Source organism: Phaenicophaeus curvirostris, chromosome 6 (assembly GCF_032191515.1).
Source record: "Phaenicophaeus curvirostris isolate KB17595 chromosome 6, BPBGC_Pcur_1.0, whole genome shotgun sequence".
Lineage (NCBI taxonomy): Eukaryota > Metazoa > Chordata > Aves > Cuculiformes > Cuculidae > Phaenicophaeus > Phaenicophaeus curvirostris.
This window is the reverse complement of record NC_091397.1, coordinates 6,772,878-6,901,661: the sequence shown is the minus strand read 5'-3', so window position 1 is coordinate 6,901,661 and position 128,784 is coordinate 6,772,878. Positions and strand designations below refer to the sequence as shown.

Here is a 128,784-nt window from a genome sequence, read left to right as displayed (position 1 = left end):
GCTGATGTAACTAATCCTTATGCCACTGAGATAAACCTGAAAATGGATTACCCATGGGTTCTCTTCTTACACTGTAGTGGAACCACTTTTGTAGCCCTAGCTTGTTTAGCTCTTAATACTAAAAACTCCTAAACCTTAAAATTTTCTTACTGTCATACATACAGACAAAATTATGACTTCTGTTTAAACCAGTTAATTGTTCAGTCTTTAGATTGAGTCACTTGGATCTGCAAACCACTGTATGATTTTCAAATACGCAGCAGGTGGCACTATTGGAGTGGAATGACTGTGTTTGCTTTAGTCTTAAATGTTAGAGGCCCCCATTTGGCCTGTAGGTTGCTGAGGAATGTAAGCAGTCAAGCCATTTCCTAGCCCTGGCACACGTATTTCCTAACAGGACTATAGGTTCTGCAAATTTATGGCCATGATTAGGTTTCTGTAAAAAACTGTCTTTCTTTAATTGAACAAACTCCTGCAAAGAAATGTCGTCTGTGAGTGATCTTTGTTTGATTATCCTCTGAAGTCTGAAGTGCCATATTTCCCTTAAGTCTGTTCTTCCATCACACAATGGAAGCAATTCTTCATTTCCTTGAGGCAAAAAAAAAAAAATTGAGAACACTTCATAATCAAAAGAAATGGCTTTTAGCACTTGAAGTAGATGTTTACTGCCCTTGACCTTGGTTGTGAAATCTCATTTAAAAAGATGCAACTAATTTTATCTCATACTAATTAATTTGTGAGTAGTAAATTAGTTTTTTATTAAAAAAATTGTTTGGAGGACCTTATAAGAATAATTGTTGATTTAAAGATAATTAAAAATGCTCATAATGGTTAACTGACTGAATGCACTTTCTGTAACACTGGATTTTACTGCACACCTGGGACCAGAGGTTTTGATGATTATTCATGTTGTTCACGTGCAGAATTATAGACATGACCAACACTGTTCATGCAGGTTACAAAGAGAGAATACAAATATCTGTAGATTTTAACTGACACTGGAAGGAAAATCAAAGTTACTCTTTCTTTAGCTTTCTGTAGTGTTTATTTTTTTTTAAATTTAAACGCAACCTTGAATTGTTAGAAAGTGATTATTTTATTGTTATAAAATGTAATAGCAAAAAGAAAAGCAGAAACATGGTGGCTGCTATTATTTGGGTTCCAGACAGTATTAGTAGAATCAATAGTAATTGTTTACATTTTAATGAGAGTTTTAATAAATGCACATATATTTCCGTTATTTGAAAGTGCAGCCTTAGGGTGTGCCACAGTTAGGGACTGGTTAAGTAGTTCGAGCACAGGACTTTCTGGTAATGGAAGATTGTTTTTGGGTGCTTTGTGCATGTCCATGCTAATGAGATGAAGGAGCCTAAGATATAAGTTTTCAGTATGATCTCAAGATTTTTCTTCTGATCTGACTTTTCATGTGCTTTCAGACATAAAGTGTTAAAGTGTGTCAAAGGGAGGGTGGCCCAGCTGTCCCTCAAGACCCTCTGAAGGTTTGGTGAGCTCGGGTCATATATATTCCTTCACGTTTCTTCAATAGTATTCTATTTTCCCCTTTCCTGTGGGGTCTTTATGTAAATATAATTAAGCAGTGTGTGTGTAGGTATAATATGTATCAATATATCTGTATATCAAATGTTAATAAGGAATGTTATGTTTTTTAGCTGGTTCGAAAAGGTTGCCTGGCTAGTACAGGCTGTTGAAAGTCTTGCCACATTTCTATTCCTTAGATCTCTGAGGTTCCCAGTTGACTGAATCCAGTACCACTGATCCAGCCCTAGTGATTGGGAGGGATTTTGCAAAGCACTTGTGTAAGCTCCAAATTGCTCAGTCCAGTAGTGAGCTCTGGCATTTCCGATCCTGTGCTCTGCCTGTGTGGCTGTGAAGACTTAAATCAAGGACACCAAGTTAGCACTGGATTTAATACCAATCATCCTGTGCTTCACCTTTAATACTTGCATAGCTGGCTTTGCATGTGTTGAGGACAGGGTGCTATCCACTTCCCTTTGCAGAACCACATTCTGTTTTTTGTTTTGGGGATGGTAAATGCTGTCACGTTGAAATCATGGGGTTCATCTACATCAGAGTGAACTGTGCTGCTTGTGAGGAGTTAAAGGCAGTAGATATTTTGTATGTGTTTTTTGTGACTGGCATAAGCAGTGTTTAAAAACCACTGTTCTCGTCTTGACTTGGTGCTAAGGATTAAGCAATCTTCCCTGGGCTGTAACTTGCTGTGGAAAATATACTAGATTGCTGAAATTTGCTCTGTTAGAGGGCTCCTCAGTCTGTTAATTGACTGCATTATTACTCCCTCTGTGTAAACAATCAGCATCCAACACTTAGGGTCAGGAGTTGTTGTTCATTTTGTAGTTCTGCCTCCCTTGCTCATGGAGAACTTCTGAGACTCTCTTTTGGAAGTGACAGTGTGCAGAGGCAAGTCTAAGAAGAAAGTGAAGCTGTTTACCAGACCGAGATTTTAAACAAATGACCGCTGACATACTTCCTTACCATTTCCCTTGCTTCCTTCTTAGTTCTAGGGTTTCTTAAATTAGTGTGACAAACAATATGGTTAGGTTTACTCCATTTTGACCTCATAAAACTGTTGATGAGAAGACGATGAGAGGAAACTGAATGGCATTCATGGATAGTCCTCTTCAGGGAATTTTGGAAATTCACTGGTGATTCCTTGGTCCTATAGGTGTTTTAAATTTCAGTTACTGATAAACAGCATTCACATTTCTGTTACTGCTATGTAAATATCTTTTCTATACCAGCTACTTCTCCGACTGTTTCCTATCCATAGAATTATGATGACTACAGATCTGGGAGATGACAGCAATCTATTTTCAGTCATTCTCCCAACCGACATAACATGCATATTGGAACTCTGGGAGAATTTCAAGCAGGGCCTAAAATGAATTGGATAAGCTATGTACATTTTCTGCCTTGATTTTTCCACCTGCATACTTACATGATTTTAATTCATTCTTGAATGCAAAATAATTTTTTGATCCTTGCAGGATAGTACTGAAAAGTGCCAGGCTTGACCCTTATTAGTTTCCGTATCAGGCATTGTTTGAGTAGGAATCAGTTTATCTTTGATTGTTTTTAATCAATAAAATGTACTTATCTGTAAGTGGAGTTTGATAAAAATCAAATACAGCATGAAAGAATTGGTTAATCTGTTGTTAATGAAAAGTTTTATCTGCATGACAACATCTTGCTTCTGAGATATTTGCTTTTGAGCATGAGGACACAAACCACTTCAGTATTCATCTTCAAGAAAATCTGCTGGGTGTATAAGTTTACTTTAATAAGTCTTGCAAATGGTTCTAGTTAAGACAGTCCTCCAAAGAGAATGGTTAAGTGCTATTACTATTGTGAGAATAAATATGGACTTGAAATCTGTGCAGGGGAGGGAAGTATCCTAAAAATAATTTGCTATTCAGAAACATCCTTCACTTCACTTCCATGCAGAGATCTCAGGAGGAATTTGTACTGCACTTCATAATCGCTGGTAGCCTAATTGAGTCAATTAAATTACATCTGTACAACTAGAGTATGTAAAACCAGATACAATTCCACAGTGCCTGATTCAGTACCCACTGAAGTCAACATGTGTTCTGTTGAACTTGATATCATGGAATCATGGAATAACGAGGTTGGAAGAGACCCACTGGATCATCGAGTCCAACCATTCCTATCAATCACTAAACCATGCCCCTTAGCACCTCGTCCATCCGTGCCTTAAACACCTTCAGGGAAGGGGACTCGACCACCTCCCTGGATAGCCTGTTCCAGTGCCCAATGACCCTTTCTGTGAAAATTTTTTTCCTAATGTCCAGCCTAAATCTCCCCTGGCAGAGCTTGAGGCCATTTCCTCTTGTCCTGTCCCCTGTCCCTTGGAGGAGGGAGGCCAGCACCCTCCTCTCTACAACCTCCTATAAATTAAATTGAAGGGTTTTATGTACATGATTAAATAAAAACTGAAAAATGATCAGTACCTATGAAACTGCCAGTATAACTGAGATTGTGTAGTTGAGCCATCATTTAAATTCTTTTCTGGTACCCATTGTTCATGTGCATGCCTATGGTTTTTACAAGGAATCTTGCACTGATTCTTCATGAGGTCTCCGTAAATTGGTTAAGGGATTTTGAACATGCACATATTAAGAATATTCCACAAACCTATTGTGGAATATTCTTGTGGAACAATTACTATACCTAAATAAAAACCATGTCTTCAATCTCCCATGTAACAACTGTGGTTAGGGCTTCCTCCTGTGGAACTCGGGCATAGGGCATGGATAGTCTGAATCTTTATATGTGCTGTCATCCATTCATAGTACAGTCAGTAAAATTACAGGGGATAATAGCCACCTTGATCCATTGCTTTTAAACATCAAGTACTTGTTCTTACAGAGTGAATGATAAGACTCTCCACAGCATTTAGGGGTACAGACAAAAACAATGGGTACCAGAAAATTGTGTACAAATGTAACTTCAGCAAATAAGTGCATATTTAAGGAAGGAAAATATTTCTGGTGTTATAATGCATCTGTGTAAAAAGAACATCAACTTCATCTTTTAATTTATGGTACTGCGGTTATTCAATATTATCAGTACCTGGTTAAACATTGCTGGAGATTTTGTGATAACAGAGTACTTGCAATGCTAAGTAGAAAGGGAATGACCTTTAGAGCATTGTCGTTGTTCAGATATCCTTCTAGCAGGCAGGTCTGGTGCTGAAGCTGAGATTTTTTTTGTTTTTAAATGTGTTATTGTTGTGTTACTTGGAGCTTAACATTGTAAACATCTCCCACTTAATTAGCAGCTTTGCACCAGACTGTCAGGTTAGTTGGCAAATAGGTTGGTATTTATCTGACCCAGCTTACTATATTTAATGTTTCTGTGGCTAATTAAAGACCCACTAGACTTATTGTTGGGAAAAGAACAATAGTGCCAGCAGACCTAACAGTGCTACGTCTAACATGGGCTGCCATGGTTGTGTTGCATGTGCATAACTGATGTCTGCATGTGCACTAAGTCTTACCTGCCCCATTGTTTCTACTATGCCAACCTGTGCTGACGTATGAATGTGAAAACACCCAAACAATCTGGCTGCTTTGCTACGCAAAATAACTGGTTAGATGGCCAAAATCTGCTGCTGGAAGCTTTGTAGTTGCCCGTGGACTTCTGTTACTTCCTTTGAAGGTGTGAGTACTTCCACATCCCATTAAATTATATAGTCAGTATAAATCAGGATAGCTGTACTACTGTCAATATAGTAATCCCAATTGATATCAAAGGTCTGTCTATTCTCCAGCTTGTCTAAGATGATGTGATGGTAATGCAGCACAGTAGTCAGACTCTCACTGGTTTTGAAGGATTTCACCTGTGTAAAACTGAAGCATGCAGTTAAAACTGATTTTATGTCAGGATGCAACTGAGATCAGAGGCAGATGTTGATACTCAATGTGAGAATAAAAAGTGAAACATCTCAGTATGTAGGAATATGGAAAACTGATAATATAATTTATGTTTTGCAATGAATTGAAATGAATGTGCAGCTGAAGGTAACTTGACAGCAGGGGATGAATACAAAGCATTAATTGGCACACTAGTTATAACTTAGCAAAACAGCTGAGGGCCTAGAAGAACATGGAAGCATTGCTTCTCCATCAGGTCAGAAACTAGTCAATAGGAAAAGGGGAATAAATTTGCTTTTCCCTTTACCCTGCTGTATGTGTCTTGAGTGATTAATCTGTGCTCTGCCTCAAGCTGTTAATCTGCAGTGGTGACATTTCAATTATAAATGGCATTTTGTCCATCCCCTCTGGAAATTCTGGATTTGTCAGTGCTAAAACATCACTACTGTATGAATGCAACTTCACTGATAACTGCTCAGCTAAACCTTGCTTGCTTTCAAGAAACCATTTTACAGGCTATGGTTGTGTCTGCCAGCATGAATTTTAGTGCAGAAAGAACAGCAGCGATGCAATTTTTCCATACACAAACAACTAAATTTGAGAGAGCACTGCCCTGATGGAAAATGGGTAAGGCAATGATGCTCAAAACTTCCCTGTCTTCTCTAGAAAAACATGAGAAGTAAAATTAGTAATGTTAACATTCCCATTCTGTCCTTGAATGGATTGTTCTATGCCATTGTCTTGCTCCTAATCTGAGGAGATCTGATAACATGGGGGTGGTTTATTCCAGTCCCTGTAACTTCTCTGTGCTATTTAAAGGAAATTATTTCCTGCAGCAGTGCGACTATGGACTATTCTCCCAATCTCACTGCTGAAGAACATAGTGGATTCTTACATACTTACAAGATTGCTTTACTTATTTATAAACTGTTGTTTCCTTTCTACTAACCAATACCTCCTTTAAAAAAATAATGAAACAAAGCCACAAAAGTCTCTTTTTCCAAAGTAATTTATCATTCTTACGGCTTCCTTTTAGAACTGCCTTTGGTTTCTCTTTATTTCTGTGATTTGTTATACTTCAAAAACTGCAGCATTTTGAACCTTGGCCTCCATTTCTGGTACTTGTTTACAGGGCAAGTCTCCCCTCTCCGGCTCACCAGCCACATTCCACAGTAAGGGAAAAGCAGCCTCTACATGTTATTTGATCCTTCGTTTCTGGTAAGAGTTACACTAGGGACACAGTTCTTGGTAAGGTTTTAAAACCTTTATTTCCTTCACAGCCTCTTGGGTCAGTGAGACCTTTGCTCAGGACAGATCCATCCAGCCTGAGCTCCTCAAGGGCAGGGAAATTCCATCGCTGCCTGGGGACCATCTGATTTAAAGGCTACAAACTACAAACTGGGTGACAATTCTACACACCTTTCTTTTTAAATGGACTAGCACTTATTTCATTGGGATGTTTCATGACTGCAAACTATTCAGATAAATTTGCAGGATTAGGCTCTAGAAGGCAGGTCAACAACACCATATTCAAAGGGATTCCCACATTGCAAATATTTTTTAGACAACTTCAGTTTAAACTGGCTAATTTAAAGGTTCTGTTATTGTATCTCTAATACAGGTACTCCCAATAAAGAATATTCAAAGTTGATATGATAAAGTAAGTTTGGTTTAAAAGTCAGTACATTTTAATGTTTGTTTACATTACAGGTTGAGAGTCTTCAGGATTAATGTTTTAAAGGTTTTCCTTTGCAAAAATAACTTCAAATCTTAAAAGTATAAACCTAGGGGAGTTAGGGCTTTGAGAAATTGCTGGGAACATATAAATGTATTTAAAATGTTCAGTATGTGACAACATCTAGTAATATTTTATAGTCTAAAGGGTATTTCAAATCAAGTATTTGTACCCTTAAAAGAGTTTAAGATCCTTGGCATGCAAAACCTATTTGACTTCATTAAGGCTCTTCTGAGATACTGCCTTGATTGCAAGCTGAAAGCATTTTTAGATGAGCCTTCTTTTGATTAACCAATTCCACTTTGCTTTTTTTTTACATGCCATCACAGGTAATGCAAAATCTGAAAGCCTCACCAAACCCTCTCAACTGAAAAAAAAACAAGCTGAAGAAAACAAAAACTTCAGCCAAAGTAACAATTTTGCATGTTTTTAGAATCATGACATCAAAGACTCATTAAGGTTACTAAAGACCTCCACGATCATCAAGTCCAACCATATTTTATGGAATACTGTGTCTGTTTGTGCAAGCTGGAGTGTGTGATACCACAATGGGACTGGTACATACTAATGGAATATTACAATTCTGTGAATTCCTTTGGGCTGCGGTTTAGGCTGCCCCTTTCCTGTTGCTTCACAGCTCCTGCAGTGCTTTCCCACCTAACTGGGCACCCTCAGCTTGAGGGCCCCCAGGAATTAGCACACAGTCACTTGTGTTTAGTCACAGCATAGAATCATGGAATTGTTAAGAAAAAGACCTTTACGGAAAAGACCTTTAAGGAAAAGACCTCTAAGATCATCAGATCCAACCTTCAGCTCAACACCACTGTGCCTATTAAGCCATGTCCCAAAGTCCCACATCTACATGCTTTTTGAACACCTCCAGTGACGGTGACTCCACCACTTCCTTGGGCAGTCTGTGCTTTGCCACTCTTTTAGTAAAGAAAGTTTTCCTAAAATCCAGTCTAAACCTCACCTGGCACAACTTGAGGTCATTTCCTCTTGTCCTGTCTTCTGCTACTTGGGAGAAGAGACCAACACACACCGCGCTAAAACCTCCTTTCAGGTAGTTGTAGAGAGCAATATGGTCTCCCCTCAGCCTCCTCTTCTCCAGCCTAAACAACCCCAGCCTGTTCTCCAGCCCCTTCACCAGCTTTGTTGCTCGTCTCTGGACACACTCCAGAGCCTCAACATCCTTCTTGTGGTGAGGGGCCCAGAACTGAACACAGGATTCGAGGAGCGGTCTCACCAGTGCCGAGTACAGAGGGAGAATAACCTCCCTGGACCTGCTGGTCACACCGTTTCTGATACAAGCCAAGATGCCATTGGCCTTCTTGGCCACCTGGGCCACTGCTGGCTCATGTTCAGTCACTGTCAACCAACACCCCCAGGTCCTTCTCCTCCAGGCAGCTTTCTAGACAGACTTCTCCTAGTCTGTAGCTGCACAGGGTTGTTGTGCCCCAAGTGCAGGACCCGGCATCTGGCCTTGTTAAACCTCATGCCATTGGTCTCAGCCCAGTGGTCCAGCCTGTTCAGATCCCTTTGCAGAGCCTCTCTACCCTCCAGCAGATCGACACTTCCACCCAGCTTAGTGTCATCCGCAAACTTGCTAAGGGTGCACTCGATGCCTTCATCCAGGTCATTGATAAAGACATTGAACAGGGCTGGACCCAGCACTGAGCCCTGGGGAGCCCCACTTGTCACTGGCCTCCAGCTGGATTTCACACCATTTCCCACCACTCTCTGGGCCCAGCCAGCCAACCAGTTTTCCACCCAGGACAGTGTGCGCCTGTCCAGGCCAGAGGCTGACAGTTTCCGAAGCAGAATGCTGTGAGAAACTTTGTCAAAGGCTTTACTGAAGTCCAGGAAGACCACATCCACAGCCTTTCCCTCATCCAGCAGCCGAGTCACTTTGTCATAGAAGGCGATCAGGTTAGTCTGGCAAGACCTGCCTTTTGTGAACCTGTGTTGACTGGGCCTGATCACCCAGTTCTCTTGCATGTGTTTCATGACAGCACTCAAGATCACCTGTTCCATGACTTTCCCTGGCACTGAGGTCAGACTGACAGGCCTGTAGTTCCCTGGATCCTCCCTGCGACCCTTCTTGTAGAAGGGCACAACATCAGCCAGCCTCCAGTCCAGTGGGATTTCCCCAGTCTTCCAGGACTGTTGGAAGATGATGGAAAGGGGTTTGGCGAGCACATCCGCCAGCTCCTTCAATACCCTTGGATGAATCCCATCCGGTCCCAGACTTGTGGGTGTCTAGTCGGGCTAGCAAGGCTCTGACCACCTCCTCTTGGATCATGGGAGCCTCATTTTGCTCCTCTAGCTCCTGGGTTTGTACACAGATGGAACGACTTTCTTTACAATTCAAGACTGAGGCAAAGAAGGCCTTAAGTACCTCAGCCTTTTCCTCATCCCCTGTCACTGTTGTTCCTTCTGCGTCCAATAGGGACTGTATGGTCTCCCTAGTCCTCCTTTTATTACTTACATATTTATAGAAGGATTTTTTGTTATCTTTCACAGACTTTGCCAATCTGCTTTCTAGTTGAGCCTTAGCCCTTCTGATTTTTTCTCTACACAATCTCATTTCCCTCCTGTAGTCCACCCAAGAGGCCTGTCCCCTCTTCCAGAGCCCATAAACGTATCTCTTCTTCTTGATATCACCCAAGATCTCTCTGTTCAACCAAGCTGGTTTTCTCTCCTGCCGGTTTTTTTTCCGGACCACGGGGATGGCTTTCTCCTGAGCTGCTAGGATTTCCTTTTTGAAGAGCTCCCAGCCCTCGTGGGCTCCCGTGCCCTTAAGTACTGCCTCCCATGAGACTTTGCCAACCAGCCTTCTGAAGAGTTCAAAGTCTGCCCTCTAGAAATTTAATGTTACCGTCCTACTAACAACCCTCTTCACCTAGAACAGAAAACCCTATCATCTCATGGTCACTTAGTCATAGGCGTCCACCTACTGCCGCATCCCCCGCAAGGCCTCCTCTGTTCACCAACAGCAGGTCCAGGAGGGCACCCTCCCTGGTTGGTTCATTCACCAGCTGTGCAAGGAAGTTGTCTTCCACGCACTCCAGGAACCTCCTAGACTGCTTCCTTTCTGCTGTATTGTACTTCCAGCAGATAATTCTCCACGATGAGGGTGCTGAGGCACTGGCACAGGTTGCCCAGGGAAGCTGTGGCTGCCCCATCCCTGGAAATGTCTAAGGCGAGGCCGGATGGGGCTTTGAGCAGCCTGATCCGGAGGGAGGTGTCCCTACCCGTGGCAGGGGGGTTGGAATTGGATGGGCTTTAAGGTCCCTTCCAACCGAAACCATTCCAGGATTCCGACTGCAGGCTGGGGGCTGCTCCTCCGCGCTGCTCCCGCTGGGCTCAGGGCAGCGGCCGCCCGGCTGCTGGAGGCAAACGCTTCCCAGCGTGTTTCGGCCCCGCCCGCCCGCCGAATGCGCCGCTCCCGCCCGCGTAGGCCGCGCTCGGCAAACCCGGCCCCTGCGCGGCGCCATGGCCGCTCCCTGCTACCTGGGCTGGGACTTCAGCACGCAGCAGGTACGGCTGCCGCCCCTCTCCCCGCCCCGGCTCTGCTCTCCCCTCCCGCTGCCGCCGGGGCTGCCCTGGCGCCTGCGCTGCCGAGCGACGGCGGCTTCGTGTCCCCGGGGTGCGGGGACTGCGCGGGGCGAGGACCGGGGGAGCCTCTCCCGCATCCCCCCGGCACGGGGACGGGAGGACCGGGATGTTTCTCCCGCATCTCCCGCATCCCCTGGCACGGGGAGAACCGAGGTGCCTCTCACGCGTCCCCCGACGCAGTGAAGCAAGGACCAGGATACTTCTCCCGCATCCCCCGGCACAGGGAGGGGAGGACCGGGCTGCTTCTCCCGCATCCCGTGGCACGGGGAGGTGGCAAGGACCGGGGCGCTTCCCCCGCATCCCCCCGACCGAGGAGGGCAAGGACCAGGATGCTTCTCCTGCATCCCCCCGGCACAGGGAGGGGAGGACCGGGATGCCTCTCCTGCATCCCCTGCATCTCTCGCATCCCCCGACCCAGAGCAGCAAGCACCGGAGTGCTTCTCCCGCATTCCCCAGCATGAGAGGCAGTGATGCTTCTCTCCCTGTTGCTTCTCCTCCTCTCAGCAACCGCCCCACTTTGCGGGGTTTCCACACTTGTGGCTTTTCCACACTGGTCTGTAGCCAGCTGAGAGTGAGCCAGCACAGTGCCCGGGTGGCCAACAGCACCCTGGCTTGTGTCAGCAATGGTGTGGCCAACAGGACCAGGGAAATGATTGTGCTCCTGTTCTCTGCTTGAATCTCCGTGTTAAGTTTTGCCCACCTCACAACAAGAAGGACGCTGATCTGCTAGAGCAGGTTCAGAGAGGAGGAACAAGCTGGGGAAGGGTCTGGAGCACAAGTCTTAGGAGGAGTGGTTGAGTGAACTGGGATTTTTCAGTCTGGAGGAAAGGAGGGGAGACCTTATTGCTCTCTAGAACTCCCTGGAAATGGCAAAGCGGGTGTTGGTCTCTTCTCCCAAGTAACAAGAGGGTAGGATAAGAGGAAATGGCCTCAAGTTGTGTGGGGTGAGGTTTAGATTGTATACTAAGAGAAACTTCTTTCCTGAAAAAGTAGCAAAGCATTGGCACAGACTGCTCAGGAAAGTGGTGGAGTCACCATCCCTGGAGGAATTCAGAAAACTTGTCGTTGTTGCACTTTGGGACATGGTTTAGTAGGCACGGTGGTATTGGGCTCATGGTTGGACTGGATAATCTTAGTTACCTTTTCCAGTTTTAACAGTTCTATGATTCTAGGGCCAGTCTGCAGGATGCTCTGCTGCGCTGGGTGCTGAGTGGTTATGCATGGCAGCAACTCTGCCGCTGCTTATGCCAAATAATTCCCAGTGTTTATAAGGCCTCTGGGGCCATGGGCACTGCCCTTTGCCCCTTTCTGTTTGTCCCGTCTCCTCTGGAGCTGTAGGCTGCGTCTCCTAACATGTCCTGTTTCCCCATCCTACTAGGGATGCACTGAATCCCCAAAAAGAGACATTCTCTACATGCAGACTGCATGGAGACCTCTCTGCCTGCGGCATCAAGCAGGCTGTGAGCTTGAATTTGCAACCAAATCTAGATTTTTCAGTGTCGTTGCATGAATCAAGATTAGTAGGATTATGAACTTGGATGATGAGGTTGCTTCTTGAAATTTTGATTTGTTGTGACGATCAGGCTTTATTGCACTGCAAATATAAACCCTGCCCAAGTTGCACGTTGGTCTGAGTATTTTTAAAAAAGATCTGCGAGCATAGATCACTTCATTACAGCTGTGCTAAAGTTTGGGAGCTTGGAAAGGGGGGTCTGGGGGTCTTTCTGTACTTAAAGCAGGCCTATGGGAAGACTAGGGAGGGGCTGTTTATCAGGGGGTGCAGGGATAGGATTAAGGGGGAATGGTTGTAAGCTGCAAAATGGAAGATTTAGGTAAGATATTAGGAAGAACATTTTTCCTGTGAGGGTGGTGAGGCACTGGAACAGGTTGCCCAGGGAAGTTGTGAATGCCCCATCCCTAAGAATGTTCAAGGCCAGGTTGGATGAGGCTTTGGGCAACCTGATCCAGTGGAAGGTGCCCCTGCCCACAGCAAGGAGGATGGAACAGAATGATTTTTAGAGTCCCTTACAACCCAAACCATTCTATAAAAGACACATCCAAGTTAGGTTGATTGAATGTGTTTTAAGGGGCCAGGCTGCATGCAGAAAGCCAATTAAGCTGCAGTGGGTCAGAGCCATTTTAGAGTCAGCACAGGGCATCATGCTGGTAAGGAGTTATGCTAGTGCGTAAATAACAGCCCTACATTTCTGTGGCTAGAATGAGGATGGCCTTGCTATTTCATTACAGCTCATTGAGATGACTTAATCTTTGTAGGCTTTTTTTTTTGTCTGTTCCTTTCGCAACAGTTTGCACTTTCCCGTGTTGAATTATGTGCTGAATGTGAGCTGCCTTCTTGCTCTTCTTCTAAGCAGTTTATGTTTTTCTTCTGTACTAGTTAAAGATGTCTGATCTAGTTAAAGATACCCCTGCTCCTGCTTGGTAGTTGGACTAGATGACTTGTAAAGCTCCCTTCCAACTCAGAGCATTCCATGATTCTGTTCTGTGGTTCTGGCTTGAGTGAATAGAGAGGAGAAAAGTTTGTGGTGCTCTCCTAGTTTGTGCTTACAAGAAAGCTCAGCTTTATGGAGTTACCCATTTGGGATGTTGCTTTCCATATATTACAGAAGCTCAGAATACACTTTTGTAACACCCTCTGAGCTTTGCCAGAGTGGTAGTTTGATTTACTCACCATTTAGGGAGCAGGGAAGATTTTTAATGGATCCTAAGGGTATGTTAGGTTCCTTGGTAAGATGGGCCGAAAAAAATGGGAGTAGCAGGAGAAAAAGCACATGGCATCTTTAATCTGAAAGTGTGTCATAGAATCATAGAGTAGTTTGAGTTGGAAGGGACCTTAAAGATCATCCAGTTCCAACCCTCCCTGTGATGGGCAGGGACGTGTCCCACTAGAACTATGAGCCTGGTTGTTTGCAGTTCTTTAGCATATACCTGCATCTTGATCTTGTGACATGTTACAAAAAATGGGGAGGAAAATGCAAGCAAATATGCATGTTGCTGAACTGGTGGCGTGCTGGAAATTCACATACCTTCTTTCACGTAAAATTACACCCATGCTTTCAGTGATCTTTCCCATTTAATCTGTGAGAATTGATTTAGTATAAATGACTTACCAGTGCTATTAAATTATTGTTATTTTTTTGTTTACACCCTGGTTTATGTCTTCTAGCTGAAAGTCATTGCTATTGATGAACAGCTGAGAGTCATTTATGAGGATAATGTTCATTTTGATAAAGACCTGCCGGAATTTAAGTAAGGCTTTTTATATTTTACTTGGGTAATATAATATAGAACTTTGGGGATTGGCACAGAGGGGCGGTTCCCCTGTTCGGCCTCATTGATATGTGTGGAGGCATGGAAAAAGTTCATGCCAACTCCACGTTTCATAGTTGGTAAGAGGAGTATGTGCTTTTGCCTTCATTGGTGTGTAAATATGGCAATAATTCCCAACAGGAAATAAATAAATAATCTACCCCACAGTATTATGTGTAAATAAACTAAATTTATTTTTCTTTTTTGACTTCAGTCTTATGGACATGACTGTTTCTTTTTGGGATACAGAAGTAGGCATCACCTTTGTGTCAGGGTGGAATGCCATGATACCAGCAAGTGAATTGAATGAAGGGAACTCCTAAAAAGCATTTGGAGACAAATTCATTGGTTCCAAATCTCACAATAAGATTTAGTTAATAGACTAGAATTTACATATGTCCTCTGTAATCGCAAGTTTCAATGAAGTACTTTTACTTGATGGTTTAACAACAAAATTTGAATTCCATTTTCTAGATTCAAGCCACTAATGGTGACAGTTAGGAAACTCAGAAGTAACTACTGATTACATGGAGCCATTGAGCAGAAACAGCATGGGAGTCTATCACAGACCTTACTGCAGGATTAGAGCCTTTCCTTGCAAACTATTTACTTTACAACTGGGTCAAACATCTCTTATGTTGCCTCCTAGGAGTTGGCTTTTACATTTTCAGGTTTCAAACGCTGATTTTATCCTTGCTCTTAACATAAAAGAAATAGCAAACTCTCTTTGGTTATTAATAAACTTGAAGAACTTTGCTTGGTGCTGAAAAAATTGCTGAATTTACCAAGAGAAAATACTATTTTTCTTGTAGGACACAAGGTGGAGCTTATATTCACAGTGACAGACTGACAGTCACTTCTCCTGTGCTTATGTGGGTCAAGGTATGAACATACTTCAGGCAGTTTGACTTCTTCTGTGCTGTTATTGAAATGGAAATGTATTCCAAGAAATAGTGAAACTCATCATTCAAACCAACACGGTCCTTTTGTTTGTATTCTGTTTCTTCTAAGTGTTGTTCTGTGTCTTTGGTATGCAAATATTTGTGTTATGAGAAAATGTAGTGGAAATTGCTAACATTTTGAGGGGTTTGTTTGTTTCTTCACTCTCTACCATTACAGCATTGTGTGTGTGATTAATCCTTTTCTGACTTTCAAAAAAGACTATTCTTTCTTGCTCTCATCTTCTTGTTTCCTACACCAAAAGGGCAGCTGTGCTTTGCCTAGCTTAAATCTGTGTTTTTGTAGCATCCAGGTTACTCGCACTGTTATTTTAGAATAACCTTTGCTAACCAACTGGTGTCTCAAATGGTAAGTGGTTCAAAAGCAATTTATTCAGTGATTCCTAGTCACTTTGACTGGTGTTTGTTTTAAAATACAAAATTCTTTTCTATTTTAAAAGAAGGCCTTCCTTGCTTCTGTGTTGGTTCTGGAATGCTTACTCTCACACGGTATTGTGTAAATCTGTTTTACTAATGTGATTTGATTCCTTTGTGAAGATATTTGAAAGGTCACAGAACTCCTGGCTGATTATCCAGGATAGCTGACAAAGGTTTGGTAAATTTGGTTGCAATTGGTCTTTTGAACCATAATGAAAAGGAACAATTGTAATTATTAAGTTAATAATAAGATGATATAGGTATTGATGTCTTTTGGGAGACACTGAAATCTTGTGGTAGTCCATTTGTCAAGATAGTCTAGGAAATGCTGATCTGAATTGAACTATGTGAAGTTAGATTAATTTTTGGTTTTAAACTTCAGTGAAAGGTAGCAAGAATAAAATGAACCTGGGTACTTAAAGTGCTAAAATTCACTTGATTTAGCTTTATATTAAAAGGACCGTGAGTTTTCAACCTGCAGCGGGGTCAGTGGTGTTGGGGGTCCGTCACCTCTTGTAGGACAGGGTGCAGAGTGTACCTCATTAAGTTTTCATAGATTTCCAAAGGTTAGAACAGGAAAAAATAATCCTGCTTTGTGCCTAGCATTGTTAAAAGTGGCTATTTAATGAACTGGAATTCTTTAAATCTTGCTTCTTATTTAGGTTTCAAATAATGGATCTTTGTGATTCAGCTTGTTTAAAGATATCTTTTTTTTTACCCTGTGTGATTGAAGTTTTCTTTTATGGACTCTTACTTAGTAAAGGAATTTATGCAGGTTCTTGAGAAGTCCATAGTCATTAGCTAATTTTTCATTATCTGCCAAAGAACTCCTATCAGTGATGACATGAATTTACTGTTTCATTCTAGAGGTTATGAGTATGCATAATTTGATAGCTCATTACAGTCATTCTTGATTCTGTTTGTTCCTGTAGGCTCTGGATATGATTTTGGAAAAGATGAAGTCTGCAGGCTTTAACTTCTCTCAAGTCAAAGCTTTGTCTGGTGCTGGCCAGGTCAGTGTATAAAGAAAAAAAATCAGTCTTACTATATTATTTTCAGTAGAGCATAAGGTATAGTGATAAATGTCATTTAAATAATTGCGTTGCAGAAGACCATGATGGCATCAAATAAGACCAAAGCTTCTATATAAGTGCCCATTAAAAGATGTGTTCCTCAGGGGAACTTAACACTTGAAGGACGCAGAGCAATCACTAGGACATAGTGTGAACGAAGGTTTACGGTGCAGTTGTTTAGATCAGTATAGTATGTAATTAGTTGGTTTCCTATTGTTTAAATTATTTTTTCGTACAGATTCTGAAATGACTGGAGTAATTTTGAATTACAGCATACCCAAGTGCTTGTGGAAATGGGGTAGAAAAAACAGTGAGGAGCACAGTTTGCCAAAGGCAGAGTTAACATCCTCTTGAACACAGGTTTTATTGGCTAGGATAGACATCTACCAAAGAACCACAAAAATCAAATTATGATTGTCTTTGCAGCAAAGATACTGCTGGGATTTAACCTGTAGTGCATAATGCCTTTTTTTTCTGAGACTTTTAAGACCCATCCTGACATCCAGGAAACAATCATCCTCTGGTGAAACAAGAAAGTCTTCTGTAACTTTTACAGATAATGCTCAGGGTGAGGACAGCACCAAGGTGACAGCTAATATTTAGGCTATTAATCTGGAAATATCTGGAACTAATTAATCAAAACTCTTACTTTGATCTCCATGTTTCATTGAATTCAGTTGAAAGTCTGAGCCAGGTGGCTGAAAATCTTAGCCAGTATTAAGGCTCTGTTGTGAAATTTCAGTGGAGCAGAATTTAGGGACTGCCAAGTAACCACAGCTTACTTGAGTGAAAAAAGGAAGTGCATTTCCAGATTGCCTGGATTCCCTTCATTTTATCTGTCCTCCAGCAAACTGGGGGTATCAACTTGATGCTATATTCAGATTCTTTCAGGCAAAACAGATTTCATTTAGTTACCCTCTCCTAGCCCATATTGAGTCTTTCTGTGGAGGTGCACTGATGTGCCAATATTTGTCCCAAAGAACTGGTGGAGATGTGAAATACAATCTGGATTGCACTGGGGTCAAGTCCTCTGTACGCAGGGGGTTCTTTCTGCACTTGGTGTCATCAGAGCTGTTTAGCAGGTCACTGGATGGAGCTTTGCAGTTTGCCTGAGGTGTCCTACAGGTGTGTAACTAGAGGTGCATGGCTTGAGGCAGCTGCCTAAGATACGGAGCTTAAATAACCTTCTTGATATTGCACATTATTATTAATGTGTATTAATGGTGACTGGGCAGGTATGTAACGGAAGAATCTGGGGGCTCTGCTGAAATAGCACAGAACTAACCATCTTGACCGTGGAGCCCTAGCTACAGCTCCCAAGAGCCCTCAGAAGTGTCTAATGCCATGGATTAGCAATATAATAATAGTAATAATAATGGCTCCCACTAGAAGTTGCTATCGTTCTGAACCATTGTTGTCTCTTGACTCCCACGTTTACTGGTATAATATATGCTTTGCTCAGTCTTAAAGAGTCTTCTAGGGAGGCACTTGATTTGAAAAGGTGCAGTTCTTATAGAGTACTCTGTCCCTTAGAATTTGAAATTCAGATCAAGATATGAACTCTGTGGCTTAGGAGGTGGTTTTGTGCTTTCTACAGCAACATGGGAGCGTGTACTGGAAAAAAGGAAGCATCCAAATTTTAAAGAATACATCATCCGAACTGCCTTTACATCAATCACTAAAGGTAACATGCATGAAGAGCTTTGAAGGGAGAGCTGCAGTACTGTTTTTCTGATCCTTACACATTGCTTTTCTCCTTGCAAACCTTTCCTCTTGTTTGGCTGAATTCTACGTCCCTGCAGTGTAGAGTGAAATGTGCTGGTTATTCCTTCAGCCCCAGGGCTTTTGACATTTACTATTCTCCTGATTGACAATATATATTGTTTCAAAAGCTTACAGGTGCCACTGGGCATCCCAGGATCTTTCCGTGTCAGAATAACAGCCCGTTTGTTCTTTCAGGAAATGTCATATTTTTGTAAACAGTCTGTAAATATTTTAGAGGGTTTTTTAATAATTATATTAACTAAAAATTGTGGTGAAGAGTATCTTACTTGAGTTTACTTGCAGTGCTTGTGATTTCATTAGAAAATATATTTTTTAAAAAGGTGAGTTTACATTTACTTCTGAAATGCTGTGTAATGCTGTGTGGACACAAACTCCTAACAAGTACATTGTTGAACCTCAGCATATTTGGTGTGCATGGTTGGTAGGTGTTGAACATAGACTTGATATACTTTTATTTAAAAAGAAAAGTAGGAATGTATCAGCTTTATTCTTGAAGACCCTTACCTTCCTTACTTAAAGATCAGAAAGGACAGCTGTATGTTGAAAGGGAGACATTTGTGTTACTTGTGTTAAGTGATTAGTTTTGCAAGTATCTCATCTGCTCATGAAATGGATTTTAAATGCTCTGTGGTAATGTACTAAGCCTTAGTTGCATTTCCAAGTGGCTGTGCCAGTCATTAAAGAGAAATCTTTTAGGAGAGCTGTGGAAAGATAATTTGATTGTTTGAAGAGGTGTTCTAAAAAGTGGGGCTAAACTTAGAATCATAGAATCATTAAGGTTGGAAAAAAAACCTCTTATGAGCATCAAGTCCAACTGTCAGCTCAACACCACTGTGCCTACTAAACCATGTCCCAAAGTGCCACGTCTACCCATTTTTTGAACTCCTCCAGGGATGACAACTCCACCACTTTCTTGGGCAGCCTATTCCAATGCTTCACCACTCTTTCAGTAAAGAAATATTTCCTAATATCCAATCTAAACCTCCCCTGGTGCAACTTGAGGCCATTTCCTCTTGTCCTATCACTTCTTACATGGGAGAAGGGACCAACACCCGCCTCGCTACAACCTCCTTGCAGGTAGTTGTAGGGAGTAATAAGGTCTCCTCTCAGTTTCCCTGTCTCCAGGCTAAACAGCACCAGTTCCCTCAACTGCTCCTCACAACACTTGTGCTGCAGACCCTACACCAACTTGTATAAAAGAGCGCAGGGCTGTGGCTGTCAAAGGGCTGTACTGAGACACTGTGCTACAAGGCTACATGAAGTACACATCATGCTGCAGTTTATCAGGTAGCAGACGGAAAAGCCTGTTGCTTCCCCAACCACACACGCTGCTTTATTGCTATTACTCTAATAGGGACTTATTAGAAATCCAACTTACTAATGAAGGATATTGTTCGTTGTAGACTTGTTTTTCTGTCAGCAATAGCCCCATCTGGATGGATTCTAGCACAGCTTCCCAGTGCAGCACTCTGGAGAAAGCCGTGGGAGGAGCACAGCGCCTAGCGAGTATCACTGGCTCACGAGCCTATGAGGTAGGAAGCGGGGAAGAAAGTTCTCAGCAGTCTCCTGTCAGAAGCGGTTCTGCTGTTGTTGTGGTGCCACAGCAGATAATGATCAGCCATTAACTATGAAAGAGAGTTTTTGAAGCAACTCCAATGATACTGTGCTTTGCAGTAGTCTCACAAAGAAAGGTATGGGAATTTTGAAGTGAAATGAGGCAAATCCTGGAAATTTTGCTGCAGGAAGCATCTAGGGTGAGCTACTGCATTTGCCCAGTGGTTCTGGAATACGGTGTTTGGTGGTCACATTTACAGTCTCAGCAACTGATTTTCCCCTGGGAGCTCCTGTGCAGCCAGATTTCCATTGGGATGGCAATCCAGTTTGTGTTACAGGTTTACTTGGGGTTATGACCCTTCTGTTTGTGGATCAATGCTCTAGGTTACTTCTCTAATTAAAAGATTGGCCTTTTCAAGAAGTTTGGGATGCTGTCAGAGAGGATTCTGTCACTTGTTTCCTCTTCCTGACACCTCCCTCTCTTGTAACTGTGATGATGAGTTACCGAGTGGGAGCAGGGCTGCCCTCCAGGCACCTCAGCACCTTGCCACTCTTACTGGTGGCTTCAATAGAATAAGGCTCTAACCTCCCAAATTGCTGATTCTGTTTTTGAATCATTATGCAAGATTTATGGCCAGTGTTGAACTTGGACTTTGCATACCCGTAACAGTTTATTTTTAACTTGCTAAAGTTTAAGGTTCCAGCGTTGGAAGTTTTTTGTTATTTGATATAATACATGGGTGAAAAGTAATTATTCTTAGAACTATTATTAGTCTGTGCTGGAGTTGCTTCTTTGAGTACAAAACTTCCTGCATTGCTCCCCATTCAGCTGCCTCAGAGAGGTAGAGGTTGTGTAGCCTAAACCTTTTCAAGGATTTGAAGGCAGCATTTATATTGTGCTGGTTCCTGTTCACAAGAATAAGTGTGATTCATTCCATTGAACTGTCATTTCTGAAATGTATATTATGGATAGTAATGCTTTTTCAGATGCTTTTTTTTCAAAAGGTGAGCAAAATTCTCATAATGAGACTATGCATTATAGCCTGTTCAGTGCGGATTGCCTGCTGTGCAGTGACTTTCATCATGCATCAGGCAAATTAAATATCCAAAGTGCAATGTACTGAACTCATTACACAGAGTTAATGATTATTGACTCCATTTAGGGTTTGTGTTTCTAAGCATTTGCATTTCTTTTTCAGCGTTTTACAGGAAACCAGATAGCAAAGATTTACAGCCAGAATCCTGAAGTCTACATGCAAACTGAGGTTGGCTCAACTTCAATGGGCTTATTGGAAAATCTTTTCAAATTAAATTTGTGGGGACTTATCAGACTTTGTCAGACTTTTTTGCTAAAGAGTATTTTGATTCTTATGTTTGGTTTTAAGATTAAAATTGAAAATTTGATTATTTTATTTTTGGTTTTGTTAAGTTGTTGGTCATTGGGTAGATAGAATCATAGAACAGTTTGGATTGTAAGGGACCATAACGATCATGTAGTTTCAACCCTGCTGGTATGGGCAGGGACACCTCCCACTAGATCAGGCCTTGAACACCTCCAGGGATGGGTCATCCACGACTTCCCTGGGCAGTCTGTTCCAGTGCCTCACCATTCAGGCATCACATAGAACTAACACTCGATTTTTATCTCAAATGTTACTCTTAACACAATGGGATCCATTGGATCTCATTTTTGTGGAAGAAGTTTTTAAAAACAGACTTTCATTTGGTAATAAATTTTATGTCCGGCAGTTCAAGCAGAAGCGGGTAATTAGGCATGCGGTTGAAATTTTCACACTTGGAACTGGCCATTTGCATGCAGAAATGTGATTGCTCTGCCTTACAAAGCTGGCATTCTTGCAGATGTGTGTAGGAAAAAACCTGCAATTGATTCCAGACTTTCTTTTCCATACCTTTTTGTCTGAGGAGCTACTTTGATTCTATTGTTGCAAACAAATTGCATTGTCTAGTTGGTTTCCTTCTGATGGTTAATTTTCAGAAATCAGCTGGTAATTCCATTACTGTTACAGTGTGTTGAGTCTGCATCTAGCTGTGACTGGAATGCCATGGGTTGAGTCAAGGTGCAAACTCCATGCAAATATGACGTAAATGAGGGAAAGGCTGCTGTGCTGTGATTAGAATATGCCAAATGTCCAGACCAGTAAGCCAGGCTGCTCTTGTTTTTGTGTTACTGCAGTTCTTTATAGTATTGATCATGACTTTTTTCGTCATAGAATGATTTGGGTTGGAAGAGACCTTAAAGATCATCCAGTTCCAATCCCCCTGCCATGGCCAGGGACACTTCCCACTGGATCAGGTCGTTCAAAGCCCCATCCAGCCTGACCTTGAACACCTCCAGGGATGGGACATCCACCATTTTCTGGGCAACCTATGCTAGTGCCTCATCCACCCTCACAGGAAAAAATTTCTTCATGATGTCTGATCTAAATCTCACCTCTTTTGGCTTAAAACTGTTACTCCTGGTCCTATCACTACAGTCCCTGATAAAGAGCCTCTCCCCATCTTTTCTGTAGGCCCCCTTTAAGTACTGGAAAGCTGTTGTAAGGTCTTTTTGGTGGCTTTAAAAATCAGACCACTTGGGGACTGCACAGGGAACTGAGTTGCAAAGTTGACTCTGTTTTGTTGGAAAATTCTTTTTTTCCAGCTTTTCTAAGTATGCATTCTATAACCTTTTATGCTAGTAAGTGGTGGTGTGAAACAGAACACTAATACAGTCTGATCGTAAGCTTAAAACTAGATTTGAAGAAAAATGCTTTAGTGGAGGGGAAGCGGGTCTGTGAAACTGAGAACTAGCCAGACCAAGCTCAGACTTCGAAGGCTGGTTGCACTGATGGTGCCTTTTAGCAGGGAAGGATATGCAAGATGTTGTGTTCAGGCACAAATTATCTCTGTGGCAGAATTGCTCTTGGGGACCCTCAGGAAGCACTTAGCAGCTTGGCAGCCTCAATGACATGTGGAAGGTGGACATTTCTCCTTCTCTAGGTCAGCTTGCTTAACTGGCTGATGCACAGTTTAACTTTTCCTTCCATTGCAGGCAGCTAGTGCCCACTGGGCCATCACAGAAGATAGACCTTTGTTATCTCAGCACAGTGCGATATATTCTTGGGGAGAGACTTGTGAAGAGCATCATTAAGTTTCCTGGTCATTATAACCACTTCTTAGAGCCCTAGCTAGTCTACCTTTGAATGCTGTGTGAAACAGTGGATTTGTGATTGTTAATAAAAAACCTGTCAGCAGTGCTGGCTCGCTCCACCAGCAGAGATTTGATTCTGATTAGTTATTGAATGACAATCATATTTCTTCTGTGTTAGAGTACACAGTCAGTAATTTGTCAGGTTTTTATGCCAGCTTCTTGGGAACAGATAATATTTGATCCTGCAGAAAGCTTGGCAGTAGCCAGTTAACTTAGTAGTTTTCTAGCAGGTCTGTAGTGGAAGCGAGGTTGTGTTAGACCAGTGCTTTGTCATGTGGCCAGGAGGTTTTTGGGCTGGTAGTAGGAGCCCTGTAGCTGGAGCATTGTTGGAATGTACCCGGAGGCAGAGCTGCAGGTCATGGTTCAGTGCAAAGCTCATTATTACCAGCTCCTGGGAGTAACTCCTGGGAAGTTTGAGGTCTCAGCTGGGAGAAAGGTAAGAGTTCATGTGAAGGTGCTAGCAGAGCCTTGTCTGAGCTGCCAGAAAGCTTACAGACCTGGCCTCTGGGTTGCCCAGTGCATTTCCCATGCTGCCAACACACAGGTGGTTTTATTGTTGGTGTTTTTCCTTTAAATGAGATTCTGTGATACACCGAAGTTGTGAATTATTTCATGATAGCATAGAGTATGCTAATATACTAGGTGTATTTTGCATGTTTCAGAATGCAAAGCTATTAACAGCTTTTATCATGGGGGTACTTTTAGATTCATATCTGCTGTATTAGTTAGGCAGTAAAATAGAACTGAATTATCCTTCCAGGAGTGAGGTTTTTCGGTGCTTTCTGTGCCTAACATTAAGTGTCTATTAACATGTGCTGCTTCCAATTACTTAATTAGTTACTTTCTTTGAAGTGAATACTGTTGGGACTCACTATCTCACACTTTTTCTTTCAGAGAATCTCTCTGGTTAGTAGTTTTGCAGCTTCCCTTTTCCTCAGAGCTTATGCACCCATTGATTACAGTGATGGTAAGTGTGCGCTTTTCTTGTACTAACAATTCAACAAGGAAATTTTCCTTTCCATCTCCACCTTGCATAAAAGAAGGACGAGGTCTCTGCTGTTTGTTTTCAGTCTTTAAACTTTAATGACAAGTATATTACACTTCAAGCTAAGTTACTCCTTTCAATTTGTTGCTACTCTTAATAGTGCTGTCAGCTGTGCTTATTTATCTCCATCATACTATGATTCCCATTTCTAGGAAATGGATCCACAGAAAATACTCTTGAATGAAATTGTAGTTTTTTTCATTACTTTATGATGTGTAATAGAATGTTGAAATATCTGTTTAAAAGCATGAGAGAGATGTGGATTTTTAAGTTAGGTTTCATAGTTCTGATAGTTGTTCTTTGGTTTTGCTGTTTTAGCTCTGAGTTGCACAGAATGGGAACAAGAGGTATATTGTGATTACTTCCCCCCACCTGACTGGAGTATGGGTCTGCAGCAGAAATATCTTTTCGAAATGAACCAAAGAAAAAGCACAAACCAAGCAAAAAAATCCCTAACTCAGTTAAAAAAAAAAAATTAACCTTCCATATCTCTATTCATCATAAGACAACAAGGTGACAAGGCTAGTGTCTCTCTTTTCTGTTGTGTGTTATCTCAGTTATCCAGCTTTTAAATGGCAATTTTAAATGGCAATTACAAAGGAAACCATTTTCCAGGGAGCTGTGCTATTGCTTCTAAATAGCATTTTTGAATCCTGCACTGAAACTGAGAGAAGATACATTTCACAGCTGCAAGGTTAGACAACAAAGCTTTCTAAGGAATTTTTGCATTATAGAGCCATAGTTGACACCCATATGTTAAGACCAACTCATTTTTTCCCCTTCATTGTTTCCTCAAAGCTCATAGGCACCTCAATTTCATCTAATGGACAACTTATTCAATTTAAGATCTCCCAGTTATACTTGAGACCTTAAAAATTGCAAGGCAATTTATGCTTATTTTGCAGCAGTTGTGAGATTATTACATCTGTCTTCTGGTCCTGCTCTGTTAGCCATGTATTTTCACAGTTGAATTTTATTTTTTTATATATTATTGGTAACAATAACTGGAGATTTGCATCTTGCTCCTCAGGCCCAAATATGGAGCACATCAGCTGCTCAGCAACCCACAGAACTAGCTCCATCTACTGCAATTTAGACACAGGTGGTTAGATCTTGAAGGTCCTTTTTCTGATAAAGAAATAATTTGATTTTTTTTTTATTTTTCAGTGAGGGTGAAGTGTTAATTTTGATTCAAATGTTTAAAATTTTAACCATTAAGAAAAAGGCTTGTTCTTGGGGTTGGGTTTTTTTTTTTGTTTTTGGTAATGTTACCTCTGCCTTTTCCACTTAGAAGCAAAAGGGGGAAAGCCATTCTGCTTCAGTTTCAGAACATGAAATATTCTGTGTCTGCTTGAAAACCAGAACATTTTAAACTACAAGTGAAAATCTACTTAATGGAAAATTTTCTTAGAAAATGTATTGCATTTTACAAACAGCTGTAGGAGAGCCTGTTCTGTTTTACCTCTGGATATTTTTAGGGCTTGAATAAATGTTACATGCTCTGAAGAGTAGATAAGATTATTAAATCTTTGTGTGAAAAAAAAGATAAGAGAACTAATCAGGATGTTATAGTTCTTTTTACAAGACAAAAGATTTTTTGGCATTGTAAGCTATATTTTATCTTGTTTGTTCCTTTCTTCTGTTAACATAATGAGAGAGAATTCTAATTCCAGTAATAAAATATAATTATAATGTATGCAGCAGTTATTTGGATCCAGCTGAAAAACTTGTTTTCTTGTCATCTATGATTTCTTGCAGTTCACTTAGTCTTTTTCATCACATCTGTATATTGTAGTTTAAATGCATCTCTCAAAATAATGTTCAGATAATAGACCTATTCTTCATTGCTGTAAGTTTAACTTCAGGTCATATCGTCTTTAAAAGACCCTGTCAGATTGTTTAGCTCTTCACGCTAACTTATCTCTCTAAATTTGCTGTTTATTGTTGAAAATGTGCTATGCAGTTTCAGGATGTTTTTTTTTTTCCTTTTTAAAGGTCCAGTCTTGTAAGGTTCAAATTGCTGCTTAGGAATGGCTGAGCGCCCTGAGTGATTGATTTGAAAAAAATCAAATTACATTCCGGCGCAATGAAGAATGATTTTCATTTATATTGTGCAGATGTTAAAAGTAAAGATGCATTTGGGACCTAAACAACTTGAACACTTGAGGCATTGTTTCTTTTAGAAGACACCTTAAAGAAAAGCCGTTCAACTCTTGACCTAGAGAAGCTTTATCTTTTGAAATGCTTTTCTAAGAGCCTTAGGCAAATCACAGCTTAGCATACTTGTTTTTGTTGTTCTATCAAACAAGGATGCTTTGAACTGAAGCCTTTCAAAGGAAAGCTTGGTGGGCTGAATTTACTCCTAAGGTAGCTTGCTAAGTGTCAGCAGTTACACTGCTTATGATTTTAGCTTACTGAAAAGGCAATCCAGAGTGCTGTAATGCAGATGCACTTAGCTGTTCATAAAGGTATGCAAATATTGGTCTTTAGTTTGTTGATTAATAAAACCAGTTAGTCTGCATCCTTAGTCTTCGTAAGGGAAGAGTTTGTTTCCCACCCTCTCCTCCCCCCAGTGTTGAAGCACCAACGCCTTTGTATATGTAGTAAATATTAGCAAGTCTTGATTGTGCTTCTCATCATTTTATGTTAAGTCAGTGATGCTTGCAATGAAATACTGAATCCTGTTCATCCCCGTATTGACCCTTTCCTCAGTTCTTACTAGATCGTGGCCTTGGCTGTTGATCTGTGGGGTATCTACCTGGAGTGACAAGTTGAAGAGCTGCTTGTGATTTTTGGTTTTTTTACCTCTTATTTCTCAGCTTATTACTAGTTTTATATGTTAAACATAGGGGCGTAGATCACTACCAGTGGTGCTTGAGTTAGGAACTGGCTGTGCATCACTCCTTATAAAAACAAAGGAGGAAGAGAAGCAGTTCCAGGGAGCATTTTCTTCTGGTTTTTATTTTCCACTGACTAAAGATTCTCGTGCAGATGTCCATAGTTGGATAGGATAAATCCAGAACAACAGATTAATAGTTCTGGTAAAATAGTTGTTTCACATCTTTTAAATAAGTTTCTGAGGGCGGGGTTAATTAGCTCATCTTTCTTTTCTCACGTTAGTGTCTTTGTGCCACTGTATCTACCAGTCAATAAACTGAACTGTTTCTGTAGAACAAAAACTTAGACCTTTTAGGTTGTAAAGGTTAGTTTTTTTCCTGTTTTATGCAGGGAGGATGGGATGCTGTACTTAATATCTTTAAAAATTTTATTGGAGGATATTTGTTAAATGTTTCTTTAGGCTTGCAGAGTGAGGAGGGAGAAGGACTTTTTTATCCAGAAAGCCAGAGAAAATGACAATTAACCTTTCTATAGTAAAAGTTATATTTATTTAATAATTCTGTTGCTTACTGATTAATTTAATTTAGTGAAGAGGTACTTGGCCTTCTGAATTAGAGACTTTTCCAGGAAAATGTGTAGATTTACATATTTTCTCATAGAAAGCCTTGTTCTACCCAAGAGCTGGGGACATGAGGCTACTGACACCTTCTGCCTCTGGGATATGGAGACAGTGATGCTGTGCTCAGCTTGCCCTGGAAGGACTTTGTTTGTCCCTGGAAGGAGAGGATGGCTAGATTTAAGAGTGGTCTCACCTAGAGAACTGAGAGAAGCTGGAATTATGTCTTGCCATCTTCACTTTTCCTGTGGGTGGTAGCAATTTTGACAGCAGAAAAGGGAAATGCACTGCTTGCATGTGGGAGGCGTGGTGCACTTTCTGCTCTGTCAAATTCCTGCTGTTGCATCACTGGCTAAATAAACCAGTGAATAATTTATTGTCTATGTTCAATTTGCCTGAAATGGGATTGATATTAATAAATTTAAATCTATTTTTTATGTTGTTAAGTATAATCCAGTTATCTTACTGTTTTACTTGGGTTATTCTTGTGTCTCTGCTGAAGCATGCAGCACTTTCTGTTTACAACACTGTGCGAAGCATTAGGTCCTGACCTTGTTGATGGTGGTTAGGATTGGACTGTGCAAATCCATGATTTATTTATAAATGTTATTAATCTCATTATTATGCCTATGTGAAAAAGGCTGCTGGCAATTGGTGAGGTGGGCTCATCTGTGTGTGTGTAATCAGCAGTAGTGTGTGTGGCCTGCGTGTGTCCCTCTTCAGTAAAAGAGCACTGCTGGAGCCTCGTGATGTGCTGGCTGAGGTGTGGGTTGCATCCTTTCTTTTCTTCTGTGTCCCAGCATCGCAAACATAGTCTTATTCCGTAGACACTGCATGTGGTGGTCAACCTCACCGTCTCTGTGTTTTAAAAAGTTAAATAGGTATTGAATTGAAGTTGATTTCAGGTTTTCCACTATACTTGGCTGGGAATGTGTCTGTGTTTCTGAGATAAATAAGTAATGGGCTAAATGGTATTTGAAATGAAAATGTTGTTAATCTAGAATAAGATTAGTCCCTAAACAGTACTAACCAGAAATGCATACAGATTTTCAAGTCTAATGAAATGTGCGATTAAAGGCATCTTAGAAACATAAGCACAGGATGTGGAGTGATTAGTACGTTATGTAGATTTGTCTACTAACCAACTTCAGCTAATGAGAAACCAAACCAAAAGTGCACACCTCTTCCTCAGATCTAGTGATAGTTCTGGTGTGGAAATAGGTGACCAAATCAGTTACCCAGGTTTTTGCAACCTGTAATTCAATTTGTAGAATCTAGACTTTGGAGGTGTTGCATACTTGCACGTGTTGGGGATTTCATTTAGGCTGTTCAGCATTTCTGAAAATCATGACTTTGGTATTCAATGCAGGACTCTCCAAACTAGCCTAGAAATTAGAGGCTATATTTGAAAATTTGACCTCTTCCTCTTTTTTTGGAGTTTTGAATCTTTATTTTGTCGTTTCTGAAGAAGGAAACATTGATATGGAGGAAGATTAGTCAACACTGATTTAGGTTTGATACCGTACTCAAAGGTAGGAATAGTGTAGAGCCGTGCTACCCAGCGTGGAATTTCTTCAGGTGAGCACAACATGCCCTCAGGTTACATTGCTGCATCAGTGAAATCTTTGTCTAAGGTGGAAGGAGTTCTTGGGGAGACATCCATGTTCTTTTTGCTTGTAATTTGGGAATAAGTGAATTGTCTAGTGTGTTCTGCATCAGAGAAGCCTTTCCTGCTGCCTTTACTGGTGAAAGCTGTCCAGAGGCTGAATTATCAGTATCCTTTATGCCTAGAAGAGCTGAACCCTTTCTATTTGAACGTAAAATAGGCATCTGTAGATTTTCTGTTGCCTGTAATGAAGTAGAGTTTTCTACTACAGTACTGTCTTGTGTTTAATGATGTATGCTTTATGTTTTCTTCTGTCTTGTAGGTTCTGGTATGAACTTGCTGCACATTTGGGAAAAGGTATGGTCCACATCCTGCCTTGATGCTTGTGCACCTGGATTAGAGGAGAAACTAGGATACCCTGTACCGTCACATTCAGTCCTGGTATGTGCTTGTCTAGAAGAGTTGTAAGCAACAAACAGGGCTTCGTGCTAACTGTACTTTCTTGGAGTATATTTAAGTGTGTGCATGAGTGTGCGTGTGTGGTTTCTCTCAGAGTCATGCTGCTTGATTTAGTATTTCCAGGTGTGTTGTGAATGTGTATCCAGAGCAGAAACAGACATCTTTGAAAACTGCTACCTGGCATCTGTCATAACTTTCATTGTCAATCTCCTTAGGTTCTTGTATGCCCTGGACTGTTACAAGAATAGTTTTGGTAGATGCTTCTGTGATAAGAGTCTTTGGGATACCCCCACATGCCTACAAGCACCTGGTTACTGCAGAATTTTACATGGTATTTATTACTGCAGAAACAGAGCCCAGAATTTGCATTTCTTAACAGAAACCTTGTTTTAAGCTGTTTATAGAGTTAATGAGGTCATCTTTGTGAATGATTTGGGATATTTAAAGCTCAGTTCATGTAGCATAATGGTGAAATCACATCAAGCTGCATATCTGTTAGAGTAAATGAATTTAGTCTTCCTATTCAGCACAAAAAGATCTATTGCTTTAGCTGGTGCGCGTGTAAGGGAGTGTAGATAACCATTACCTGATTCAGTGCTGATCTTTTGTAATGGAGAGGAACATATAAAAAATCTTTATAGATGTCATTGTATTTTTTACAGATAGTTTTCCTCCTATTTTTTTCTATATGGCTACCAAATATGGCTTAAAGGAATACTGTTCTTGACCTCTAAAATAATAGGGGTCATATTCCAGCATTTGATGATGTGATGTATATTAATGTTGCGTTGCCTCTTATGTTTGCATTGAATTTCTAATTTCTATGTATTAATATTCATGTATGTGTGCAAAATAGATGAATGTGTTTATGTTACTTGATGTGAATAACTGGAGAGAGACCTGAAGCTAAAATGCTTCTATTTACTTAACCTATTTCTGAATCTAATCTGAGGGTATTTCTGTGAGGTCTTCAACAACAAAAAAGATGGGTTCAAAATCTTTAACATATTCATTCATACCTTAAAAACACAGAAATTATTATTACAGCTGCTTTGGGTTTTTTTTTTCAGTTCTATGTTACAACACATTGTGTCATACATTGCAAGATTAATTTCCATTTTTTGAGCTTTATTTCCCCCCCTCTTTCTTTCTTTCCTTAGGGGCCCATTTCTCCATATTACTGTCAGCGTTATGGGTTTAGCCCAGACTGTAAAATAGTAGCATTTACAGGAGACAATCCAGGTGAGATGATTACATGTATAAGATGCAGTGAATATGATTGTGCATGTACTAAAATTATAAATCAGATTCTCGGATGCTCCCTAAACAGTGATAGAATGTCATGTTTATCAGCATTAATACCTTTTTACAGCAGTCTGCCATCACTGGTTCTTCTGAAGAATAGACATCTTGGATAAGCTGGATATGACAGATGAATTCTCTTTTGCCTAGTAATAGAGGAGACTACATTTGCTTCTTCCCAACTTCAGTTTTGATTTCTCTGCCCCTTGGAAGCTATTCTTATTATGAACCACTAATATTTCAACTTAGAAAATATGGACTAAAAAAAATTACTGTTGTGTAAAAAATTACTGTTACCCTGTGTAAAAAATTACTGTTTCAAGCAAAATGTGGATCCAGCTTGTGGTCACTGCAGACAAGGCTACCTCCAATTTTCACATCCCCAACCAGACCTTCTTTGTTTGTGCAAGGTCCAGCAGCACATGTCTCCTTGTTGGCTCCTCCAACACATGTGTCAGAAAGTTACCATATGTGCTCTGCAGGAATCTCTTGGACTGCATACGCCTGGCTGTGTTGTCTTTCCAGCAAATATTAGGGTGGTTAAAATCTCTCATGAGAACCAGGGCTTGTGATCGTGAGGCTACTTACGTCCAGCTGTCTGTTGAAGGCCTCATTGACTCCCTCTTCCTAATCAGATGGCCAGTAGTAAATACCCTGACCAGTGTCACCTACAGTAGCCTGCACCTCAGTTCTTACCCATAAGCTCTTGACTTGTTTCTTCGAGTACTTGGCACTGGTGAGACTGCACCTTTAATCCTGTGTTCAGTTCAGGGCCCCTCACCACAAGAAGAATGTTGAGGCTCTGGAGCGAGTCCAGAGAAGAGCAACGAAGCTAGTGAAGGGGCTGGAGAACAAGTCTTACGAGGAATGGCTGAGGGAACTAGGGTTGTTTAGCCTTGGGGAGGCTGAAGGGAGATCTTATTGCTCTCTACAACTACCTGAAAGGAGGTTGTAGAGAGGAGGGAGCTGGCCTCTTCTCCCAAGTGACAGGGGACAGGACAAGGGGGAATGGCCTCAAGCTCCGCCAGGGGAGGTTCGGACTTGATATTGGAAAGAAATTTTTCACAGAAAGTGTCATCGGGCACTGGAACAAGCTGCTCAGGGAGGTGGTTGAGACCCCATCCCTGGAGGTATTTAAAAGATGGGTGGACAAGGTGCTCAGAGACATGGTTTAGTGGCAGATAGGAATGGTTGGACTCAATGATCCAAGAGGTCTTTTCCAACCTGGTGATTCTATGATTCATCCACCCCTAGGCAGTGCTTGCTACATTCCAGTTGCTCCCTCGTATAACGAGCAACTCCACCACCTTGCCTTGCTGTTCTGTCTTTTCTAGAAGGCACATAGCCACCCATGACAGCATTCCAGTCATACAAGCTATCCCACCATGCCTCTGTAACTGCAATGGGTTCATAGCCCTGCATAGCATTGCAGATCTGTAGTTCTTCCTGTTTATTCCCCATGCTGCGTGCGTTGGTGTACAGGCATTTCAGAGAGGTAGTTGTGCGTACACATTTCCCTGGAGGGGTGCAAGAGGATCCACCATAGCCATGCACATCCCCGAGATGGTTGGCCTTCTGATTCTTGTCATGCGAGGCAGCTAAGGAATATTGGTTGATGCTCTGGTTGGCCTGGCTTATTCCCCTGACAGGTGCGATGTCATGAACATTGCCATTTTGGACTTCACCCTGTGAATCCTTCAGTTTAAAGCCCACCTGGAGGTCTGAATCAAAATATGAAGCTTTCATCATGGTATATTTTACATTCATATTCTGGGAGATGGTTGAACTCTACATTCCCCAGAAGTCCATTTTTTCTTCTAGAGATTCAAATCCAGCATAGTCCAATAAATATGTGAGTAGTCTGATATAAGTGGGAGTGTTTATCTTTCATAGGGTCTTGTTAAGTAAGAGTCCACTGAATTTAGAACCTAGATACATAAAACTTTAGAGGATCATGCAGTTCCATAGTCTTTTATCTTGAGCGTTTTGATTCCGTTAAATATCACTGCCTTGCCTAAATGCTTTGCCCATCTTTTACAGTGTATAGGGCCAGGCTATTGTGAGCATATTTACCATTTATATTACACTTTCAGATTATGATGTCTGCTGCTGTAATTGAGTCAAAAGAGTAACTTTTTATGTGGTATTCTGACTCTTTACTTTCAGCATCATTGGCAGGGATGAGACTTGAAGAAGGAGATATTGCAGTAAGTCAAAACATACTCCCAAAAACTGTTCATATCCCTGAATATATGAAATACATGAAAAGTAGAATAGCCATAGGCTATCAATTATACTTATCTACTAGTGTTGATTTTCTGTTTATTGGAGTCACACTTGTTTTATTTCTACCAGTCTGAAAGCTGACTGAAAGGTTTTAAGTAAACTCTTGTGACTATTTTTAACTAATGCTTCAGACATTAAAACCCATCTCCATCTAGTGTGTATTTCAACAGCCTGACAAGCTAAGTCAGAGCTAGCATCAACATGAATCCAATTGACTTAATATGTAATTTAAAAACAATTAGTGGTAATAACAAATGGTTTTAATTTAATTTCTGTATTGCTTTCCATGCACATTGTGATAACACTTCAATTATTTTTTTTCCCCTCCAGATTAGCCTTGGCACAAGTGACACATTGTTTCTGTGGATCCAAGAACCAACTCCTGCCTTAGAAGGTCATATCCTCTGCAATCCTGTTGATTCCCAAACATACATGGCACTTTTATGGTAATATAATTTATTTTTTGTACATCTGGGATCAATAACATATATTTTTTTCTCTGTTAGCATTTTTTATTTCTTTTGCAAAGTGATAATGAATAGAACATGTAGCATTCTGTACAGTTTATAGCAATCTACTGCTGAAACATTTGCATCAACATTATAGCATTCCTGTTGTTTAATTTGAGTAACTGAAACTGCAGAGTTGTGGAGGATAAATTCTCATGGCAATAAAAAGATGAAATTATTTTTACATATGCACAGAGCTAGTTTGCTGTGAATTTAAGATAATACATTTAATGTACAGAAATAACAATCTTCTGAAATACAATAATGTGAAATGTGAAAAGCTTGACCAGACTGTTAAACTTCTATGCTCTTCTGGTGGTCCAGAAGGGACATAATGGGGCAGGTGAAGATTCCCTTTCCAGAGAGGAGTATAATCAGTGCCATTCAGGAATGTATTAGGCTGTGCATGTGGAAGATACTGAGATCTCAAGAAACCCAGCTGAGAGAATGATCCTCATGGCAGCTTTTGGCTGCTGTGATTTGGGAATTGTTTGGCCCCTCTCCAACCGAGCAGATGGAAAGGTGCCCTGAAGCTACATTTTCCATTGCTGAGTCAACTGTATTCAGGGTAAAAACTTCCAGAACAGCTTATAGTGTTTATACAAATATCTACAAGTAACATGCAGATAAATTTTATGTTTAAATCTTCTGGATTGTAGGTGCTTGAAACTCAAAACATCAGCAAAGCTCAAATCTGCCCTTTAACTGTGATGTTAAGTCTTCCCTGTACAGTAATAACGTGCAGAAGGCTAGACCTGCCTTCCAGAGAACAGTATGTTTCTGGAGACATGCAGGTATAAAGAGTTCCTGTCTCTCCTGCCTAGCCATTTCTGCCCTGACACTGCTTATTTTGGAGCAATGCCGCTTTACTTCTAGAATATTAGAGTTAATAGGAGACCCTCAGTTAGTGAGAAAAGAGTGCCTGAGCTACTGGGCAGGGAATTTGTATAGAAAACTCAACTAACTTCAGCTGCTACTACTGAGCGAGTTCATTAATCTCCTTGCTCTTTTTTTCTGGATATTTATGTGCCTTTCCTGCTGAGTTGCTCTAATTCCATGCTAGAGAGTATTCAAACTGCTTTCTTCTTGTTCTGAGTCCAATGCTGCAGTATTTTGGAGGAGTGCTATATTCACAGAGGCGGCAAAGGAGGTGACTGTGTAAAGGGTGCAAAGACCACAAACACTGGACAGATGAATGTTTTCCAGCATGGTTTTCTGGCTCTGGACCAGAACCGTGCAGTGGCAGCCATGGTGCTTTCCTTTGTCACATCCTGGCACAGAGCTAGAGCTCATAAGTGTTGTTGGACCCAAGCTGGCTCCATACCTCTACCATGCTCCTGAAATCATGCAATGCAATGCAATTTAGACACACTCTTGCTCCTCCTTGCGGTCATCTCAGAGCGAGATTCATTGTGCTGTGTTGGAGTGCTTCTCTGAGGAGATACCTTAGCTCTTTAGAGCTAGCCTGGATGTAGCATGGCGTGCCAGGCTGGATCTATGCTAGCTCACTGGAGAGACGTGTACCAACATCTCTGCTCTGTGTTCCTCAGTATGTCCTATAAAATTTGGTTTCTTTCTTATCTAGTTTTCTGCCTCTGTTTCGTCCCATAATGAATAAGTGATTAAAGCCTAGCTTTATTCAGCTGATAGAATAAATACCAATACTGAGTAAGACAACAAATTGCTTTAAGATTCTAGAGCCAAATGTTTTGGAAAACACATATGGTATGTTTGTGTGTTTCAGTTTTAAGAACGGCTCTCTGATGCGAGAGAGGATCAGAAACGACTGTGCTTCAGGTTCCTGGGACGAATTCTCCAAAGCTTTGTCATCCACTGTTGCTGGAAACAATGGAAACTTGGGTATGAGCATTAGCAGGGCTGGGAGTCTAGGGTTTGCTTGGGCACATACTTGAGTGGGTGTTCTAGATACTTTTTACTTGGGTCATGATAGAGGCCAAGAATTAAGTTAACTAGAGCAAAGGAAATTCCTTAAAAATGTTTTGTTGGCAGGCTAAGTGCCATGATAGGATTTTCACTAAATAGGAAGATTATTTTTATAGAGCTCTTTTGGTCATTGAAAGGGTGTTAGTAGTACAAAAGCTGTAAAATGTTTAGAAGTAGTAGTTTCTGAAGGAGGCTTTCTTTAAATTTGTTCCTTTTTCTGAAGTCTCAAACTAAGTGAGTTGAGTAGATTCATTTTATTTCTTTCTCGATCATTATTCTAGAATATTGTGCATGCATGTGAACAAAGCAGTAATATCAAGTGATACCTGTATTTCCCTCATTTTCCTCAATGTACGTTAGAGTCATTTTGTCTCTGTGTTTTCCTCACATTGTGGTAAATGTATGAAATGAAACAAAATTATGATGGTGGAGATATTTTTTAAATATTTAGAACCATAGAATCACTTGGTTGGAAAAGGCCTTTGGACTCAATATTCTCAAAGGTCTTTCCCAACCAAATGATTCTATGATTATAAATATTTAAAACATATAAACAAGCACATGTATTGGAAGTTTTACGTTATTTTCTTTCCTACAGCTTAATATTTTACAAATATAGAATATAGCTCTGAAATAAATTATTGAAAGATGAGCATATGCTCAATCAAAATTAATATCTAACCATTGCAGAGCTGGATTTGAAATCATCGCCATCATCCTAGATTTGAATTGATATGTGTAAAATTAATTTAAAAACTGTAGGTAACAACAACATTAAATAAGGATGTTTAAACTATATAAGATATCACTCCTCTGGAAAATGAATCTAAGATAAAGTTTCTTGACACCGGAGATTAGCACTGGTTTTTCATTTTTAGGAGCTGTGTTATGTTGCCTGTCAAATCCAGTCTCAGTGGGGTATTAAAATGACCTGGAATCTCTTTTCACTAGCAGACAAATCAATTTGAGTGTTTCAGAAAATGGGAAGAAGTTATTCCAAACCCCAAAAGTCAGTCATTTTAGACAATACTAAGAAAATTGGAAGTTGATGAAAATACTTACTGATTTCAAGGATACCAGGACCTTGCCTTAATGTTTTAAAATTTGTGTTAAAGTATATTCACTTCAATATCTCAATCTCTACAAAATGATTGTTTTGTTAAAGTCATCCTCAGTAATGTGTATGCTGGGCTAACCTCTGGGTATGCATGTAAAAATACACTAATTTCCATAATCTGAGTTCCTGAGAGAAGCTGAGCAAAGAAGTCACTGGTTAGGCATCCTCCCTTTTATCACCCTTTCCCTGCACTCCCTGTTGTGTAGGAAGATGCTCCTGCAGAGCTTTGGAGATGGGCTGAGGCATCTGCTATGGGGAGGTTGGGATAATGAGAGTTGCAGGGGTAGCAAATAGGGGAGGAGGAGGAGGAAGAGGAAGCAAAGGAGGAGGAGGAGGAGGAGTGACCCGATGGATCCTGTTGTGCCTGGGAAGTACTTGAGAAGGCTAATTAAATCAGCAAGTTTACTTGAAGTCCTCATCTGCTGATATAAGGTGACAGCAGGGTCAGAAAAGATATTTTGGGGTGTTTATCTGTTGGTAGGACCTGTGGATCTGTAATCCACAGTACTACTGGTAAGTTTTTCAGAATGTTTAACCAAAAAGTTTGTGCGTGCTAAAGCACAGTGCTATTTTGGGTTGGTTTTTTTTTTTTTTGGTTAGTGATCATAGGGCTCCTAAGGCAGCATTTTCTTGTTCCAGAGTCTGAACTTTAGAAACTCTCCTTACTCTCTTAGTCATACTGTTCAGTTTTTCTGTCCTCATATTCTTTTCTTTTTGTCTCTTTTCTTGAATATCTTTTCTGAGCAACCCTTCTTGCCGTCAACACAGAAGAAATCTTTGTCGTGCTTTTTGTCTAGCTGTCTACAAAGCATTCCTGCATTTCTTCAGATCTCAAACTATTCAGAGACCAGTTGTGCTTCATGACTTAAAGTACCTAATGTTCTCTAATAAGCTTATGAAATCTGTTCCACTGTAGGAAATGTTCCAGTATTCCAATACTCTTCTTACTAACTTACCATTTATTCTGTTTTGGGGTTTTTTATCTTTTCCCCCTTGCATATGACTCACTGTAACTATTTTTAAGATGGGGCCACAAAGATGATCAGAGGGCTGGACACTTCCCATGTGAGGACAAGCTGAGAAAGTTTGACATGTTTAGCCTGGAAAAGAGGAGGCTCTGGGGAGACCTTATAGCAACCTTCCAGTACTTCAAGGAGTCCTAGACGAAAGCTGGGAAGGGACTTTTTATTGCGGAGTGCAGTGACCGGATGAGAGGGGATGATTTTAAGCTGAAAGAAGGGAGATTTAGATCAGATTTCAGAAAGAAATTTTTTACTGTGAAGATGATGAGGCACTGGCACAGATTGCCCTGAGAAGTCATGGATACCCCATCCTGGAGGTGTTCGAGGCCAGGTTGGATGAGGCCTTGAGCAACCTGATCCAATGGAGGGGTCCCTGGCCATAGCAGGGGGTTTGGATGATCTTTAAGATCCCTTCTGACCCAAACCATTCTGTGATTCTGTGTTGTTCTAAGTGTTACATATTATCTTTGTTACTGGCCTGTACCCTGATGGATGTGTGCTCTTTGTAGGCTGATTGCTTATTATATTGTTTGGATGCCTAGAGCCTCAGACATGCTTTAGATCCTCATTTTTGTAAACTGAAAGTAGTTGAGTCTGATAAATGTGTGGACTGGAATTAGTTAACAGACAGGCTGTGCAGTGACTCAGATGTCTTTCCAAATATATGATAAACATTTATTATCATTTTAGTTGTGTGTGCTGAAATAAGATTCCAGCTTTGGGCTAGGAGCAAACATGACTCTGTTTAATGTTCCTTGATGCAGGTTTCTACTTTGATGTGATGGAAATTACTCCTGAAGCAGTTGGGATTCACAGGTTCAACAGAGACAACCAAAAGGTAGTAATAATCCAGTTACATCTCAAACCTTAAAGGAGTACTGTCAAGGCTTGAAATCTTTCCTGTTATCTTTTTATTATTTTTCTTTTTTTTTCTTTTGTCTGAGACACTTACTTTCAAGTATTATTTATTGGTGCAAGTGCCTGGGATGATCTTCCTAAGGAAGTATTTGGTCTGTAGCTTTAGATTATGTACAATGTGAAGTCTGAACTAGAATTTACATGGTGGTATTTTTAGGAAACAGTTACTTTACTGGAAAATGTGGATTTACTGAAACCAACACTGGTTTTGAAACAGGATTAACTGTAAGCTGTTGAGAGCTTAGAACACTTAAATGACGTAGTCCCCATCTTCCAAGTTTCAGACATGCAGATAAGGACATGTTGAAACTTTGGGCTATATTGTTTTATCTTTTATCTTGCTGTAAATGCATACGTAAAGATTTGATTTTGCTGTCTTATGTGTCTTGGGGCATACTGCAGGCTACATAGTGGTTTGTAAGTAAACACACACTCAAGTCCAATTGGAATTAAAATAGAAATTGTGTTATGGAGAGGGAAGTTGTTTATATCTTTTTTCTTTTTTTTTCATTTGAGGGATGGATGTTGTTAAATGTCTGGCTTTCTGGGTGGTACGGAAACTCAAGAGATGTCTTTGATCAATCATGACCCCCAGTCGATTAGACCTCATCTTGATGAACAGAGATTGATACTATCTTGTGTTTGCAGTGTAGCACTACAGTCTTAAATGTTTGTTGTTTAGCTGAATGCCTAATCACTTCTAGCTGTCATACAAGTTGTAGGCACTTACTGTAGTGCATCAAAAAACTCAACTTTTTGTGAAAAATTCTTTCAATTTGTTTGTAGTTCAGTATTTTCCAACTTCTGTTGCCTTTCTCATATTCTGGTTGATGAAAGGACAGGAAAATGTTATCTACAGAAACTAAATGAATTAATGAAAAGATTACTTGGTTTCACTTTTGTGCAGGCAGAAATAGGTTTAAACTTTTGTGACATTGCTTAATGCAGCTGAATTTTATCTACTTACTTTAATTTTATATTTTTGAGATATTGATTCTTAAACAGCTCTTGGTGCTGGGAAATGCATAGAAAAGAATTTACAACTTGCAGTAGAACCTCTTCCCGTCGTGCATTGATTTCAAGTTTGATGGATTTGCCAACAGCACCGAGGTTATGGGATGTGTTCTCTTTCATGAGCTTTTAGGTCCATCTTGTATGTATGAGTGAAGAGCTGGGCCTAATTCAAAGCAGACTTCAGGGTGAAGAGAAGGATAATCAACTATTATTAAGTCTTTCTTGTGTTTTTAACCAGTCTCCAGCTTGGCATTGTATTCAGTGTAAGGTGCTTGTTAACTTAATGTATTCCCTCCTTTGGTACAGGTTTCAGACTTTCCAAAGGAGGTGGAAATACGAGCCTTGATTGAAGGGCAGTTCATGGCCAAGAGGATTCATGCTGAAAAGCTGGGATATAAAGTCAGTAAGTATGATGAAAAGCTGCAAAACTAATGGCACGAGATCAAACACAAAGAAAGGAGTCCTGACAGTAATGTCAGTATTGTGATTTTTGTCTTGCTTGGTGGATACAGCAACTGAATGAATTCAAAATTAGCCTCCTGGAACAATTTTTGACAATGTATTGGGGGCAAGTTTTTGCAGATGTTAACTGTAGAAGGACTGATGGTTTAACTTTAAGATTACTTCCTTTTTTCAAGTATTCATGCTTTTCATTGTTACTGAGCTGCATTGTCAATTTTTAAATACGAGTTCGGTCTTCAAAACCTTGTTAAGTGAAAAGAAGAGCAGCCTTCTACAAAAAGCAAAGACTGTAACTCAGAAAATCTGAAACCTGTGTTCACTTCCTGGGTCTGCCATAAGCTGATTACTGACCTCATTACCTTAGTTTTCAATTAATAAAGCAGAAGCCCTTTCCCTGTCTTGTGATTTAGAAAGCAAGCGATCCTGCTTCCTAGAATTTATAATATGAATAATGTTTAGCACATTGGAACAACAAAATCAGTCAATATTTTGCCTATGAAAGTGGGATCAGATCATTACAAGCTGTGCAGTTCTACAAAAAGAAAGCAGAGTTGGTGTTTTCTGTCCATCTTAAAAAATACGGACAACTCTGACACAGAAGCAAATGGGTAAAAATTATCTGTAAATATATTTGGGCTAAATAGCTTGAGGATGTGGCTTAATAAGCTTTAAAAACTCTTTTTTTTAATGCTGTAGATGTCTATAGTAAAAAGGAGTTAGGTGTGATTGTGTTCCTGTAGATTCCTTGGAACCTTGTATCCTTGTATGTTTTTGTTTTGTTACATCCCAAGGGTCTTTTAGCTATTTGGTAACTAAGAGATGAGTTGCTTTAAAAAGGAACTACTGTATGTAGTGTAGAGTAGGCTGTATGCATCTCCCACTCTTGCTTAGTGGTATTGTTTAAATGTCATATTCTGTTATTTGTGTAGTGGTGGCAGGCTTACGTCTGCATTTGTTGTGTGACAGCTCTGCAAACAGGGTGTGTTCAGAATGTGTTTCAGGATACGGTTGAGCAGTGTGGGAATTACTGTGGTATTGCCAGACTTTCTCTTGCTTAATAGCTGCTCTTTCCAAGCTGCCTTTTTTTTTGTTTTTAATGATATGATTTATTTACCTTTTGGATGAAACATACAGTCAGGACCCTTGTGTTTATCCAATTCCTTTTAGGCCTTGTCTATCTGGGGACTTTACTTTGGCTTTTTCCAGGAACCAAGCTGATTTACATTCAGAAATGTAATTACAGCAGTGCAAATCCTGGTGGTTGTTGTTGTTGATGCCAGTGGGAGAATTCAGTAATAAATGCACACAAGATCCACAAAGTTATGTGATGACACCTATGAAATTGGTCCGTAACAGAAATGGAAGTGACACAGTCGCAGCAAATGCTTTGCTGTGTTGTCCTGAGGTTTGTGTGGTGCCATCTCAGTGATGCAAGTAAGTCAGAAACTAAGAGTTCTTCTGGCTAAGAATTTCCAAGGTGCTGGGAAATCACTTTGGCAGAGTCATGAACCTGCCTCTCTGCTCATGGGCCAAGTGCAGTTTGGATGACTGCAACTGGAAGAGCAGCAGCGTCTGTGGAAGAGAGTTTTGTAAAAATAAATAAAAAGCTGTCATATAGAATTGTTGCTTACGCACTGTGAACAGGGCAAACATTAGAAAATCCCTTAGAATTTACTTTCAGTAAATGAATATATTATCTTGCCAGGAGCAGTGTTTTGGATCCTCCATCTAGATAGCTTTGCAGGAAGAATTGCAATGATGTTGAAAGAATGTTTTCTATGTGAAATTTTGTTGCCAGTTTGTGTCTGGTAATTTATAGATTTTATATAAGTTTAAAAAATCTTTTAAAACAGCATGTGCACTTTCAGTGTGGCCTCTGTGCCAGCAGAGGGCAGGGGATTCTGTCTCATAATTTTTTCTTTGAGGCTGGAATGTGTGTGTCAGCCTGGTTTAGAAAATGGCACAGAGTCACCCGATGATCTTTAGGAGAAAAGTTAAACCTTACATTAATCGTGATTTAAGGGTTTTTAAAGTGTGTGTCACTTTGTTCCAATTGCGCTAATCTTTCTCAATCAGATTGCAGGGGAAATCATTTAGTAACACCCTGTATCCTGTTTTGCTTATGTGCTTAAGGGGTGGATAGAGCGTTGTGATCTAGAAACAAACAAGTGAAGTTTGGTCTGTCCCGTTGTTTACATCCTCTGATTCAGAGTTTCATGTAGATAAGATGAAGATTTGCTGTTCTGCTTTTATTTTCCTGGATTTTGATTGTATCATAAACACCTTCTGTTTTGTCACTTCCTTTTTCTGCTTGCAGCCATCCCCTTTTGAACACTAAACTCACAACTGGAGTTCAGAAGCTAGTCATACAGACATGCTTGCTGCGTGGTTTGGGGAATCTCTGAAGTCAAACTCAAATGGCAACTATTTAGAGAAATGATAGTGTCTGCAGCTCAGTGACACAGATGATCACAGCAGCTATAAAGCTGTCAGTGTTTCAGACTGATCTACCAGTGTATGCTTTAATAATCTTGATCTCTTCAGAGTTGCATCTATTCCAGACCAAGCAATCCTAAAATTCAAATTGACACTGACTGGAGCACGTTGCAGGAGTCTGTGCTTGGACCTAGTGAAACTGTCCTGGTGAAGACCCACAAACCTGATTGGTTTTGGGAGTGAAATCTACCCCTTTGCCCACTGATATGTGAAGTAAATTTTGCCATTATATATGTTATGTATGCTGAAGGAAGACAACGCACAGGTAGGGGTTATGGTGTCAAACACATGAGTGGTCAATAGATATTTAAATCATGTGCTGGTCTGCAGTGTAGAAACCTTCGTGCTAATGGTAATCGGAGCACTAAGTCTACACATACTGGGTCAGATGTGTTAGAGCTGTGTTAAAACACAACATTGGGGAAATGACCTCAAGTTGCACTAGAGGAGGCTTAGATTGTATATCACACGAATATCTTTACTGAAAGAGGTGAAGCATTGGCACAGGCTGCCCAGGGAAATGGTGGAGTCACCATCCCTGGAAGTGTTCAGAGAATGTGTAGACGGGGCACTTCAGGACATGGTTTAGTAGGCACGGTGGTGTTGGGCCAATGGTTGGACTCAGTGATCTTAGAGTTCTTTTCTAACGTCAATGATTTTATAAATAAGCTTTTATGGGACTGCAGCAGCAGTTATTAAATCCTACCCTGTTGATAGGCTGATTATCTGGGATGGTGTCTATATTGAAGCTGTTAGCTTTGAACAGGGCTTTCTCCCTTCCTGTTGTTTTGCCTGTCAGTGGGTTCATAGTACTCCAGTTGCCTGATGTGCTGTTCGTGTCACATTTATACCTTTAAGAATCTGATTCTGCCACCTAACTGTCATCAGCAGGGAAAGATGGATAGAAGGTGCCAAATTTTACAATCGCAAGCTTTGTCCATAAAATCCTGCGTCTGTGTTTATTAGGTAATTTACAGTTTCTTACGCACATAAATCCATCACTTGCAAATACTGCTGGTGCCCTGAATTCTACTGACTGTACATGGTGTGTAGGTACTGACTGGGGTGACACAGACATGCCCATGGTTCTGCACTGGTGTAAGAATAAGCCATTTTTTTCCATAGTGCTACCTGTTACTAGTGTTTCAAATGTTTGAAAGTATGTCTTTCCAATAGGATATACAACAGGACGAATTCTAAAACAAAACAGCAGTCCTGCAGTGCTGGGAGAAAAGGGAAGTGTCAGGGCATGCTGGGTCTGAACTCTCAGTGGTTAAAGGAAGAACTTATTTTCTGAAGAACTTGGTCTAAGATTTCATGAGGGAAAACTCCAAGGTGCCCAATTTCCTTTTCTTCAGGTGTTGTTTTCTTCTGATACACTTTTCAGCAGACTGGAAGTAGTGATAATATGTGTATCTGTTGACAGGGAAGGCAGTCTGATGAAGTGAGGGAAGCTCTTAAAATATCAGTTAGTATAACAGGGAGCAGTTGTGTTTCGTGGTTCTTGTTGTTGTGTGGAGGCACAGAAATGGAAGGCGAGGTGTGAGGCTGTCGCTTCACAGTGAAATGCAGCTCCATCAGAGGATGAGAGTACTGGGATTGTTTAGCCTGAGGATGGGGAGGCTGAAGGGAGACCTTATTACTCTTTATCACTACCCAAAAGGAGGTTGTAGCAAAGTGGGCGTTGGTCTCTTCTTCCAAGTAAGAAGTGACAGGACGTAGCCTCAAGTTGCACGAGGGGAGGTTTAGATTGGATATTGGGAAAAATTTCTTTCCTGAAAGAGTGGTGAAGTATTGGAAGAGGCTTCCCAGGGAATTTGTGGAGTCTCCATCCCTAGAGGTGTTCAAAAAGCATGTAGACATGGCACTTCGTGACGTGGCTTAGTAGGCACGGAGGTGTTAGGCTGATGGTTTGGACTTGATGATCGTAGAGGTCTTTTCCAGCCTTTATGACTCTCAAGTGGCTTTCTGGTTCGGCAAAGCTAGATGCCACTGGTCCTTGGGACACTTTGGACAAGGCTTTGTGTCAGGCTATGAGATGGGGTTTCCTGCTGGTGCTTGTCTTTGGTTGGCTTCTGTGATTACAGTCTCTAAAACTCTTACGGATTACCAGGAGTGCTGGGGTACTTGTTCTGTCTGTTGCCTTTGCCTTCGCCTTCACCAGCTAAGTGTGTTTCTACTTCATTGGTAGCAGTGTTTTGCCTGAAATGAGAAACACTGTGATCGAGGCCATTTTGTAGTTGCATACAGATTAAATTGATGTTTATGCCCGGCGGGATTTAAATTTCTTAGAGAAATCAATACTAAAACGTTGTGTTGGGTTTATGCTTGTCTCTTGCTGTTTGCTACTGAGAGTGCTGCTGGTGTTTTAGCAGCACGAGGCTAACGTCTTTGTTACAGGCCTTGTACTTCACTGACTGTATGAAAACAGTTTAAAAATTAGAAGTCAACACCCTTGACAGGAGGTTGAAGTAGTCTGCTTAAAATAATCATAGAATCCTAGAATGGTTTGGGCCAGAAGGGATTTTAAAAATCATCCAGTTCCAACCCCGCTGCCATGGGCAGGGACACCTTCCACTGGATCACGTTGCTCAGAGCCCCATCCAGTCTGGCACTGAACTCCTCCAGGGATGGGGCAGCCACGACTTCCCTGGGCAACCTGTGCCAGTGCCTCATCCACCCACACAGGAAAAAGTTTCTTCCTAATGGCTAATCTAGATTTACCCTCTATAATATGGTTGGACTCGATGATCCGGTGGGTCTCTTCCAACCTGGTTATTCTATGATTCTATAATTCTATATATATTCTATATATTCTATATTCTATATTCTATATAATATATATATTCTATATATTCTATAATAATAATAGTCTATAAATAATAGAGAACAGTGGTAATGATCAGGTTGGAACGTACATAAATAGGGATGGGGCAGAGTGTACCAAGGAGTATGTGCTACAAACAGACCATAAATCCCACCCTTGCCATTAGATGTTAAGCCTGTATTTTTGAGGGAGGAATGTTGGCTCAAGAAGCACTTTCAAACTCATCAAAGACAGGATCTTCCTCCCAGATAAGCCGGTGATTCTGCTGCAGAGGATATTTGTATTTTCTGTTGAAACTTCTGTCTGATAAGAGTGCCAGTGTGAGACAGGCAATACTTTGCTGGGAACTTGACTGTATCCCCTCTTATTTCCCACAGAGCATCAGACTTTTATCACGTAGCAGAAACTTCTAGGCACGATCAAGCAAGGCTTGGTGTTAAGCCAGTGATCTGGAATGAAAGGTTGGTTAGCTTATGACCAATTCCCTGACCAAGTATTTTACAAAAAGGGTTTTTTATCATTGCTTGGCTCAGGAGGGTACAGTATAAGTTTAACTAATTTGAAAAAGGCTTAGATAAAATGTCTCTGCAGGAAATGACCTAATGTTCTATAAGGAAGCTGCTTACGTGCTGTAGAATTTTTCATGCAGTGGCTATTGTCTTGCTTTTATTTTGTTTTATTGTTGTTATACATATACAGGAAACACAATGAAGACAGAAAATCTGAAGAGTTAATAAAAAGATTGGAAGGGGGTACTATCTGTCTTTCTTTCCTGACACAGTGATGCAATGCTGTCATTGTTTGAACAATCACTTTTAATGTTTGGTCAGCGAAAGACCAAGTATGTAAATGATTCAATTCCTGTGTACTAACGTTAGGAGAGAGAATTTGTGACTGTTTCGGTGGATGTAGTGTTCAAGCAGTGTTGAGGAAAACAATGAATCTGTCAGTTGGCTGCTTTTGTTAGAGCTTCATGGATCTCTAGAAGCTGGGGACTTGGAGATCAGTTGGGTTATCTAATAAATCTCCTTTTATTGCTTGTTTTTTGAGACCAATCTACAGTTTTAAATCCATTTAGATTAGCAAGGGAATGACATGATTGCAGTCCGTAAGTACCTTCTTGGGGAAAGGAAACTTGATAGTATAGGACTCTTGAGCCTTACAGACAGAAACGTTATGGTTCAATAACTGGAAGTTCAAAGCAGGCAAACCTCAAATGATGAGCAAGGTGCGGGTTTTACAGAAAATGAAACCAAATGGTGCAGCAATCGACAGTGGTGTAGTGAAGTCTTTAGCACTGGCAGTTTTAAGAACAAGATTTTTTTCTTTCTCTAAAAGCAGGTGCCCTGATCCGAAGAGATAATTTATGTTCTAGAAGGGTGAGTTCAAAGGATCAGTGTGGTCCATTCTGTCTCAGACACATGGCAATCTGTAAGGGATGCCATTGCTAAGAATCTTATCTGTTTCACAGCTATCTATACATTGCTCTGTATTATTAATCTGTACTATTAGCAGCTGCCGGTATCACTGTAAATGATACCCTGTTTTGATGATCATTCTGCTTGAAAAATACTACATTTACCTTAGTTGACACTTAGTGAAATGTTGCGTATTTATTATTTTAAATCTTTCTTCCTATGACTTTCTGTAATTTTATTTTTCTTGCTCAAATGTTACAGTCTCGTTAGTGAACCTTAATCATCTCTCCCAAGATTCCCTGGTCCCTCCACCTGTCTTTCCCTTTTTTCTGGTTTAAGGTGATTCAACTTCTCTGACACATCTCACATTACGCATCGGTTCTGAGCGCTGTCTCAATGCTTTCAGCTTAATCAACCCACTCTTGATGTTTTTTGGTGTTAACAGGGGTCTACAAAATAAGTCATTCCTTCCCTACTTACTCTGTTTGCCTGCACATACAATGAATTTTTTTAGCTGTGATGGTCTTTGTTGCGTGAGATTAAACAAGGCAGTTTTGCCTTATGTTAAAAGAGATTATTGCCTGAGTTTTAAAACCAGTTTTAAATATCTAAAGCTTTTGTTCCATCCACTCTTTAATTTCCAGACGGCAACTGCTCAGTGCTTATTCAGGTTATCTTAAGAAAAAGATAACCAACCAGACCTTACATTTCTTGTTTAAAAAAAACAAATAGAAGTTTGCACATCTGTGGACAAGGGGAATTTTGCAGTGTTCTTGTATAGCTTTAATTACCTTCAGACATGAAAGTATTAATTGAGCAGGTTTTTTTTTCTTATTTCTGGCCCATGGTTTTCAAGAACACACATGAAGGATATTTTTTCCTTTGAACTATAATGTTATTTAGCTTTTATGTGGCATGTCTAAGTTATACACTAGCAAAGGTATGCATGCTACACACAAAGTGACAGGTCTTAGTCCCAGGGCTTTCGCAGTGTCAGTTTAGTCTAAGTGTAAAGGGTGGCAAAGGATGGGAAGTTCTTGAAAAATAAGCTTCATTTGCAGTACGTACTTCTAAAAGTCTCTCTTTGACGTGAGTAAGAACAGAAAATGCTTTGCACTCAGAGGCTGGAATTTGGGATCAGTGACAGGACTGACCCAAAGAAAAAAAAATTGGATGTGTGGCAGAGGGAGATTAGAATATCCACAGAATTAAGTCCCTTAATGATATTGTAGGTGACATGAAATTCCTGATCCCAGCTTCTGGACAGTGCTGTAATTTCTCTTTTGATGTTCAGGGGGTGGACTTTGGTCGCTTACAGTGGCCCTCAGCTTATCAGTGATAGCACTGATAACTTTTCCTAGCTGGAAATTCTAAAGAATGGATGAAAGAACATGAAGAAGTTTCCTTGAATCTGAAATTGTCTTTTTTCCCACTGCACTTACAGTGATTGTACAGCATCAGATAGAATGAAAGTAACTGAAACTCAGGAGTACCCGCTGAGCATTGTACAGCAATTACTACTCAAGTAGAGAGTGAGTTTAAAAATGGCCACTTCCCTACCGCTTCTTTTGGTTATAAAGTATTTGTCTTCCATTTGACTATATTTGAAGATTAATAAGAAATTTCAAGAACTTTCTGGAAGCTGGAAATTTGAAATAAAAAGTAAAGTATGTATATATGTACATAAAGGGTGTATATATGTACGTAAAGGGTGAGTTTATGACAGTTTTATTTTTTATGTATTTATTTTATGTAGGAAATCAGGCAGGGAAGGGAAGAGACCACTGTGGCTGAGTCGAGACCTGCTGGGCAAACTCAAGAACAAGAGGGAATGGCACAAGCAGTGCAAGCAGGGACAGGTAACCTGGGAAGTATATAGGGACGCTGCCTGGTTGTGTAGGGGTGAGGTCAGGAAGGCAAGGCACAGCTGGAGCTGAACTTGGCGATGGAAGTGAAGACCAACAAGAAGGGCTTCTACAGATATGTCAAGTGGAAGAGGAAGGTTAAAGAGAACGTACCCCACTGGTGGTTGCGAATGGTGACCTCGTATCAGCAGATAAGGAAAAGGCTGAGCCAGCAGTGTGTGCTTGCAACCCAGAAGGCCAAACATATCCTGGGCTGCATCAAAAGAAGAGTGGCCAGCAGGTCGAGGGAGGCAACTCTGCCCCCTATTCCTCTCTTGTGAGACCTCATCTGGAGGATTGTGTCCAGTCCTGGAATCCTCAACATAAGGATATGGAGCTGTTGGAAAGGGTCCAGAGGAGGCTACAAAGATGATCAGAGGGCTGGAGCACCTCCCATACAAGGACAGGCTTAGAGAGTTGGAGTTGTTCAGCCTGGAGAAGAGAAGACTCCGAGGAGACCGTATAGTGACCTTCCAGTACCTGAAGGGGCTACAAGGAAGCTGGGGAGGAACTGTTCCCAAAGGCGTGTAGTGATAGGGCTAGGGACAATGGGTGTAGGCTGGAGAGGGGCACTGGAACAGTTTGCCTAGGGAAATTGTGGCTGCCCCATCCCTGGAGGTGTTCAAGGACGGATTGTATGGGGCCTGGCCAGTGTGACGTGTCCCTGCCCACGGCAGGGGGTTTGGAATTAGGTGATATTTAAGGTCCTTTCCAACCCAAACTATTCTATGCTTCTATGATTGTATGATAGCGTGTCAAAGTGAAATAATTCTTCAGAGGATACCTCTACTGCAGATAATTGCACTTGTCAGTCTTTATCTGAAACATTAGCACAGTGTGGCTTAACTCTTAATATTTTGCTTCTGTGCCTATCTTGGTTGATTCTGCTGAAATACATACCTATAAAAGCTTTGGGAAATTCTGGTGCGTGAAATTTCAATTAGCCTCTGTTTCTAGCAATAGGGTAGTGTTTTTCTAAAATATAAATCTGTGTACTTTTGTGATTCCACTTTTGCAGTTAACACTAAAGTGAAAGGAACGGCTGCACAGGAATTTGAGCATGTAATACTGGATTTTTTTCTTTTTACAAAGCAACAGTATTATTAAAGGTAACAATATTAACAATGTACATTCATTGTAGAAGTAGCGTAAAATGCCAGTATGATTTTGGACAATGAATGAGTGACTTGGAAATACGTTCTATTTCCTTAGCCTAAAGTTGGTAGCCAAAGTTTCAGTGTAGTTGCCTAGCTAGTCAGTGTACTCCATCATTGATGGCTGCCTTCTTCAGGGTGTTCTCATGTCTTGTTTTCAACAGATTAAGATTAATTTTGTTACATTTCAAATACAGGCTTCGTTGCTAGAGGGCTTTGGATCCTAGAGGTATCCATGTGCTGAAGGAAGAGTTCTGTTTCAGCACATCCTTGGCTGTCTCCTCTCTTTTCCCAAAACTGGGTCACTCAGTTCCTTCTCTCTCCGTTGCTGGTATCTATTACTGAACCGGTAAATGTCAGTGTTTATCTACACAGCAATTTCCATGTATGCATCTCAAGAAGTATTTATGGAAAGCAGGAGGGCACTGAGCAGTTTTAGAAATCAGCAAAGTATTTCAGTGCTCTCAGTGGCCAACTTATAACAGCAGAAATAACAAAAATAACACAAACAAAACAGTAGAAATAATTCTAAAAAAACCCCAAACAGCAGAAAATAATGTAATTTATTAGACTGTGTAGTGGCAACCCTGTGAGTATCATTGGAATGAAAGTGGTCACTGGTCACAGAGCTGGAGGGAATCTGAAGGATATTTTCAAAAGCATCCACTCTCTTCGCTCAGGGTGCTCTTGATCTTTTCCCTCTGTGTTTATTTTGGTCAAAAATGAATTTTTTGTTGTTCTGAAGTAGTTTTAATTATAATGGTAATACAAGTGTACAAGTGGAGAGCTGCTTGAGTAATCTCTTCAAATTAAATGCACTTCTGGTTAAATGACTTGTGTTCAATTGCAGGTAAACTTTTGTGCTCCAAAGAAAGTGATACAGGGCTTTGTATTTCATACCTAATTTTGTCTGTGAACATAAACCCCTGGTACTCACTGAAATGGAGGTGAACATCTGAAGCCATTGTGTTTGAAGCATGGTGCCTTGAAATAAAAATTTGCTGGAATATCTTTTTGAACAGGTGGAATTTTAGTTTTAAGTAACCTGCAAGTACTCAAGACCTAGTGGCTTCTTGTTTGTTTTGTGTTTTTAATTCCTTTCTTTTGTTGTTAAATAAAGATATTAAAACATTCTTTCACTGACAGTTGCTGCTATGAGCTGTGATAAATGTCAATGCAAATTTTAAGTGCTATCTGCTCAGCGCAGTCGTGTTTGTTCCTGTGTTGCCGTTTGCATGAATAAAGGTTAACCATGAGAACCAGGAGAGTGCGGTACTATAACTCTAGTTTCCAGTCCTTGCTGTATGCTTGAAAATGAACTAGATAGCTCCTCAGAGTCTTAATCATTTAACTGGTTTTCACTTTAGCCAAGGGACTAAACTGACAGAGTGGGCAGTTCCAGTTCAGAGAGGCCTCGGTTTGACTTCTTGAATTTCCCTCCTCTGTACACCCATTCTGACTGGCCTGTCAGCATATTCTCAAAATTAGTTGCATATTCCAGGATACTGCAAAAGCAAAAATATATTTAGGACTGAGGTAGGATGTGTTGTAATGTCTTGACTAAAACAGGCATGTCTTATGTAAGTTTTTATTCACAAATACTCTCTACATAGTAATGCCTATGTCATACAAATAACTTTTCAGTTTTGTTTAGAGGATGGGAGGCAAGATTAAAGACCTACAGAAACCTTTTAGTTATTTTAACAGGCATATTTCTGAAATGAATTCTTTTGTCTGAGTAGTCACTCGTGCAAGTGGCTGCTACGTGTGGAGATGCAGAAAAATGTCTTGTAAAACTGTTGTGGGTTGGGTAACTCACGTTTGTCTGATCCTTTGGAGCAATATCACAGATGTATGGGAAATATGATCTAATGGATAGTGTATACTTAAGAGCTCCACATAAAAGGCTCAGAGAACAATTATCATCTAAGTTGAATGCAATGTTTTGAGAACAGCTTCATACATTTTCCTGCCATTTTTGTGCTTTTCCTCTCAATAACTCTAATGTGTATTAATTAATTGCTTGAAATAATACCAATAAATCTAACAAGGTTTGTCTAAAGCTTGACTGCACAGAGGAAACTTCATGTTTATTTTAGTGGTGAGAAAAAAAATAATTTACTGAAAATATTAAGAAAGCTAATATTAATTTAGATGGAACCTAATGAAATCTTTAATGACTTTTTAAAATTGTTTTATTTTCCTTAGATTTAATTTGAATTAAAAAATTATTATTGTTAAATTAGTTAAACACTAAATTAAGAAATGCAAATGAAGTGAGCCCAAAATCCAATGTGGTTATTGTTTTTATTGATATATGTAGGCTAGTGGTGTGGAACAAATTCTAATTATATCTGATCTGTTATTTGCAGTACAAGTTCCTGACTCTTCATTAAGTGCAATACATTAGATTAAATGCTTTGCTTGATAAGAGCTCAGAAAATACCAGTATTATGATAAACCTCTTGCTGCTTTTGCCTCTTTGTTTGGGCTGTTAGCGCTGTGTATAATGCAGGCTTCGAGGCTTTGTGGTTTAAAGTTTTAAAATCCTGTGCAGCCATGATCATCAGAGAAGGATAAATGCAAACTTTAGGTAGTGTAATCACAGGAGGCCCAGTGGTGAGGGAGAGTTGCTAAAGGCAACTCTGTTATATACATGAGTTCACCTGAATAAATCTTCAGTGGCTTCTGCTATGCAAACTTTAAATACTAGCTGCTAGCAAGGAAAATGCTAGTTTCACATGATATATCTCCCTTTATGATTAAAACATCCAAAATAAATGACGCGTGTCTTCAAGTATCAGAACTAGATTATTCCAAGTTGTTCTTCATGATAGAAACATAGAATAGTTTGGGCTGGAAGGGACTTTAAGGATCATCCAGTTCCAACCCTCCTGCCATGGGCAGGGACACCTCCCACTGTATGAGTCTGCCCAAGGCTCCATCCAACCTGGCCTTGAACACCTCCAGGGATGGGGCAGCCACAACTCTCCTGGGCAGTCTGTGCCAGTGCCTTATGCTTATTCTTTGGTTTATATTTTTATAAAATGCTATATCATAAACTGACTGAAATCAGTAGACATCTAGGTAGGAAAGAAGAATTTTTTTCCTTATGCCGAGCCTTAACCTCCCCTGGCGGAGCTTGAGGCCACTCCCTCTTGTCCTGTCCCCTGTCACTTGGGAGAAGAGGCCAGCACCCTTCTCTCTACAACCTCCCTTCAGGTAGTTGTAGAGAGCAATAAAGTCCCCCCTCAGCCTCCTCTTCTCCAGGCTAAACAACCCCAGCTCTCTCAGTTGCTCCTCATAAGAGTTGTTCTCCAGCCCCTTCACCAGCTTAGAATAATCTGCTGTTGATGTAAATCAGAGGAAAAGGAAAACTGATCAAACACTAAAAACAGAAGTCCAGGAAAGAACATTTTTACCATTTTAAGAAAATTTTGAAGTATGAATTATTTTAAATAAAACAATTCAAAGAAACTTGAATTCTATGAAATTTATTGCAACTACTGAAAAATAGCCACTAAAGCTGCCCGTAGGTAGCCTGTGACAGTACCAAATGGAGAGAGGACATTGTATGCGAGGATGTGCCTTGCTGCAGGACTGGTCCAGCACAGCTCTGGGTGTGCCTGGTTTGCAAGCTATGACCCAGCCTGGACAATCAAGCCTGGTATCAATAATAGTGAGGATAAGTATTGCTGGAGTGTACTGTAAGTCTTAATCAGAATTAATCCACAGCAAATATATATCTATGGAGCAGAATGTGCTGTATGAGTAGGGAACTAGCTAAATGGCTTCCATAATTTCAGCGATAGCTCGCCTTCAGTCTGTAAGAGGTTGTGCCTTTTTACACTCCAGGGACAATTCTTATTGTACTGAGGTTGAAGCTTTTCTTTGCATTCAAATTTGTTTGTTGGCCCATGACTGAAAAAAAGCATGCTGCAGGATTTGTGCAAGATTCACTCACCCCATCTGACATTCTGTCAGGGCTGAAGTGAAATGTGAGCGAGAGGAAAAACCATGTAATGGTACAGGCTCATTTGTTTTCACATGAATACATTACAGCAAAATCTCACAGTCGTGAATCAGCATTTCCTTTGTCAATAACTTCCAATATTAAACAGTAAGGTGACACCAGGATTACATAGAACAAAAAGTAAATTCCACTGCAACAAAAGATTCTCGAGGGTAAATTGATACATCACATCTTGATTCATCGTTCAGTTACAGAACAAGATGGGAATAACTGTTTCCTTCCCACCGTGTTCAGAATTGTTTTGTAACTGAAAGATAAAAAGGACATTTCCACATCCTTAGTGGATACCAGCTCATTCAAATGTCACACTGTATTGAGAAATGATTCCCTTATTCTCTTCCATGTTTTCTGAAAATTGTAGTGCTCATTCACTTTGCCAAGGAATGGAGTATATAGCCGTATGCTTCCCTTGTTGCCTAGAAAGAAAATAGCTGATGTTTTGGTATCCTCATGTGCTGAAATGTCATATTCTTCAGCTGAAGTGCAGTGTTTCCTCTTCCTTCTTACCAAATCTGGTTTATCTTTCTACACATTAACCTGTTCCTGACCTAGTGCCACTCATGCACGAGAAGCCCAAGTGCTTCTAGGTTGCAGGCATAGCAGTTGTCTAAGATGTTAGTCTTGTCAAAGATTCAAAGGAGAATACACAAGTTCATGAAATAATTAATTATAACAATTTTAAAATTTAATGAAATAGCTATTTGGAGAAGCTATTTTTGAATGCTTATTTTAGTGAAAGGTTGTCTTTAAAGCTTCTGAAACTGGTGCATAAATTACATAGGTGTCCTGCTATTCTGATCTTAGAGGCAGTGGTTATTTTTAGATGCAAAGATACACTTCATATGTATGTGTATCCCTGGGTTTATATAAGTAGAAATACATGTGCTTCCTTGACTTATCAGTTTAGTGGTACCTCTTCTCTCAAACTTATTTGTGTCAATCTTCTAGAGTCTTTTAAAAAATAAACTGGGAAGTTTACTGTACTCTTGGCATTGTCATTTCAGACACCGAGTCCTGAAATGCTTCTGTCTGCTTTAAAAGTTCACAGAATATTTAGAAGGCAAGCAAAAACCAAGGGAAAACAGGATCAACAGTGGTGGAAACTGCAATTCCATCTTCATTTGCAGAACGTATTCTGCACAGACAGCAGCAGCAAAAGTTTCCCCACCCATCAATCCCAGCTGTGACTTCAGAAAGCACCTTTAGAAGCAAATGTCTATATTTTTATATAAACGGTCTTTAGTCTGGCCAAATTTTTGTGTCTAGATTTAAATACAGACATTGTCATCTTATTGACTTGTTGATGCTAGTGGTGCTGCTTGTGTTTAAGCATGCTCTGAAGTGGTTTCCGAAGTTCCTAGCTTTAATTTTTCACCTCCTGCTGAAAGCCAGCAAGAAAACAGTCATGTCATTTGTGACCTAGTGTATGCTTAGCAATTCCTGGCAGAAATCCCTTAAACTGGGACATGTGGCTTGGGCCAAGTGACTTAGAACAGAAAACTGTTAGCGGAGAGATTTCCAATGTATTAGTCACTGCGGATATAAACATCGAGAAAGGTTTTACGATATAATGAGAAAAGGCCAAAGAGGCGAGTTGTGCATCACACTACTTCATTCAGGGTACACCTAATTCTGTGTTACACATTCATCTATCTCCAGACTTATCCTCTGATATGATGATGAGAAGCTCATGCTTATCACTTGAATAGATCATGTAAGTTGTATGTTAAACAGAGGAGTGATCTATCAGGAGGCTCATCAAATTCAGCAAGGAAACATGTCAAGTCTTGCACCTGGGGCACATGAACTCCCTACACTGATAAGAATCTAGGGAGGAGCTTTGCTGGACATGGGAGGTCTAGCTAAAACTGAGCCAGCAATTTGTCCTTGTAGCAAGGAAGGCTGATGACATAAAGGCTGTATCAACACGAGCACAGCCAAGCAATTGAGGGAAGTGAACTGTGGTTCTTTATTCTGCAGTCATTAGAGCACATCTGGTGTACTGTGTCTGGTTTGGGGCTCCTTAATGCGAGAAATACAATGACAAACTGGACCACAGGCAGTGGAGGGCCACCAAGATGTTTAGGGCCTGGAGGACCTGACCTGAGCAGGGAAAGTCAGGATGGTGGATTTGTTGAGCCTGGAGAAGAGGAGGGAACCTAAGGGCAGCCTGCTGAGGTCCTCTGCTGGAGTGCACACAGAAGAACGTGGGAAAATGTCCCTAAATTGATAGATCAGAGCTTCTAATGGGATAGAGAAAAGAAAATGTTCACAGGGTGGGATATACACGTAGCATATTTTATTAGTAGGTTCATCATAACTAAAGATCTTGAAACCTTGTCTCAGAAATGTAACATGACAAGGCTTATTTTATATTGTTCTCCTTCTGAATGAAGTTGGTGTATTTGACCCAGTTCTGTCACTCTGCAGCCATGAGCCAGTTGGATCCCTCAGCTGCCACCCCATCTAATCTTGCCTTGTTTAGACAGATAGAGCTAATTACAGTAGGTACTGTATCCAAACTTTTACGGATTAATTTACAGCATGATGAACAGAGTCAGTGATGGAGATGCAACCAAGGAAGCGAGGGATGCTCTGACCTTGTCAGTCAGATGGACGTGGAGACGTACTGCTCTTTTCCCAGATGGCTCCTGAGTTTTACAGAAAGGCAGTGACATGCTTAATTACTTCTGACAAACAGAGGATGCTTTCTCTTTCAGCTGTATTGTGTTATGCCCTTCATGACAGTGGAAAAAGGCAAAGCAGCACCTTGACCAGCCACCCTTTGAGCAGGATATTATGGGGTTGGTAATCTCTGGGCTGAAGTACAGGCTTTCAGCTCCCATTGACTCTTGATGCTGTCAGGATTAGAAATGCCTGATACAAGAAAGTACTTGGGTGGCTGCGAGGTCAATGAAACTTAAGTGCATACCTAAATAATATTCTGCATAGATGTTTTCTCAGCAATCAAGATGTAGTTTACGTGCTATGTGGCATTTGATAACTCCTTTTAAACAGGGAAGATTAATTTGAAATTGCATTAGGATGTGGGGGAAAAAGGTCAAGATTGTTGCAATCTCCAGAATTGTGATAAATATAATTAAGACTTATGTCTTCTCATAACTTTTAAACCAAACAGGTTTTGGGGAAAATGGCTATGATGGGAAATTTAGAGCTGATGCAATCATAGAATGGTTTGGGTTGGAAAGGACCTTAAAGATCATCCAGTTCCAGCCCTCCTGCAATGGTTAGGGACACCTTCCACTGGATCAGGTTGCTCAAAGCCTCGTCCAACCTGGCCTTGAACACCTCCAGGGATGGGGCATCTTCTCTGGGCAACCTGTGCCAGTGCCTCCCGCTTTTACAGTAAAAAATTTCTTCCTGATAGCTAATCTAAATCTACCAAATCAAATGTCTGTTTGCAAGATTTGAAGAAGCCTTATTTGTTGGCTTGATGATGGTTTTTATAAACATTTTCTGTAAAATACTTTAATGTATTTTGTGATGTGGAGAAGAAAAATGTGCAAGGTGTCTTCTCCACTGAGAATTCTTTAGCCTTATTTGCAGACTTTCATTCAACAGTGGCAGAGAATTCACAGGAGTTTTCTTCAAGAGTGCTCAGGGCTGCAATAGTTTTGCTCCTGTTGGTGAAGGTAAGAATGGCTATCCTGAGCCAGGCCAAAGGGCCAGCTATGCTAGAGGCTTTCTCTGACAGTGGCCAGTATCTAATACACAATCAAGGCTTGAAGAGCTATTATATCCTTACAGCTTCCACCAGTCTGCTGTTTAGCAACTTCCTGAGCCTGAGGGTTTTTTTTTTTTTGTTTAACAATTGTTGATGGACTTTTCCCATGAACTCTCTGATCACTTTTTAAAAGCATGTAGGTTTTTGGCATCCATGGTATCCTGTAGCAGTGAGTACTTCAGCTGAGCTTGGCGTTGTGTGAGAAGTCCCTATTTTTTTGTGTTGAGTATGTCACCTGATAATTTCATTTGCTCCTCCAGAGGTTTTGTACTATGAGAAACAGTGAATAGTTACTCTGTATTTATCATCTCCTTGACTGCCTGGGCTCTGCTGGCCTCCCTTTGGCATCCTCTTAGCCGTTTCTTTTCTTAAGTTAAAAATTGTAATCAAGACTTACTCATATCTTGTTGGAAGCAGTCCCATGCCTTTTATCAGTCTTGTTGTGCACCTCTGTATTGTTTCCATTTTTATTATGTTCTTTTAGCGATGTCGGGCCAGCACAGTACTGAGTATTCAGAGACTCATCTTTGATTTAAAAGGGGGCATAGTACAGTTTCTGGTTTTATTCCTTATATTAAAAAAATTAATGTACTTTGCTTTTTCAATTTTTGAGTATCGATCTGATATTTTAATGGAATTATTAAAATTGATCATGCTTTACTAAAAGATAAAACTTCAGAGCTCGAAGGGTGTGCAAGTTTAAGTCTGTTCTTTGAATGTATATTATTTTGTACTAATCAACATTGGAGTTCATTTGCCATTTTGGTTCTTATCCTGTCTCTATCGTGGGAAAATTCTGTAACTCCTCAGGTCTGGCTTTGTTGTCTCATTCTCTACCCTTTCCCATACTACTTGTGATCACCTTTCACTGGCGACTTAAAACCAATCACTTACTCCTTCAGTTTGTTTTGTATCTTTTTAAAAACTAATTGTTAATTAATAAAACCACTTCCATTCCTGTGTTGTGGCAACCTTCTTTCGGTTAGAAACTTTGGCAAAGGACCTTGTAGAAAGAAGAAAGCGTTGAAAATCCATGTTTATGGTTGTGTAAGGTGGTGGGGTCAGAGATCTGTTTAGCAGGACTTTGTCTTACAAAAGGCACTGAGTCTTCCCCATTAAATCACATTTGTCAGAGTATCTAATCATTATAGACTCATAGAATGATTTAGATTGAAAGGGACATTAAAGATCACAGAATCACAGAATAACCAGGTTGGAAGAGACCCACCGGATCACCGAGTCCAACCGTTAATCATCATCCAGTTAAAGATCATCCAGTTCGAAGCCCCCTGCCATGGGCAGAGACACCTGCCACTAGGCAGGTTGCTTAAAGCCTTATGCAGCCATGTCTTAAACACCTCCAGGGATGGGGCATCCATGACTTCTCTGGGCAACCCGTGCCAGTGCCTAATGAATCTGGTTTTGCAGGGCTTCCTGCCAGTTAGCTGAGTATTGATCCCAGTTATTGAAAGCTTCCCAATCTGGAATCACCTTTGTCGTCAACATGCCTCTGATAATAAGGCAGTTTTAAGCAAGAGGTTGTATTTTCCATGGGTAACATCTTAACAAACTGGCACTTGGTTCTTGCACAGCTTTTGCATGTATAAGACATGATCTTATCTATTTCTTCTCATTTATTGAACTGATTTGTTTTTAAATATCTTGTTGATACCTCAGTTTGGGAGAAGTCTTCCTGTACATTCCCAATAAGACCTTCTTCATACATTGTCCTGGAACAGTCTCAGTGTCAGTTAAGAGCACTTTAGGCTTTTAGCTGCTGCCTTTAGTTTCATTTTAAGGTGCTTTCTTCTCTCTATGTTATTTGGCTTTATTGAAATGATGTATTTCTGCTGTGTATTGATTATTTATTTTGATTGATTGGCTCTTCATCGAGCAGTGTATCCAAGTCCTTCATGGTAAGTACTACAAAGTAATAACTTTCTGAATCTGCCTGTTTTCTCTTAAGGTAAGACTGGGCAGGAGTTGCTTCCTTTCTTCTAGGTTTGTTGAGCAGTCGAAGCATAAAGCATATGTGAATTGATGTTTACCCTTACTCATGCAGGGATAACTGTAGTATCTCTTCATTACTCTACTGTCTGTCCAGGCAGTCTCTCTGCTCTCTTTGTGTGTGTTTTAGTCATTGTTGTCATTCTAGGCGAGTGGTCTGTTATATGGTCCCAGTATTGATGTGGTATTCAAACCATATGGGTTATATTGCAAGTTGGTACAATTAACTTGTTTGTCTGCTCTGACTTCAGGTTTTCATTAATGTACAGCAACACTCGCTGCTGTGGTTTTCCTATAACTTTGCAATATAATTTGTTCTTTTATTTTACAGCATGTAATGATTGTCTGCCTTTCACCAGTATGCTGCTTTGGTCAATATCCTCATTGAAAACTAGGCATTTTAAGGTTTTTCTGATCTTATTTTTTAGATTTCTAGTATCAGTATAGCAGCACTTCCACACTTGGCTCAGTAGCTTATTTTTTGTGCTATTATTAAAATGGAATTATTGCTTCTTTGTGGTTTTTTGTTCAGTTTTATTAATGCCATCCTATCTTTTATTTATAGATACAAAATTTTAATGATTTCAGCCCTAGAAAATCTGTCAAGTCCATTTTTGCCAGCCTTAACGCACTTCTTAGTTTAAAGATTCTCCTGTAACATTATTAATTGTAAATGCCAGTGGTCTGATACCACCTTGATTTAGATGAAAGCCATCTTTCCTGTTTGAGAGCTAAAAAAGCTTCTTTCAAAAGCTTCTACAGTTCCTACTGAGTAAAAATTTAACGGTAAAAGCTCATATTTGTGAGAACAGTTATACCAGTGTAGATTTAAAAAACCCAAATCTTAACCAAAATATTTAGTAGACTTTATTGATGTAAGAGTTTTTTTGGAATACATAAAATGTTTCATTTACAGTAGATCTGTGGATACCGAAAATGCAGAGTGGTATTTACCAAAGCAATAGGCATTCAGGTATTGGTTATGACTTCGGAAGGACTAAGCTGTAAAAGATCATTTTATTCTACTGTTGACTTGGCACCAGACAGTCAGAATTCTCAGCAGAGGGGAGAATCAGGCCAATAAAGGTGGATGCACGGTGTACGGGTAGGATTTGCTTGTAGATATTTGAAAGTTGAAGACAGTAAGCTAAGCAGCTTAACATCTTCAGTATAAGAGGGAGTGAAGCTTGTAAGTGCGTCAAGCTGTTTGCTTAGATCTAGACTAAGGAGCTTAAGTGGCTTATAACACCACAAGCTTGCCAGCTCTGGAGGAAGGGACTTACAAGCTGTGCAACAGCTACACTTCAAAGGCCTTACAAGCACCGCTGATGAAGCCTGCAGGGCTTCTAGAGAGCATGTCAAGTAAATCTGTTTGTCTATCTGTGTCTCTGCAGTATCCGCGTGCTTCCTTTTGTTTTCTCCTTATAAAATTATGGGCAACTCTCCTCCCTGGAGTTATCACAATGTTACGTACCAGGCACTTTAAAATCAGGAGGTTCTCAAATTAATTGAATCATGCCTTTTTTATACATATCCCATCCTCCTTTTCCTCACTGAAAAAACACACTATTCTGCGTGCTGGTATGTACCATTTTTTCTCATGAAATGTTGCATGATGAGCTTAAAACGGATGAATAGGCCCCTGCCTTTTATAGTGGTACATAGAAAATTGTCTCAATAGTTGTGAATTATCCATCTTTGGGCTCTTCAGCATTAAATGTGTTGTTTCTTGTTGAAATCTTTGAGACTACATCATCACTTAGGGACTTGGCTTGGTAGTGCACTTGTCAGTGTTAGGTTTACAGTTGGACTTGACGATTTTAAAGATTTTTTCCAATCTCAATAATTCTGTGATCACAGGTTGCAAAGTTACACTATGGTGCCAGGGTCTTATTTGATTGCCATTGAAATCAGTTGGCTCACTTGGGATCAAAGGTTCCTGCAAAGCAGAGGTGGCTACATTCACAAACTTTTGCTCTACAAAATAACTGTCATGTTCTCAAGAGTTTCATTACTTGCTAGCCAAGAAATTAACTTCATAATGCTGCTTTCTTCAGTAGTTTTCTCATCTTGAGCTTTTTGTGTCCTGACTTCATTAAATCTACTGAAGATGCACCTTAAATTAAAGACATCTGACCAGTTTTCTGGTTTGCTGTTGCTCCTTAGGTATTTAGTTTCTACATTTCAAAGTAGATTATTACATGTGGTTTAGTACTTTTCAAATTGGAACATATGATGATGAAAAATAGATCTTTGTGAATTAGTATCTCACACTCAGTTCAGGCTGATTTTGCAGTGTAGTCTCTCGGGGATTTTACATTGTTTACAGTTACATATAGTAACTTATACTAGGAGCAGTTAAAATCACAGCATGGATGGGGATGGAAAAGGACCTCTGAAAATTGGGTAGTTGGAGCAGGGCCAGCTGGAGGAGGTGGCTTGGGACTGGGTCCAGTTGCGTTTTTAATGTCTTGAAGGATGGAGACTCCACAGCCTCTCTGGGAAACCTGCTGATGTGTTTGATCACTTGTACAGTTTAAAAAAAAAGAAAAAAGAAAAATTAAAAGGAACTTAAAAGGAATCTGGCTGTGTTGCCTTTAATCTCCCTCATCAAGTATCTATGCACATTGATAAGATCCCCCATGTTCTGTTTCTTCTCCATGTGGAAAAATTCTCACTCTCAGTCTTTCCTCACATGCCAGGTGTCCCAGTCTCTTAGTTGTCTTCCAGACCCTTCACTGAACTCACTCCAGTATATCCATGACTCTCTTGCACAGAGCTTGACCCAGCACTCCAGATGTGTCTCACCTGTGCTGGGCAGTGTTTCCTCAACCTGCTGGTGTTGCTATTTTTATTGCAGCCCAGGATCCTGTTGGATTTCTTTGCTGCAAGGACACATATCTGGATCACTGATGGCAGCACAATGTCTTACGTATCGGCACTCCTCCCAGTTTTGTATCATATGCAAATTTGCTGAGGGTACACTCTGTCCCATCATCTAGGTCATTAATAATGAACAGTATCAAAGCAAACCAGTATTGACCCTTGGGGTACACCACTAGTGAGTTGCCTCCAGCTAGATTTTGCACAACCTTTAAGTCCAGCAGTTCAGCCAATTTTCTGCTCATCTTACTGTCCATGTATCTAATGTGTACTTCATCAATTTGTCAGAGAAAGCATTGTGGGAGACGGCATTGAAAGGGTTGCTAATGTAGAGGTAAACAACGTCCACCGCTTACTCCTCATCCACCAAACCACTCATTTCATCTTAGAAGGCCATGCTGACTAATGCCAATCACTTTCCCATCCTTCATATGTTTGGAAATAATTTCTGGGGGGTTTAGCTCCATTTTCCCATGGATCAAAGTGGGCCTGACTGGCTTGTAGCTCCTGGTATCCTCGGCCTTGCTGTTGTTGCAATATGATGTTTGGTTTCTTCCAGTCCTTAGGAGCTTCTCTGAATTGCCATCACCTTTCAAAGACAGTCAAGAGAGATCTCACAGTGATATCAGCCAACTGCCTCAGTACTTGTGGGTGCATCCTGTGATGTCCCGTGAACTTAAGTATGACCACTCTATATTAATGTTCCTTAACCTGTTCTGTTTCATTGAGAGTAAGTATTTACTGCTCTGAACTTGCTCCTGGTCTCAGGGAACTAGTGTTCCTGAAAGTGAATCTTAGGAGTGAAGGCTGAGGCAAAGACAGCATCAAGAACGTTGGTCCTTTATCACCAGGTCCCAGTAGTTTGCAGTGATATGCTGTAGAGTTGGTCTGTGTGTGTGTGTAAGCGTGTTTACGTGTGGGCTCATTTCCAAACAAACAAGCCTGAGTTTTGTGCTGATTTCCCAGACAAGCTTTTCCTGTTCATGGCTCAGGATGTCAGCCAGCTGCCCCAGTGAGCCAGCGATTCAATTGCAGGGGAAGTTCAGCTTGGGTGAAAACAAAGACAGCAGTGCACATTTTTTCTTTTGGCTTTTAATTGCTTCCGTCATTGTATCTGCAGCATTTTTCTTAAAAATACTTCACTTTGCAGGTGTAGCCTCATGGACTTTCTCTCATCATAGCTTTTCTTATCATTCGTAGCCATTAGAGAGTTCAAAATACTTTTGGCAGGGGAGTTAACACAGGTGCCCTGGAGCAACTCCCATTGGGATAATTTAATTCTTTTTACTTAAAGTCCCTCTTTTGTGAGCCATTATTTTAGGGTTCATTTAATGTCACGAGCTGTTGTGTTGTGCTATGCTGTCTGCCAGAGGGGGTTGTATTTCACTGTGGATTCTGTAGGTCTAAAACTTTTGTATGCAAAGTAATTTTTTTTTCCTGACACTGAAAGGACAGTCCAATAAACCATTTTCTTTCCTATTGAAAATTGAAATAATGTTGCTTTTTCTGGAAGGAAAGAAGTGTACAGTATGGATTTTGATGTCTTCTTGATTTTAAAGCAAAGCCTTGGCTGTAGTTCACAATGAAGAGGTGGTAAGATTTAGGTGCTGCTTTGACACTCAAGACAGCCTGCAGCCCCAGTTCATCTAGATAAGTATCTTCACTGTATCTTTTTCTTACATCTGAAATCAGGATGATGATAATTCCTGTCTGTTGAGGGTGTTCTGGGGATGAACTGACTATTATTAGACTGGGATTATAAACTCACTCAGTCATTATATGGGAAATGAGATACAGGTCTACAGATTTCTTTTTTGTCTTTAATTCTCAGATGAAAGATCTGCCAAGAATGCTGTGCACCAACACGTACAGGGGTCTAGACCAAGGTCACTGAAGTTTTCAGGTTCACTGTGGTTTATTTGCACCTTGGATGAGATGCTTGTATCCAAGTAGAAGACAAACCGATTTGACAGAAAACAGCAATTGTTGCTTCTGTTGAAAACTTTTGTAGCATATTGTATAGATTTCTGTGTGGTAGGAAAAGGCAAGATGTGGGGTAGGGCTCCCATTGTTTCTTTTGGGAATTTCTGGAAGGAAATAGTAGCTGATAGGCGATGTAGCCTTTGCGTGGTGAGCATGATGTCTCTGATATGTCACATCACTGACACAGGTAGTGCATAGGAGGTAAAGCCTAGTGCCAGGGTGCATATGGTAAATCCTGATGCGTTTTGTATTATTCTTTTCAGCCAGTCAGAATTTGAAGAAAAAAGAATTTGAAAAAAAGAAAATATGAAAGCGGAAATCTGAACATATGGCAACCCTACTTAAAGGGGTGACGTTACTCTTTTCACCATCAAACTCATTGCAGTCATACTGACCTTAGTGCTTTTCCTTTCCTGGGATGCATTCAGGTATTCCTATGCAAAGTTTGCTTTCCCAAGCAGGAAGACTAAGTGAGCATGTGCAAATCCTCTATTTTTGTTTTATAAGAAATAATATTCTTTCAAAATTTCTTTTCAGAGTGTCTCCTAATTAAAGTCACATTTTGGGGGGCTTTTGTGAAGAAACACAGGAGGGATGCATCTCCTTTTGGAGACTGAGACCGAGATCCCTTGTATGACTGATAACAGAACGGAGTCTTGAACCTGGATTTGACATAAATCAAGGCAGTGTCTTCACTATTGGCTTGAGTCAGTCTGTCTTCTGCTTGAGGCTATTCTGCTTCTTATGAAATATTCACCAGTCCAGAGAGACAGTGTGACTTTGTATAACTTGATGGTGAAGGAAAACTTGTGGGATAAAGCAGACCCTAGTTGAGGTTCCATGCCTGCCCTGGATTAGATGATTTCCATCATAAGTGAGTGTACAGACAGTGAGGTGAGAGTATTTATCTGCTCTCTTTCTGATCTTTCTTCTGTTGCTCACGTTCTGTCATGGACCTGAAAAACTCTTTGCAGTTGTCCAACAAAAAATATCTTGCAGAAAAATCCTTGACCAGCTCTCTCAGAACTGCTTAGCAAGTTATGAATTATAAACCAAGGGTACTGATATGTCCTAGGTAACAGTATGTAGGGTTCCCCATTTTATTTAATTAGTTAGCATCTGTAGTTAGATTCTTGGCTTGTTTTCAGCTGCTATATTCCTACTATGTATATAACAATACAAGGAGAGGGTCTAACACTGTCTTTCTCATGACCAGAGCTTTGGTTTTTCTCTTTTTGTGTGATTCTCCATAATTTAGATGGTTTGACAGTGTGTCTTAGTGGATTTTTAATTTTGCAGAACTTGAGTTGATTTGCTTTTGAAAAATTAACCACTCCATGCCCTTGAAAAGTCTTTGCATCCCTTATTACCTCCACATGTGATAAGTTTAAGCAAATGATTAGCAAAGGTGTCACTCATTTCTGCATGCTGTATATCAGATCGGACTTACTGTGAAGTAGTGAACCATATTAAAGCTGTGAAATCAGCCCTGCTCTACAGGGACTACAACCAGCTGCATCAATTTTACTACTTTTTCCCTTGCAGATTCAGGAATGATTGGAATGGAGTTTGACAGTTTATTTACAGATTTGCTGTGACTAACAGGATGCCAGAGGGGAAATGTTTGTACTCCCTGAAGATAGCTTTTGGTAACTAAGGCTAAATATCTGACAGGTCTTCTGTTACCAAACAGGGTGTGATCAACAGTTGTGTTACTGCAGAATTCAGTGCATCTTTTCATTTAAAATACAGCTAAAAATGCATAAATGAAGCCACCATTTACCTTGATGTACAGTGTCCGTGCAGAAGAGAAGATGTGGCAGACTGATGAATTGAAGCCTTCCAAACCAATTCTGATCTCTCATCCTTGCAAGAAATTATGGAAAGAAGGATGAAAACCACTCACATGTCACCTTCTTTCCTCTTGGTCATTGATTTTCAAAGTTAAAATTTGTAGGTTCTATAAATTTTTCAGTACAGGACTGGACCTCTTACATGGTAAATTCAAGTTTCCTAGACAACTGACTGGCTTCTCTTACCTTATGGGCTACCAAGAGTTCATGGACTGTGCATTGGAAACTGATGTCCGTATGTGTGATGTTAAGGTTCATTGCAGTTTAACCTTCAAACAAATAAAAACAAGTTAATCTTGTTTTCCTCTCACATTCATCCCTTGGCTTTGAAACTAGGGCAAATGGGCCTTTTCTTTTTCATGGTCATGTTCAGTTTCTGATTTTCAGTGTGAAGCTGCAGTAACTGGACTAAAGTATTGTCCTGGTGTATAAAAATAAGTCCAATACAATGATATTTAGAAAACAGAAACCTTTTGGAAGAAGGTGCATGAACTACATATTGTATTATATACAATGTATGGTTAGTTATATTCTACTCTGTATTCCCAGAAATAGTATTAAACGTTTGATCAGGAAAGTATTTTTTGTTCATTAATAGCTCTTTGTTCATTTAAGAGGCTTTTGTACGTTGAAAAGGTTAATTATACTCAGAGTAAAGGTACTTGAATAAATTGTGTGTTTTATGGGTAGAAGAGGTTGAAGGTGGGCAGATTTTTCTAGCACAGAGAAAAAATCTGATTTTATTAGACTGTTAGGTGTTAAGAAGTGCTGCCAGCTAGCCAAATGTAATTTGAGTATTCATGATCAAGAATTACTGATACATTGCAGGGGACAGAACAAACACACCTGAGTGCCGGTGTCCTTACTTGCATTTAAGCCCATCCTACTCATTATATCTAGTGTCACAGATTTTGGTAGGGTTAATATTTTTCTTACTTGTTTTTTGTTTGATTTGTTTGGATAATTTTGTTCTGGCTGCATCGGTTATCTACTGTAGACTGGATTCTTTGCAGTAATATGACTATGCATCAAGAAGGAGGCGTAGAGCACACTTAGTGAAGAATAAATGAGAAAAGGAAAAGGAACCTTTCTCAGCTGTGATCTTCATAGAATAATAGAATGGTTTGGGTTTAAAGGGACCTCAAAGATAATCCAGTTCCGCTCCGCCTGCTATGGACAGGGACACCTTCCACTAGATCAGGTTGTTCAAAGCCCCATCCAACCTGGCTTTGAACACCTCCAGGGAGGGGGCATCTGTGACTTCTTTGGGCAACCTGTTCCAGTGCCTCACCACTCTCACAGTAAAAATGTCTTCCTAATACCTCAATTAAATCTGCCTTCTTTCAGCTTAAAATTGTTACCCCCTCATCCTGTCACTCCCAGATAAAGAACTCCTCCTCAGCTTTCCTGCAGGACGTCTTGAGGTACTGGAAGGCTGCTGTAAGGTCTCCCCAGAGCCTTCTCTTCTTTGGGCTAAACAAGCCAAGCTCTCTCAGCCTGTCCTTGTATGGGAAGTGCTTCCATCCTTTGATCATTTTTGTGGCCTTCTCTGGACTTGCTCTAACACATCTGTGTCCTTCCTGTGCTCAGGGCTCCAGAACTGAATGCAAGGCTCTGGGTGAGGTCTCATGAAAGCAGTGTAGGGGGAGAAAATCCCTTCCCTCCAGTTGCTGGTCACACTTCTGATGCAGCCCAGGAGATGGTTGTCTTTCTGGGCTGCAAGCACACACTGCTGACTGTTGAGCACACACTGACTCATGTTGAGCTTCTCATCCACCAGCACCCCAAAATCCTTCTCTTCAGGGCTGCTCTCAATCCATTCTCCACCCAGCCTGTATTTGTGCTTGGGATTGCCCCAACCCAGGTGCAGAACCTTGTGCTTGGCCTTCTTGAGCCTGTCAGGGCTTGAATGAGCAATAAACGTGAACCAACATTTTAATGTCATTTAGAGTAACCAAAGGCACTGAGATATGTTTACAATTATAAGTATTCTCTAGCAAAAGGAGGGAGAAGGCAAACCATGACCACCAGACAACAGTCAAATATTGAGTACTTGTTGAATACTGTCAGGTCTTGTTCTGGCTATGGAGAAGAGTTTATTCCCTTTCTCCTCTTGGTTGCTTTTTATCAGGTTTCCACTAGATTTAATGCTAGTACTGCCTATTTATAAAAGTAGAAGCAGTGAAGGAAGCTTGCCCAAGGAAATGCAAGAAGTCATTGACAGCATAAGGCAGAAATAGAATCCAACAGTCCCGAATCCTGCTTCCCAACTGTAATACCTTTTAACAGATAGAAGCAGAAGTAGATATAACGAAGTTTTGTTTCAGAGTTCAGATAATCCTGAATGTGAATCATAAAATTCTTACCTTCCAGCTTATACTGGTTGCAGTAAGAAGTTAGGTATCCATGCCTCTGCCATATTCCTTCCTGGCTGATGGCATCGTTCCTGCTTTATTTATTCCTGCTTTTATTCCTGCATCACACTACAGTGACTACGGCTCATTTGCAAATTGTGACTCTGCAAACCCTATTAAAAGATACTATTATGCTTTTTAGGACCAAATAAAAGTGACTAAAATAGTTAAAGAACAGCGACATGAGTGCTAATATCTATTTTTCAGTAGGTGGATTGTCTTGTTAACAAAAGATGAGGTGATACAGCAGGAAAGGCGTGCTTTGAGATCAGCAACAGATTTGTGAACTGGAGTCACAAGTGTTACTGAGACTGTCATCCAGCGCTTAAAGACAAAAGCATAATTATAACAAGAAGGTCATTTTTCTAAGCAAAGGACAGTTGTAAACTGCTTTTACTGGGGAAAAAAAATCAGTATTTGTTGCATTGTATCATTGAATTATTCATCAAGATCAGATCATGACTATCTTGTTCAATTTACTTTGTCATTTTCTTCTAGCTTATTCTCAGCAGTCTGGATGAAAATATAACACAGTAGCACCTGCTTACAAGAGACATTCAATTCACTAGATGTCTTGTTTGCAACATTTGCTTTGGTCCAAGCTGAAAGCAGATGATCTTTGTTTTAATGGGATATTCATGTTTTACAGACAAATAACTAGAATTGGTGTTACGATATCTTTCTGATAACCTGTTCTTATTATTTTAGTGAGTTATTTCGGGCCCTTAATTTAGTACAAGCAAGATTTATTCATGGATCAAATCCTGCATGTTTACTTCTGTTCTATACTGCCTTTCTTGAAATGGGTAAGTGTTTTCTTGGCAGTGAGATCTGATTGTCTAGAAAGGTGAAAATAACACTTTATTAGGAAATTCTGGGCATGGTTAGATTGTGTCAAGACCCTAGGCAGGGTAGTGAAATGAGTAAATAATTTCTCTGTCACTATACAACCTTTTATTCTTATACATAAATATATAGAGAAAATGAAGTACACAAGGAGATCAGAATCTGCCCCCATATGTTCCTGTCACCATGATCCTTTTTTTTTCCTCTTTTGTTGCTTTCCCCCATAATTTACTTCATTTGCATATTTTAGTGTTTCATACCATGATGCCTGAGTCAATTTTCTTTTGAATAATTAAACAGGTACATGCCCTTGGAAAGTCATTGCACCCTTTATTGCCACTTAATGTGTTAACTGTGAGGAATTGGGAAAAGATATTGTGTGATTTTGTTGACTGCTCTTTTAGGCAAGGCTTGGATATAAGGTGGTGAATGGGACTCAGAGAATATATTGTATTTTAGCGTGTGTGGTGAAACACATTTAGAGTACCCAGAGGATGTATCTGAAGTCGAAAACCTTATTCTTTTGTCATTTTAAAGGAAGAGATGAGAATCTTCATACTATAAAATAATAATAAGAATAAAATAAAATTGTCTGATACAGTCATTGTCTATTCAGTGATGTCCCATACTTAGATTTGGCTGAGTTTTTGTTGGCAGAAAGTTTTGAATTTTGCATAAGGAAGTTTAAAGTAAAGAATTAGTCGTGAGTCCTCTGCACTGTGGGTTTGGGACAAAGGGAAGAGAGAGAGGATGGACAGGAGAAGTTTTGTAGCTTTTTAATAAATGTAGCTGAGACTTCTTGGGAGGGGAGGCAGACTTATCTGGGGGATTGGGGTGGGTAATGCACTCCAAGCTGCTCTGGGCATGGCTGGGTTAACAGGGGAGTTACGGGAAGCACTGGAGTCCTTCATGTTCTCATTAAAATCCCAAGCCAGGTGAGCTTGAGCTTAGTGGTGCTACACATGCAGCTCTACTGGTGATATTACAGGGCTTTGTTAAAATTGTGCTGGCTTGGATAACTGAGTCACTGTTTCCATTGTAGGAGTGACAAGCACGCATCACGGTTGGCCGATGACAAAACATGCTTTGCTACGTTACATTTTATTTTACTATTGTCTGGTAGTCATCCTATGCTTTCCCCCTCCTTTAGCTAGAGAATACTTTTTATTTTAAACATATCTCAGTGTCTTTGGTCACTCTGAATGACATTACAGTGTTGGTTTGCTTTCATTGCTGATTCAAGCCCTACTCTTTGCTATTAGTATGCTATGGAAATTTATATTGATTTCTAGGTAGGTGTTTTCTGTAGGATAGAACATATCTCTGCTTAAAAGTTACAAAATAAACCAAGGCAGTTTATACTCTTTAATGCCAACAAATAGGTTGTTGGAATTGTTTGCCTTGTTACTCAGCATGTAGGAAGTGCCAAGGAGAGATCCTGACTGGTCCTGTGGCGAAGGCAGCTGCCTGACTCCAGCTCTGTGGCAGGGAGGTAAAATCTCAGCTCCAACCATTGAAGGCAGAGAATTCCTTTAAAAAGCAAAACTTCTGCTCAGTTATGCTTGAGGAGAAAGTGCGGGCGACAGCTTATGCTGTTGATGTTAGAATTGATCAATAAATGTAGTAATAGAATGAAAAGGTTATGACAGGGTGGTTTTAGATTCAGTGCAATCGATAGTGATTTATTCAGAGTAAAGGGGCTCCACCCATCGATATGATTCTTTTCTCTTGAATTTGGAAGAGCTGGCCATAGAACTGCCCAGCTGAGATTAAAATTTCTCTGTGCCAGCATGGGCGATGTGTTCAGCCAAGTGCTAAATGAAATGCATCCAGTTTTGGGGTTCATCAGTGAAGAAAACATGGGAAGTATGTCAGCAGTTTATAAAAGGGCAGCCTCTAGAGCTGACGAGATTAACATCTCAGGGAAGGCTACGGGCACAAAGAATACCTAAATAATGATCATTGGTTAAAAGGCATCAGTGCCTTGGAAAAAAGAACTCTTATAGATTGTGAAAGAGATTATCAGAATCCCTCAAACCAGACAGTGTTAATGATGCAGATCATGAAATGTGTGGTGACTGAGATCCAAATGTGTGTTTTGATAAGGGTTGTATGATCACTCATCAAAAGCCTCAGACTTGTTGTTTTTTAAAGAGTGTTTTCTTTACTATCTGAATCAAATATGTCAGCTCTGCAATCTGTAGCAGGTTAATTTAAATGCAGTGAGAGTGCAAAGTCTGAATCAAGCAAACTTTGTTCATCCTTTTATTTGTGCAAGTCTCTAGAAGTAACCACTTGGCTTGAGAATTGTTGATGAAATTAGTTTGATTTTTCCATCTATCCTTGCATTGGAAGGATTTGGGCTGTATGGAATCTAAAAGAACAGTTTCAAAGATGCCATGTTTGACTGGATTGAGTGAATGGATAGTAGGAGCTTGAGGAACGTCTTAGTGTAGTAGTATTGTAGTTAATTTTCAGTGTGCAGTGATGGACTTCATCTCACTGGAGTGAAATTTTGCAAGTGGCATGCCAAAAATACCCAAGCCAGTTTTTGCTGTTTCCCTTCTCCTCATAAACTGTTATTTAATTTTATGTGATTGAGTTTGGTGACATCTACTGCATATTAAAGGGAGGAATTTATAATGCTAGCTGAAGCAAAGGGTATTTCAGGTTTGTTGTTTGTGAGCTCTTCTTGCTGTTCTGCCAAAACTGTGCACCTCTACCTGCTGGAAATCTGTGCCACACCATGCCAGAGCTTCTAATTTGGCTCCTGCCTTAAGATGAAATGATATCTTCAGAACTTGTCAGAAAGAGAAAAAAACCCCACCAAACATGAATTTGTAAAAGCTTTTTTACTACAGTGTGAGGGGTTAAAGAGATTCTTTCCAGGTCCATGTACCCACATCCCAGCTGGAGAGGATTGTGATCACAGAGTTACAGAATCCCAGAATAGTCAGAGTTAGAAGGGACCTCTGGAGATTATGTAGTCCAACACCTCTGCTAAAGCAGATTCACCCACAGCAGGTTGCACAGGAGTGTGTCTAGGTGAGTTTTGAACATCTCCAGAGAAGGAGGCTCTACAGCCTCCCTGGGCAGCCTGTTACAGTTCTCCATCACCCTCACCATAAAGAAGTTTTTCCTCATGTTGAGATGGAACTTCCTGTGCTCCAGCTTGTGCCCGTTGCCCTTTACCCTGTTGCTGGGCACCATTGAGAAGAGTCTGGCCCCGTCCCTTTGGCACCCACCCTTTAGATATTTATAAGCATTGATAAGATTCCCTCTCAGTCTTCTCCAGGTAAACTGAGTTCACTCAGCCTTTCCTCATAAGAGAGATACTCTCATGCCCTAAGCATCTGGAACAGGCTGCTCAGGGAGGTGGTTGAGTCACCTTCCCAGGAGGTGTTTAAGGGACAGGTGGTTGAGGTGCTGAGGGGCATGGTTTAGTGATTGATGGGAATGGTTGGACACGGTGATCCGGTGGGTCTTTTTCAACCTGGTGATTCTATGATTCTATGATCTTTGTGGCCCTCTAAGGCAGAATAAGAGGGGAGGAGGATATCCCTTGGCCTGTTGGCCACACTCTTCTTAATGCACCCCAGGCTGCCATCGGACTTCTTGGACATGAGGGCATATTGCTGGCTTCACTGTCCACCAGGACTGCCAGGTTCTTCTCCACAGAGCTGCTTTCCAGCAGGTCAACCTAGAAGGGCAGGCACGAAAAAAACCCCTTTGCCCTCAGAAAATCTCCACACTTCCCAGTGGCGTGAAGTTATTAGGATGTTTGGGAGTGAATGTTTGTACTAAGGGGTTGTATTGTTCAGTATCCAACAGTGTACCCTCCCTAGGTCTAATATGTCATTTAAAAGCAATTTGCCTGAATAAAATAAAATATGCATGATGGGTGAACACAGATGAGCACTGTTAATGTATTCTAATTAACTTGCTAAAAATATTTTAAAATCTTAATAAGCTTAAAGAGAATTTCTGATGATCAGATGCAATGTTAATGAGCATGGTATAAAAACATAAGAAGGTAAAGTAGATAGCTGATTGGCAGTTGCAGTGCTGCCTGGATAGCTAGCATTTTTCTTGTGCAAAAGAGAGATTTTTGGGTTAAATTTTAGCTTTTGTCTTGGCAGCTAATTTCTCAAGATCTATTTCTAGAAAGCGTAATGAACAAAACATTAGAAAAAAAAGAATTTACCTGTTTGATTTGGGGTGGAGTGGGGATTTTATTGCTTAATTATGCCTTGGAAAAACACGCTAAGGACATTTATGATAAAGTATCTGTGTTCTTTGTGTGTGGGAGAATGACTCTTTTCCTTTTATATATGCCATAAATCTCAGATTGTAGTTCTTTTTCTCTCCAGGCTATTAGGTTTCTGCAGGCTGTATTTCATTCCTTAGCACCTATAGTTGCTTGGCAACAGCATCTGATTTACATGAACCCAGCCCCATGAATGAATTGTTACCTGGAACCTTTCTGCGCAGAAACCCTGAGAAACATAGCAGTTCTCCCATTCAGTATGACAATTATTAGGAAATATTAATTGCTTCTCTCTATTCATCTTTCTCTAGCCTTTATTTTTCAGTTAAATGGGGAAAAACTATATTCTCGGTTTAGTTCTACCCTGCCAGAGGTCACGAAATTCATTTATAAATAATCCACTTGGAAGGCAGGAGGTTTATTAATAACAGAAGACTTTAGTACTGCTCAGAGCCTCAACTAGTACAAGCAGTCCCCAGTGTTGTGTTCTGTAGGTACAGAAAGAAAGCGGTTCAGAGGAGTGAAGTAACCCACCACAGTCACAGGCAGAAGGTCAGCGTGGGTTTTTTCCTGCTGGTAAGTTTGCTACAGATTTTAGGGAGAAGAAGGAGGAAATGGTTGCTGCTCAATACATTTACTTCCCTTCTTGGCATTTGGAACTGCATTGAGCAAAGAAAATAAACAGATTTTCTGCTATTTCAGCCTAGCATTTTGTGAGCAGGTACACCCTCCTATCAATTCATTTTATTCTTGTGAAGTACTTTACAGCCTGTACGTTCTTTATATTGAGAGGACTAGGAGGTATTAAAAAGAAAACTCAAGAAGAAAAATTCTTCACCAGCACCAAACACAAAATAGTCACAGAACCAGGAGAAGAAGAGCTACGGGCAGTATTTGTGGATGCCAAAATAGCTTTAATAATTATTTTGAAAAATCTTGTAAAGACAACGCCCAAATTGTCTTGTTTTGGAAGTTCTTTCCACTTTTTAGCTGGCTTATCTGTTGCAAAAATATGTTGATATTTGGGTCTTGACTCTTTTCTGTTGCATTTCTAGAGGCCTTTATTAATGTTGTTAAACATAGAATCATAGAATGGTTTGAATTGGAAGGGATGTTAAAGATCATCCAGTTCCAACCCCCCTGCCATGGACAGGGACACCTTCCACTGGATCAGGTTGCTCAAAATCTCAGCCAATGTGACCTTGAAAATTTCCAAGGATGGGGCATGCACAACTTCTCTGGGCAACCTGTTTCAGTACCTTACCACCCTCACTGGTAAACATTTCTTCATAATTTCTCATGGAAATCTAACCTCTTTCAGGTTAAAACCATTCTTCCTTGTTCTATCACTGCACACGCTGAGAAAGAGCCTCCTTTCCAGGTTTCTCATAGGCCCCTTTTAAGTACTGGAAGGCTGCTATAAGGTCTGAGGTCTTGATAAGGTGTGAAGACCAATGCTGAGGGAGGCAGAGTAGTAGAGATTTGGTTTGCAGATCTAGATCCCAAACTGATTTTTTTCCCCATGTCTGTGGTGGTTCAGGTTTCTCTGAAGTAAATATACTTGGTTGGATGTTCTTTCCTCTCTTCGCTCAAGTGGCATCCAAGGTCAGGTCATTGCACCCTGCACCTTTTAATTATATCCTGTGGCTTTAGGTAACACTGAACTTGCAGCTGATTGTTATTACGTTTTCTCCTGTGGACATGTCTTGCGATTGATGCACAGGCTCTGCAGATTAACTAATGCAGAATTGAATGCATTTGTGATCTAAGTAATGAAGAGGCCTTTGTTCTATTCTTGGTTCTTCTACTGATTTTGTGTGACCTTGGGCAGCTCATTTATCTCCTTCCTTGCTTTTCTCATTTTAACCTTCGATGGATGGTGTCATATGTTGATTTGCCAATGTAATTTTCCATTTCCCTTAGAAGATTTGTAAGGCTGAGTATTGCTGTGTATGAGGACAAATAGTTTTTAAAAATGAAGCAATGGTGGTTTTTATGTTTCTAAATAACTCAGTAGCAAGCGTTATTTACTGATGTGTGATTTGTAAAGCCACATGTGGTAATTACACACACTGGAGTTGTGATAGGCATGGGAGGGTGTATATTTGGTTGAATTTCAAGGACCAGTTTCTCATGCGTCAGAATATTTTGAGGAAATACTGAGCTGTGCTGCAATGCTGGCAACAGAGCACATTAAAAAAAAATGTAATTTTTAGTTGGTGGAAAATGCCCAAGGTAGCAGTGACTTGTTTGGGTTTTTTTTACATGAAAGCAATTTCTGGGGACATCTTGCAGGCTCCTGACTTTGGGTGAATGTCTCGCCTCCAGTCCAGTCCCAAGAAATGAACAGCAGGAACTACAAGTTTGGATTTCCAGGGTTCCCAGAGGCACTGATGTATAGCTCAGGGCAGAGCCCTCCTGAATTCGGTGGCTACCTGCGATGGGCACCAGAGGACACCTGACCTCCTACCGCAGGTGTGTGTCTGTTGGAGCTACAGACCTTCAAAGCCAGAACATTCTCCCAAGAAGCCCGGCTGTTTTCTAGCACAGGATTTTCTTGAGATTTCTCAGGAGTTTTTATAAACCAGCGCTTTCCTACTAAATATTTGGAGAGGCAAGCTGACAACATGCAGTGTTGGGTAGACATTTTTAATGGTTTTACCAACTCTGCTCATTTTTGATGGTGGTTTCAGTGGTGAAGATGTTTCTGCTAGGCACCAGCAGCACTAAGAATCAGTTGTTTGTGCCTTTAATGCTTTTTAATGAGTACCAGAACTTAATTTCCTTAGCTTATCAAAAAGAAAGACAAGATGCAATTTCATTGTGGTCTGTAAGTGTGAACACATGAAGGAGAAACCCTGTTCCATAGCAATTTTTTAACTAGAAGGCTAAAGCCACAAAGATGAAGTCATAGAAGTTTAAAGAATAAAAATCTACATCATGGGAAAAGTGCACATATTTAACTTTGAAGGTATTAAACATGAAAACAGCCAGTACACGCAGTAGATTCTCTGTCACCTTGAGCCCTTCAGCTGGGGTTCAATGTCTTCTTGATATTATTGTAGTTCAGTGAATACAGAGCTGGGCTAGGTAGTGGGATTGCTGTATTAAAGTTCTGTGATCTCGTTTAAGCAGATGGTCTACTCTGACCTTTACATTTTTGCAGCTCTCTGTAGGTAGGTTATTAAACAGCTGGATGTGATGGCTGGATTTCAAATGCTCAGTTTGGGTCTCCTATAGGTTTTGTTTTCAGACTGGTACCACCTGCTCCAGAATAGTTTTTGAGAATCAATTCATTTGTCAGATTGGTTCCAGATTTCACATTTATTTGCAGAATGACAAGAATTCTGAAGTTGAAGGTGAAGGTAGGGGTTTTGTGAAGAGTCTATGAGTAATTGTTGAAGCACGGGATAAAGCAAAGCAGGTTGCACCTTGTTATGTTAAGGCTTTCATTGGAGCTTTGGCTACTCTATGGATGTTTGGACAACTGCTGAATGTTTCTTACGGTGATTAATCCTTTTCCCCAAAACCACTATTTTTATATTTTGCAGTTCTTGCCATATCCAGACTTTGGGTAACAAAAGAGCAAAAATTTGAGTGGCCCAAAAATAAATTCAATGGATGTAAACCAGTTCCATGGGTGTATGAACCTGTTTTACCTTACTAATTCATGGAAGATATTACTTACTTTTGCTTTAATGAATTAATTGAGAACCAAGAATTTACCCAAGTTATAGACAGCTAGCGTTTATTAAATTACTTCTAGTAATAATGTATTCAGGAGAGGATTTTTCCCAAATACGTTTTCAGTCTTGACCAAACAGATTTGAAGTGGTCCTTATAATTTGTCTTCCATTTCTTTCCTTAAAAGCTTTCACAGAAGTATTTTTCCAATCTATTCAACTTATACCTACAAAAACTTTTGGCCTGAATCTACTGCTCCCCCACCCTCCCTCTCTGTAAACTCTAGCACTGAGTTGTGGATTTCTTTTATCATTGGAATATAATTTATCCCAGGCTTCATTAAAATATTTGGTCAAATAGAGATCTGCATCTCAACAAAACCAAAAAAATCCCAGCAAATTGATAAGCAATTGCAACTCCACTGTATTTCTAGAAGAAGTGCAAATATTTCAGCAGTCTTGTTGTGAGTGTGTCAATGTATATGTTATAACAGAGTTATGACTATTGATCTGCTTGTTCCCAAATAAGTCTTTACCATTCATGTAACAAAGTTTTCCTTGATGTATATCTCTGCTAAAGTAAATGAAATTGTATTGTCAGTGGGATTCTATCCTGAGTAGATTTTTTTTTCGAAGAGTACTCAGGCTTTCTGCATTTTTTGGCTGATCCACAATAATTTAAGGTGCTGTTTAGAGAGAATTAATGTACAAGTTTTTTCTATCTTTACTTTTTCTGAAATCCATCAAAAAGGGGAAGGCTTTGAGTCAAGGTTAAATTTTAAATTCATATCTGAAATGAGCTGGACTAAGAGGATTTTCAGAGTTAGGTGATTTGGTGTCTTTAAGCCTCAGGCAGTGAAATACAAAATTTTGTCTATATTGAAGCAAGGTCTTAGGAAAGCCAAATTTGACATCTTCATGAAGAACAATTTCTGTTATTAGAAGTTGCTGGAGAACATAAGGTGACCTAGACTGTCAGTAGCAGATGAATCTTGACTACGGATGCTGTTCCTACTCTGTTTTACTTAGGTGTGTGTGAATCTACTCATTTTAGTGGTATTATTCTTGCCTTACAGCAGTGTGAGCAAGAAGAATCATGCTTGTTCTCCCTTACATCACTGTAGAGATGCTATCTATGTAAGTAGCATAAATGTCAAGAATATTAGCTGTATTTGTCATTGCTGCTGAGAAAATCAAGGCTTTTTTCCCCCTGTTGAATTACAGCTGGTATGATAGTTGCTGTAGCCTTAGAGGCTGATGATCAATTCTATCCTTAAAAGTTGTTTTTCTTCCTCAGGCAGTGCATTTAAAAAATAAGAATAGATTCTATGTCTAGAGAATTTCTGAGATACATTTTAGCAACTGAAACCCTCAGTGAAATTAAAGCGTATTATGAAATATGGAAACTTCTTTGCTTATAAGTTAGAAAACAGCCAACTTATATAGCAAATATGGCTTGCTTTTCTTTGTAATAAATTAGCTGATGCTTTGAAATGAAATTCAGGAACACTTCTAAAAATAATTTTGAAAAACATTTATGATTTTTTTTTGTTAGAATCATAAAGGTGGTTGAATTTGAATATTTGGCTTCAAGATTGTAATTTTATAACTTGGACAGTTGTATTGGTCTAAATTAAAAAAAAATGGTAAGGAAAAAGTGTTATGATTTATTATTTCTGCCTTAATCAGGTAGATGTCTAATATGCTGAAGGCTGGTTTGTGATGGTCTTTTCTCTCTGTTATGAAATTCTTGGAGCAGTGATGCAGCACAATGAGATAGAGAAGCAAGTGCCTTTGGACTCAGTCCTAGAACTCACAGGGACATAAAGGGCGCTCAGTACATTGTACATTTTCATATTTAAGTGGGTATAGGCGAGAGAAACCTTTTACCAAAGCAGCAGTTTAATTTTACAGTCTTTACATGAATCAGAAAGTGAGCATGAATTTTGGAGCAGTTAATATGCAAGGCGGGTGATCTTGGAACGTTTGTTTTATAAATGGGACAAATTAATCATATATTTTCGTTTTGTTTTTCTTGAACAAAAAGCTAGAAAATACTTTTTTTTTGAAATTGCAGTGTTTGGAGTTAATCAGAGACATAAAGGAGGGGCTGATACTTTTCTCGTTGCTTGCAAATTGTAAATTGCAGTTATTTGCAATCATGCTTATAGCTGGCGTGGGTTCATGTGCATAATCAGCTGCTTTTTGAATGCATGTTCTTTTGTTCTGTTTTATTTATGGATTCAGTTGTGATGAGAAAGACATTATGAAGCTGTTTGGATGAAGCCTTGGAATATCTTTTAGGACTTGAAAATCAGTGAGTGCCGGAGTTTAGTACAAATTGGGGCCACCTGTAGCACTGGAAATTTAGATGAAACAGTTGCAGAGTTTTCAGCGTCTAAATGGAAGGTCAAATTCCACTTTGGACTTTGTGGTGCATGAACCAGCAAAAGTCTGGGCTGACACAGGCACGTTGCTACTGTCCAGTTGAAAGAAGGCCAGATCCAAAAGCTGTGAGGTCAGGAGTCATCCCATAGATTTCAGCATCCAGACCTATTAGCAGTCCAATCTGGCCCCGCTCCTGGTGGAACAGGAGCCTGAATTTCTACCTCCAGTCTTCTTGCACAAATGAAGTGGCAGCAGGCTTTTGGTGCTAATTATCAGCAGTAACCTTTTGATTGATGCAAGTTTACTTGTGTGATTATTTTTCTTAATAGCTGTGGTTATGTGCCAAGACCATTAGAGGGGATGTTGGGCTGCTCAGAAGAGACTTGCCCTGTGCTGAAGCTTCCACTGTCTCACTTGCTGAATCCACTTGGGCAATGCCTTTTGAATCTGCACTTTCTAAAATATGTGTTTTGCTCTCCACTTTTTTTGTCTTAAACTGCTTAAACTGCTTGCTTTTCTGGGAAGGCATCAGTTCTGTGTGTGTAAATGTAAAGTGGTGCTGGTCTTTTTGAGCCCACTGACAACTGCTGAACACAATGCTGTGGATGGAGAGATGGAGTGATTCACTTTGCTTTTAAATGAGAAGCAGCAAAACATTCATTGATATAAAGCAGAGATTTAACAATGTTTAATAATGAATGTGACAGTGATTTACAAGGTTTGAAGGCGAGGTACACTTGATAATTCAGTGCACAGAGGACAAGATTGGACAAAACTGTCAGGGATACCCTCCCATTGAATTAGGACGTTCAGAAAGGAACCCTTTGATTTCTAAACTGCTGGATCCAGACTTAGTCTCAGACTTTGTCAGTGGTTTATACTTAGAGGATTATGTATGCAAAATCAGTCCTTTATATCTGTTAGTTAAGATCACAAAGTTTCAGTGTGCTTATTCCAAATTCACTCACAGAGAGTCTGTTGTGGCAAGGATTCTCCTAGCCTTGAGGAGTGACCTTGAGAGGCCTCCCTTTCAAGGGGAGATCTTGATGTGCAACCCACTGTCATTTCAGTAGAGCTCAAAGGGCTCTTGGGCTGCTCACTATTTATGGAGTAAGATGATTGACTCATATTTATATACCGACCACAGGTGCCAGTTTCTTCCAGATTTGGCTTGAGTTGGACCCTGACCAGTGCTGTGGCCAGATGGGTGCATTGTAGGAATCAGTGATAGCAAGGTAGACCTGTTGGATAGTTTTGACTTAGGGTCCTTGATCTGACCTTGGCTTGTAACAGCGGGAAGCTGAACAAAGAGGTGAACATCAGAGATGCAAATCAGGGTGGAGACAGCATTTAGGGGCAGCGTGTGGGGTTTTGGAGGTCAACCAACCAAATGTTGCTGCTGGTGATTGTGAGCGCGTGGACAATAGGCCTGGGCCAGTCAGGTTGCTATGAGAAGCGCGTGGACAGATGAGCAAAGGTATATAAACCTGTAAGTTCCAACAATAAAGGTCTCCGCTTTTACATCTATCTGGAGTCCGTCTCGTCGTTTCATTCCCGCAGTGCATGGCCATAGATTGGCCTTTGACTGTTGTGTTATGGTCTGTCTTCCCCAAAATCACTGTGAGGTGGATGCAGACATCATGACCATCATGGTCACCACTGGTGGTTATCGCTTGATTAGGATTTACAGGAAAAGGTCAGGCTGGGGGTGGGAGGGAGCCCACTGTCGCACACAAATAGCAGTAATATCTTCTCTCTTCTCAGTGACAGATTTCCCCCCCCTTTGTGCCTTTTAATGAAAGCAATATTTTGCCCGAAATTGAGAGCCAGGAGATGAATGTTATCATTGCTGAATTCTTGTGGCATCTCTGTCAAAGGTGGAATAGGGGTTGTTGTGTGAGTAGTAACATACATAGAGTGGACTGACTTCTCAGCCTTGTGTGGGAAACTGCCTCGTGCTTAGTCTTCCTGCATAAGTGAACTTCTTTACTTGAATCTTCCCCCCTCTTTCTGTCCAGGGGGAATTATTATTGTAACTGAATTTCAGTAGTTCTCTCACCATGTCACACAGCTCTCCCATACAAGGATAGGCTGAGAGAGTTGGGCTTGTTTAACCTAGAGAAGAGAAGGCTCTGGGGAGACCTTATAAAAGTGTTTTAGTACTTCAGGGGGGCCTACAGGAAAGGTGGGAAGGGCTCTTTATCAGAGAATGCAGGGATAGGATGAGGGGGAATGGTTTTAATCTGAAAGAGGGGAGATTTGAATTAGATCTTAGGAAGAAATGTTTTACTGTGAGGGTGATGAGGCACTGGAACAGGTTGCCTATAGAAGTCATGGATGCCACATCCCTGGAGGTGTTCAAGGCCAGGCTGGATGATGCTTTTAGTAACCTGACCCAGTGGTAGATGCCCCTGTCCATGGCAGGGGGAGTGGAACTGGATGATCTTTGAGGTCCCTCCCAATCCGAAGCATTCTATGGTAATCTGTAGAAGGTGTGCATGTTGCAGGAGAACACCATGCCATATGCAGATGCAGGTTCTTTCTAGATAGGGTTAAACTTCCGCATCAGCTCTCTAAAAAATCATTAATTTTTAAATAGGAAGGAGATAAACTGGTTGGTTAGGTACTATGCAGGGAGCTTTTAATTAAAAGATGTTTAAATCTGATTCTCTCAACTGTCAGAGAATTGAATTCATGAATTATATTTGCTACAGTTGTTGTTGGTTGTGTTTTTTTCAGGAGCACTGTATTTCAGTTCTTTTTGTGCACTGCCGTAGGGGATAGATGGTAGCTCCTGACAGATTCAAACACAGCTGGCTGAGAACACTGCTGGTGATGGATGAACAATGTCTTTGTTAGTGCCCCTGTATACATAAATGATGGGCTTGCTTGCTTTATTTATAAGATGTATCCAATTACACATCTCGGAGCGAATGTCCGCTGTTCAGTAAAGCACACAATATTGGCATTAAAAAGACAACCTGTGAGATCAGTGATCAATGCATTTTCCTCACTCTCCATAGAAATGCTGAAATAAGAGGTAAACCTAGAATTCAGCAAATTCAAATGAGTTCTTCTGGGACCTGCCCCTCATCCCTAAGAGGTGACTCAAACTCAAGCAAGGAAGTGGTTGCCTCTTCTCTGGCCTTATGCAGAGCTACCTCTGGAAATGCAGGTTCACCTAAGATCACTCTTCCACGTGGCCTGGATGGATCAGTCCCAGCAGTACAGAGGGTCAGATTCTGCTGTCAGACACGGATGGCTAAGGTTCACTAGGCTGCTACCTACTAGGATATGTTTTGGTGAAGCGAGCCATCCTTATTTTTTGAAGTGAAGGAGAATGAATGGTTTTGTCCTTCATGTAGCTTCAGCCTTGGGTTTTGGAGTTTTCTAATTATGAGTCTGTGTGTGTTCTTATTCAATTTACACTCCACAGTGTAAATTGAAGTAGTTGCTTTTATCAAGTAGGTTAGCTATATGGTGAAATAATTCTTAATATTTTGCTATGAAGAAAATAGTCTGGATTAAAATGGGTGTGCAGATAATAAGGGTGTTAAACACTTTTAGACTTGAGATCTGTTTGCTCTCTTGACAGACATCTAACTCAACTAAGAGTAGGTAAATGCATACTCATGAGTGGTTTGTAGTGAACAGCTAATGCACTGCAAATTCACCCCTACTTTTCTTATGGAAACTTATTTATGTATAAATATCCTGAGTTACAGTTATGGCGTAAATGATAACATAGCCAAAACGTGAATCTTCGGACCTAACAAGGAGTAATTCTCCTGTCCAGTCCTTGATTCTGAATGCAGAAATGTTATCTGTTACAGGGGCATTGGAGAAGGCACAAATCAGCCCTACCTGGCCTATCAGTTACAATGAAAGCAGACAGCAATATATACTGACAGAGCTCCATTTGGAAAGCTGTGCAGCAGAAGCCCTAACGTAGAGAGCTGGCATGCAGATAGAAGTGCAAGAAGCAGTTGAGCTAAGATGTGTTTGCAGTTTTCACAGAGTGGGTTGCTTTTTGGCTTTACAGGTTTTATATTGTCCACCATTCTTTCCTCATGGTGATAGCCCAGCAGTTCATTAAACCTCTTTCCAGAGCCTGTGGAGGGCTAGCATGCCTTATTCTCTGGTTTTGGCTACTGTGAAGTCTAGCAAACATTTATTTCTCATTCTCTCTTACTGACTGTCTCTGAAATGTGATGTTTTCATGTTAGATGTGGTAGTTCTGCAAGAATTTATATTCAGAACAAGGTTTAGCAAAACAGAGTTGTGGCTACTAGGCAAGTCATTTAGAATTCAGTTTGGTTTCTAGGAACAGAGACTTACTGGTTATTTTTCACTGGTTTCTGTGCTGTTATGTTGTTGTGATAATCTTGGCAGGGATCTATCACTCTGTGTTGGTATAATTGAAACTTGTTTTCCCTGAGGAATCACTCTGCTGTTTGTTTTATTTGTTTACTGACATTGACAGAGATCCTAATGGCTTTTAAAACCCAATTTGTGCATCACTGAATATCCTCCAAAGAGGAAAATAAAATTAAATTTATCAGTAAACTAGAGTCCCCCGTGGAATGCTTTATCTGAGTCTTAGACTCCACCTGAGCACCTAGCTGTGGGCATAGAGATGGCATAGTGAGCTGCATCTCCTCTTTATTTCTAATTCCATCTTCAGGGCTTTTGTCATTAAGATACTTAAAAGGATAAATGACAATAAGTGATTTAGGGCATCAATATAAGTTGACCAGCTTTGCCTTGTGAGAAATAAATTATGTTTAGCTTTTATTAAAAAGACAGTTAAGATGACAAAACAATAACCACAGTAAAATTCCCCTTTTGGGAGAGGATACGTGATGATATTGCTTGTTATTGTCATTAATCAGAATAATTAAGTGTTTAGATTTTTAAAATATACACTATCGAGTTTTTATGCATTTATTTTGTTTTAATCCTTTGAAGAATTTCAGTGAGATCCTTTGGACTACTTATTCATAACACCTTTTTTGAATTGTGGTTATGGATAGATGCACGGCTTGTTGCATGCTGTGCACCAGAGGAGCATGCACACAAATAAACGAGGCATAGGACAGGCAATCAGGATTGTGAGAAGAAACAGTGGGTTCCTTTAAGGACTAAAGCATGCGGGATCATTTTTTTAACATCCCCAAAGCTGTGGATTTGCCTTGAGTGAAGATTCAGATATTATTTTATTTTATTGCAGTGACTCTAATTGCCTTGTGACACACTTCCTTGCCATTCAAGCATATAGGAATTGCCCAGGTTTCAGTGAATTCTGACTGTGAACATCAGGAGGAGATAAGTTTGGAACATACTGCTGATTTTAAAGGTTATCTGTCAGTTTGTATATGTATACAGCTATGAGCCAAACCAATCTGACCTCAAACCAGGGCTGTAGTAAAATAGCACTCTGCCTTTCTTATTGTATATCTCTTTTGCAAATCTCCCTGACTTTAACAGCATTATAATAATAATAGATCTGCAATATTTATGTTGCCTCTTTTAAGGAAGTGTTCTAATGTGCTTTGGAAAGGTGTGTAATTACTCTTATCTCCTTTTTTGCAGAAGGTAAATTAGAGGTACAGAAAGAGAGCCCAGACCATCTGACTCCCACTTCCTTGTTCTCATTGCTTGGTTCAGTAGTGCAAATCTTGACAATATGCACTTTCAGTCTGATCTATATGTTGTATTGCATTGCAGTGCCCAGGACAAGGATTTTGGCTACTGGTGGTGCATCTCACAATAAACAGATCTTACAGGTAAGTAGAAAATTGAATTGTACTTACAGTTACATCTGCATTTTTATTTTGATGAACTGAATCCAAATCACTGCAGCTGCACAGGAAGGTGTGAATGCGTTGCAGTTTTTTGAGGCTTTTCTTTGAGTTTAGTGTGGAATCCATTAGCCCAATGCTAATTTTGTATTGAATGTCAAAGGTTTTTTTACACTCGACTAGTTTTAGGGATGTGTATCAGAAGCACTGGTGATTTCCAGATCTCATCAATTACATCAAATCGGTCAGCGAAGAAATAAAGAAGAGACTTTATATGATACCTGAGATTTTTGTAGTTTTTGTCATTCAGATTGAAGTCTGAGCATTTAAAGCAAATGGGGATTTTGCTGGTGCTGAACACTCAAAAAGCCCCCACTCAAAAATACAAAAAAACCCAAATAAACCCCTAAACCCTGCCCTGGTTATTCTGAGTATCTATTACTTATTAGCCTTGTGTTGCATATTGGGGGGAGTCTGTCCTCCCTCTTCCCACCTTCCTCCTCTTCTGCTGCCATTGCTGCACATCCAGCCCTGATTACAATCCTACATCTGTCTTCTGGAGAATAGAGTACTGCCTGCTTTCCCGTTCTGCCTGTTGAGATGTGGCGATGTGATGTCTGTATATGATCTGTCAGTCCTGCAATAGTCAGGGAAGATCCAGTCAGTTACTGCACAAAGGAAACTGGACGGTGTTTTAGCTTATCAAACGTAGGTGCCTCCCTCCGGGTGAGCCAAAGAGTTTTCTGTACTCCACTGACGGCTTTGACATGCTTCCCTTTGACTAGAAGTGCAGACACTGAGCCTGGAGGCGGATGTTTACACCAAAAAGCACCTGTCTTAATCTTGGGTTAAGTCCTGGCACTAAAGTTAGTCAACACAGGGTGAATTCTTTTCTGGAGATGCCAACCCTTTTCCATCGGCTGGAGTCTAGAGGCCAGCCTCAGCTACCCACTGCACTGTTTGACAATTGCAATCGTGTGAAAGGAAGCTCGTCTACACTGCAAAATCTGAGCTAGAATAAATGGAAGCTGCAAAGCAAAGACCAAAAAGTTCTCTCTCTCCTAAGACATTCACAACATGTTTGTATAACCAGTGGTTGTACAGCTGATTGTGAGACAACGAGTTCGGCATGTTTTGCCTGTACATGTCACTTCTCTTCATCTGTTTTCGTTATTTTGCTTAGGAGCTTGATGTTGGAAAATTAAGTGATAGGTTAATTGGTTAAAACATTGGTTCCTATTGGAGCAATTCTACTAAGAATATGTCGGGAAAGAGATTGGATTAATAGATGAGTTTGTTTTTAAAACTGTGTTTCCAAGTATGGTGCCAGGAGGACTTCCTTGCTGTGGAATGAAAGCAGAGTTGAATATTCCTACAACATATAATTCTGCAATACAGACAGCTGAAAAATTGCAGGAATGGGAGAGTGCTCCCATCTGTTGTGCTTGCTCTTCATGTGTAGCAATACAGCTTCTTTTAAAACTCATTAGAAGTGTCTTAAAATAATATGATCAATACACTGTCATTCACTTAATTCAATCGCTGGTTAATTGGATCCTCCTTTTTAATTGAATCAAAACCTCAGAAACCATATCAGTTGCATGAAGAATAACAGCTTCCACTCTTATCATGGTCAGTTTTGGATAATTTGTTCCAGGGCTGCAAAAGACTATCATTTAATTAATCAACATTCAGCAACTCCTATATTTTACACTGCAAAGGGGGGAACTTAGGAGTATCTGTTAAAATATATGGTAGGGCAGCTTTATTCATGGTTCTGGGAAGCTTTTCATAACATATGTGGTGCTTGATTAATGACCACATGAAACAGTGAAACATTTTTAACAGTAAAACCTCTTACAGTTTCTTTTAAAATTATTCATGAGAGAGACCACAGTTTCAAGTGACTTACTAAATATATGAACTTTGAATAATTTTGATTTTATAATCATGTGGCACAAAAAGTAGTTATTATTTGTAGTATTACAGCACTTATTAGCATTCAGTGTGGAGTAGGGCTGCATTGTACAAGGCTCTGCAGAGATGCAAAAAACCCTCTGTTGTAAAAAGAGGCATGCACTTCCAGTTTAAGACAAGAAATACCTCTTAGAGCTGAGATGAAGAAGCAGATGGGGAATGTGCTGAAGCAGTACGGTAGTATTGGCTGGCAAGATGGGCAGTGGAACCAGCACCCTGTGACCTTATCATTTCCAGAGGGCTTTTTAATAGATACCACGATTAATTTTCTATTTGTCCTCTAGCACTGAAGCTCATGTATCCCTCAGTGCTTGCTTACAAGCTAGGTTAGGCAAGACTGAGTTGGCAGTCTTACCAGAAGAGAGTGTTTTAAGTGTATAAGCTCTGGCTTTCACTGGATTATAGTTAGCAGCCCGCCACATTTGTTTAATATTATGATGTTTAATGATTTTCAAAGGCTTTGATTTGCAGATTCCCCACAAACTTTCAGAGAAAGAAACAAAATCCTTTTGAAATGCTGCATGAGATTTTTTTTTCCTGGAGCCCATCATCAGTAGGGCTGTACATCCCTGGTCGAGGGTGCAGATCACTCATCCAAATGGTTTGGGTTCCTGGACTCTGTCACTTTATTTTAGACTCTCTTGCACTGATGTAAGTTGGGTGATACGCTGTTCCCTTTGGCAAAAGTAATAAAACCAGCACAAGTTAAATCTGAATTGTTAACCTGCTTCTTGTGTTGCTCAGCCTTAGGGATACCCGCAACCTCAGACGTGATGAAACCAAAATGAAAAGAGTCAGTTGACAATGATTTCAGAAAAATGTTTTTGAACTTTCCATGGCCCTGTCCAAATACGTCTTCATTTTCCCCTTTTTATCATAGAATTGTAGAATAGTTTGGGTTGGAAGGGACCTTAAAGATCATCCAGTTCCAACCCCCTCCCACTGGATCAGGCTGCCCAAGGCCCCATCCAACCTGGCCTCGAACACCTCCAGGGATGGGGCAGCCACAACTTCCCTGGGCAACCTGTTCCAGTGCCTCACCCCTCTCATCATGAAGAAATTCCTCCTTATGTCTAGTTTAAATCTGTCCCTCTCCAGTTTATACCCATTGCCCCTCATCCTATCACTACAACCCTTGGTAAACAGTCCCTCTTCAGCTTTCTTGTAGGCCCCCTTCAGGTACTGGAAGGTTGCTATAAGGTCTCCTTAGAGCCTTCTCTTCTCCAGGCTGAACAACCCCAACTCTCTCAGCCTGTCCTCATGTGGGAGGTGCTCCAGCACACTTGTAGTCCTCCTCTGGACCCATTCTATGTCTTTCCTATGTTGAGGATTCCAGAACTGGACACAATGCTCCAAATAAGGTCTCACAAGAGATGAATAGAGGGGCAGAATCGCCTCCCTTGCCCTGCTGGCCACATTTCTTTTGATGCAGCCCAGGATATGGTTGGCCTTCTGGGCTGTGAGCGCACATTCCCGGCTCATATCGAGCTTCTCATCAATCAGCATTACCAAGTCCTTCTCTGCAGGGCTGCTCTCAATCACATCATCCCCATCTTGTATTGAAACTGTAGGTTGCCCCGACCCAGGTGTAGGACCTTGCATTTGGCCTAGTTGAACCTCATGAGGTTCACATAGCCCCACTTCTCCAGATCCCTCTGGATGACATCCCATCCTTCTGGTGTGGGAACTGCACCACTCAGCTTGATGTCATCTGCAAACTTGCTGAGGGTGTACTAGATCTTGCTGTCTGTGTCATTGCTGAAGGTATTAAACAGCACCGGTCCCAGTACAGACCCCCGAGGGACACTACTTATTACGGATCTCCATCCGGACATCGAGCCTTTGACCACTGCTCTCTGAATATGACCATCCACCAAACAGTCCACCCATCAAATCCATATCTCTCCAATTTAGAGAGAACGATGTTGTAGGGGACCGTGTCAAAGTCTTTACAGAAGTCCAGATGGATCACATCCGTTGGCTGACCTATGTCCACTGCTGTGGTTACCCTATCAGCCACTACGTTGGTCATACAGGGTTTGGCCCTGGTGAAGCCGTGCTGGCTGCCATTAATCACCTTCCTGTCCGCCACGTGCTTTAGCAGAGCTTCTAGGAGGATCTGTTCCATGATCTTCCCAGGCACAGGGGTTAGGCTGATAGCTCAGTTCCCAGGTTTATCTTTTCTACCCTTTTCAAAAATGGGCACAACATTACCCTTCTTCTGGTCACCAGGGTCTTCTCCTGATCACTGTAACTTTTCAAATATTATGGAGAGTGGCTTGGCAACCACACCAGCCAATTCCCTCAGGATTCTGAGATGCATCTCATTGGTTCCCATAGACTTATATATGTTCAGGTTCCTCAGGTGTTCACAAACCTGATCCTCCTCTGCAGTGGGAGGGGCTTTACCCTCCCACTGTTTTCCTAAAACTGCTCTATGGGGAAGAACACGTGCTCAGTAAATGTGAGATGCTTGGTGCTGATTTCAATGCAAAATGATGTGTGATTGAAAAACTTCAGTAATCTATTGGATACTGTAACAAATTCTTGGCTTGTAAAATTTTTTTTCAATTGCTCAGGAGAAGTTGAGAAAAGTCTTGGTAAATCTTCATAGCTAAGGATCCTTTGAATACAGGAGAATTCCTGCTACATGTAGAGATTGTGTAACCAGGTCCTCTTATCATTTTTCCTGCTAATCCTAATGTGATCAAAATGGTGGAGGTGAAGAAGACAGGTTTCCAGGCTTTCATACTACTGGAGCTGAAAACTGAGGAACTATGACTGGTTCCTCTCTCCTTCCTTCCCACTTAGCTCAGCCATAAATGTGATAGAAGAAAGTAGGCACCCATTGTAGATTCCTGAACAGATGTCCTTGCCCCGATGGCACAAGTTGATTGTGTGAGCTTATAAGGGAAACAATGGTTGAACTCACATTTCCTCTGAACTTGTAGTAAAGAGATCTGGAAAGAAATGGGACTTTTTTTTCTGGCTGCAATTACTTCTTTAGCTTAGATTTATGAATACCCTTTTGTGTGGCAAGTTCAAGTCTCATTATTGCCTGCGGTGCCCAAATGTTTGGCTTTGCTTTCCTAAGCAGTGATAGGGGATTGCTTATCCCTTGTTTTCCATGGACATCCATAACTGGTGCTTTGATACTTCTCAGGTCCTGTCTGATGTGTTCAACGCACCAGTGTACACTATCGATACCACCAACTCTGCTTGTTTAGGAAGTGCTTACAGAGCAATTCACGGTAAGACTGTAAAGAGGTGCTTCTGAGTGGTGTGGGCATTTAATTTCAGTTGGATAATACTTGAGATTAACATTACTGAAAATGTGGGGAGAATAAAGCTGTGTGGATCTGACTGGAAGGTCACTCTGGTCAAAGAGGTATTTTTACTCTTAGTATGCTTGTATCAGGACCAAGAATAACATTTACATTACAATTCAGGCTGCTTCTCTAAGTAGGGTTAGGGCCTGGAAGCTGTGGATACTGTCAGGGAGAGGTCTAGGACCTTAATGTGTTGAGTTGCTGTCTCTGTGTGCTGCTTTTGGAAGAATACAGCCAACTGAAGGTGTTGGTGTAGCCTGCTGCCCTGCCTTGTGGAGCAGGCTTTAAACTGGATAGCTGAAATGGTTAAACCAAACAAAAGATCGATCCTAGCAAAGAAGATCAGAGAGGGTGGGGATGACAGGACCTGTAATACTGCTGACCAAGTAAGTGTTAATAAACCTACATGTATCTTCCAGCTTTTAAACATCAAGGTGAAGGGTGTGTAAGGTGTCCTAAGCTTCTGGCTTGAGTATGCACTTCCTCTTGTAAATGCATAAATCTCAGGATAGTCTTAGGTTGACCAGTCATTTTACTTGCTGTACTATATCACTCACTGTAATGCAGCAGTCCAAGTCCAGATTTGAAGTGTTAATTAACCTATATCTATTAAAGCATGTAGTTGTATGTTAAGGATGGGCCATCAGCAATTTAAGAGTTGAATCCCAGGTGGGAAATGTTATTCGCATATTTTAAAATAGTTTCTAATATCTTACAGCTAAACAAATCAAGGAACGTGTATCAAATTCTGAAGTCCTTACTTGGGCCAGCTATAGTAAGCCTCAGTTTTTCTGGTTAGAAGCTTTAGGATTTGGACCTTAAGACACATGTAGCTTCTGCCCAAATTCATGTAATATCATGAGACTGCAACAAGCATGGAAAAGATATCAGCCAGGTTTTAATTTTAGAAGCAAGTTCTACTGTCACATTATAGCATCTGAAGACTACATCTCTCTTGCATTTGAGAACAGCATAGAAAATCGCACAGCCAAAACTTGAGTCAATGTGTTTACTGCACTTGCATGTTGTCCTCTTTATTTCCAGAAAAGACACAAAGTATGCTTTTGCAGGGCAGTAGAAAATGTACTATTAGATTAAAAGATCTTATCGCAACCTTCCAGTCCTCTAAGGGGGCCTACTGGAAAGCTGGGGAAGGGCTGTTTATCAGGGAGTGCAGGGATAGGATGAAGGGGAATGGTTTTAAGCTGAAAGAGAGGAGATATAAATTAGATATTCGGAAGAATTTTTTTTCCTGTGAGGGTGGTGAGGCACTGGCACAGGTTGCCCAGAGAAGTTGTCGATGCCTCATCCCTGGAGGTGTTCAAGGACAGTTTGGGCAAGGCTTTGAGCAACCTGATCCAGTGGGAAGTGTCCCTGCCCATGGCAGGAAGGTTGGACTAGATGATCTTCAGGTCTCCTCCAACCCAAACAGTTCTATGATTCTGTGCTTCTATGATTATCAGTATTCTTGAAGCCACAATGCAATAATTTTTCCACCTTGAAGGCTAAGTTTCCAAGATGCTTTTCTTTATACTAAGACTTTGCCTATGCACTAGAAGCCACCGAATGCATGTGAAATCTGGAGCTGTCCTTAAAGTTTGTGCAGATATCTTTAAGGTGTGAATTCCCTCTGCCAGTTTGGCATATCAAGTCTTGAGGCTTTGTTTACAGAGCATTTGATTGAGGATTTCAGATGCCATGCAGATGGAGGGACTCCTTAGCTCAGGTACTCTGCCAGCCAAGCCCCAGGGGCATGCTCTGTGTTTCTAAATGGCATTTTTGATTGATGCTTTCAGCTGGCTCACTCTTGGCTAGGCAAAGGAATTGAGTAAGAGTGAAGACTTGCTAATATGAATGAAATATTGATGGCAAGGGCTCCTTAATAATATTACAGTGTATGTCTTCAAGTAGGGTGTTCTGCAGTTAGCCTCGGGTTCTTAGCAGGTGTAACAAGGAACTCCTGAAATGCTGCGGTTCACCTGGAGAACAAAATGCAGTAGTAGCAGAACTCTGCTATTAATCTGCTTCCTTATATATATATTTAGTTATTTGTAGCATATTTTCTTGACAGTGTTTTAATTTTATTTCCTTTTTTGTTTAGTGACATTTTGTCCTTGAATCTCTTATATTTTTGCTGCTGTTTACTGTATTGTTGTAGCCATAAATAATTACTGATGTTGCTAAGTAGCGTTTCTGCTGCTTACCAATTCTCCTGGGTACAAATTGAGTGATTGGCAAAAACTCAATCAGAATCCCCACTTCCCGGGCTAGCATGTTGGTATGTAAGATCTTCTGCCATTTATCCTTCAGTCTTGAATGCTGACCTGACCAGGGATGATCAATATTATGTATTAATTTGCCAGGGAGTTAAGGCATATCCCTCATTGTGCTTTTTGCATTGATCAGGATCATGATTCTCATTGCAGGGCTTGTAGCTGAGATGAATGTGTCCTTGGCTGATGTTGTGAAATTAGCACCAGAGCCTAGATTGGCTGTTACACCAACCACTGGGGCTGAGGAGGTAAGCAACCTTGGGATTACCGTTTCTCCTTTCATTTCCTCTCTGCTTCAAAATGTAGTGGGTTGCTAATTTTTCTAGTAAAATAGGTTAATTTAAGAAATTCTTAGTTACACAATTCTTGTTGTGAAGATTGAATTGATTTTGGGAGATCTCTAGTGTTGTAATGATGTAATAATCTGAGTGATCGTTCCATGCAGGTCTGTGAGAGTGATTGGGGCTTTTTTTTTTTCCTATCTGAGTGTGATCAGAGAGCAAAATATTTTCCTGACAGAAAAAAAGTTATAAAACAGGTTGCATTTGGATACAGATCAGTCAAGTTGTAACTGATAGTATTGATGAAATAGTCCTGATTTCTTTGTGGGAAGCAGCGTGGAAAAAGGTGTGGTGATAGTGCTTTCTGGCTTCTTGGAAAAAATCCCCCTAAATCCTTCCTGTCTGATTTTAAACAGTGGTCAGCAATCTTCACTTGTAGCTCCCAGATGGTAAGTATACCAGCAGGGAGGATTCATTAGACACAGGTCTTGGGTACCATGCCCCTCCTGGGAATTTGAGCACATCTGAAGGCGAAGCTTAAGCTTTATAAGGCCACATATATAGAACAAAAAAAAAACCCCAGTCATTGTTGCTATGTGGTTCCAGCCCCTGTAAAACCAAGGAAGGAATTGTTATCATATTCTCCAGTGCAACCCTGCACTTCTCACTAACAGGTGCCAAAGGCCTTAGTTTACAACATCTCCTGAAAGATAATGTCCAGTAATAAATAAACAATACAATATAGCAAGATTCGTAGAGAACACACATTTAAATAACCCAAGGTGAATCTAGCTCTGTCTTCAGCTGTGCAGAAACTTATTTTACATCAATACAGCCTTACACTCTCCGTTTATGAGATTTGGATGTGCCCTAACTATGAGCAACAAGGTTTTACAGCTTTTATTTAAACTGGGAAATTAATGATCTGCCAAAACTACTAACTCCCAGCTACATGTATAGTGGAGCACCAGATATCATCATGAGTAATAATAGAAATGATCATGCTGCATTGTGCCTGCCAGCATATTATTTAATTATTAACTGAGATGGAGGAGCTCAGTAATCGAATAGAAGTCCCCTTCAGAAATATTAAGACATTGAATAATTTAAACTTGATTGATCTGATCTCATTTACTCAACCTTCCCCCCTCATTTTATAAGATAAAATAATTAACAGCAATGGCCTGTGTCGTGTGTGTTGCAGCTGAAACCTTCTGCGGGGAATACACTTCAGGAGCAGATCCCTGGTGTCCGATTCAACCTCACGTTGCTGCCCTGTTCCTCCCAAAAATGCTGTCTGCTCAAAAGCTGCTGGGCTAGCTTGTCTGGAGATGGAGAGAGCTCAGAGACCTGCTTTTGACCCCCTGCTGCTGCTTCAGCTATAAAACTCAAGGGCAGGGAATACAGCTGTCACTCACAGGGGCCTTTCAAGAGCAGCAAGCACCTTGTACCCCTGCAGGGGCCAAGTAACCTGACTGCAAAGATCAGGGAGGAATTCATTTACCTCTTTCTATTTTGCTGTCTGCATAAAATGGCCTGGAAGCTAAAAGAGTTAATTATCTCCCTCTCAATACTTCTCTTTTCCTTTTCCACGTGGTTAGAACTGGCTCTCGTAGCACATCTTTTTATTAGTTTTCAATGATGTACAGCAATGAATTATTGCCCCAGCAGACAGGAGTGAGTGATAGAGAGGGCAGTGGCCAAACAGCAAGCAAAAGAATAACCGTTCCTGTGCTTTAGCTTAGCTTGCCAGCTTCATTCCGTTAAAAGCAGCTTCTTGCAATTCCATATTCCACGGCATCTTTTTTTCTTCCTGTCTTATAATTTTGCATTTGATGGTGGATTCCCTGGCTAGTTTCATGACTGTGAAACTGCAGAAAGCCAGGGGGCCTGTCAGTAATAGAGTGTGCTAGCCTGAACAGTGCAGTAAAAATACATAATGTGATGAGTCAGTTTGATTCTGTTTTTTACAGAGCTGCATCTCCCTGTCCATCCAATTTCATTCTGTTGAGGTTAGAGGCTTTCACTTAAATGACGGTTCTTTTTATAAACTTCAAAGTCATCCTGAGGTTAAGTTCTGTCTCACTGAGGAGGTCTTCTGAAAGAGTCTAGCTAACCAATGTGAAATTCCCCGGACCACTTTCCTACATTTTGTGGATTGCTATAGCTAAATCTTGGCAGGATAGAGAAAAAGCAGGTCATAACACAGCAATCTGCTCTGGTTTCATCCTTTCTTCCTGGTATAGGTCAGAGGCAACATGTGTTAGATCATTGGAGGGAGGAATAACTCTCACAGACAGAGGTCAAACAACAGTTTGTTGTAGCTTCGTTGCCAAGGCTTGTGCATTCAGTAGGACTTTCCAGGAACCAAAAATGCAAAAATTATTGTTTTGGTTGCTGAAGGATCCTTTGTAGTAATGAGAGTGATTTCAAAAAGGGAAAGCAGGGCACACAAAAAACCTCTTCTGGTTCAATTAAGATGATGGGCAGGTAAAATAGTAAAGTCACAAGATGGGAGACAGAGCTTGTGATGAATAATGACTTAGTAGTGGAAACTGAGGTCCTATAAGTTCCAGCTTGCCTGGAGTTTAGTAATAGGATGAGAGGGAACGGTTTGAGGCTGGAAGAGGGGAGATTTAGATTTGCTATCAGGAAGAAAGTCTTTACTGTAAGAGTGGTGAGGCACTGGAACAGGTTGTCCAGAGAAGTCATGGATGCCCCATGCCTGGAGGTGTTGAAGGCCAGGCTGGATGAGGCTTTGAGCAGCCTGATCCAGTGGAAGGTTTCCCTGCTGGCAGGAGGGTTGGAGCTGGAAGATCTTTAAGGTGCTTTTCATCACAAACTGTTCTATGATTCTATGAAACTCAATTTTATCCTGTAGCAGACCATCCTGCCTGGAAGAGACCATTGGAAAGAGAATCAATCTCTCTCTGTGGCTATGACCTTAAGTCTCTTAGTTGAACCTGATCTCACAGTCTGTTTGTAGTGTGTGTGGGCTCACCCAGCTTGAACTTGTTTCTAAGTCTGTCAAGACCCAAACAGGTTATAAGTTATTCTGGTAGTAACCATCATCTTTGGTCACTTACTCAACCAGGCTAGCTGAAGTCAGTCATCTGTGGGTTAACCTGATGAATTCTTCTCCCTTGTTTTCAGAATAGCAAAAATTAAAGAGTCATCTCGCCTCTTTGAAGCCTCCTCTCTCCCTTAAGGAAAAAGATTAATCAGAACCAGTATGCATGACAGAAATAACCAGGAGATTGTAGAGCAATAAATATATGTTAACAGACAGAAAGAATCTATTATTCTGGCATTAGAATTCAGCTCTATTTTAGTAATCTATTAAAACAGAGATGGTTGGCTAGTTGATTAATTAAGCAAAAAGGCACAAGAGAGAACATGATTATCTAGAGTTGATCAGTTGTGTTTATATGGGCCATGTGCCTATGTTGTACTGTCAGATTTATTGTAATATTATTGTGTAGGATTTTGTAGGGAGAAGGTGTAGTGTAGTTGGCTACCTCTGTATGTGTAGTTTTTGATTGTATTATTGACTATACTGAAATGTATTAATCCTGCAAAAGTTTGAGAAGGGCTAATGTAACAGGTTTTCTTGACTTTGGTGAATTGCCTTGTAAGTAGGTGGATTTATAGAAGTGACCCTGTCACCCAGGAAGGTTATAATGTCCTATTTATTGATTTAATATAATGATATTTTTGTTGAGTTAGATTTTGGAGGAGGGAGGTTGTTTAGGCTGGTAATTTAGTGCAAAGTAGGTAATAATAACACAACCACAAGAAATATAATAGGTATTGATGGACGTTTGATTAAGGTGATTTGTGTAGCCAATAAGGTTTTTTTTTTAAACCTTATTTAGATTGATTGATTAAGATAGGCTTGCAGAATAAACATCTGAAGTAAATAAAGTGAGTTTGAGGTGTGGTTCCTTGGAGGAGTCATCAGAGTGTTTCAGCACACTGTCGTATACTTTCTGCTTTAAAAATATACTTTCTGTGTTAAGAAAGGTGAACAAGTCCTATGATGTAAAAATAAAACATCTGTATGTCTTCATTTCTGAAGCAAATCTCTGAGTAATTTGAATTTGGTTAAAAAAAAGGAACCTTTCAAAAGTAGAAAGCGTTTGCGAGAGACTGATTAATTTTAATCTATTCAGGGTAGATTAAATGTACTCAGGTCGCTTAAAATCAGATAATCATCAGCATCATCTTTGTAATTTGGAAATTTTGAATTGCTGCAGTCATTGGCTAACACAGCATTGCAGGAGATAGAAGGGTCCATGTGGATTGTCACTTGTAGTAATAATTCGGAGCTGGTTTTGCTTTAGGAGAGTGAGAGGGGCAATGTCCCGTTGTCCCAGACTTCGTACAAAGGAACAGTAAAAGCCCTGCTGAGTTCATAGGTTTGGTACTATGGTGAGATATAGTATGAGGATGACGTATTTTATCTGTACTTGAGAGCAAGGTAACGTTTATTTGAATACATTTTCTAGGGAGGGCAGGATAAGTTATTCTCTGTTGTAATGCAGTATTTATCATGAGCATTTTCTTAGTTATTTGTGGGACTGGTGGACTGTGGCCAGATTGTCCCAGGAGAGACATTTAGGGTTTGTAAATGAAGCCATCAAAGTACAGCTCATGTTGTGGAGTAGACTATAGATAAGCAGGAGAGGAGGCTTTAATATAACAAGGACAATTAAATTATGGACAATAATAAGGTTCATGTTGTGGTATGTGTAATTACTTTTGTTAAATATCATGATCTGATATATTAGGTTTGAGGCTATGACAGAGAGCGAATTTATTTTCTTGTGTTTTTACGCATCATTGAGAGTTCTTTATTCCCTTTGGACCTAAATTATAAAAATAAATCTATATAAGTGACTCAGGAAAAAGGCTCCTGGAATTGCTTAGGAGGAGTTGCCTGAGGTTCTGTGGAGGTAGTTCAGTTGTGGCAAACTTGGAGAAGTATCTTGTATAGATGCAATTGTGCACATGGTCAGGCCATGTTCTTGGTTGGTGCAGTTTGGCTTTTTCTTCTCCTTACTTTTTGAGCTGCACTGCTTTGGCCCTAGAATTCAGCTAGTGTCAAGCTGGCGTGTAAAATACTGCTTGCAAAAAATTTGTAGTATTGCTGCTCTTACCATAGAATCATAGGATCATTAAGGTTGGAAAAGAGCTCTAAGATCATCCAGTTCAGTTGTCAGCCCAACACCTCTATGCCTGCAACACCGTGTCCCTAAGTGCCACGTGTACATGCTTCTTCAACACCTCCAGAGAAGGAGACTCCACCACTTCCCTGGAAGCTGGTTCCAATGCTTGACCACTCTTTTGGCCAAACAATCCCAGTTTCCTCAGCCACTCCTCATAAGACTTGTTCTCCAGACCTTTCACCAGATTTGTTGCCCTTCTCTGGACACGCCCAGCAGCTCCATGTCCTTGTAATGAGGGACTCAAAATCGAGCACTGTGTGTTCTAGGTGTGGCATTATCGGTGCTGAGTATAGTGGGACAATCACTTCCCTACTCCTGCTGGCCACGCTGTTTTTGATACAAGTGAGGATGCTGTTGGCCTTCTTGGCCACCTGAGCACAGTGCTGGTTCATGTTCAGCCGGCTATTACCCATGGTGTATTATGACCCATGATGTACTGGTGATATTACAGCCAAATTCCCCGAGGAAGAGGAATTTAAAACTTTGGCTTAGCCCTCTGAACTGTGCTGCTTTTTACTGCAAATGAACAGGAACAGACAAGGAATATTCTTAATTTTTTGCATGCATTTTCTTCAGATTGTCCACAGTGCAGCATTCATTTACACTAATGGCTGGGAAGCTTATTGCAAATGCCTAAATTTTCTCAATTAGCAAGCTAAGTACTGAAGTCCAATAAACAGTGTAAGAAACTATATCAGTAAATGTGATCGTTCATTTATTTTGACACATTTTAATTTAGAATGATGTATTAACAGTAGTGCTTCCCAACCGTCTAGTGCATGCACTGTTGTGTATTTTGTAAGAATATTGCTGGGTAACCAGTATGGAGCCAGCTTTCTCAGTGGCTGAGCTCACATACCAGTGCAGCTCTGTGTGCTGAATCTTCATCAATAAGTGCCTAGGGTTTATCAAATTTACAGAATAGCATAGTAAGAAATAGTGAGGCTGTATTATAGATGCTTCAGTGAATAGAGGAGATGTTTTTCTTTGACATACTGATACTCCCAGTATAGCCATAGTTGCCTGCTCAGTATTTTGTTTACTCTGATGTGCATATTTAGCAGAAATGGGAGCAGTAATGTTGTTTGGGAACATGAATAGAATAAATATACATACTTCACTGAACCCCCGAGGTCCTCATGTAGTCAGTTAAAAATACCATGCTGAGTCATGTGGCATTTCATTATAGTGGTGTATTTTATTTTCTAACTTCATAAATCTGCATAATTCTCTGTGGATCTCAGTATCACTGTCCTGTGGTGAAGAGGAGTTGGAGCACATATGTGTTAAATGACTTGCCTGGCATCACTGAATGAGTCTGTTGCAGAGGTAGGAGTGAGAAGGTTTCTCTATTTTAATCAGTGTAAGTTTCAGACACCGTAAGCCTCAGTTAATCACCATGAGGTAGGTTTAAAAAATGTCTTGTTGAGGCTTTGACTACTGAATAGTGTCTCCATTTGCTGTAGGTGCTCCTTCTCTGCTTCCCCTTGGTATACTTAATCTGTTGAAGAAACGTACTTGAACTTATGTAACATCTGATACGTAAAACGGAGGAGTTGATCATAACAGGCAGAGTTTGTCCATTAAGTTGTTCTTACCTGCCATCGAGGAAGATGGAAGTGGGAATGAAGAGATAAATCCATGACTTGCTCTTCAGACTTGAAATCGTTGTTCAGGAAGCGACACAGAAACTGGATATTTTGCTAACTCCTAAAACTCAAGCCCAAAACACGCTAGATGAGAAAAAACTCTTGATGTTTTCTTTCTTTCATCTCAGAATATGTGACTCTAAGAGACACTGCGGCTACTGCAGAGCTGTGTATAAAACTGCACAAGAGCAACCCTGTCTCTTCCTACAACCTCATAGTTTACTCTTGAACATCTTCCTCTTGAATTTTTCATGCATATACGGTTGTTCGCTGTGGCTCTTATCTGGAAAAGGATAAAATGCATTAAATGCTGGGTCTCACTTATTGATGAGAACAGTAATTCAGTTTACTGTGTATGATTCATTATGGCTCTATAACCTCTCTGAACCTGGAGCCAGGAGTAAGACTGCCCTGATTATGAATAACCTCAGTGCAGAGAGCTTGTAGACTGGACTGGCGGCCAGTAGGATTTATTGCGGCAGGGATATGACCTTATGACATCCTCCTAAGGACTGCTCGAGCCTGCACCAGACCCCACACTGGCTCCTGGCAGTCCCATCTCTGTGCTCGAGCCAACAGATGAGCGAAGCTGTCCTGGTGTGGCTCGTCAAACTACTGATTTTATTAGGTGGACAGTTAAAACTAGAAAAAGGAGATAATGAAGAGGGTATATCTCCCAAATCTAGATGAAGCATAATTTTGGGTTGGAGCTGGCAGTAGAGCTAGGCTCTGGTCAGGATTTTTGCTATGTAATCTGGTCACATATACACAGCACTTCTGTGATATGTCCTGTGATGAATTTGAAACAGAGGAAAAAAGAGATATAATGAATGACACAAATCCCTACATGGATCTTGCTCATATCCAAAGTATAGGACTTGTTTGAATCTGGGGTTATAATCCATTTGACACTTGACACTTCTTTTTATGATTGTAACAATCTGCATCTAAAAATTCCTGGAGAATTCTAGTTAGGGAAATGAAAAAAACAGCTGCTCAAATACTCAGTGTAGTTGTGGAAAGAAGTTGGGTCTGCATTTGTATCCCTGGGCCTGGGATCAGGGAGCAAGGAGCCTGGCCATGGTGGGAAAAATAATGGTTGTGGAAGATGTGAAAGAGAGAAGCAGCTCCAATAGATATGGGAATGTGAAGTGTACTTCAGAAGGCCCTGGTCAGCATATTGTCCAAGGAGGACCTTTCTGACAGGGGTGTTTGCCTGTGCTAGGAGTGGCAGTGTGCTTATCAGCAAGGCAGGGGAGGAGGGGATGAAGGCAGTGATCCATCCTGTGGAGCGGAGGGAGGCAAGGACAGGAGTTCTGCCTGGGTGATTAGGACAGCTATTACTGAGGGGGCATATCAGCTTGGGAGAGGTGACTTTAGCAGAGCTGCTTTCTCTGGAAGTAATGACTTCTGCTTATAGCAAGAACAGCATCACAATAAGAACGACCTGTGTGTGTCATAAAATTAAGTTGTAAAGAAGATAGTAAAATGGGATGTGACATTTGAAGAAGGAAGTCTCTGCAGCATTTTCTTGAGCAAATGGGGAAAAAGACCCCAAATCTTCAGGTACCAATGAAGATCTGCTTTTTCCATGTCTGAAGATGTTTTTAACTGCAGAGTGATTTAAAAATCTAATTTTTCAACCTAGACGTATTTATTTCTTTTTCCTTTTTAGGTCTATCATCCACTTCTGAAAAGATATGCTGAGCTTGAACAGAAGGTTATCTACAACTCAACCTCTTCTTGTCTTGCGAAATAGAAGCTAATAAAATTTATAAGTTGGCTGAGGAGTGGACTTCCAAGGAGAAGATCAAAAGAGATTTGCTTACAATTTACTGGAGCTGCTTAAATCATTTTGTTCCTCTTTGTAGACAAATAATTTTTAAATGTCTGGGTTTGGTGTATTCATGGAAAAAATTACATTGTGATTGAAAACCTGATTAAAAAAGTATCATATTGCTCTGTGTGTTTGTGACTCCAGTTTTTCTTGGGTACTTTTCAGATACTGCTTGCTGTCTTGGAATAACTGGATGGCAATCTCAAGTCCCTTGTATACATGAATCACTGCCCATCTCTATGAGCTTTGATTCCATGTATTTAGCATGCTGGCCTCTGCATACCTGTCTAGCACAGTATCGTAATTCCACAACTTCTCCTGCCTCAATCTTTTGAAACGATCTTTCTGTACATCTGTAACTTGTCTATGTTTATATCTTTGCTGACATGAAGCCAACAGAAAGCATAAGCACACTGACTTTCTTTAATATGTGGAGATTGATGGTGTGAAGGCTGATTAAAGTCTTGAAAGACTGCCTGGGATCATCAGAGAAGGGGAATTCTTGTTACATGACGCTATGGAAAGTCTATTGTGTGATAAAACATGATGTGGTTGGATTTTACAAATTGTGGGAAGCACAGAAGTGTTATGTTAGACGGGCACTTGACACCTGCACAGCGTTCTACTTTACATGAGTTTTGTGAAGTAGAAGGTAAGGAGACAAATGTGGGAAGGTTTACCCATTTCCTTTCTGTTTCAAAAAGCAGAGTCAGTTCCATCTGCACTCCAATTTGGGGTTATACTGTTTTCCTTTCCATGTTCAGGTGGCATGGCTGTGACATTCTTTGTGTTGTCCTGAGTGCAAGTGCCATAGTAGGGCTGTGATCCCAACAGGGCATGGAGGTCAATGTTCTTAATACCAACAGTATCCCATTTACTTCTTGGAGATCTTGAGCAGAACTGGTGACTATCTTGCTCTTTTGCTACTCTTTCATTTCAAATGTTTTAGACCAGATGAGGTAGCTTCTAGCTGAGACAATCTTAAGGGAATATAAAAGTCAGGAGATCTTCCTATGGAGTTGTCTGGAGTTGTAGAAATTGGGTGAATATCCTAAATCACCCAGTACAAGTGAAAAAACTTTACTGCACCAAGCTGCAGTGCTGGTATCTTTCCCTTAGGATAAAATTTCTTCTGGGAATAAACCAGACTTGTGTAATGAACATGACTGAAGCTTTTCCTCCCTTCTTGTAGAAGTTGTAATGTGCCAATGGAATAAGCCAGGGAATTGTAGGGAATAGAGGATCTCTTTATTGAGTATTGAGAGCTGGATTATGTCTCTGCTGGAGGTAGGTGTCTGGAATTCGTATTCTTCACATTACACTGGCATAGGAGGACTCTCCCTGGCCCCGCTGCATCTCCACAGTGAGGGTGGGATCCCCTTGCCATAGCTCAGCTCGGAAGTGGTAGGGGAATGGGCACATTCCTCCTTTGCTCTCCCTTTTATATTTAAGTGCTTCATTCATGAGTACAAACAGTGCCTTTTTTTTTTCGTTCACAACTGAGTAATTGTAACTTCTTTTGATATTAGCAAGATTACTCAGGAAGGTCAAGAATTACATTTCTGAGTTTCTAAAGCAGGCTCCTTTTAAGCAATTGCTTTAAAAGGTGGCATTACAAATACACATCTATCTCTTTTATGTGCTTATTATTCTGGGTCCCAAGGTACAGTGCTAAAATGTATAATACTTCTCACAGGCCTCCACCGTCAGCAGTTGCTTTGTCATTGAGCAAGGCTGTAGAGAGACACAGAAGGATTCATCAGCGCAAGTTAAACTATGCCTACTGGTTTAAGCAGGATTGTCATCATCATTAGTCTTCAGTTCTGCCTGGTTACCAGTTTGTCATGAAGGTTAAACCACACAGGGAAGAGATTTAGAGTGTTTTTTCTCGTTTTGTCCAGTTTTGGTGAAAATTTGTTCCCAAAAAGAGGTTGAGTTGTGTTTTCAGAGCGAGGAGACTGATGTCTCTTGCAGCTTTGTGGTTTTATTTGCCTGTGAAATGGGAAACTCAGGGTCAGTTCCTTACTCAGCTGAAGAACGTTAAAGCTCATGTTTCCCAGCTCATAGTACGTTAGAACATTTCTAGATAATAGATTGTCTCCTAAGAAAGTGTTATGTGGTGCTAGAAAGGTGTTGGGTAGATGGTTTAACTGCTTTCTGGGCCTGAGTTCACTTTGGGTTTGGGAGAAGGCTCTCTTTGGCTGGGCTGGGGCTCTCTGATATGTCCCATGTTAATATTAAATAACTGTTTCCTCAGGGTAGCTGATGCACTGTGTGCATGTTGCAGGAGTCCCTGAGAAAAGACTCGATGCAAGGCTCTGAAGGGCCAGGAGTTGAGCACTGCTAAATTATAGTATTGCTGTGGTGATGGGTTTATTAGGGCTGGCCTCTGAGGAGTATAAGAAGTATAAGTGTCTGGAGTATAAGAATTTATAGACAAGTTCTTTTTTTTTTCGGCTCACCAAAGTCGCACATGTTCACTGACTAGTGTCAAATAGAATAAGACTCAATAAATCTCCACATAGAAATGTCCTTTGAAGAAATGCTGCTTTAAGACTTCCACCACTCTTCTTTTTGTCTTTGCTGGAATGCACATGCTGAGGAACGATGTGCTTCTTGTTCTCACATGCATATCTCTTTAAAAAATCTCCTAGTGGTGGAAGGATCTGGTGCCTTTTGGTTTCCAAAATCACGTGGTTTTTTTCCAGTTTGTCTACCTGGTGTTATTCCAGTTGACTGGAGTAGAGAGGCTGCTGACTTAATAATCGTCTTACCTAACAGAAATCTAAAGGCAAACCAACATCATCTAGCTCAAGACATTTGATGGAGGTTGAGTCCCTCCCCCGTAAGTGACTTTACAGTTTTTCAAGGTGATCAACATGGCAACTCCATCTTGTCTAGACTAAAGGTTAGCTTTTGTGTTTAAGGACCAGCTGAATTATTCCCAGTCTAGACTAATCTGCTGGAAAACCGAACTCATCTGGAAAAAAAAAACCTTGATGGCAGTAAGGAGGTTGTTTATTGCTGTCTGACCTGCAGCTCCTGTCCCGCACAAGCAAACCCACTCTTCGTTAGAGGTGGGTGGTGGAGTTACATGGAAAAATCCAAGCAGCTTCCTTAACTTGATGGTTCTTTGCCCTCACCAGTCAATCAGAGCTGCGCTGGATTCACCTACAAGCTCTTGGTGTACTATGACCCAAAGATAAACAGTTTTCTTTGCAGTCTGAAGTCTTTAAAGTCTTTTGTGCTGCAGCTGGAAACAAACAGGAAAAGATGTTTGCTTTTTCTTAAGGGATCAGTCTGAGAGAGCTGGAGCTGTGATTGAATAAGTAAGGTACTGAAAAAAGTCTATGCTCTGTCGGTGCTTTAGTAATTGAGCTGAATGCTGCCATGTGCGATCCCAGTGGGACCTTTTTGTTTTTCAGCTTTCTTTTCCTTTGGAGTTGCAGCTACCACAACAGATCACAGAGCGGCACAGTGAAGGATGTGCATCTAAAGCCACAAAAAGCCAAAGCAGAACTTTCAACAAATCATTTGTTTTATCCATATTTCTGTCATCTTGATCCCCAGACTGCTGTGTGCAGGTTAGTAGGTGGGGGAACAAGAGAGTAACATTTTAGAGTATTAAACTGTCTGCTCTTGCTGCTTGCCATGAATATGGGGCCAAGTTATAACCCTTTCCCTAGCAGAAAGGTGGTAATTCAGATTTTTCTTTTCCTCAGCTGCTGACTTTTCATGTATACTTTAGGATTTCGATTCTGGTGATGTCTCAACCCTTGGTTAAAATTGAGGTAAAATTGGCAAACAATTTAAAAACATGGTGAAGGATGATTAGCAGGTGGGTGGACATTCACTCAGATTTTGGGGCATCACTATCCTGTGAGGAGTATTTCCTTAAGTAGCTTCTCTGTTGTCCTGATTCCACTTGGCTTGAAATTCTAGTATAGGGTTTTACACTTGTGCAAATGGAGTACAAAATCTTCCTTTCACTAAAGGATCTTACTTTGTTATTACTTTACAGTCATTTTGTGCAGGTTAAAATCACAATGTGATGTGTGGGGCAAAAGAATTCGAGATGAATTATTTTTTTTTTTGTAACCCACATTTTTTCTGAGCATGTCTCTGAAGTGTGCAAGAAGGACATCTTTGACTGGGATATTCAGAGTAGCTACAGCCCCTGCTCATCTTCTGTGCTTCGATTACAGCCTAGTTCAAGCCTCTCAAGCCAGGTCAAGTAGTTTAGTTTTCAGTCATCAAAGCTTACATTGCCAGAAGGTAAGATTTTCAGGATTTTTTTTCCCCTTAGAACCCTTTTCCCCACTCTGCTGCAGCAGATAGGACCTTTTCTTGTACATGACTTGCTTTGTTAGCTGTTCCCAATTCTGCGGGATCCTAAGAACTTCTCATATGTGGCAGTTTCCTGAATGAACTTGTCTCCAGCCCCAAGACTCTTTATTTGTTCTTCTCCATTTTTTCTTAAAGCTGGCCTTGGCAAACAGAATGATGCTTCTGTGGTGATCCCAGGCTCATGGGAATGTCTTCACCATTATAGGAACGTGATGATTTTGTTCAGTCTTCTTGAAGGACATAGCTTCTCCTTCACCTTTAATCCTTGGGGCATCACTGCTTATGAATACTGCAATGATCTCAGATTTCAGTCTTTCACTAGGTTGATGTATCAGCCTGCCTATTAGAACAACTGGGGATATTATTATATCCATACAGTGTTTCTTGCTCTAGGATCTTTAAATGACAGGTATCTGTGATACACTATTTGTTAAGATGCTGTGATCAGCTTTGCTCGTATTTAGTGTATTGTGGCTTAGTACTCTGTAATGCATTCATTTGGTTGTTATTTCCCTTTTAGCAACTCGTCAGCCAAACAGAACTCTTTGGTCACTCAGGTGTGGGATTCATCTGACCAGTGTAGACATCTGTGTCTGCTCTCATATGGGTTCCTTTTATACTCAAAAGAGAGGACCAAAAGAATAAGAGGTTTTACCTGTTGTTCGTCTTATCTTATGGTAGATGTCTGCAACAGATCAGGTGATTTTTCACCTGAGTGAACCATTTCTCCCTGATTAGTAGAAAGGGTTCTGTGTGGAGTACAGAAAAAGCCTATTTTTCTTCTTCTGCCAAAACTCCTGAATACTTGATTGAAATCTGGTCTGAACTTTGGAGACAAGATTTGTCCTCAGTTACCACTGTACAACTAGGAAGCTTTCTTATTCCAGGACTGCTGTGTTCTCACTGTCAAATCCCTGAGACTGACCTCCTCATCTCCCTTCAGACAGTCCTCTTCATACACGTGTGTGAAGATATCCAGCAGACATAGGCTGCGAGCTTTGCTACTTACATTCTTGCTTTTTGTCCCTCTGTGGCATGCCCTTGCTTGTGTTTATCCCTTCAAACTGGATTCTTTCAGGCATTTGTGTTATGCCTGCAAGCTCAGTATCCCGGTTCAGTGGAAGACAGCTCCCTTAAGATTAGACAAGCATTGCACAGGACAACAAAGGTCTGTTCAACTTGCTATTTGGAGACAATATTTACTCTCTGACTGGCATGTATGCACTACCCTCCCGAAACCTCAGCTCTGTTCCAGATCTGATAAATACTCGTCTATTGGAAGGTGGAATTCTCCTTGAAAAATAGTCTAAGTCATGTTGTATAAGAGAAGGACTTAGAGAGACAGAGTGGAAATGGAATTGCTTCATAGCTCAAGACTTTTATCTTAAAATAAAACATGTTGCAGAAAAGAAATAAAAAGCAAAGGTTTCTTGCACAACTTTGATATCACATCTCATGCCTCCTGAGAGCATCTCTTCACACTGCTGCCACAGCTTGTTAGGTTTGGATGAGACATTCCCTTGTCACTCCTTGTATTCTTTCTTTACTAGATTCCTGCCCTACTTGAGGACACTTGTATATAGCAGAAATACCCTTTTGGTCAAGAAAGATGTTGTTGAAAGATGACAATATGGTTCTCCAGTTTCCATTTCTCAGCCTTATTATTCCTGTCCCTGCTGTTGTTGTCCCTTAGAAGAAATGCCTACTCAAGCAGAAGGAAGACATTGAATGAAGCTAATCCAGTATGTGATTTAGTCAAACAATTCAACTGAATGAATAAGCAAATAAGCTGCATTTCAAGATCTCCCCTGCTGTGAAAGTGTATTTTTTTTCTGAGAATGACTCTTGGCTTAGAAGATACAGCCTTGGTGTTTCATTTGATTCCATCTCACTGTGTTTGCAGTGTGGCAGACTCACAAGCCTTTCGGCATAGAGTTATTTTGCTATTTGCCCAGTGAATACAGATTTTTCATTTTGGTCTGTGTTATGTATGGATTTGGCATGCTTTATAAATGGACCAGTTAAACAAGAGTTGCTGACAACCTCCTCTGCCAGTTGGTAGTCAACCTTCATCATTTATGGGCTTCACCTTTAGTTGAGCATGAAGCTGTCTTTGGGAGCTTAGTTGTGGTACCTTTTGGACCTGTATTACACTGGGAGCTCAGCCTTTAGCAGGGGTAGAGAGAGTGAAAGATTTTGCAGCCCAGAAAGCCAGCTGTATCCTGGGCTGTACCAAACGAAGTGTGACCAGCAAGTTGAGGGAGGGGATTCTGCCCCTCTACTCTGCTCTCATGAGACCTCACCTGGAGTACTGCATTCAGTTCTGAAGTCCCTAGCACAAGAAGGACGTGGATCTGTTAGAACAAGTCCAGAGGAGGCCACAAACATGATCAGGGGGCTGGAGCACCTCCCGTATCAGGACAGGCTGAGAGAGTTGGGGTTGTTCAGCCTAGAGAAGAGAAGACTCTGGGAAGCCCTTGTAGCAGCCTTCCAGTACATAAAGGGAGCCTACAGAAAAGCTGAGGAGGAGCTCTTTATCAGGGAGTGCAGTGACAGGATGAGGGGGAGTGGTTTTAAGCTGACAGAGGGGAGATTTAGATATCAGGAAGATTTTCTTTTCCTGTGAGGGTGGTGAGGAACTGGAACGTGTTGCCCAGAGAAGATGTGAATGCCCTGTCAGTAGAGGTGCTCAAGACCAGGTTGGGTCGAGCATCGAGCAACTTGATCTAGCGGAAGGTGTCCGTCCCCATGGCACGGGGATTGTAACTGGATGATCTATAAGGTCCCTTCTAACGCAGACCATTCTATGATTGTATGATTTTAATATACTGGTTTGGTTTTTTTACATAGTGACTAGATATTGTTGAGTATGACCTGGCCACAAAGAAGGTGAATGTTATCCTTGAGATTACCTGTGTGCCTTTCCAGTTGAGATGGGAGCATTGCCTCTTGCAAGGCTCTGGAAGGCTCTTGTGTGACCTGGTCTGGGAGGGCACTTGCAAATCTCCTTTCTTGTGTTCAGGAAAGAAGAATTATAACTGGAACAGTTGAGGAAGATGTCTCATACATGGAGAATGGAAAGGCTGCACTGAAAGAGGTCATTAAAAGCTTAACTTGCTTCATCTGGCAAGTGGAAGCTGGGAGTCGATATCATAATTTGGTATAAATCCTTTAGAGTGGGTGTAGAGATAAAGGGGAAAACTATTCAATCCAGAGAACAATGTTGGCGTATAAACAAGTGGCACATACTGACTGGGAATAAATTTGAACTGGAAATTAGGAATGAAGTGGGGCAAGGTGCTGAAGGACCTCTTTTACTCTGTGTGTGGTGTCAGGAATATAGAGCCCCATACCTGTAGCATGACTTTTTGCAGGGCTATAACATGGTTTCAGAAATCCTGTGCTGAAAACTGCATTTCGTTCTTGTTTGCCACGTGGACAAAGTGGGGTTTCACCCTTGACCTGTTTTGAGTTTCCTTCTTGACTGTTTGGTTTGTGGGAAGGAACTAGTATGGAAGGGATCAAATAAATGGAAAGCTTCCAACTCTACTTATTGAGCTTGGGACATGAAATAGCCCAGTTTACTATCAGATCGCTGGGCTAGACCTCTGCAAACAAAATGAATTTACCCCCTGGCAATCTTTCTTCACTAGAACCCTGCAAAAAGAAGTGAGGTTTAATTAGCATTTTAAAGTGGACAGCCTTGAAGTTAATGATATTCAATAAAGAAAAATTGTTTTAACCTTATTTGCACTTTTCAATTTACTTATTAGAGGCCATCTGTTATATTTTAAGCAAGAGCACTGTGAGCTAAACTCTCAGATTGTCAAATGAGGTTTTAACTGGCTAAGCAGAAGGGAAAGAACAGGCTGCCTTAAGTGAGCAATTAGACTGTTTTTCTTCAATTTCTCACTTTTGTGTCAAAAAGCAAATGGTCACTTTAAGCAACAGTTGAGTTGCGTCAATGACATCTGTTTCTGTAAGTGCTGATGAGTGCCGGGAATGTCACTTGTCCTTGGATCTCAGATATGATCCAACATGGAAGAAGTTTAAAAAGCCAAAAGTGAGGTGAAACTGGTGAGGGTTGTGAAAGGCAAGAATAAGGATTTCTATAGGTGAATTAATGTTCAGTGGAACATACTGATTTGATGCTGAATGGATTGGCCAACTCACTCCCCAACAGTGGGATGGGGGAGAGAATCAGAAGAGTGAAAGTGAGAAAACTCATGGGTTGAAGTAAAGACTATTTAATAGGTAAAGCAAGAGGCACATGCACAGGCAAAGGAAAACAAGGAATTCTTTCACTACTTCCCATTGACAGGCATGAGTTCAGCCATCTCCAGGTAAGTCGTGCTCCATCACGCATAATGCTTACTTGGGAAGATAAACACCGTAACTCCAGATGTCGTCCCCCCTTCCTTCTTCCCTCAGGTTTATACCAAGGTCCAACACAAAAAAGCCAAGACTAACCCTATAGCTTGGGAACCAAAAATGGAAGAGGAGAGATAAAGAGCTGGTTACAGAACATGTTCTATCCTGTCACAGTGAGACAAGGCTCAATTTGATCACTTCACTCAGTGTGAGTGGATGCATCTTCAAATATAGAGGTTTTCTTACCCTTAGTGGGAAAATGTTGGTATGCAAGAGTGAACAGCAAGTTAACACCAAGTTTCTTGTGAAACTGAAGAAAACCACAATGGAATCTTTTCAGTAATTGGCTGAGGCTTCTCATGAAGAGATCCCAAAGGTCAAGTCAGTGTTCAGAGGAATCTGTTCTGTGTTGGTAGAAGATGGGAAAGCAAAAATGATGGTGATCCTCAAAAGCCTTTCAAAAAATTACCTATGGAATTACTTTGAAGGCAGGCAGCGTTGTAGACAGCTGTGTGTCAATTCGGAAGGGAACTATTTTGAAGGTGATCATAGACAATTTTCTTAATTTATTAATCAAAAAGCTATAAATGTACAGTCTCTTTTTTTCATGTATGTTGGAAATTGTATGCTGAGTATGACATCATATGGTGTGCAATACCCCTTTGATCATAGGGGTCAGCTGTCTTGGTTATGTCCCCTCCAAACTTCTTGTGCACCCCCAGCCTACTCACTGGTGGTGTGATGTGAAGAGCAGAAAAGGCCTTGGCTCTGTGTAAGCACTGCTCAGCAATAACTAAACATCCCTGTATTATCAACACTGTTTCCAGTACTAGCTGCTATGAAAAGAATTGACCCTATCCCAGCCAAAACCAGCACATTCTCCAACACTTACTTCATATTATTTACCTGATGCTCAGGCCTCAAACTAGCCAATACATTCTTATTACCCATCTCCACCCTTCCCGTCCTTTAATTTAATACAGAGGTATCATTCCCTCAGTCCATGGACCACTCCTGTGAAATGTCTATAAACTGTCCACAAATGTCCACGAAATATGCCTTGAGTTCATTTAGTCTGTGAATTTGGGCTCCCTCTGTTATGATTGTCACTCAGGACAGGAGAAGTGGTGCGTTACATGGAGTTACTGGGCACCAAATCCATTTCAGGCTGTGTCACTACCATGCTTGCACCATTTCTTGTAAGGCTTGTCCTCCATTTGTTCAGGTGGTTCCTGCTATAGTAATTCCTGTAAAGTGCAACTCAAATAATGGATTACAACAATTTAAAGGTATTTACATTACAATCTCCACCCCATGTCCTTTTGGACCTGTGCATAGGGTTTAACATCTCAATGAATTCTCCCTCTTACTCCTAGCCTGGCTAGAAACAAGGGGTTCCTGTTTTTAACAAATGGGTTCATATATTTTGCATGAATTCAAATTCCATCCCTATTACTCACTTCTTGTAAACAGGAATAGGAGCCCTTCTATCCTTTCTGGGGAAGTGACCACTAGAGACTGGAGCAGCAATTTTCCTGGAAGAATCCCTGTCTGTGATTGTTTTTCCTTGCAATTCATGTACTTGTGCATCTAAGGTGGAGGTTGGTCCCCCTTCATGTCCTCTCCATGGTCATGCAAGTAAAACCACACAGTGCCTTGCCGTGTGTACTGTCTCTCTTGAGATCTGGACTGATCCCACAATTGTTTGAAAATGTAGATCTTGGCTCCACTCATACTGAAGTTAGGCTGAAGTTAACTTCTGTATGGGAGGTCCTGTGGGTAACGCAGATTTTCTAGGTGCTGAACCTACCTTCTGTTGATGCCTGGCTTGTTCTGGCTAGCTGTGTTTCTGCCCTGAGTGGTGAGTTACAGTGACAGAAGGAAGGAGAAATGATCCAAACAAAAGAAACGGGGGAAACTAGATCACATTGATTCACAACAGCACTTCATCATTAGTAAGAAAGCCCCTAATAAACCAAATGAACTGTGAAGTATCTGTAGCAGTGAAATCCAGCTGCCAACAATGTTATTGTAAGAAATAGCCATGGGTAGTGTTAGTTTGCTAGAAGCACCAAAGCTGAATGTGTATGTGATAAAATAGCTTTTATAAAACCTTTTTTTTGTGTCATTACAAGCTTGTAATGCTATTTTGTGTTCAGATCTATAGAGACAACATCTCCCTCCCCACAACTTGAGGTGACTTTTGTTTTAAGACTATTTTAAATTTATAACTGAGCTGGCTAAAATGCTTTTCATCAAAGTACAAAAGTTTCATGCTGTAATTAATGGCAAGTGATATCTAATGCAATAAAACACCATCATTTGAGTGTTCTTACAAGACTATTTATGACTGGATATTGAAACTGATAATGATTCTGCCATTTGTCCTCATAATTTATTATTCCAAGGAGAGGCAAGTGGTGTTAAGGGTTCATGATCCGTTTTATAGAAAGGGTGCTGAATTCAGCTTTTTATGGGTTCAAATGACAATGTTTGGCGCTCTGTGGAAAATGTGTGTGTGACAGAAAGTGCAGACCCTTCTGAAGGGTTGAAATGGGGGTGTTAATACTTATTCTTAGAGAGTGGAAGCCCCTGGCTGCGTGATCCAGTTGCAGGTGGCGTTACTGGAACCATTGCAATGAATTAGTCATTATCTCAGCAGGATTCCTTAGAAGACCAGGACAGGGTTTTTCTGGAAACCTTCTACCTGGTTTCTAAGCTAGATGGTCACATAAAAATATTGCTTTGGACAGCCGAGTTCACTGTAAACAACCTTATCCAAGGCCCATGGAAGGTAACAGAAAGAATGTTTGTCTCTGGCAAATCTTGTGTCAGGCCAAAACAAAAGATCAGCTCTGGAGGAGACTTCTCTTGGTCTTGTAAAGCGTCATCCAGACTGTATCCCTCTGAGCACACCGCCCTTTCGTATTGTACCAGGCTGAGGCTGATTTACTGAACACTCAGGCTCTGATCCTCACCTTATTCAGGCTGATGGAAGCCTGGAGGAATTCCTTTAAAGTCAGTGTTGATGCAACTAATGCAAAATCTGAGTGAAGTCAGACCATTGGGTTTTTTTGGAATGAGATCTGAAAAACGGAGATGATACTTCAGTCTGCTGGAATTCCGGACCTGCAACTACAGCTTTCTGTTTTTTCCCTGGCCTGCTATTCATTTGCTGTAGAATAAGGCACTGTAGGTAAAGATTTGCATTTCCATCAATAGCCCTAGCAGCAGTCTAATGAGTTTCTTGCTGCTTTACAAATAGCTTCAAGTGAATCTGATGCCATAGAAGTAGAGAGCAGGATGTGACCAATTTTCTTTGCTTTTCAAGAGCTATGGTCCCCTTCCTCTTCATTTCCGCCTCCCCTCATTTATTCTAATCAGCATGTCAAAAGGGAAGTCACTTCTTTATTGGAGGTTATCCACCGTCAAGGGAAGTTATGTTTCCCTCACTACCTGGGGGCCCGTCAGCAGATGAAGATGGAGAGCAGTGACTCAGAATGACTTTGAAGCAACACCCAGCAGCAACCGAAGACAAGAACTTAACCTTAGCTGACGTTTAAAACAACCCGATACACAAATAGAACCTTTCTGCTAAATTATGCATCTTTTTACTCTTGGCTGTTCTTAAAGGAAGGGGACTGAGAGAGTGTTTTCTATGCCCCCTCTTTTTCCTGTGCTGGTAGCTGAGTGACAGATGCACACTGATGGAGCATAGTGCATTGATTTTTGTGGCTGCAGTACTTTATGCTGAAAGAAATACAGCTTTTAGAATGATAGAGGGCCCCTATTCAGAGAAAAAAACAGTGAGGTGTGTGGGTGAGTTTTGCTGAATGTGCCTTAGTTATCTGCTTTGAGTTAAGCACTTGCCTAAGTGCTTTGTTGACCAGCATTGATGGAACTACATTTAACAGCAAGTTTGAGTTGAACTAAGTAATGGCTAAAGAACAAGCAAGAAAAATAAGGTAATTGGGATATTGAGAAAAATCTATCTTCGTTTCACTAATCATTGGAAACCAAGAAATAATGTGTTAACTTTAAAGCTTTTTCCCTAATGGCACAAGCACAGCTGTGTGCCATTGCTTGCTCACTCCTCTGTTTTCGCAGCTGAGAAATGGGGACAGTGAGGTACTGGTGACAGCAGGCTCATAGCAGTCAGCGCCCTGGTAGCCAAGAAGACAAACCACATCCTGAGTGCGTAATACAGCGCAACTGGATGATCAAAAGAGGTGGTGGTGCCACTGTATTGAGTGCTGGTGTGGCCTCACTGTGAGCACCGTGTGCAGTTCTGGGCCCCATAATTTAAGAAGAATGTGAAGGTCCTTGAATGTGTCCAGAGGAGGGCAACTAATCTGGTGAAAGGGCTAGAAGGAATGTCCCATGAGGAGTGGCTAAGGACTTTGGGCTTGTCTTGTTTGAAGAAAAGGGAGTTGAGGGGCAACCTCATTGCTCTCTGCAGCTTCCTGAAAAGCGGAATTGGAAAGGAGGTGCTGAGCTCTTCTCCCTAGGATCCAGGATGCACAGAATGGTTCAGAGTTGCACTAGGGGAGGTTCAGACTGGACATTAGGAAGCATTTCTGTACCGAGAGGGTGGTCAAACATTGGAACAGGCTTCCTAGAGAGACTGTTGATGCCCCAAGCTTGTCAGTGTATTAGAGGCATTTGGACAATGCCCTTAACAATGTGCTTTAACTTGGTCAGCCCTGAATTAGTCAGGCGGTTGGACCAGATGATCATTGTAGGTCCTTTCCAACTGAAATAGTTTATTCTATTTCTACTTGATAGTTGGTTTCAGCTCCTCAATTTTACAACAGCTGAGACTGTTTCTTTCACTGTCACTTATTTCACTCTGCTGTCACCAACACAGCCCCTGTCCAAATCTTCCTGAGAGCCTGTGGCTGAGCCTTCACCAGGTGCAACTTCACTAACCATGAAGGAGATGCATTGACTGACCTTGAGCAATGACCCATGTCTACCTTTCATTTAATGGCTCTTATTCAAAACTTTTAGGGAAGAAGACGAAAGATGTCTCATTTGATTTGGCTATTACTGTATTATATTAGTTTTCCTACTGCAGTAGCACTTAACAGCTCTAGGCATGGACAAGCGTGACATTGCACTGTTGCACAGACATAGATCATGTGTTGTACTTGGGCTCCTGTTTCTTTTCCCTTTGTGTCTGCTCTAAGTGCATAACTAGAAAATGCAGTTTTGTACACTGAAAGTTATCTGTTTGTATCTAGGTACCTGCTGTGGTGGGCAGGATACAGAGCAGAGCAGCATCAGCCTGTTTTGCAGTAGGGAAGCCAGTACTCATCCTCATTGCAGGAGGAGACTTGGTTTGAAAGTGATGTCCAATGAAGCACTGCTTCTGTAATATTTTTATGTCAAAACTTTGCCTTTATGCAGTTTTCTAGAAAGATTCAGCCATTGCACATGTCAAGGAAGCCGTGGTTTACAAGTGAAAATGCCAGCGTAACGGAGTTACTATAACGTTTATCCTCCTGCCCTATCTCCAGAAAAAATGCTGGTTCTAATGGGAACTAGTGATCTGGTCATAAGTCTGATGTCTTGATCATGGCTTGAGCCACCTCTCTGAAATCTTTCACTAGCTGGATTTAGTGTATTCATTCTTGGTGAGTCTATGCTTTGAAAATATAAGTTGATTTTAAGAAGGAATCTTACATCTTTGAGGGAGAAAAATCACACTTTTAGGAATTTGTATATCAATTGAGAGCAATATGTCTCGTGGATGGTCTCCGCTTAGTTTGCTGTGAACATGCGTTCACATCACAAAATGACCATGCAATTTAGCACGACAGGCAAGAGGCATTTTAAAGGTCATTAAGGGGATACACTGGCTAGTCTGCCTGCAGAAGCTTGCGTAGATCCTGTCTCATCCATCGTTTTTGTTTGCCCCTCTCTTATACTAACTAGCAATAAAAATTTAAGCTGTGTAGCAAAAACTGTTTTGTTTCAGGGCCCAGGAAAACATCCCAGGTTTCATGTTTATTTATAGGAGAGGAACTTGATTGTGAGTTGGGTTCTGTAAAATTGAATCCAGATTTAACCAGAGCTGAGCCAGATCCATGGCTTGTGTTACTGGCAGTTGGTTTCATGGGAAATATCTGGCCAATGCAGAGGAGCACAGGACCTGGAGGAGGGCAGTGGGGGAAGTAAGAGGTGATCCAGGAGACACATTGCTCTGGGTTGCCCCCTACACAAACAGGGTCCTTGGGCAGTGGACAAGGAGGACCATGATAGAAGGAATTAGAATAGAGGACTGTTTTGGGGTGAAAAGCTTGTCCTAAACCAAACACAAGGCAACCATTTATATGCAGAGCATTGAAGCCACTGACATGTACAAATGACAGCAGTGATGTGACAAGAAGGGGTAAGCTTCCATGGCACAAAGGCTGGTTAGATGCCAGCTCTCCAGAGTCAAAAGGGACACTCACATTAATGTGTTTACAGTACCAGAATCAATATCTATCATGGCCTTTTGGGGCTTGGCCTTTTCTTGTCTCTGACGGCTGGCAGAGGTGGCAGTCACTGCTGGGACATCTGCCCCACCTACACCATCCCAGGCACTGAAGTTCAGGGGACAAACTGCTGTCCTACGACTGCATGGTCTGACCCCCAAACCCTTTTGTTTGCAAAGCCTTGGGAAAGGAGGAGGTTTTGTTCAGCAGCTTTGTGGAAGTGGTCCCAGTCCCTGGGACGGGTGATATTTTGCTTCCTCCTGCCTGTGCTCTGCAGTGGCTCCTTGGGTTCAATGATAATGTGAACTGTCATTGTGAGAAATATACCAGCACCTCTTTACCATTCGTGGAGTGGTGCTGCTCTGATGACACAGCATACATTACCCAGAAGTTCATTGGAGGACAATGAAGGTGATTAGGAAGGGAAGAAAGTTGTTTTATTTCCAGTGGCTTGAGAGCCAGGTTGTAAAAGGCGAAATGTTCTCAGGCAGCTGTGGGACAGGCTGGGCTGGGAGACCCTGGCCAGTCTTTAGTTTTCTTGCCTAATTCAGACTCTCTTGATACAAATTCCTGGAGAAGAGGAGGCTGAGGGGAGACCTTATTGCTCTCTACAACTACCTGAAAGGAGGTTGTAGAGAGGAGGGAGCTGGCCTCTTCTCCCAAGTGACAGGGAACAGGATGAGAGGAAATGGCCTCAAGCTGTGCCAAGGGAGGTTCAGGCTGGACATCAGGAAAAAATATTTAAAGGGAAGGGTCATTTGGCACCGGAACAGGCTGCCCAGGGAGGTGGTTGTGTCACCTTCCCTGGAAGTGTTTAAAAGATGGGTGGATGAGGTGCTGAGGGGCTTGGTTTATTGATTGATGGGAATGGCTGGACTTGATGACCCCGTGGGTCCTTTCCAACCTAGTGATTCTATGATTCTATGAAATATTTTTGTCAGCTTAATGCTGACAAACAACGGTAGATCTCATTTCCAAGCACATGCCCTGGGACAAGTCTGCTGTCGTGTTCAACCCTACACATGCAATGCTGAGTGTTATGGTGGCCCCAGAATTGTGGCATTGGCACTTCTTCAGTTTCAGCCATGCCAGGTCCTCAAAGCTTTCAAAGTCTCACCATCCTGAATGTCTCCTGCACATCAGGCTTGCGTCTGCTGAAAGTCTTGGGAGGCACATGGCCCGACAGGCTCACCGTGAAGCATTGCTGCTCATGCTAATGAGTTTCATGTCTTGCTACAGTGGATGGCAATTAAAGGGGGCTGATGAGACTGAGCCTGCAGGCATGGATGGCCTGTGCTGTTGCAAAGAAAGATGTGGCTGAGGTATGGCAAAAGGTATGGGAAGGACAAGCTCTTCTAGGAGCATCACGCTAGAGGGTGCCAGATTGCTTTCCTCCACGCCGCTGCCTTCCCTCATACAGGTTTGGATAGATTTGACTTTGTACATCTTGATGTACATCTGCACCCCTTTAAATGTCGATTGTATGTGCACAGCCTTCTGCTAACCATGTGACACTGACCACCCCCAAATCCGTGCCATGAACACGTCGTGTCCTCCTCCACACAGTCTAGCTTGGACTCAAAGCCAGAGCTGCTTCTTGAAATTCAGCAGTGGTCAAAGGACAAACTGGCTTCACCATGAATGTACCTGGTAGCAGGAAGCATCCCTGGTCTTGAAAAGCGAGCCTAGAGGCTGGGAAGAGGACAGCTGCCCTCAGCCTCCCCAGTGGGAATGCTGGTGGTTATCCACACACTGTGCCTGTGTACCCCCTCCAATCATCACATCCCACAAATTGGATGGGGTGCTGCTCTCTATTGACTCTTTGTGGCTCTTTTGCCTGCCCCGGCACATAAACCAGTACCTCTTGTTGTGCCTGTGCTCTGGAGATGCCCTTCCTGAGCACTAAAAGTCAAACTCACCTCTCCGATTTCCTTCTTGCTCCGTTAAGGTAGTTGCGCTTCAGGTTGTGGTCTGTTTGAATTCTGCTCCTCTCCTCTCAAGCACTCACGCTCCTTTTGGGCTTGGTCTCAACAAGTATTTCACAAGCACATTCTCAACCCTGCATCAAAGGCATTGATCAAGTCATTGGCCAGATCCAGATTTGAGGCAAGCTTCTGCAGATTTGGGAGTAAGCCATCACTGTCCACTTTTCATGCTGTCTTTCAGTCAGTTGTGCCCTTTCCTCCTTAGCTTTATCTATAGCCCAGGGCTATCAGCTGGGCTTTCGGGGCCCAAAGTGTCTATAGTACTAATTCACCAAGATCCTTGGATCTGCCCGTTGACATTATTGAGCCCTGTGAGGATGCTTCTATCCTAGTGGGGGTCTGAGCTGACCTTCCTGATGCAATTATAATTCATTAGGACAAGAGCTTTTGCTTCCAAACTGATTGATCCAGTGTACTGGACTCTCATCCACACTAAATAAAACCCCTTGGAAGTATCTGTCTTCTCCAGAAAGGTGGGGCTGGCACTGCTGATCCCCATAGGTTTGAAATTGTCTTCTAATGTGAGACACAAGAGTCTGTATCAGAAGGGGGAGTATACAAGATAGATGGGAGAAAATAATTTTAAACTCCAAATTCCTATAAATGTAATGTACAAACACACTCTCCCTGATATATCAAGTGGAGTTGTTACCCCCCAAATGCCTGTACAGACTCCCACTCCACTAAAGCTGTAGTAATAGTAGAGATTGGACATTGTAGGAGTGGGTATCAAACTACTGGGTAAGTAAAGCTGTGTAATGGTAAATTAGAAACAACATGGCTCCTGAATACCAACAGGGTAAATATTTGTTCAGTGGGGGAATATCTCCAGCTCCACCCCTGGCCATCGTGCACTAGTCCAGGGATGGTTTTCCCTTCTCATCCTGTTGCTGTCACCCTTGGAGCCAGACCTCAATCTGTGTATTACTTCTTTCTCACACCACGTGGGTAAATTAGAGTGGAAGTGATGTGAAGGCGTAATCAAGCTTATCAATTAGAATTATGTTCAGTTATACATAATAAGCCAAAATAGCACCCACTGTAGATCTGCTGGAACCCAGTGAACTTTCACCATCGATAGATTTGGACTAGTGTTTTCATGCCATTTGCACAAGTATGTAAATGGCTAATGTGTGACGACCTGGTGGCATCACAGAACAATCCAGGAAGAGGAGATGTATCCTCTAATCCAACCTGGCTGCTTGCTCCTTCACCCAGCCTTTTACATTCATAGTCTCCCACTTTCATTTTAGTCTGGATGTTATCAGGAATGGCTGGTTCATCTTTTTTATTTTTCTTCTTTTTTTTTTTCCCTAGAGATGTTAGTAGTGCTCTGTTTTATTCTCGTCTGGAGAAAGAGAGAAGCAGGACTTCCCCCAGTTCAACAAAAAGCCCTGCCAGGTATTCATTGCTTCTTACAACAAACCAAGCTCAGAGGGTTTTGGGTACCAGCTGTGGGTCCTACCCCTTGCAGCTGTAAAACATCGTATTGCAGCATCTCTTTATTTCTGTAGACGAATCTTCAGATCAGAGCTCAGCACGACTAGCACCTTGCTTCTCGGGTTGCCCTGGTGGTGGTAATCAAGGTGTTTGATGAGTAACTTGTGGTCTGTCTGGCAGCCAGAAGATGCAATTTCTCATGACTTGTCCTGCACCTGGTCCTCTTCATCAGGCTCTGCTTGGATCCTGACCTGACTCCTTTATCTCTGCACAGGTCAGGGTGGCATCACCCCATCCAGGTGAGGGCAAAGCACCTGGGAAAACATTTGTGACCAGTAGCTGCTGGAGGGCCCGTGAAAATTTTCTTTTCCACAAGGTTGCCTGGATTTGCCTGCTGGGTACTATAGCTATGCTTTGCTCCCTGATTTAACTTATTTACATCTTCTCATGATACTAATAAGAGATTAAAAATTCAAGGTGTTCTCCTCCTCCTTCTTCAATAGAGATCTCACTGTTTGAAAAAAAATCAGTGCCACTTCTCTTTTGCATCCTTGTCTTTACCTCTAATCATACCAAAGTTGGCAAGCTTTAAATGTTCACACTTAAAATACAAAGGAGAGCACTAGGGTTCCCTGATTTCAGGCACCATTGCATGCCAACCTTTCTATTTTTATCGAGCAGGGATGTTTTCTTAGGCTACAGTGGTAGAGCTAGTAGATGTCCAATGCTCCATTCCCAACTGCAGAGTGTGAACTGTTGTGTGACTGAGGCTTTGAAATAAGTTATTCTTATTGTGATTCTTGTTTATAACACCAGATTCATTGTCTGCAATTTTGTTCAGTGGCATCCAATCAATAGCAGACATTAAAATATTATTTCGAGTGGTGTAGACATTCCATGAGAATGTGATTGATTGCTTTAATTTCTGCCTTCCTCAGTGTTTTTACTAAACCTTGTCTTGATTTCTTTCATTCTGCCTAGTTCTCTTCAGCATCAGTTGTTAAATAAAGTGACATATTTATTATATCAGCTTTATTTGACAGATTGCAGGGTGACATATTTTAGATTAATTTTTTCATTTATAGATGTATGTATACGTGCGTATGAAATTATACATACATATATATACACACTGTATAAAAACAGTATGCATGAACATACTTAATGCCAAAATTTCCAAGCACAACCAGAGATTTTGGGTGCTGTTTTTAGGTGCCTAATTTGGCACCCTTTTAACTAGCCCAAATTCAATCACACATATATGGTCATGCAACTTAAATGACCAGGTTAGTGCATGTTGTGTGAAGCTCTCACCAGTCAGATGAAGCTTATTTTTTCTTCATATGGCTTCAGATTCAGACAACAAGAGCACTCTTGATTTCCGATGTCTGACAGGTTAGCTTAACAGACCACCACAGAGAACGGTTGTGTTAAAATAAGCCCTAGAAGGTGACTTTAATGTATGTTTTACAGAAATATTTCAGAAATGTCTGGAAAAGTTCTTTTTGTGAGCAAAAAAAAATGGGAATTTGTTGGAACTCTTTCTGGTAACCTCCAATCCCTCATAGATCACCTTTATTTCTCTAAGTCTGGTGTTCTGTAAGAGGTGTGTACAGGTGGAGGTTAAAATCAAGCTCTTTGGATTGTGTATGTTGACTTAATCCATATATTCCATGCAAGGATATGGGCCATGAGATGTAGTGTGCCTCTAAATTATGGTCTAAATGAGCTCTTTCTCCTATAAATATTGCATGACTCTAAGTTAGGTGGCCCAGGACCTTAACAGTCAATCCCAGATATCCAGTGTCAGGGGGAACATGGCAACTACTTCCAGCTTTAGTTGGTCATAATATTGGGTTGTAAATCCTAGTCTTGGAGGACTGAGCATTGCTTTATAACGTGCCCAGTGTGTTTTGGGTAAGGAGTTTCATAGCTGGAGAACAGCTGGGTGCTGTTAAACATCCGTTCTTGATCCCCAGACAACTACTTTTTTTGTGCTAATCTGAGTTTTTAATTTAAAATGGCAATTGTCTGAACTTGCTTGGCAATTTAGTTTGTTCTCATGGCAAGGAAGCACTACAAACTACACAGGCTCTGAACTGTGTATTGAAAATGGAGCACATTCATGTTTATTTTCTAATCCTTTCAAAATGTTGTTGGAGTAGGGTTCAAATACAGCCATCTCCCTTTTAATGAACATAGTTTGTTGTCTCTGAGCTGAAAAAAACGCAACCACCAAACAACCAACAAATAAATCCTGTTACTCCAGAATATGATTAGTGTTCTGGTTTGAGTTATAAATCACCTTCATTTAAAATGCATTGTTGCTACAAGTTAGGATTTGAAAGTACAATCATGCAAATGCCATTTGGAATGTTTTCACTCTAGTAACCTTGGCAATACTGCAAACACCTCTCCTGTTTGATACACACAGTTTGGGAATCTCAATTGTAAAGCACAGAGCGGGAAGCTGCCAATTTGTGCCAGTCCTGGGTAGGGAACAGGTCATTTCTGGAGTAAAATTTTGGCCACTGCAGGAGCAGTGCCTTTTTAGCCCACCCCTTTCTGGTTACTAGTGATTTGTTTTGTGTTGCTTTATGCTGGTTATATCCAGCTTTACAATATTTAAGCCCCTTGTATAAATCAAAATCATGGAGCATAAATATTTATCAGCAAAAGAAATACATTGCGCAGAGGATAAGCTTGGGAATAGAATAAGCCAAGTATCGCTTATAAAGTCAAAACCAGTGGGTTACATTTTCAGCCCATCCAGACTTACTGAGTAAAGCAGTCACAGAACCAAGCAGCTTAATTCCCTGTCCATTTGATATCAAATGGATATCAAACTCTCCATACCATCATTAATATGCATACTGTGGCCACCTGTTCTTCAGGGCTGGTGGAGGGGAGCAGGGTTCCCCCTGGGCACATCTCTGTTCCGAACGATAGAACATCCCTCCTGCAGGCACACGGCCCTGAAAGTAGGTCCCATCTGATGCTGCTTGACCTGCTCATGATGGTCAGCTGTTGGTTTTGGGTCGACCCGGAGGACCTGATCTCTATTGTGTTGCTACTTACCTAGTAGAGTGTGGAGGGTGCTTTGCCAGAAGCATCTTGTCATGAATGTCAGCGAGCCAGAATTTCTGCTTGTGGGTGAATAAAATCCCCTTTAAGATCATAGAATTATAGAATCACGAGATTGAAAAAGACCTCTTGGATCATCGAGTCCAGCCATTCCTATCTGCCACTAAACCATGTCCCTGAGCACCTCATCTACCTGTCTTCTAAACACTCCCAGGGATGGTGAATCAACCACTTCCCTGGGCAGCCTTTGCCAGTGCCTGATGACCTTTTCTGTGAAAAATTTCTTTCTGATATCTAGTCTGAACCTCCCCTGGTATAACTTGAGGCCATTCCCCCTTGTTCTGTCCCCTGTCACTTGGGAAAAGAGGCCAGCTCCCTCCTCTCTATAAGCTCCTTTCAGATAGTTGTAGAGAGCAATAAGGTCTCCCCTCAGCCTCCTCTTCTCCAGGCTAAACAACCCCAGCTCTCTCAGCCGCTCCTCGGAAGATTTGTTCTCCAGGCCCTTCACCAGCTTCATTGCTCTTCTCTGGACTCGCTCCAGAGCCTCAACATCCTTCTTGTGGTGAGGGGCCCAGAACTGAACACAGGATTCGAGGAGCGGTCTCACCAGTGCCGAGTGCAGAGGGAGAATAACCTCCCTGGACCTGCTGGTCACGCTGTTTCTGATAGAAGCCAAGATGCCATTGGCCTTCTTGGCCACCTGGGCACACTGCTGGCTCATGTTAAGTTGGCTGTCAATCAACATCCTCAGGTCCTTCTCCTCCAGGCAGCTTTCTAGACAGACTCATCCAGTTCTCTCTGACTGACAAGTTGATCTGACGTTTTCACATCCAGGAGGCTCCTTACAGCAGCCGCCCTTGGAAATTCCTGTACGCACCTTCCTCGGGCCACGGCTTGCTGCTCCTGGATGTCAGTTCTACTTGTCTTTGAGTCTGGGATGCTGAAACCTGCTGTATTTTGGATGCTGGGTGAGATGGCAGTTCATCAGCTCCTGTCACTTTCCTGATGGGTTTCCAAATATTGGAAGCCACCTCCAGTTCTACTTCTGCTGCTGGAAGTGCCTTAAGACCTGTGCAGGGACTGGCCCTGTGCGATATTGCTCTTGAGGTTTCCCAAAGCCTTTCTGTAAGGAGATGTTCTGGAAGTTCTGATCACAAAAAGCAAGCTGAAATGAATTAATAAAACAGATATAAATAGAGTTTTAAGAAATAAATGTGTTATGTGCATGCAAATCTGCAGGAGAAAGTATTGCTTAAGGCTGACTAAAAGTATCAAATCTAAGCTTATAGATGCTTGTGGCTGCTTGAACTTCAGCTGATTTCCAGCATTGAATTTATTAGCAAAAGCATATGAGTTAAAACTTAGTCTTAATCCAGTTCACATGATAATCTCATTAGGTCTAGAAAGCTCATTCTGTATTCTAGGAGAATGTGAGTTGCGTAAGTTGAACGTACCTGCAGAAACGGAGAACTACAGTTAACAATACCTTGAGTGAGTTCAGGTGGTGGCTGTGTGACTCTGGTCCCCATGTGCTCCAAGGAGCAGGATGGGAGGAATTCCTCCGGGCTGAGCCTGTTGAGGTCTGTGCATGGGTGAAGAGCACCTTGAGGGCACAAAATAGGACATCAGGAGCATTTCTGAGTTGCAAAAGTAAAAGGCTCTTGTTATTCCAGTAAAAGGGGAATGCCAGCCTGTGCCCTGCCTTTCTGCAGTGTACGCTTCATCTGGAAAGATTTTACTTTGAAACAAAACACCTTTCAGCATGTGTAGTTAGCGTGAACACGAAAGCACCCTGTATGGGGGCTCTTCCTGCCACTGCAAGCACTCTTTGTGTGACCATATTGTTTTCCATGTCTTTTCAGGCAGGCATTTTATAGCCTTTAGCATTGTTCAGGTTCTATAGCAGAATCTAATGTTAATCGGTTTATTGTAGTAAAATGTTTCACGGGAAAATATAGCTTTAGCTGTACCCTTCCCCTCTTCTTCCCTTGTTTTTCTGTGAAAAAGGAAAGGGCCTGCATGGTGCTGTTTGGCAGGGTGTGAGAGGTCTCCTGATCGTGTATGGTGTCATTTCTCACTCAAGCAGGAAGTGCATTTGGGTAATAGTATTTTGTACATATGGCTTCTCTCACCCATGGTCTGCAGATGATCCTGCCTTTGTTGACTTTGAGAGAGATTCATCCCATCCCACACAGATACCCAAGTCTGATGCCCACCCTCAGGGTCAAGGGCTGTGCTCAAGAAGCTTGATGTCCACAGGAGGGTCATGTTTTCCACCAGTCTCCTTCAGACAATCTGTCCCATGTCAGCCTTCCAGTCCTCCCATCACCAGGCGGGCTCAAAGGGTTGGACATGTTTCCCTGTGTTGGCAGCAGTCTTTCCAGGTCACACGGGCATTTCAGGAAATAATGTGTGCTTCTAATGCAAAACCATTATCTGCAAAACAATCATTCATCATTTTGGAGCAGAGAAGGGATAAGGCACTGAACCAAGCCTATCGTAAGTCAAGCTCCTTGATATCTGTTCTCCAGCCGCTTCCCAAGGATTAGTTTTCCTGGAAAGGTCTCAGCTATGCTTGAAGGCTGGTTATGAGATGCTAAGATGCTTCAAGGTCTGTGGCCGTGGTGTTTGTGGCTACCTGGCTTCTGGTTAAAAAGCCACCTGGAAGCCAACTCAAGTATTTTACGGGCTTCCTGAAATCCTCCCTCAAAACTAGTCAGATCAGCATTATTCAAGATGAAAAGCTGTGGAGTAGGATGTGTGGAAGCAGACATCTTCCAAGTGCTACAGACATAGGGGTGAAGCATGCAGCAAAATGGGTAACCAGGATGGAGAAGAAACAGAAAAAAAGAGAATGAGAAACTGTTTCACTCTTCAGAAACTTTCATGCTCTGCCTATACCCAGACCTGCTCTTAACCAAGTGAGCACACAGCTAGAGAAAGCAAACAACTGCATCACAAGGAGGAAATCATCACGTCCATGACTACCATGTGCCAGTATGTTCAAACAAGATTGACTTAAGGCAGCAATAAAGATGGTGCTGGCACCTCAGCTGACCTTACCATCCATCCAAGAAGCCACCACAGATGCAAAAAAGACACATGTGGCAACAAAGATACTATTGTGATGCTCTCCTGTTCAGGGAAATTCTATAAAATTCAATGGCAATGAAAGAAAGAATGTTCTCTAAGCACCAGATAAAATTATATGATTTTTTTCCTTCTGTATCCTGCAGAATTTAATACAGATCAAGATCACTTCTATGACTGTCTTTAACAATTTATTTCTATTCAGTTCTGTGGGCAGCATCTGAAACAGAAATCATATAGTCACGATTGTAACGTGTGGTCCGGTCCATAAAAGAAGTGTGTTCCCCATCAGTTAAGGCTATCCTTTTGTCAGCATGTCCGTTCTTCCCTAATCCCTCCTATTGTCAGAGGTCTTCAGTCAGCTGCAAAGAGAGTCCCTCCACTTGAAAACGTAGGATCCAAAATCCACCCATAAATGAAATTGCTCAGATGTTTTAGTGTTTGGAACAGCCGTTGCAGTGTTGAAATGAAATGTGCAGATGCATCTTGTCTTCTGTTTGTATTGTGGAGGAATTCCAGATCATGCACTCTACAAGAAAAAGGGCTGGAGGGAAAATTTCCATGCATGCTGGCAAAGAAACAGGCATGCTAATTAGTTGGGCTGTTTGCTACTCTGGGTCTCAGAGGACCTGAGTCTGTTCAGGGATTTCTTAATTCTTTCCCCTATTTCCCACTTGTTTAGTTGTTTTGCTTTCTTATTTTAGCCTTCACCTGTTTGATCCTGTGGGATAACATGTTAAAGACTCTGAGGAGGCCTGTCAGTGAGTAATTGCTAGCACCCAGTGATTAGTTGAACTAATCAGAGGTGGTTAATTGTGGTGTATTACTAAATATAGTAGCCCACCACAATGGTTTGCAAACTGGAGGTGAAGTTGTTGAGGTAGCTGCCAGCGCTTCTGAGCAGGTGATGAATGAGAGGTATATGAGCCTGGTAAGGGTCATTTAAACTCAGCTGTGGGTCCTTATTCAAGAAATTAGGTGTCTCTTCATCTTGGTAGCCTGGTGTTGAGGGACCTCCAAACCCATGGCTGCTTTTCAGCTGCATAACTTCCTGGTTACATTACCCCACTGTGACTTGTCATACCTTATACCAACTTGGACTTTCAGTCCAGAGGGTTTCAATGGACATTGGGTGGATAAACTCTGTTACTGTCCTTTCTTGCTCCTTGTTTACAGAGGTGGCTCTGTTCTGCAATGAGGACTTCGAAATTACTACCCTGGATTTTGATTTGGATCTCTACAACCTGAGTCCTTCTCTATTTGGAGAATTCTAAAAGCTTGGTACTTGCATTGTTGTTTTTCTGCCCCCTGGTAAAGGGTGTGTTTTGTGACCCTTGTGAGATAGCAGGCTTTGGCATGTTGCAACACCTGGGGCACCAATCTATTAAGTCAAAGCTCCTACATCAGGCACTGATTGAAGTTCCATACCTGAGAAGCAGGTGTAGACACTACATAGA

General features: G+C 41.0%; 1 protein-coding gene across 1 annotated transcript; it reads left to right on the top strand.

The window, feature by feature from the left end:
• The first annotated feature begins 10,618 nt into the window (after nt 1–10,618).
• XYLB (xylulokinase) lies at nt 10,619–102,727 on the top strand. Its single transcript, XM_069859284.1, has 19 exons — nt 10,619–10,710; nt 13,973–14,055; nt 14,928–14,997; nt 16,424–16,504; nt 18,162–18,248; nt 19,753–19,881; nt 21,103–21,168; nt 24,009–24,081; nt 29,542–29,660; nt 30,839–30,920; nt 33,147–33,187; nt 33,597–33,712; nt 35,520–35,635; nt 38,623–38,696; nt 40,097–40,193; nt 85,881–85,939; nt 91,095–91,182; nt 93,687–93,781; nt 102,367–102,727. The coding sequence occupies exons 1-19, from the start codon at nt 10,666–10,668 to the stop codon at nt 102,448–102,450; spliced, it is 1,605 nt and encodes a 534-aa protein (XP_069715385.1). The 5' UTR covers nt 10,619–10,665; the 3' UTR covers nt 102,451–102,727.
• The last annotated feature ends 26,057 nt before the right edge of the window (nt 102,728–128,784 follow it).

What these genes read in the sequence shown, in the direction of transcription:
- XYLB (XM_069859284.1), top strand. Translation starts at nt 10,666, where the DNA reads ATGGCCGCTCCCTGCTACCTGGGCTGGGACTTCAGCACGCAGCAG. An exon ending in CTTTGTCTGGTGCTGGCCAG is followed by an intron (nt 16,505 to 18,161) that starts GTCAGTGTATAA and finishes TGCTTTCTACAG; the next exon opens with CAACATGGGAGCGTGTACTG. An exon ending in CTGGCTCACGAGCCTATGAG is followed by an intron (nt 19,882 to 21,102) that starts GTAGGAAGCGGG and finishes TTTCTTTTTCAG; the next exon opens with CGTTTTACAGGAAACCAGAT.